Source organism: Microtus pennsylvanicus, chromosome 13 (genome assembly GCF_037038515.1).
Source record: "Microtus pennsylvanicus isolate mMicPen1 chromosome 13, mMicPen1.hap1, whole genome shotgun sequence".
Classification (NCBI taxonomy): domain Eukaryota; kingdom Metazoa; phylum Chordata; class Mammalia; order Rodentia; family Cricetidae; genus Microtus; species Microtus pennsylvanicus.
Window position 1 is genome coordinate 3,342,144 of NC_134591.1, and position 144,179 is coordinate 3,486,322.

Below are 144,179 nucleotides of genomic sequence, written 5' to 3' on the forward strand. Positions count from 1 at the left end.
GCCAGTAAGCAGCACCCTCCATGGCCTCTTCATCAGCTCCTACCTTCAGGTTCCTGTCCTGTTTGACTTCCTGTCCTGACTTCCTTTGACAATGAACAGTGAGTGACCTGTAAGTGTAAGCCAAATAAACCCTTTCCTCCCTTCATCCCCCTTCCAAAAAAAATATGCCCCAAAGCCGAAATGAGCTGCACCTGTGCAAGAACATTCTTGATCAACAGCTTGCCACTGCTGTGCCTGCTGCGTAGCATAGCAGGAAGCCATTATACCCGGATCATCATATGGCAGGGAAGTAGGTGTCTTCAAAACCACTGTTGTGTTGTGGGCTTTTCTATGAACTGGAAGGCAAGCATCAGAGGATTTGGGTCACAGAGCAGCAAAAATGACTATTTGAAGAGAACACTGTATAGTCCTTTGAGAAGGAGATTGGTTCTAGGAGACAGGTACTAAGGATGCAGGGCTCTTGACTATGAAGTCAAGATCACTGTTCATGCTACTCAAGATGATGACCAGTGCTTAAATAGGGCTTTATGGATGGAGAGAAAGCCAATAGCATCAGGCATAGCAAAAGCAATGAGGACAAGTCAGGCTCATAATTTTTCATATGTCTCATTCTGTGCCATAAAATCAAAGAGGAGGAAAAGGGCTAGGGATCTCATTGATCCCTAAGAGGTCAAAGATAGGCCAGGACAATGTCACAGGTTGTCCTTATAACCAACAAGAGGGGACTAGCAAATAAAAGGAAACCAGAAATGGGCTTTGGGCACAAAGGAATCAGTCACTCAGCAGGTTGTAGAGAATGGTAATTCTTCCTGGCGGGGTGGCGATGGTGGTGAGGTCCTTGTTGAATCAGAATGGAAACCGGTTGCTGGGCCAGAAACACCTCCTCCCAATAGATGCTCCTGTACCCCAGATACATTTGCTGATAAAAAGCAGATGGGGGAATTGGGAAAGTAGTGGTAGCCAGCCAGGTTTCTTATAAATTTCTGGGTCTTCCCTTATATATTATAAGTGTACATAAATATATTATTATTTTCTTATTGGAGATTTCTGTGGAGAAGGTTATTTGGAGGAGAAGAAATTGTTTGCCCAGAGATGTCTACAAATTGCCAGCCTAGTCCCCTTGCCTTGAGGGACACCCAGGGTCAGTGCCCTCCTAAGATGGGAGGAGGCTGCCACCTGGTGGTTGATTTACTTACTCAAGCTGCTCAGCTTGTCTTTCAAAAGCTGGGTGCGACAGAAATCTGTGTGGGCAGTTTTCTAGTTTATCATTGTTAATACTACCAATCTCATCTCAGCCACAGGCCCCCTATTTCATCAGGATACAATTCTTAATTCCCATTTTACGCATTCACAAACTCTACATTTAGGGCCTGGGTGAACTTGGGGGAAGCATTTCCCTGTCCAGAGACTTATCTCTCCAACCTATAACTGAAAATGTGGGGTGTGCATATGGAAGCTACTTAATTTGGAGTCCCCCTATTCTGTATGTGTTTACTGTAAATTATTAAGCTTTACTTTCTAGTCCTAGAGGGAATGGGTGATTCCCAAATGAACCTCACTGGGCTTCCTTTCCAGAGACTGAGTTCATCTGTGGGCTTCTTGGGGTTTCAGGAGGAGCAGAAGGGTGAAGCCCCTGCTGGACGCTGATGCAGGCACCAGCACAAACCCTGGCAGCAAGCTCACGTGGCATGTGGCATTTGCAGTGTTCCCAAGGTGGAAGGACAAGAGGGACCGGAATGCACCTTTCTAATGAAAAACTGCACTTCTTAGAGAGCAAGGCTAGCCATGGGCTAACCTGGGCTCAATAGCTTCAGTCACTCCCAGCTGCAGTCTGTAGACACTAAGTCTTAAGTCAAGGTCCTCCCAACACCTTCACCTCTGTTCCTCACCATCCAGGCCTCACCTTGACCTCACCACTAGGCCTCATGCTAAGCACAGTCACCACGAGAGAATTTCTCACCTAGCCTACTTCCAAGAAGCAAAGCCAGCACCTCAGGACCCTGCTGGCTCCCTGTTCTCAAGTGAATGAGGCCCCACTCTGCTTCCCATGCCCTTATTTGGGCTGCCCAAATAGAAACGAACACCTGAGTTCTGACAAATAAATGCCTAGCTCAGAACAGGGCAGGCATGGAGAAGCGCTTTGCAGCTAGTCCCAAACCTGTGGGTGCTGCCCTTGAATCCCATGCTCCATCTGCATAACCCGCTCGGCTGGAGTTCATCACCACACCTCCAGCCCACTTCCAAGCTGCATCATAAAACGGTTTTAGTGAAAAGGGCTTGAACGTAATACTCATCTTCCAGCAGTTTTTCATTGAATTCAGCAAAAACAGGTGATGTGGGAGTGTCACATATCAATCTGTTGATTTCATTGGTTAAGCAATAAAGAAACTGCTAGGCCCATTTGATAGGCCCACACTTAGGTGGGTGGAGTAAACAGAACAGAAGGCTGGGAGAAAGAAGCTGAGTCAGTGAGTCACCATGGTTCTCCCATTCCAGGCAGATGCAGGTTAAGATCATTCCTGGTAAGCCAGCTCATGGGCTACAGCAGATTATTAGAAATGGGCTAGTCCAGGTGCGAGAGCTAGCCTAGAAGAGGCTAGATAGAAATGGGCCAAGTGGTGTTTAAAAGAATACAGTTTCCGTGTAATTATTTCGGGTAAAGCTAGCCATGGGGGTGGCCGGGTGCTGGGGACGCAGCCCGTCGCCCTTATTACAACAAACAGGTTTTAAAAATTCTTGTTCTGTCCTAGTGAGGGTCGTGTGGTCCCTAACACTCACTGGAGGCTCTTCTGTTCGGATCTCTGGTGGCTAATTTCCATTGCTGGCTTCATTAGGTTAAGGATGTGTCTGTGAGGGTATTTCCAGAGAGGATCAACTGAAGAGTGAGAGGCATCCTGAAAGTACACAGTACTCCCCTATGGGCTGGGATCCTGGAAGGGATCAAGTAGAAACAAGGAGACAACTAGCTGAGCATCAGCATCTGTGTCTCTCTGCTCCTTGCTGGAGATGTGCTGCGATCTTCTGCTTTCTATCCGCTGTTGCTGCCATTACCACAGCCTCCCCACCCACCACGAGGACCCCAGTCCCAATCTGTGAGCCAGAATAATGCTTCCTTTCCTTAGGCTGCTTTTATTGGGTACTTTGTCGCAGCAGTGCAAAAGTAACTAATATTATTATAGCTCTTCTTGCCCTGGCAGCTCTGGCAATCTCGGCAGCAGGAAAGTGTTTGGCCTGCAGACATGCTATACTCTCCAGTTCCCCTGCTTCTTTCACTTGATGAACTCCTACAGAATTAGATCTCAGGGCCTGTGTTCCTTTCTTAGTGTCCGTATCACTGTGGCAATACCTGAAAAACGCCCCCAATGTCGGAAAGGTGCCAGGGCCCCCCTGTTTGGGAGGATTCCATTTTTTAGTGTTTTTTTGTTGTTGTTTTTTAAATTTTCTTTGCTACAGCAACATGCCGACAAGAAGCAACTTCAGAAAAGAAGGGCTTATATTCCTCCTTATGGTTTCAGGGGACACATTCCATCGTGACAGGGAAGGCATGGCAGCAAGAGAAGGCCATCCAGTCACATAACAACCGCAATCACTGACCAGAGAGCTAACAGGAAGGAATGGATGGGCTATGAAACCACAAGTTCTGCCCTCAGTGAACAGCTTCCTCCACTGGGATCTCATTTCCTAGGCTTCCCCAACCTTTGCCAACAGCGACACCAACTGGGGGCCAAGTGTCCAAATTTATGAGCCCGTGGAGAACATTGCATATTCAAGCACCATTCATGGTATGCTGGACCCATTGTTTCTGAGTCTGCGCTAAGGAAGAATGCCATAACATCCTGATGGAACTCAGAGGAAGAGTGCAATACGAAGGGGCCATGGCTGAGGTCTCTCCTTTGAATGCTAAATTTCCCCATTTGCATCTCACTTCCATTGTTGTACTTTCTCTTAATAGTCTGTTCAAAGTCTGAACCATCAATGGATTAAATTATGAGTTATAACCCTATTATCTAGTCTTCCATAAAATGCCCTCAAAGAGATACTGCCTTATGCTCTACTAATCTAGGTTTTGCCAAGCAAGTCCTATTTGTCAAGGCTGAGTATAGCATCAGGGGAGTCTTCCCATCAGGTCTTTCAAAAACACTTCTCCAGAAGGCACAGGGGGCAGTGTCTGCTTTGGATGGAGATGATGTCTACCTTCTGTATGTGAGAAAAAGGCTGTTGGGTCTCAGCTTCAACTCAGCAAACTGGACTGGGCATTTGTGGCACTTCCCGTGGAATACCCTGCTAGACACTGCTTAGGTGATCTTGTCAATAAATACTATGGGGAAGCCAATACTGGGGCCCTCTGTTTTATTAATATATTCCTTGGTCAATAATAGCAGTTCCTCTGTGAGTATTTAACTGACAATCAGGTGGGCAATGAAATGTTTTCCCCATGGCTTTCATGGTAGACTACAGTATCCTTAGCCACTGGGAAGTCTGATAGATACATACAGGAGTTTGGATGCTGAGAATTCATTAAGTGACCAATGGTTACTACAGAAAGAGAGAAGAGAGACAAATGACAGTGTATAGGAGAAGCATGGGATTATCAGTGACACCAAACATCCAGGCAGTCCCAAGAGTGAGCCACCTGTCGGGGTCCCTGAGAAATCTGAGCAAGAGACTTTATCAAAGGTGCTTGCTAGTGGAGCAGAACCAAAGGGCCAACACAGCTCCCCAAGTCTCTGTGCAGAATCAACATTCTAGTTCAGAGCAGGTAAATGGCAGGGTCAACTATCTGAACCTCAGTGGGGAAGAGAGTTGTCTAGACACTCAGTTGGCCATTGTTGAACCTTAGGAGAGACTATGTCAGCTTACAGTGTTGGCACAGAGATGGAATAGACAGATAAGTTCTCTAGCTTGCCCCACCCTCAGCCCCGCTTCAACACAATGCTGGTGCCTCCCATTTGCCACGCTCTCTAAGAAGCTGGGAGGCTTTTGTATATCTTACAGTAATAACTTTGGAGTTTTTAGTGTGGCATGAAGCAGGGAAGATGAGGAGAGTGGATGAGGCAAAGGCGTCAGGGCCAACTGAACACCCTCGATGCTAATGTCAGTGGTGATTTTGTCTGCTTCATGTCAGTGGGACATGACCTTGAGTGTGGAGTATAGTTTTAAGAGACTTCCAGATGCAGGAAGTTGCCTGAAAAAGCCACAGGATTGGAGACTGAGGACCAACAGGGTCTAGAACCCTCTGGTAGCCAGTTTTCCTTCAAGGGCATCCAAACTCTCTTTAAGTCTGTAACTAAGGGCTCTTGTCTGATGTAGCCTCTTTTCTAATAAGGACTTGAATCTTGTGTGGGTTTTAGGAGGCCTTTAACAGCTATGTCTACCAACAGTCCTGAAGAGGGGTGATGTTTGGGCTTAGACAGTGTCAGTGGTCAAAGGAGAGTTAAGCCTCCCACTTAAAGCCTGGTTGTTACGGAGATCGGTTTATTTGGGTTTGTGCAGCCAGAAGACCGTTGCTATGGCTGGGGTGCAGGTGATGGGTCTTATGATCTGGAACACGAATTGTGTATATAACAAGACAGCATTTATTAAAGCAAGATAAACTCGGCAGCAAAGGATCTGGCTGGAGCCATGAATTCCTTTCATCCTGGCTTCTGAACCACTGCATTCCATTTGAAGAAGGTCCAGCAGCCCAAACACTTCCATTAAACAAGTCAATTTGCTGAGAATCTCTAAGATGAAGGGCTAGGAATTGCCCTGTGCCTGGTTTGAAGGGAAATGTCACTGTCTGTGACCATGACTCACCGCACTACTGAGCAGGCACGGGCCTGTTGGCCTGGGTGGAGTGCTGGCCCTGGGAAGTGTCTGGGCTGAGTTTGGAGTTCTCTTCCTCTCAGGGCCTTCGGTGAAGGGGGAGAAGGAGATGGTCCAGGCATCTTTTCTAGATTTAAGAATTCAAGAGTGCCCAAAACACTGAACAGCTTAATTCCACTTACTGTTTTAATTTGCAACTAGAACTCTGTCACCATGGCACACCAAGGACCAAGAAGGAGAGATTTTCCTTAGGGGCCAGGGAGGGAGCAGCACACTGGGGCCAAAGATACAGGTCTAAACAGAGTTCCATTTTTTAATTGAGTAAGCAGCATCAGCCAAGACTATGAGCCATTTCATAGACAGTCATAGTAGAGATAACATACACTTATTGCCTTAGTATGTGTTAAGTGCCATGCATGACTGTTAAGTTTATTCTTCATGGAAATACTATGAGACAATAAGTGGGCATATCATTTATGATTATGAAGTAGAGGCTCAGAGAAGTTAGGGATCTTGGGCATGGTAGAATTTGAGAAGTATGCTTGTGTTATCATTCCCTTCGTTTCTAGACATAGGGTTTCTAGACAGCTCTAGAAAATTGACAGCATGGTGTCTTTAAAAGACAAATCATAATTTAAAAAGAAAATTACAAATCATTTAAATGCCAAGCAAGGAGCTCGATCTTAGAGTGTAAGTTCTTTCAACCTTGTGGAATTCTTGCTGACCCTCCCTCTCTGTCCCTTGTCTCCTCTCTCCTTTTCCCTGGCAGTTGAGCACTGTCCTCCCTTCCTTCTGCTTTCCAACATTCCTCCCTTTGTTCTGATACAGTGGTTTTGGGGGAATCCAGACTTGACCATGAAAATCAGCATCACAGACAAAACTCGAAAGTACTTGTGCTTTTATTAAAAAAAAATACAATCAGATACTGTCCAGATGCATTTGGGAAGGGAACATCTCTTTAAAAGTCCTCAGTTTTCATCATTACCACCACTATTATTATATTAATAATATTAATGTTCTCGAAATTTAAACAGTATCACTTTTCTGGCTTCAGTTTTATGAAATGTACAAACCAACAGGGAGGAGGGGGTAACATTCAATGACACACATTTTTATCTTTGTTACCCCAAACAATAACAATTAATTATACGGCTTTGTGCAAAAATGACTACATCCACTGTAGAGCCAGACTACCCCTCTTCCATTCCCAGAACCACCCAAGAGAAGTAAAAAACAAAACAAAACAAAACAACAACAACAAAAAAACCCCAACCCATTGTGTTGCTATCACTGGAAGGCTTTGCTCGTCAAACAAGAGAGCAGAAACTGGTTGCAGACTGCTGTCTTTGGTGCAAAGGAAGTAACTACAGGGGCCTATTCCAGGGACTCAGTGACCCATGCCCAGATCGGACACCCGGCAGATGCCCAGATCGACACCCGGCAGATGCCCAGGGAGAGCTTGACTGTTGGACCGGCTGTGTTGATGCTTTGGTAAAATTTCTTTCCTTTCTCTGGGCACCATTCTCTCACTCAGTTGTTCAGGGAGTTTATGCTCGCTTCCGCCTGCCTTCGAGATTTCGGAAGTTGCTGGGTCTCAGCTTCATCTCAGCAAACTGGATTGAGTACTCGTGGCCCTTCCAATGGAACCAGTTAACACCCTGCAAAAAAAAACCCAGAGCCCTCTGGGTTAGTTTCCAGTTGGAAACCTGTTTGTGGATCATCACCATTTAGTTATCCAAACAGAATTCATGACTACTTTGCCTTTCACAGGCAGCTGTCTCTAGGCTCTTTTTTTCTGGTCTGTGTTGTGAAAACTTTCAAAAGGGCATGCTGGATCTAAACCTACTCCATAGTTAGAGTCACACACACGAATATACACTTGTGCGACAATAATGATCAAGACTCAGCTTTATTACATGTAATTCAGCTTTCTTGACACATACCACTGTCAACCTTGGAAGATCCTTGAAGGATAAGTCAGTTTGCTGATGTGCTGGCTCAGTGCTGGGGACCCTCACTTCAAGGAAATACAAAGATTTTTCTATAAGACACCATTTGTACCCAGGCCTCTTGGTTCCCATGTGTCTCTTTCATAGGGCCTAGAGATGTTTGAGTTTGCACTCAAGAGTATGCAGGGGATGCTCAGGTTAGGCCATCAAAGTTTCAGGCTGTATTTCTGAAGGCCATCACCCCTTGCCACTGACCTTTTGCTCCGAGTAGAACTATAAGGAACGTGTCCCCAGACAAAGCAATGGTTAGTGAGATGAGAGAAATTACAAGATTCTTTTAGTTTGATTCTAGTTTTTGGCATTTGGTAGCAGGAGGCCATCCATCTCTAAGCCTGAAGCAGGGTGGGATCTGAGAGTGGCTGGTTCGTTTCACACAGTAACCACACAGTTACAGTGAGGTCCTGTATCCTGACAGGTTGTTCCACCTACTGACCTCTCTTTGCTTCAAAAGAAGTTCAAGGCTGGCTAGAAGCCAAGAAGCCTTGAAGGTGGGATCTGAAGCTGGAGAGGAAAAAAGACCTCACAGAGGCCACATGGTAGTCTGAGAAAGCCAGAGGTAGATCTGAGCTCTTGTGAGTTCTTTGTGGCCTTTGATGCCATCTTTGCTTTGAAAATTGAAGGAGAAAATTCTTTTTTGGTTTTCCAAGACAAGGTTTTTCTGTAACTCTGGAGCTCTTGTAGACCAGGCTGGACTCAAACTCACAGAGATCTGCCTGCCTCTGCTTGCTGGAATTAAACATGTTCTTTTTTGTGACTTAAAGGTTTTTATTTTGTTTATTCTGTATCACACTGGCATTAGGGACTAGGCAATGAGATGGATAGAGCCAAGAGTTGATGTAAAGAGGTAGTTTTCCATTCTTGCTTCCTCTGTAACATACATGAAAAAACACTCCCTGCTTCTCCATACAGTGAAGATTATAAGCACAGGATATATAGGTCAGAGAGCTTGAAAAGCAATATTATGTCAAGGTAAGATCTACGTTTAAGCTCATGGATGTCATTTTCTAGTATCCAATTGACTAAGTCATAAGCACATTGGCAAATTTAATAATAAAACCTAGCAGTCCCTAGTACCTGCTGCATGTCAAGAATTACCCATGGAGCATTTTTCAAAATACCCTACCCTGAAATCAAGAGCAACAAAACAACAAACACTCAGGAGGCTGCTATCCTGCACCCTACCAGACAGCTGGGGACTGTGACATATAACCTGGGCTAGTGTACTTTCTGTAAACTCACTGGGATCTTGAAGAGACCTGGTTAGGATTAAACATGATGTGACCCGGAGACCATACTTGTCCCTTCTTCCTGGGGGAGGGGATGGATGTTTCAGAAGGAGCCAGTTCTGGGGTTAGCCATGATTAAGTAGCTGGCCCCTCTTGCTGTTGTTTTTTTGGCTCCTGCTAGTGTAGACAGGGCTCAGCAGGTGAGCTTCTGAGTGTGGTTTCTTCACTTTTTTCTAAAGAGTTCAAAATTCTGTGATGGTGGGAGTTGTATGAGAGTGTATGGAGCTCAGGGAAAAATCAGGGGCTTAAGCATATGGGGGTTTAGCCATGCTTCCAAAATCAGGAGAGCCATTTGTCAAAGGATGTAGGTACCTTAATAAAACAAGGGGAATTTGAAATTCATGCTTCATTCCATGTCTTACTTGGGAGTCTGAAGACACTTGTGGGCCTGAACTCTGCCAGGGTCTACATTACCCCTGCTTCCCTGAAATAGTGTTCCCCTTCATTAGCTTTACAGAGTTTTTTATCTGAGGGAAATTCTATATTTGTGACCTATTTGGACAGTGGTTAGTTCTTCTTGAGCTCTTCAAGAGTTAATATGTGCTGTTTTTATCTTAGATGATTTGTCCCTGAGATTCCTCACTGTGTTGAAAGATAACAAATTTTCTAATGAGGTGTCCTTCCCTGACCCACATCTTGCTTCCCTAGCCTTGTCAGTTGTGGGCTGTGACAGACTACTCACCTGACTGTGGTTATTGTCCCCGTATCTGCCCATCAGGTTGACACGATGACAGTTCTTATACCAGAAAGCTCCTTTGTAGGACAGAGCACAGTTGGTGATGGCTGAGTCTGTGTCCTTGTCATAGGTGGAGAAGGATCTGCCATTGTGATAGTTCATGGAGTCACCTGATTGAGAGTAAAAGTGAGAAAGAGAAGAGAGAATAAAGACCTCCCAAAAATCACAGCTGCACTACCCCACGAGGTTTTGTAGGGCAGAACCAGAGGTAACAACTGAAAGACCCATGGGTATGCTGGCACTAAACCTCAATTCCAGAATGAGGATGGAAGCTTGGGAAATGAGTGTCACCCTCACCACTTATCTCTGAAGAAAAGCACTGTTCTATGGTAAGAAAGAATGCTGCAGGTGGCTCTGGAAGGTTCCATTCAAGTCCCATCTCTTTGGTTTTCTAACTGTGACCTGACATAAGCCAAGCGTTCTTCTAAGCCTCAGTTTTTTCATCTATAAAATGCAGTCATCCCATAAGTTCTGTCTACCTCACACTGCTGTTCTAACACTGGATGTGAATTTTTTTTCTGGACAGGGAGACCGGCATACAAGCAGCCAGGGTTGTTGTTCATGATGTGTCTACATTTTCTTTGCATAAAAGACCGATGGGGATAAGGAGAAAACTTTGCATTTCATAATGATGTTTGGGTCAGGTCTGGTGGGGAACATCTGTAATCTCAGCATAAGAGTGGGGTTGGCTAAGGTAGGAAGTCCACATCTGAGAACAGCGTGGGCTACATAGCGAGACTGTGTGCCAATAAATAAAACAGAAATAGTAATAGTGGGCTTGTCCTTCAGATACAAAGATATCTGGCTATGGTCATAAATAAAACCTTCCGTCTCTAAATATTCAGATAGCCTGGGTATCACATAATCATTTTATAAAAGTGTTTACCACCAGGCTGGTGTTACCTGATTCATATGTAAGAACCTCATTTACATATACGCTACTTGGGAATATTGTCTGGGTCCTCCTTACTCTTAAACCGTGTAATTGCATGCAGGCATTCTAAGACATCCAGGTATTTGATGCTGAGATCTTGGAGCAAGCTGTCAACGGATCTCAGGAGTCTTTTAACTAACGATGCTATCCACAACATACAGAGCACAGGCAGATCATTGATGAATATTTCTGTGAGGCACCACCACCAAAGCATGTAGGAAGCTACAGCCTGAAGATGTTACTCTGAGAGAAGGGAAAGAGTGTTCTCCTTCATCAGAGATATAAACAGTAGACACAGGCAACATCCTTCTTGGTTGGTGGGTTTTCCTGCCATGTAACAAGATTCTTCTTTCCTTAAGCGATCTCAACCCAAGAGGTATTTATTGTCAGGTGATAAAGCGTCAGATATTTTTGAGGCATGTAAGCACTAAAATAACTTCCACTCCTGACTATTTCTCTTCCTTCTTACCAAATTGCATCTCAAAAGAGCTTTGTGTCCCCTTTTCACTGGCCTTGGGACCCATTAGTGAAAGGTGAAGACTTTTCCCATTCTAGAAGGGCTCTCAGAGAGGTTGCAAATCTGTCTCCTGCTTTCATAAGCATAGAATAGGACCACCCAAAGAGCCATGGCATGCATGGTCTACATTCTTTACCTGGCCCCTCCTTGTTACCACTATTCTTCACAGGCACACACACATGCACACACACTACTTCTGTGAGCATCTTGGACAAATTCCTGAATTTTCCTAAGACATTTCCTCATCTTTATGTCATTTTACTAAAAGACATTTGGGAGGGTTCAATGGGGTTGGGGGAACAGCCCAGTTAAAAAAATGCCTGCAATGATGGGTTCTACCTCATAGCCTAGATAAGAATGGCTTCCTTACATATTGCTGCTCTAATGTAGAACCAGAAAACTATACAAAACCACTTCAAGTCAGAGACATTTTCAAAACTAGGGTTATGATCTAGGTGAAGAACAAAAGGTGTCTTGCCCGTCAGTCAAGCCATGCCAGGAATGTGGGCATCACCAGGAAACTTATAAGAAACACAGTATCTGGACTGTGTCCCTGACCCCTGGTTATGCCAAAATCTCAACATTGCACATCCTCATAGACATCACGTGCCTATCACAGCAAAGCACTGAGGAGGCTTTGGTGAAGATAGAGCCTTTGGAAGACTGTTTTCCCATCACTCTACAACTATTAGCTACAAAGGAACAAGAAACGCATTTCTTAAAAAAATGAGTCATTATAACTCAGTCATAGTTGACATGATTTCTGACCTGCTATTCATCTCAGAGATCAGATGTTGGCCAGACCCTTTTAATAATAGCTTTTCCGAATTAGCATACAGAAGACATTCAAATATCTATTGATTCAAGTAAGTGGATGGGTCATGAATGGAAGACATGAAGGAAGGGTGAATGAAGGAATCCACAGGACATCTCTTGTGACTTCAGAGCCTCACAGTGTAGCTAACCCATACCTGCCGTTCCACTGTATCCTTCGACCTTCAGCTTGTAGCGACTCTTGGCGTCTCCCACACTGAATCTGTCATACACTGCAAAGGCTGACTCGCCATGGTCTTGTAGGTCCACTCGGAGCTCGTACTGCCCTTGGGCTGTGATTTTGCTCAGGTTATCCAGTCCTGTGGATGACAGACAAGGACTGATACGAAAGCACAGGTGACCAAGGCAGCCTGGGAACACTCAGCAGTGGGGCGTATCACACAGATTTAGGCTTGAAACCTTCTCTGTGGCTGGTATGATGTCAGGCAAAAAACAAATGTCATGTTTCTGAGCCTCATAGAAAACAGTTCAACGCCTTTGCTTATCAACTTGCTATACTTCCTATCACATCATGAAGCTCAGAGGGCCATGACTTACACACTTTAAAATTCCTAAGTGCTGTGAAGCAATGGATACCACTGGGATGGAAGTCTCAGGCTCAGTCAGGCAATGGTACGGAGAATGATGCTGTGTGCAGGTAGCTTGCAGGAAAGTGTCCCTGATGGATGCTGGCACTATAATACGAACTTGGACATTTTGAATTACAGAGTATTTATGACATTTGCTAGATTCCCAGAGATAAACCATAACACCTCCTTGAGGGTCTGTTTCCTCATGAGCAAGATAGGACTTCTGCTCTTTGCTGGGACGTTCTGGGTGAGCGATTGTCACTGTGAGACATGAGACCTGTTCCGTGTCTGGAGCTCAAGAGGGAAGCAATCCATGGCAGCAGTCAGGTTGGTTTTATAAGTGGTTTAGTGTCTGACTTAATGCTAGGCTGACCCACGAGGCTTGTCTTGTTAACACTTTGGTTTTTGTGACCTGGAGCATGTAATTATCTCAACATTCTGTATCTCCCACAAAATTTTTTTTTATCTAATCCTTAACGTTCCCTGTTGCTCACTGCAGTAGGACAAGTGATGAAGACAGAAATAGGCATATCTGACTCAAGCTTTCAGGGCTGCATTACCAAGCCAGAATTCTTCTCTGCGGTCCCCAAACCCAGCAGCATAAGCCTTCCAGTTTCGATAGAAGTCCTCACGTCCATTTTTGCGTCTCAGGAAAACCTACAACAGAATGTATGAGGTACACTTAAATGATGGAAGGGAAGATGTCTTTCTGGTAGGAGGAGCGCCAGGCTGTGGAAAGAGCACCAATCTCCAGCTCTGTTCATTGCTTATTTGCCGTGTGACTTTGGATACACCATGCTTTCCCCTACCTGCCTTGAGTTTAGGTCTTCTGGAAACTAGGGACTGAAATACTACTCAGCTCTGGTGACAGTGTAGCCTCAGTGCCTCTCATCAGTCTTCATGAAACATGACCCTGATGTTGACAGTGGAGGAGAGGTTGGGGGCAATGACTTGCAAACAAGGCTTCTTAGTACAGTAATATATCCCATACAGCCAACATGGCCATGGGATCGAAATAAATTCGGAAATTCTGAACATATCCCTGGTAGAGAGTAGCTGCTCAGCAGATGCTGGTTGATATAAGCTGTAGATTTGATTGCCAGCATCGCTACTGTCAGAGTTGTTTGAGAAAGGACAGAATAGATAAATTATAAAACAATTATTTTCTATGCTACTTTCTTTAACTTACAGTTCTTTCCCCCCACTCTTCAGTGTTCCACATTTCTACCCCACTTCTCTTTTGCTTTTTTTTTCCACTCAGGGTCTCAAATAGCTCAGAATGGCTTCAAACTGATATTTTAAGATAACCTTAAACTCCTGATTCTTCTGCCTCCAACTCCTGAGTACAAGTAGACATTTATCAACTATGCTTGGTTTTATGCAGTTCTTGGATTGAACTCAGAACTTTGTACATTCCAGGCAAACACTCTACTACCTGAACTACATCTCCAGCCCTTCTTTTCTATTTAAATAGGTAATTATGAAGGGTGTCCATGTGACAAGGACTATCTTGCAATATCTTGTGCATATGTATGTTAGACATACAGTGAGGAGGATATTCTCCATTTCCCCTTGCCCTGTCTGGGACCTCTAGAATCTACTGTGGTACTTACAATCCATCCACCTCCATCTGAGGTCATATCACAGTAGACATCCAGTGCTTGAGTCTTATCACCATTTATATAGATGGTGTAGAGACCAGAGGTGGTGTCGCCATTCAACATTGCTTGAGAGCAGTCCCTGGGGAATGGGTACAGGAGTCCAACTGCAGGATAAAGAGAAAGTGTGACTCTGGGAGCAGAGGGAGGGGCGGGTACTTCCACAACAGACTGCTGGCCAGCTGGGCAGAGGCTCATTTCCTAAAGGCAAACATCTGCTTCTCTAAGTCAGTGCTCCTTCATGCTGAAGGAGAGGGAATATATATTAAACGCAACAGTGTAGAGTCACACACTGAGCTAGGAGCTCAAATATAACACCTCCTCTTCTCACATGGTACCTGTGAAGAAGGGATGGTTTTTGATCACATTGTAAAGATGAAAAAAACTAAGGCTTTTAGAAGGTAGATAACTTCTATGCTATACACAGTAAGTACATGGAGATAAGGCCTGGATCTAGATGAACTCTAAGTAGCCCTCCTTTGCCTTTTACCAGGATGTCTGGAACTATTTGCATACACCCACATTCCCCAGGCTTCCAAGCACTAGTAGGAAATTGGTACTTTTTAGATAGTTTTGCTTGAAAAGTGTAAAATAGAAGTTGAAGAGGAAGCAGAAGGTTGATTCACTGTTACAGGGTCAAACCTTAAGACCGTGTCCTCAATGAACCCCTTACTTGTGGTAAAGATGGTTTGGATCAGCTTGCTCCTTAGGGATCCACTCAATGCTTGGATCCTCACTGTGTAGTGGGTGGAGGGACTCAGGTCTGCCAGGCTGTAGGAGGTGGTATCTGGTCCTACAATGACTTCCTGTGGGCAGGAGAAAGAATCAGTTTGGTCCCAGATAGTCTCATGGTAGAGAAGCCCTCTTTTACTGATCCATACAATCATCAATACACTCAACAGAAATCTACTCAGTACCTACTGCATGCTAGATTCCATGTGCACATCTAGAATGACAGAGATACGGGTGCTTCATGAGTAAAGGTTCTGGGTGAAGAAAGGTGAAGAAAGTTAAAACTTCAACTACACTTAGTTTCAGATGGGAGGGGTAGTGGAAACTAGCAGAGAGGGATTAGGGATTACAAAATATCTTTAATGACACACTATGCAGTTCATAGTGTATCCTTAAAAGAAATGGGGATATTGGAAAGGTTTTTGAATAAGCTTAACCTGTTGAGGTTTAAGAAGCTTAAGCTGGTGCTAAGGTGAATTGCACAAGGGGTGAGAGATATTTAGAATATTTAGGTCAGCAGTCCTAAAGAGGGCTCTTTCTGTTCCAGCTTTAAAACAGCCAGATACCTGGGCCCTAGCCCACCCAGACTTACTGAATATCACAGGATGGGGAGGCAGATGTATATCTAGGAAGCTAGGAGTCATGTTTAGGATTTCTTGAGTCAGAAGATGATGGTGCTAGCCCAGTAGGTAGGCCAGGATGTAGGCTTGAGTTGACCCCCAAAGGACAGATGTGTGACTCACACTATGCTTGTGACTGGTCCCTGGGTTGCTGTCTAGATTAGTGGCTGAGCTCAGTGTGTAGAAGATCACTTTGTCTGATGCTTACTAGGTTCCAATTCTTATTAGCAGATGACCTTGTTGGCTGAGACTGAATCCAATCTCCATTCTGGCAGCCCAAACACAACCCTGCTTTCTACAACCCATCGGCATGGCTTGTTGACTGTAGTTAGTCATAGGTCAGTGTGGAGGCCCCTGGAAGGTTCTCAAACTTCCCAGGAACTGGGAATGAATGCAGGAATTGAAAATAACATAATCTGAGACATTTGCTCCCAATCCATAATTTGTTGGTGATAAAGGATGGTATCACATCCTTCTGGTCTCCCAGCACCTTATCCATGATTCATAAGTGTTCACTCAATGACAGAGACCCAGTGAACTTTGTGTGTACCTCAGATATGGTCCTTGGGGAGGGATCAACTTTCAGGTACAAAGTCAGGCTCACTCAACCGCCTGCAGATAGAGTTTCATTCTTCTTTATGCTTCTGTGTTCAGTCTTCTAAGCAACTAAGATGCCTGAAATGTGACCCATGAGCCATGGAGGCATGATCTTAGAACCCAGACCTGAAGAAGACCTTGGGTGTCTGGGAGTGCATCACACTTATCTAAAAGTATGTACAGGGATGCATGAAGATAAAGGGCCAGCTTCAGTTCATGTTGTGGAATGATCCATGGAATACCAACTCCAGAAGAGATGGGGAAACTAGAACTGTGTCTACTCTTGGTTAAACATGGCAGACTGGAAATATCAATATGCCTCTACTTACTTCTTATACCTGCCAAAAGTGAGTCAAGTATAAGGAATGAAACTATAAAAGTGAAGGGGAAGAGGAAAGAGAGAAATAGGTGGATCCTATGAACCTTGCTGGGCAGAAGGTAGCTGGTAGAGAAAACACTTCCCACAGGGCCAGAATAGAGAGAGCTAGGGACTAACTGGAGTGGGCAGAGCCACTAGAGGCTGGCTGACATACACTGAAGCATCCAGCAAGTTCCTGATGCATGTGTAGAACAGCAGAGCTGCCTTTGCAAGCAGTGTGGGATGGGAGTCAACAAAGGTTCCATAAGTTTAGAAGGTTTGTATGAGAGCTTGTTAGATTCCCCATTCTCCCTGTTCCCTTCCAGGACAGATGCAAGGATGAGGTTCACTCTCTGGAGCACCCGAGTTAGAGCGGAGGCTCTGGATTCGCATCTACCAGGATCAGTTGATGAGGAGGTCAAGATACCAACTGGAAGTGTAAGATCAAGTGAAATGTGCACAGTAAGAACTCAAGCTCTGTGGGATGACCCCACAAATTGCCAATGCACAGCTGATTTCTATGGTGAACCACAGTATCGCAAAACCCTTATGTGCAGCTCGACTTCCAATTGACTTCTTCATTCTTGGTTCAAGTATGAAAGGGTAAACCAAGACTAAGAGACACTTGGACAAAGTTTCTAGCATGAAAAAGGGAGACCAGACCAGACCACACAAGACCAAACCACACCAGGTCAAACGGCAGCATAATGAAGTTTGGAAGAAACATAATATGAACTGTAGACTACAATAGCAGTGATGTGTATTTCTCAGCTAAAGGGAAGATGTTACAGAACATACATGTGGTGGTGGAAAATGCTGAGTATGAATAGAATAAGCAAGTTAGCCTAGAAATACAGAAAAGCTCATGGGGGAGAAGACAGGGTTAAAATAGGTGTAGTTAGAGGCACATCATAGTAGGTCAGGCATGTGCCACTTTGCCTCTACATGTGGCAAAGATACAAAAGATGCTGCTGGTGTTTCCTCGATGAAACATTAAATGACTTTGAGCCCAACTCTTAAAATATCAAGTCTTATAAAATGTTGTCTGGGTAAAGGAAGAGAGGCGAGAGAGCAGACTTACAAGGTCTGGTGCCATGTCTAGTCTCTACTAGTTTTTTCTAGATTCCTAGTTGCGTTGGATTGGAGAAACAGCATCAGGCAATTCTTTCCTCCTTTGACAATTATGCAGGTGTTTATCACAGCAATGTGAGATTTACAGATACCTTGACTGTGCCGTCCAGAGATTCATAGACCAGGAGGTAACCAGTGATTGATGCCCGGGGAGGTCTCCAGGTGAGGAGGGCAGTTTCCGATTGAACCTCACTAGCAGTCAAGTCTCTTGGGGAATCGAGGTCTGGAGAAGACAGTGTGTAGCAAGGGAGTCACCAGATGTGGACCAACACGTCCCTTTCCTAACCTCCTTGATTGTGTAGATGAGGAAGTTGAACCAACAATCTCCAAGGTCAAAGTTTATATGAGTCCTGTCACCCCAAGCGTCCATAAGCCCAACCTATTCCTGGTTGGTTTTGGTTGAAGTAGAAGAGAAAGAAGAGCTGTGGAGATCATTACTCCTACTGTTTCTAACTGAGAGGACTGAGAAATACTCATAATGGACCTCATCCCAGCAGAAGAGGCAATCCTTTATTTCCTCAAATTTTATATAAAAATCTCAATATACACAAAACCCCAGTGAAAATCTAATAAAACTAGCCTTAAAAACTTCTTAAAAACTATTTCCCTGCCTGGAGCATGGGTCATTACACACCAAGTTGAGGGCCAGTAGGGAAGTTTTTCCACTTGAAAGCCTTCCTTTAAATAGCCTGTCATCATCTTGGGTCATTTCAGTTCAAGAGGAAATAGTTTGCTTCTTTGGGTCTTGACTGAGTGGGCACTGGTGAATTTAACTCATGCTGATGTAATTGCATTGCAGGGGCCTGACTTAAGGAGGAAGGGCAGGGGAGGGGATGCAGCTGAAGATGCAGACTGCAGGTGGGGGATTCAGAAAGGAAGACTTCCCCTCCAGCTGTCTTGGTACCTGTGGTGAACTTGGTCGTGACGGCAGAGCTCTTCTGGTGGCCTTTTTCTGCAAAGATCCTCAGTGTGTACTCTGTGGCAGGCTCCAGGTCCTGTAGCTCATACTCCACCGTGTTCCCAGACACTGTGCGTGTAACTTCTGGCACTAAGTGTGAAAGATACATATGTGTCAAACAGTGTGCACACCTCCTTCTGTGACCCCACAGCGAAACAGGTTTGTTTGGAGATGGCTCATATTCCTTCTCTCTCTAGAGCACTCACACGACGAAAGATGGATCATACATGTTTTCAGGCAACAGATGGAAAGACGGGGAGATGTCTGCCCACACAGCAGGGTGTACTGGCTGGAACAGTGTTGTGTTTGAGACGCGGGAATAAGCTATAGGAGAGTTGCAGGTAGCATCTCTGAGTCTTGGGCTACTTAAACTCAAATTCAGCTTGTTCCACTTCTGGATCCTCTCCTTTTTCTCTGTGTATGCTTCCTATTATAAAGTACCAAATGTTGCCAAGTCAAGGATCACTGAATCCTCAAGGCTGAGGGGTGACAATTATAGATAACAAGAGCCTGGCAGTGGCTTCAGGCCTGTTGGTTCCTTCATTCCAATGGGGAGAATTATAGTTCCTTGGCAAAACTATTAGTCTTATAATCATGGGGACTCCCACGCTGCTTTGTTCAGACCATGGCTTCCAGGCGTGGGGCTTTAAATGCTAAACCTTTGGGAGTCACTAGAAAACTGCACATCTTGGTTTCTTGGCATCATTATCAACAAGCCCCACTCTCTTTGGCTAGACTCCTGATTAGTTCTGATCTAAAATGTCACAATTCCCTCCTTAGCTGATGTTTTAGGGGAGGCAACACCACCACCCCTGTCTCAGAAGAGTTTCCATGCAGGGAATAAGAAAGAGAAAAAGAGATAAACTGAATTTTCCTTTCTGCCTCAGATTTGTTGTTCTTACAAAGAATTTTTTTTAGGGTTTTGCCAGTGCTAAATTTAGATTTTCAGAGTCCCCCATGGTGTCATGAGATAGTGTCGGTGAGAGCCAAACAATGAGGAGCCATAATATATGAAATGCGGGAAGTGAAATACCAGAACCCTTTCTAGAATAACTCATCATAAAAGTATGAATGGGTTTATTTGAAAGGGGCTCTTTTTTCTCTCTCGGAATTGCATTTGATTTCTTTCCTGATGGCTGTGTTTGGCTGATGGTCTTAGCAAAATAGTTCAACTTGCCCACTGGGTAAACTGGTAACCTGAGTGAAAGGAAGGGGAAGATCAGAGTTTTCAATCAAATTTGTTAGAGTTAGGTCCTCCAGTAGCCTCGGAGAAGACTAGGCACCCCAGGGCCTCCAATTGGAGGCAACAAAGCCTTGACAGCGACACTCAGGACTATTGGATTCTTTGTGTCCTATAGCGGAGAATTATATTTCCTTGCTTGAGAGGGTTTTGGTACCTTGAGGAGGTGGAGCCTGTGGAAGGAAGTGAGCCATTTGAGATAAGCCTTAAGGTCTTGTTGCCTGCCCCGTTTTCTGTTTACTCTGCTTCCTGCCTGTGGATACAATGTGACCAGCAGCTCTTTCTCTTCCTGCTGCCAGGACTTTCCTGCTATATGGGAATCATATTCTTGAATGATAGGCCAGAATAAACCCTTTTCCCATTCAGTTAATCAGTTATTCATTCCATCACAGCAATGAGAAGAGTAACTGAAGAGTCTCGTAGAAGAGGAGGGATGGGTCAGAAAAACACACAGAAGCTCCCGCTGCACCTACTTTTGTCCCCTGGAAAGGCTTATCTAACTCTTTTGAGGATGCAGTGGAGGATGCAAGGATATTACTGGCTTTTCCAGTACGCCACTAAGTTTTATCAACCTGGGGCATGTTGAAGGGAGAATGGGAGGAGTTTTCAGCAGACAAACCCTCCTCAGAACGTAAAGTCTATGATACAGGACTTACCTCTCTCTCCTGTGTAGGAGATGACATAACTGTCCACGGTGGCGATGGCTGGCTGCCACATGGCCAAGGCTTCTGAGTCTGTGATGTTTGCTGTCTGCAGGCCAGATGGACCATCCAGAGCTGAAAAGAAATGTGTGAGAGGGTTCGTCATGTTGGAGGATAATATCAGAGGACACTTGTTCACATGCTTCACAGAGTCAGGCATGTGGAACAGGCTAACCTAGCAGATATCATGACTCCTTCCTTTGATGGTGTATTAATTTGGAGCTTCATTTCCTCACCTGTAAAATGGGCATAGTAATACTGGCTGGCTTTTTCCTTGGTGCAATTTTGATGTATACATGATGTTATGGGTAGTCAGATCCTGAACATTGTTGAATGTGTGACAAGAGTTATCATCACGAGTCTTGCCCCTTTTCCAAGGAAGGGAAGATTTGTATGGTCAGTACTGCCTGAAACTTTTCTGAGCTTTGGGTGATATTTATAGTTAGGGAGTCTTTTATATAATAACTCGGAGGTCTCTGGGATCTAACTCTACTGTGGTTCATTTGCCTGTGTTTCTGTGTCCTTGGGAAGGCTACTTCACTGGCTTCAGTTGTCAGTGGTGGCTACTGTAAGGAATGAAAGGGGAAGGGAAATTTAGGATTTCAGTTGTTTATGATATGCTTATTAAAGTTTTTTATCCTGTAATTCCAGCACTTTGGTGGATGAGGCAGGAGGATTGTGAATTGATAGCATCCAGGGCTATATAGTAAGACTGCCTCAATAAACCAACAATAACAAAAGAAAGCTGTTTGAAAGTTAGGGGTGAGCTTTTAAAGCTTATGTTTTAACTTGTGTGTGCGTGTGAGTGTGTATATGGGGTGTGTGCATGTGAGTACGGTTTTTCAGGCTTCGGATGTGGATTATGGGAATCAACATTGAGTTCTCTGTAAGCACAATGGATGCTCTTAAAAGACAAGCAACCTCTCTGGCCCTTAGGGGTTATTGTCAAATGAGCTGTACTGACAAAGGTCTTAATCTCTGGCCTCTTTTAAATGAGCTCATTCCTTGCTCAGTGTTTCTCCCTTGAAAGTTGACCTGAATGTGTTATCTCTCTCTTTTACTTCTATCCCATCACATAATCCCTGCCTCAACAGCCTAGGAGACAAAGGCAGCGGTCATCATCAGCTCAGGTCAGAGGCTGGCATCTGAGCCCAGAGAACTGTCTTAAGTCAGGAAGTGACAAACCAACACAATCCCCTCCAAGTGTCTTCCTGCTTCATCATGTGTGTACAGACCCTTCTTTAACTGGTGGTGACAATAAGGCCTTGGGAAGAGACACACCCAGCTTTTGTGTCTGTTGCTGTGGAGAATCATGAATGCAAGATTTATTTGGGAAAACAGAAGTCTGAGTGGAAAGTAGACAGAACTTTGAGTCCAGATGGGATGTTTTAATTGTATATTTCCAACTCTTGTATGGAATTGGATATTTTTGAAACTTCCTGGGGGCCTAGTCTTCAGATCACTGAATGGACTGGGTTGGACAATTTGTTATATCTCAAAGGATAAATTGTTTAGAGACAAAGACTCCTGAAGAGAAAATTTCCACTTAATTCTCCCACAATAAAATCTATTATCCTTAAATTAGATTTTAATAGAAAAACAACCTCCATTTTAAATGGTTGATAGTGTTGGCCTGAGTGACCTATGTTTGAGTTTGACCCCACATTTCTAGTCTTGTTACTTTGCAGTCTGTGCCTCTTCTATAAGCTGGGAATGAACACAGCAGTGAGGAAGCAATGCAAGGCGTTGGTCAATAGTGTCTCCTATGCAGCAGCTGCCAAACAGAGAACAGCTGCATCACAATTCTCGCCATCCCATCTCAGGGCAAGCATGTGTTCTGGGCTGTTCACAATGCTCCCAGGCATGGGGGTGGGGGGAATGAGCTGATAGTTAAGTCGCACTTATGCTCACTGACGAGGAAGGCAAAATGGTATCCATTTTACAGAGAGCTTAATTGGACCTCAGAAATTAGTTGGAAGCTTGCTTGGCTAACACATGGAAGATTCAGGCTTTCAGCTCAGCTCAGTATGATTCTTACACTTGACCCTTTCACAGTAGTCGAATGGAGTCTCTGGGGCAGCCCAACTTATTAGAGGCTAAGGATGAGCCGGAGGGAGGTGCTGGGTGTTCTAATTCCAGCTTTTCCCACTGGAGCAAGTTTCTGCAACTCTCCGTCATGAGTCATCACACTAAGGGCAAGGATGGAACGCTGATCACTGCACACACCTGTGGTTAGTGACCCTGAGACAGGATCACTTTCTTCAAAGCCCTTTATGGCAATAATGCTGACATGGTATTCCACTCCAGGGGTGAGCTTCACCAAACGTGTCTCAGTATCAGTTCCATCCACCAACACCATGGAGGGGGCACCTGGAAACCAGCAAAGCAAGATCAGGGAGGGGAGACTACATCACACTTACTCATCATGGCCAAATCCAACTTACAGATAATATCTTTCTGCAACCTCACTTTTTTGACGTGCTCTTCTCTTCTCCCACCCTCTGGCATGAAGGAAAAGACCTTACTTTTTGTATAATGCTTTTTCCATTGCTGCAGATGCCAAAAACCCAGTCAGGAAAGGAAAAAATCATGAGGTAACAGTATACTAAAAATGGCAAGTTTCCTTTCGGGAAGGTGTTAGCATGATTTAAGTTTTATTTTCTTTATTTTTTCAGTCCATGAACTCTGTGGGAAGCTTACAATGTAGCGCATATCCATAGTAACTCACTGACTTCACTTAGGATGCTCATTTCTTCCTTGCTTTAGATTCTATTCATGATATAAAGATGGTCCCAGTTAAGTCTGTGCTCTTAAATTTATTAGGGAGTCTGGAATTGATATTTCTTAAAATTTCAGGACTGGGGAAGAATTTGCAAACCAGCTGTTCAAGCTCCCCATGGAGAGAGATATTACAGTGTTGATGTTACCAACAAGCTTGTCTTTATAAGCATGTGACAACAGGCAGCTTACTACTTACTAGGTCAGTGGCTCTCAACCTGTGTGTCTAGACCCTTTCAAAGGGGCTGCCTAAGACCATCAGAAAACACAAATATTTACATTGAAGTTCCTAAAGGTAGCAAAATTACATTATGAGGCAGTAATGAAAATAGTTATATTGTTGGGGGTCAATACAACATGAGGAACTGTATTAAAGGGTCACAGCATTAGGGATGTTAAGAGTCACTGTGTTTGAACTATACTTTCCTGAAGTCGCCATTAAAGTCTGTGTGTTCTGGGCTCTAACTTTGCTAAGTCTGTAGTGAGCCTGGCAGATGTGGCCGCCAAGGGCAAAACCTAACACATATTGTAGGCAAGTGTTCCAGATGACTGTGATCAAAGAGGAAAAAAGGATATAAATTCCTCTGTGTTCAAACAGTACTGGGTCCCATTGCCTTCGTTTTTTTGTTGTTGTTGTTGTTAATTTACAATTTGAAGACCAGAAATTTCCTAAAGACCTTTTCCTAAGGTAGTATCTTCCAAAATGTCTTACAGACCTTCCCAAAGGAAGTCTAGATGATCAGGAGAGAAGTGGTTTTCACTAGCCATGATGCTTGGGCAGGGGTGTGATAAGAACAGCCAGGATCGGATTCACTATTTAATCCTCATCTTGCATGCACTTCCCACCCTCTTTCATCTTTAGGTCCCTACCTCCTGTCATAGGCACGTAGGTAATCCGGAAGCTCTCCACTGGGGCAGTGGGTGCCTTCCAGCTGACGGTGGCTGCGTTGTCAGTGATGTCTGAGAACATGATTTCCTTCGGAGAACCCATGGCTGTCAAGGCAAAAACAAAACAGAAAGCCTGAAACATCACCTATCTTGTCCATCAGTAGTTTTTCCTGGATCTCTTACCCAGGAGCACTTAGTATCTGGAGCTGGTGTCAGAGCCAAGCCTTAGGAATAGAGAATTGTGATACATGGTCACCTTGTGACGTGAAACAAAATGTACCGCAGAGACAGCGACAGCGACTGTGTAGACCAGGAGTGACTGTGGACTTCACCAAAGATGGGTGTTAGCGTGCCTGCTGGCTTCCACAGAAGTGAGGAGAGTGCTCCTCAAATCCAAACAACTTTCTTTGATTTCATTTTTAGTATTTTTCATGCCATTGTTTTCTGTTTCTTTTTAATGCTGTCTTAAAAGCACATAGTTCTTTCCAAATTACATGGCTTACTCCTCATTTTATGACTGAGCTGAAAATGCAGTTGTAGTCATTATACAGAGGACCAAAGTAAACCTCCTTTCTCTCACCAACATTCTTCCAATGGGACATTTCTGGATCAGTGGTTGGGCAGTTGAGCCAAGAACAGCCTGGCATCCGGAAATTAAGCTGACTTGGAAACTAGTCTTGACAGCCCACTCCAGAATCTTCAAGGAGATCCAAAGCCAAGAATCAGGTCAGGTCATCACTAAAGCTCCCACCAGTAGACCTGTAGAAAGTGCATGCCCAGGGGACATGTCTGCTGTCTTACTTTGTCCTCCCCAAATTTGGTTTCCTTTGGCTTCTCTCTATTTTTTGACTTAGGATTCTGCCTGCTTCAGCTGACATGCTAACTCAGAAAACAATTTCCGGACTCTTGTCTGCCTGCTTCCTCGCCTCTTCCCTGTTTCAACCCTGTTGTTCATTAAGTTTGGAAACACATTGACATTTGGGGAGAAAACTTTTTTCTTATCCATTTCATTTTTTTCTAATCAGAAGCATCTCCTCATGTCCTCCCACAACTTTTGTCGGTGACCTGGAAACTACTCTGAGTCTCTGTGCCTGCCTGTTTTATTTTTTATTTTACCCTGTCCATGGCAAGATTTTTTCTTTTTTAGACCACAGAGTCCCGGGAACCTACAAGATCTTAATTGTTCAAATGCCACTGAAAGGCCGGGCAGCCTGGGGCAAGTCCCTTCCCCTCTACATTGGTTGCTCCATCCCTCCAATGGGGAAAGTGGTACCCACAGGAATGTTCTGAGGATTAGTGGGAATAATGGGTGTAAAACCCTTAGCACAGCCTCTGGCACACGGAGAATTCACTAGATGTAATTGTCCTTTCTCTTTTCTTCCTCCTGGTGACCTTTTCCCATGCCGACTACCCTAAACTTTCTAGATGAGTCTAGCTGAGAGCAGACCAACTGATGTACATGAACTCTGTCTTGGAGAATTTCCCTATGCCTACTCAATCCACTGACATGTCCAAACTGGAAACCTTGCTGGTTAGTGTAGGTTTTAGAAGCTGTGTCTTATAAAGAAAGCTTTCTCCTCTGGATCCCATTTTTCTCATCCAGAAAACAGAGACATTATCTACACTGTCTTAAACGCTGTAAGAATCAGTGACCTCATCCATTATGTACTCATGGGGATGTATTTGATAGTAAGAGGACAAGCAGGTATCATCTGCAACAATGCCACAGTAGGTATGGAATTGCAGGAGCAGTGGGCATGATATTTTCATACTAAAGAACTTCTTAGGTATTTGTAGGTTTAGTGTACAACTTTCTGCTATGAATAGGGTCTTCTAGTCTTGAGACCTACAACAGAAAGCTAAGCACAGAACAATGGAATCACATCTATTAAAAAGCTGGGGAGGGGCTGGGGATGTGGTTTAATAGGTAACGCAGAAATGTGAGAGTCTGAGTTTAGATGCCCAGTATCCACATACAAGCTGGGTAGACACACCTGTAACCCTGTTTCCAGGAAACAGAGGCGAGACATCCCCTTCCCTTCTATGTGATTCAGCTAGCTAGACCCACTGGATTGGCAAGCTCTGGGTTTTAATGAGAGATCTTGCCTCAGCATATAAGGTGGAGGGTGATAGAGGATGACAGCCAAATTCTGGCTCAGTAAGTGTGAGCACACACATGCACCTGTATCTCTCAGACATGTATGGTGACACATGTATGAATACACATTCATAACACACACACACACACACACACACACACACACACACACACACACACACACACACAGAGTAGTAGAGGCCTAGGCAATGCTTTCTTTACAATTAGACTCATTTAAAAACAGAACTTCCTTTAGCTAAATACATGGAATTGGTTAAAGAAATAAAAAGCTCTAAAAGGGCTTCCACTTGCTCTCCACATAAAACCTCCTTTCTCCAAATCGATAGTGAATGCCTTTCATCAGTGGCAATTGTCAACCATTTAGAATCAGTTCCCTATCTACAAATTTGTATTGGTCACTTAATATGCATTAAGTTTATGTTCAGTTAAGAGGATAGCTGGTGGGTTTATGGACAAGAACTTGGAAGTTGAAATAACCTTGGTAAGAGTTCCACCTTGACTTTACCCCTTACAAACACGTTAGCACCCTGGGGCTCAATATTTACATCTGTGAAATGGGGCTGAAGATGTTTCTGTCTTGGTTTGCCTGTGTACTGGACATTTCGTAATGTGCCTAGCTGTATGTGGCACAAAGCCTGTGCTTTTCAGTCGGTGGTTTCCATCCTTATGCTTCCTGGGAAAAGGCATGACTCTGAACCATAGGCATCAGACATGGAAAGCCTGTGTTATATCGAAGGAGATTTGCTAAGGGGCATTTCTGAAATAAGCTGATCAGGCTTCCCAAAGGATGGAAATGCAGCTCTATGGTGTGGCTTCAAGTCCATCTTGATTGACATGGGGCAGAGGAGTTCAGAGGGGGCCTGATTGGGAGATATGGGCGTGTTACAGTGGAGACTTTGTTCTGGAGGCTGAGAAGGGTGTCAATCACACTTAAGGCATTAGGACTGGAAGAGAGCTCCAGGAAGACATGTGTACTGAGAGAGACTTGGACCGACCAAGAAAACGCTTTCCGGTTCCTACTTTGAGCACCTTTGGTGGGCTGCAGGAGTTGCTATTCTCTGTTGTTGGGCTGCTTGCCTAATTTGGAAGGGACTTTCAGGATTGTGTGCAGGGTCTGGCAGCATTTCTCTTCCTAGAGGAGGAGGAAGCATCTCTCTATGGAGGTCTGAGCACAGCTGGGAAGAGAAGCCGCTGCAAGTGTAGGGACAGAGGAACAACACAAATACTAAGCTAAGTGTCCATAGGTAGGACGACTGAGTGATGACCATGGGGTCATCTCAGGACATGCGCACACAGCACAAAACAGCAAGCATGCACGATACGTTTAAACATAGTGCTCAAAGAATTTAGGGTATGTAGAATTTTGTGTATTTGTACATTTCTGGAAAGAAAAAAAAAATGATACTCTTTATTGCTGCTAGAGAGAACCACCGTGTAGCTACATAGTCTATATCTTCTCTGTTCTAGTCTTTTAACTCTTGCCTTTTGTTGTCCGTTAAAAATAAAGCTTACAACTAACCATCATGTAATAGCTAGCACGGGCAAGGAAAGAGTTAGTCACTGCTGGTGCCATGTTGAAATCTTATGCTGGCTTTTGAGTTAAGTTCTGCTTTCCAGATGAGGTGCTTGAGACTTGTCCAAGGTCCCATGGCTGCTAAGTGGGAGAAACATGACTAGGCTCTGAAAGTTTGCTCAGAGACCATTGGCTAACCACTAGGTTTTACTGCCTTCCCTGCTGCCCTAGGTACTCAAGTGTGGACAGCTGGTTTCCAGATAGATACCTACCCTGGCCTCTCCTGGTCCCAGAGCATGTGTGTGCAGGCACACACGGACACATGCATTGTTACACATGGTGTACCTATACACATGCTTGTTTCTCACTGGCTGTGAATTTATCCCACAGCGAGGACCCTAAGGTGGGGTCTTCCCAAGAGAAGCAGACTCTGCCCTTGATCTTTGTTCTTAAGAAAGCAAATCAACTCATGGTTAATCTTTTTTCTTTAGAACTATGGGGCTTTTAGAGAAAAAAAATATGCAAACCAAAACCAGTGATGAGAAGTAAACTTTGATGAGCAGTGTTTATAAACCGAGGTCAGTCTGTGCAGCCACAGGGAGAAGATCAAAGTTGGGGTGGGGTACTCTGGAAGGCAACTATGTGCAGTGTGCCAGCAGCGCATGAGGTGGGGATATTGCATGCAAGAGGAGCCGTGTTTTTCCTTCCCAAATTAACGCACAGTCACTGTGTCTGCCGGTAGTGTTAGAGTTTCTGTGGGTAGATTCTTTCGGCTTGTTCCATCCTGTCTCTTCACACAATAGCATATCTGTCTCGGTGCTGGGAAGATAGTTCAGACTGTAGTGTGCTTACTGCATAAGCATGCTGACCTGAGTTCAACCCTAGCAGCCATGTGGAGAGTTGGCATGGTGTCACACTTATAATCAAATTGGTGGGGGAGATACATAAGAAGCCAAGCCCAGCCCTGTGTGTATAACTCTAGTATTGGGTGCACACGTGTGTGTGTGGGGGGGGGAATTATCTGTAGCTTGATGGAGGAAATCCAGCTCCAGGGTCAGTGAGAGACCTTGTCTCAAGAGATCAATATAGAGAATGATAGAGCAGGACATCCCACTTCCTCTCCTGGCCTTGGTGCACACAAAGGCATTAGCACTTGCATGCTCACACTTGTGTGCATACCATATCACACATGTATAATGGGCACACAGTATATTTCTGTCTATGTTATATCTGCCTCTCCATTTCTGTCACATACACATATACACACACGAGACACACAAGAGACAAAGAGAGAGAGGGAAAGAGGGAGAGAGAGGGAGAGGGAGAGGGAGAAAGAGAGAGAGTAGATGGCTTGCGAGTATGATACCTGAAGTTGACCTCTGGCTTCCGCATATAAGTGAAAACACACATATGTGCACATATGAACACACTTGCACTCACCACAAACCCACCTCTACACTCCCATACAGCAAAACATGTCTTAATGTAGAGAATAGGGAGTTGGGACTAATAAGCTTTGTGTCTGTCAGACACAATAAGTATATATATTCATCCGTTATCAGTCACCTGGTTTGCTCATTAAAATAATTACAATAGCACTCAAATAATCTCGGTATAGCAGAATGAGCTTAGGCACAACACTTTAGCTTTCTGGGTCTCAGATTCTTGATTCTGTTCCTCCGTATGTAGCTAATCGCTTCTCGGGTTTTACCCTTTCCCTGGGGTTTTCTGACTTCTTCCTCTGGTTCCTTTGCAGTAGCTGGTCTATAGAATGCTATTTTGACTCTTACCCCAGTTTTCTAAAAATATCACCATTCTTCCAGGTCTGTCTTTCTCCCTCTAAATTGTCACATAAGTTTTATGACTATAACAGCTGTGCACCTAACCATCTTTTCCTTTATTCTTGGCATAGCTGATAGTGAAAAGGGTCTATTTCTCCTCTAGAGGGCACTGACCTTTTTTTAAAAAGTGTCCATTCAACTTTGTGAACCTCAGGAAGACCAACCTGCTAGTCTTACCAGCTCCTTCTTTCAGTTTGCTAACCGTGGTATTTATGGATTGTGTGGGACATCTTCTAAACACTAATCCTTGTGTCCATTGTCCCTCACCTAGTGCAACTGTAATATTTGACCAAACAACAGAGGATTGTGTTCTGGGTATATACTGTGAGAGAGAAGGAAGAGCTTTTGGAATTTAAAATGTCCCGTAGTTGCCAAGACGATAATATATTAGAGACACTGTGACTAGCTCTCCTTCACAGAGCCTTTGCTGTGTATCGGGTGCCATGTTATGGGTTTTACATGAATTAACTCACTGCATCCTCACCACCCTGCTTTGCCCACACAGTCTAGGAGAACAGTCTATACTTGAGGGAACTAGGATCCCAATGCCAACCTGCCTTCACCAAGAGCTCCTGTAATTGTGGAACTCTACAGGAAGAGGATTCCTGAGTTTCCTCTCTCCTTTCTTGATTATTTATAGTATCCGTTTTTACTATGGCACCTGTTTGTTTACAGTACCTGTTGTTGCTATGGTACTGACTGGCTGGGATCGCCTTCCACCGCTTATTCCATAGAGTTCAACTTCGTACTCAGTGGCCTCTCTGAGACCTGTTATGTCCCTGGTACGTTCGGGGGAAGGGAGGGTTATTTCTTGTGGTGCGGATTGCCTTTTGGTATCTCTGATCCTGAGAACAAAACTGTCGAATATCCCTTCATCAGCAGTCCAGGACAGACGGAAACCACCTGGAGTGGCATCTGAAACTAGAAGGTTGTCAACTTCCAGTTCAGCTTCTAGAGGAGAGAAGACAGCGGAAGAGGGGGGAAACAGAGCATTAATCAGCAGTCCATACAAGCTTCTTCCTGCTGGGATACAGAGTATAGTGGCACCTCGGTTTCCTGAGATACCAGGAGAGAAAAACGGTTCCATATTAATAAGTCTAGTAGGGCAAGGAGAGGAAAAACATGGAGTTGACACATTCAATACAAGCCAAGCATACTCTTGCATCTGTGAGTTTTGTCTAAAAGTAATTGCATAAATCCACATCTGGACTTAGCGCTGGCTCCTCCCATGAGTTATTAAATAAGTTCAAAGCCATGATTTGTTTACATTTGCTCTTTGTCTACCAGTGGCTGAGTGCCCATCCTCTGTGAGTGCCTTTTCCTTTCTTTTTGAAAAGACAAATAAACCAGCTTTAATGATTTGTGGAACTGTCCATAATGATTCTGATGATTATATTCTCCTCGAGCCTGAGCAAAATGACTCAAAATATTCTGGTCTTTTGGCTTTGTTCACAGGAGCTGGTCTACAGAAGAAAGCTGCTGTTCTTTACTTTTGTTTCTGTCAATTTTATTTTCCTGCTAGTTTAGCCATTAGGTAAGTGTTTAGGTGGTAGAATGAGGCTTGGAACCTCTTCAAATATATTTATATATACTTTGTACCCAGGGTTTCATTTTTGTAACTAGACAAAACTCAAGGTCAAAATAAATCTGGAGCCGAGTTTCCCAAAGAGTGTTCAAAGCAAACTATTCCTTTTCTACCCCCCTTTCTTTACAAAGCATTCCTTGTCAAACAAGAGTGGGGAATACAGCTCCCTGCAAGATCTGTAGTAAGATTTCTGAAAAGCCTACGTGGTCAAAGATCCTGTTTCCAACCTATCCAAAAATGAAATGTCATCTAATGAAATCTTTGAACACTCTCTAGAGCTTGTTTTCTCCAGAAATACTTTGGGAAACACAGATTTTTGACTGTTAAGATCGTTAATATAATATTTCTATAGAAAGTATTAGTCTTGAGAACATTATGAATTTAGTCTATGTGGAAGAACCTTTCTGATATTAGTTTTCATAAAAGATGAGTTTAATACATTTTATTTAGTTTCCAATGAGAAGACAAGTAGGCAAGTTGGCTAATGTCACAGGTTGAGACTTTGAGATAGCAAAGATTTTAAAATACTTTTTCAAAATATACACATTGGTATATTTCTTTTGAGAAGGCTGAAATGCAGCTGGGGACCAGCCAGGATGAGCATAAAGGGAGGTCAATGAAGTAAGCATGTCAGGGCTATAGGCAAGACATGGACTAGAGGACTTGAAACATTGAAGGGACACATTTCGACCTTCTCCTTTCTGGAATGGGAGGAGTGAGTACTCATTAGATATTTTGAGACAAGGGAAATCATGAAAGAGCAAGTCACATTCGTGGATTAAATGGGGAATACAGACAACATGTTAAAACCACAGTGACCCTGTAGACAGACTACACGGAACAAGAGCGTATGGCTCTCTTGAATTGAAATACCTGTAACAGCCTCAGCCCTCAAGGGCTTGGTTTGGTGCCCTTGCGTGAAGCCAGAGACCAGGACCTCATAGCCAATACCAGTTATGAGGCCTCTAAGCTCCAGCTTCCTCTGGGTTCCTGAAAGTGTGAATTCCTGGGGGTCCAGCAGCTTCCCAGAATCCACCACCGTTACTACAAAGCTGTCAAAGGCATTCTCCGATGCCGTCCAGGAAACTGTGAACCCGTAGGGATTAGTGTCGGAAATGGTTAAGTTTTCCAGAAGGGGCAAGGCCTCTGAAAGAAGGGAGGAGTGAAAACGACTCAGGTTAGCAGCACTGGTTTGGCTAGGGCAGCACATGACCCTGTGAATAGCGATAGACTGACTCCTATCAATCATCCCGTGAGCTAATGCTCATGACTCCACGAATACCGATAGACTGACTCCTATCAATCATCCCGTGAGCTAATGCTCATGACTCCACAAATACCGATAGACTGACTCCTATCAATCATCCTGTGAGCTAATGCTCATGACTCCACAAATACCGATAGACTGACTCCCAGCCAATCATCCCGTGAGCTAATGTTCATGACTTCACAAACCCTGACAGGTTCCCAGTCAGTCATCACATGAGTTAAATGCTCAGAAAGGAACATTTAGAAATTATGTCTTCGGTACCTAATTGTGTTATGTAGAGTGTTTTTCTCAATAATATTATGCAGAAAATACGATCCCCACTCATAGGTTGAAAATGTTTTTAAGTGGTTGAAAGAGTTGCCCTAATCTCCCCCTAGTATGCAATGGATGATCTTAATTCAGGCCGTGTACTTCTCACTCTAGAAACATGACACCTGTGTCAGTTTGGGACATTCATCTATCTTTTGCTGTTTCTGATGCTGAAATATTGTTGTTGCAAGCATATTTTCTTTTTGGTATGTTTTATATCTTACTCTGGTTCATATTTTAAGTCTAGTCATTTGGGTCGATTTGTGAATGGTACAGCTTCATAAGCTAAGATCAGGGGAATAACCAGTAAGATTTGTTGTCTTTTTTTTTGTCCAAATTAACAGTTTATGCTTATGGTCAAGGAAGAGAGTCTAAGGTTTGCTGCTTTTTGTGCTATTTCCTTTCCTGGGTGAAGTTAGAGAGCAAGAGCATATTTTGTTCCCCCGTTACCATGCTTTGTCCGTCCATATCACCAACATCTGTGTCCCAGGTACGCTTCTTTCCTAGTTGCCAGGGGTCTATTCACATACCATTTGGCCTTCCCAAAGAGTGACCTTACGGTAGCCAAGTTTCTGGAAATATCTCTCAGTTGAAGATCCAGTCTAACACAATGATACTGTATGGGAAATGTCGCCACCTGCCTGCTAGCCTTCATTTCACTGATGGGAAAAGACTTTTCCTGCGTCCCAGATCTAGTACATGGATGAGCTGGGATCCAACACGGGCTTCTTGCTCTGAGTTCAGTATTCTTTCCATTTGTATCCTAAGGCATAGAGAACTCTGGAGAAGCCCTAATGCATCTTCTCCAGAACAACAGCACACAGCAATGCTGAATGTATCTGCTCTGTATCTAAGGGGAGAGGGCTGGGGATTCTATGTCCAGGTCTGCTTTAGCAGCATCTAACTTAGAACTTCTTCCTTCCTTCCTTCCTTCCTTCCTTCCTTCCTTCCTTCCTTCCTTCCTTCCTTTCTTCCTTCCTTTCTTTTGTGCAGCTAATTAAGAAGTTTCAAAGTTCTGACTAACCTTGAATTAAAGCCCACAGTCAAACCCCTGGGATATAAAGAAAATGTTTAAAAAGAAGTAATTGGCATCAGAGTGAATAAGTGAATGGATTCCTTCACCTGGAAGCAGAGACTGAAGTTTTGCTTTGTCTTAGACTTCCTGTGTGGATTTGGAAGCAGTTGAAGTTTATTTTGTGGAATATTTTTTCATGAGAAGATTTCCCAAGAATTGTAGCTTTATCAAAGCAAAGATGAAATTATATTTACTGTTCAAACCATCTTGCTTTGTAAAGCAAGGGTCTCAGATGTTGCTTTTGTTTAGATAAGTGCTGACTTTCTTTTTTGCTGGCCTCTGTAACTCTGCGCCATCCAAGCAGTGAGTTCCAGTGAAAACAGGTACTTTCAGCCTAATTATTCAGACGAACGCTTGTCTCACCCACACCCCTAGTCTTTCCTATTCATTGTCTTCTTTTTTGGTATGCCTCTTTCAAAGCGTAGAGTCTATTCACATTATGGATTAGCAGAAACAACACTGTAACTGGATCTATTCTTCCTTCCTGAGCGTCCCTCTTTCAGCCTCCCTCTCTTCTCTCAAGTCTGTGGGAGGCCCAACAGAAGGTGACAAGTAAGGGCCTGATGGGATCTGTGTTCTTGGGGTACTAAGACTCTCTGCTCACACCTGTTCTTTCTATGTTACTTATGAAATGGCTTAAATTTACATTTGATGATTGAAAAAAAATAACAATTTAAAATCTTATGCCACCCACTCAATGTACTACTAAGAGGAAGTTCTTCTATTGTTTCATCTAGGCGTGTTGGTTCTTTTTGCTACTTATGTACAGGAATAATGAGAAAATCTAATACCTTACTCATGATGGGCTAGGGACTTTAACTCTGAGCTACACCCCAGCCTTGTTGTTTATTTTTAACAAGACCACTTTACTGTTGGGAGACAACAGGAGGGACATAGCACTTCTAGAATACCCAGAGAACCCATGTCTGCTAGATTCCTACATAGGAGGCCAAGAGCACCAGTGGGTACCTTCTTCCCTAACACGAGGAAATTGGGGTTCAAATAAATTTGCAACTTGCCAAGGCTATGTTGACAAGATGATGCGAGAGAGGTTAAATATCAACTAGGCTTGATCTCAGCTACCATACATATTGAGCTATACTTATTGACATATCTTCCTTATGGTGATTTAGACTCTAGGAGGGACTGGCTTAGTGAAAACAGAAGACCACATTTGTGTCTTGAGAGTTACTGTTAGAATAGAATTTCTAACCATTCTTTGAGTTTCCTTTTCTGAAACCATGGCAGCCGTTACCATTGACTTAGGTAGGACCAGGACAGAAAATAGGCATCATGTCTTTACGTGTTTCAAAGAAATGTCACAGGTCAAATTTAATAGGTGGGTAAAGTTTAGCAAATGACCAGCCTTCCTAGGTTGAACTTGTCAGTTTGTTGTGCTTGGCTGTTTTGCATAAGTTTTTTTGTTTGGCTTGGGGCAAGTTTTTTTAAATGACAAATTATAGTATTTACTGAACTTCTCAGATACTAGGATAGGCCCTTTACATCTTACCTGCCACAATTTGTGGACAAAATTCCTGCTCTAGATCGCCACTAATGTAGATTTTACTCTTTATCTAGACTCTCTACAGTGTGGATAAAAATTCTATAAAATGAGCCCAGAGATTCATGAAGCTTTAGACAAGTGTGAAGAGCTTCCACAAGGGGTTTTGATGGCCCTCTCCTTCTCAGGAGTGGCATTGTTTTTCAGGGTTAGAAATTTGCATTTAGTGTCATTGTTATTGTTATATAGCAACTCTAGTCCATTGGTGGATAAGCTGGTAAGAAAATATAGTAAATACACTGTGTGTGTGTGTGTGTGTGTGTGTGTGTATCTCCACAAATTAAAGGCTAATATCCACATGTATGTGGAATTTCTTCAAGGGCATTGGAAACTTACATGTATGCATAATGGGAAAATCCATGCCTCACTCCAAATGCTATGTAAATGAAGATGATTCCCATTAATAAACATCTGGTATATGCAAAAGCTGTAGAAAACATGAAGATAAGCACCAAATTCCTTGATTAGGGAATTTACCTAATGGAATCTTTGTAAAAAGGGAGTTGTGTTGAGGCAAAACTTCGCTTGTCCCTTAAACAGTTAGTAACAAGCAGCTCATTTAACACAATAGTTCTTCACAGCTAGTATCTCCTCAGATGTACGTGGGACCAGCCTCCTCCTCATTTATTAAGCAATAATAATGTGAAGTAAGTCGAACCAGGCTGCATTTTAAAGAGAAACAGTATTCCTAGAATACTGAGCTATTCATAGAATCTGGGGTTGAAAGAAAACCAGCCCACAAATCACAATCCCAGAGAACTTAGACAACAATGAGGACCCTAAAAGAGACTTACATAGATCTAATCTACGTGGGAAGTAGAAAAAGATTAATCTCCCGAGTAAATTGGGAGCATGGAAACTTTGGGGGGGGGGTTGAAGGGGAGGGGAGAGACAGGAAGAAGAGCAGAGAAAAATGTAGAGTTCAATAAAAAAATCAATAATAAAAAAAAGAATGGGCTTTTTTTGGGTAAATTTTAACTGCAAAGCCGCATGGCATACGTGCTCCAAGGTCTCTAAGGGTCAAACCAATCTGGCTCAGAAACAGCTTACATGGTGTGGCTTTTCTTTCCTGTCAATTTGAGGTGCTGATAATGCTGAAGTTTTCACCACCACATTGGCAAGCTTTTCCACCCACAGGGAGAATAAAGTCCTCCAGATGGAATGCAGTTCTCCACCATCTTTTGCTATAGAAGCAATCTCCTGAATTAAATATAGAGTCTATCACTCTTCTCCTGTGACTGTGAGACGACTGGCAGTACCAGCACTGTCATCATGCAGATGCGTGGTTCTCAGTTAGTGTTACCTTCATCCAATGCCCAGAGGATGCAACCGCACTGCAATGGGAGACGTCAGACACGTCCCAGGAAGAGAATGCTAGTCGGGGTGTGTTCAGCATTCCATGCAAACAAGGGACGCTTTTCTCCCACCCCTTCTAACCCTTACAAATACTTCCCTGACATGCTGTCTGCTTCAAAAAGAGACAGACACGTTTAAAGACTTAATGCTTGGAACAGGCTCTGCATGCACTGTAATTTTGACAAGCTGATGGATGGGAAGAAAGTTCTGGTGCTTTGAACAGACAACAGTGGGTGACAGCACAGGCTTGCCAGAGCAGATGTCAAAAGAGAGCAGCCTATTTGTCACGAATTCAGACAAACGAGACATCTCCAGAACAAGATGGCCAAAACTGGGTCTTCCTATGAGGTTTCAGCTGCGATTTAGAGTTTCTTTCTTAACAGTCTAAGGCCCCCGATAAATAAAATCCTGGCAGATGGAAAGCAACTATAGATCACTTTGACCCCAAACAGCATGCAGACATTCCTTTGAGTGAGACACAGGAGACTTTGATTAGAAAGGCCAGAGCCAGATTAGAATGAGCGCTATGAGGGGTAGAGGAAAAGATGGTTTAGGAACTGAAACAAAATGAGTCAAGTCAACTCAATACAAGCAGATGGCAGTGGCTATGCAGGGAAGAGCATTGAGACTCCCGAGTTTCTTATTTTAAAGCTGTAAAGCTCTGATTAGATGCTTCTATCAAATTGAGACAGATCTGTAAGTAAGAAGTAAGGGGATGATAATGGGTAGTAGCTGACTTTTAAAATGTTGCTCAGAGGGGCTCCATACAGACTGAAGAACCCCTGGTGGGAAGAACCCCTGTGCTGCATGCTGCCTGCCTCGTGGGATGCACTTGTGCTGTATGGACCACCAGGACCTGAGCATGCTGCCTGCCTCGTGGCCTGTGCAGGTAAATAGTGCAATTCGAGCAAGGCTTATTCAAGGCTAGGGATGGCAGAATTTCAGGATGACCCAGGACAGAGTATGATCAAAACAAGTAACTTCTGTAAGAAGCTAGGGCAAGCTCCTGGGATCATATTTGAGGTAGGGATGTGGATGGGAAGAAAGTTGTCTATGAAAGAAAGAAGATTATATATGAAAATCCCATTTAAGTCACCATTATAGTCAAAATTAAAATGCAGAGACTAGAGACGCGGCGGAGCGCCGGCGGCCAGACGCGGCGGAGCGCCGGCGGCCAGACGCACAGAGGCGGAGCGCCGGCGGCCAGACGCGGCGGAGCGCCGGCGGCCAGACGCGGCGGAGCGCCGGCGGCCAGACGCGGCGGAGCGCCGGCGGCCAGACGCGGCGGAGCGCCGGCGGCCAGACGCGGCGGAGCGCCGGCGGCCAGACGCACAGAGGCGGAGCGCCGGCGGCCAGACGCACAGAGGCGGAGCGCCGGCGGCCAGACGCACAGAGGCGGAGCGCCGGCGGCCAGACGCACAGAGGCGGAGCGCCGGCGGCCAGACGCACAGAGGCGGAGCGCCGGCGGCCAGACGCACAGAGGCGGAGCGCCGGCGGCCAGACGCACAGAGGCGGAGCGCCGGCGGCCAGACGCACAGAGGCGGAGCGCCGGCGGCCAGACGCACAGAGGCGGAGCGCCGGCGGCCAGACGCACAGAGGCGGAGCGCCGGCGGCCAGACGCACAGAGGCGGAGCGCCGGCGGCCAGACGCACAGAGGCGGAGCGCCGGCGGCCAGACGCACAGAGGCGGAGCGCCGGCGGCCAGACGCACAGAGGCGGAGCGCCGGCGGCCAGACGCACAGAGGCGGAGCGCCGGCGGCCAGACGCACAGAGGCGGAGCGCCGGCGGCCAGACGCACAGAGGCGGAGCGCCGGCGGCCAGACGCACAGAGGCGGAGCGCCGGCGGCCAGACGCACAGAGGCGGAGCGCCGGCGGCCAGACGCACAGAGGCGGAGCGCCGGCGGCCAGACGCACAGAGGCGGAGCGCCGGCGGCCAGACGCGGCGGAGCGACACTGCATTCAGGACGAGGCTTTGGGAGACCAGCGCGGCAGCAGACGCAAGCAGCAGAGTCAGGCGGGCAATAAGGAGAGCAGATCGCCCTACTACAATCAAATCAAAGAGGTAGGCCTTTGTTTGGCCAGGTCACTGGCAAACGGGGAGCCTGGTCCTGTCCGGAAGACCCTTCAGAGGGGTGAGAGGGTTCTTGGCCTGCGGCAGAAACCAGGAAACAGAGCGAGGGCATTTTGTAAGCGGAGCCCTGGGCCAGCAGGGAAACCTGATCCGGTTTTTAAAAGACCTATTAGATAGGATTAATAGGAGGAGATGGGCAGACGCCAAGGCAAGAACTCACCCAATAATCTGAAAAACAACATGAAAACACCAGAACCCAAGGATCTTACAACAGAGGTATTTGAACAATCTAACACAGAAGAAGTGGAAAAAATTGACTTTATGAACGCAATAGAGTCCCTTAAACAACATGTAAAAAATGCCCTTATAGAAATGGATGAGAAGTATAACAAAAAGTTTGAAGAAATGAGTAAATATGTACATGATACCCTGGGAAACCAAGATAAAACGATCAAACAGGTAATGGAAACAGTTCAAGAATTGAAAACTGAAATGAAGGCAAGGAAGAAAATACAAACTGAGGACCAGCCGGATATGGAAAATCTAGGTCAACGAGCAGAGTCTACAGAAACAAGCATAATCATTAGAATACAAGAGATAGAAGAAAGAATCTCAGATGCTGAAGACACCATAGAGAAAATAAACGAACAGATCAAAGAAAACAGCAAAACCAACAAATTCTCAACACAAAACATTCAGGAAATATGGGACACAATAAAAAAACCAAACTTAAGAATAATAGGTATAGATGAAGGAGAAGAGTCACAGCTCAAAGGCCCAGAAAATATATTCAACAAAATTATGGAAGAAAACTTTCCCAACTTAAAGAAAGATATTCACTTAAATATTCAAGAAGCATACAGAACACCAAACAGACTGGATCAAAGAAAAACATCTCCTCGCCATATAATAATCAAAACACAAAATATACAGGTTAAAGAAAGAATATTAAGAGCTGCAAAGGAAAAAGGGCAAGTAACTTATAAAGGTAAACCGATCAGACTTACACCTGACTTCTCTATGGAAACTATGAAAGCCAGAAGGTCCTGGATAGATGTTCTGCAGAAGCTAAGAGACCATGGATGCAAGCCCAGACTACTATACCCAGCCAAGCTTTCGTTCACTATAAATGGAGAAATCAAGACATTCCAGGATAAGAATAAATTTAAACAATACGTAGCCACAAATCCAGCCCTACAGAAAGTAATAGAAGGAAAATCACAACCCAAGGAATCCAACACTGCCAACACTGCCTACAATAACCCGGGCATCTAGTGACCCTTCACCAGCACATCTCAAAGAAGGGAGACACACAATCTCTACAACCAAAAGCAATAAGAATAACCGGAGTAAGCAACCACTGGTCATTAATATCACTTAATATTAATGGGCTCAATTCACCTATAAAAAGGCACAGGCTAAAAGATTGGATACGAAAACAGGATCCAACATTCTGCTGTTTGCAAGAAACACATCTCAACCACAAAGACAGGCACCTACTCAGAGTAAAGGGTTGGGAAAAGGTGTTTCAAGCAAATGGTCCTAAGAAAAAAGCAGGTGTGGCCATATTAATTTCTAACAAAACTGACTTCAAACTAAAATCAATCAGAAGAGACCGAGATGGTCACTTTATACTCATAACAGGAACAATTTGTCAGGATGAAGTCTCAATTCTGAATATCTACGCCCCCAATATAAAAGCACCCACTTATGTAAAAGAAATATTACTAGAACTCAAAGCAGACATCAAACCACACACACTAGTAGTAGGAGACTTCAACACACCTCTCTCTACAAGGGACAGATCAATCAGACAGAAACCTAATAGAGAATTAAGAGAATTATTGGAGGTAATGAAGCAAATGGACTTAACAGACATCTATAGAACATACCACCCAAATAGGAAAGAATATACCTTCTTCTCTGCAGCTCATGGAACCTTCTCAAAAATTGACCACATACTTGGAAACAAAGGAAACCTCCACAGATACAAAAAAATATCAGTGTCCACCTGTGTCCTATCTGATCACCATGGATTAAAGTTAGAAGGCAACAACAATGCTACCCACAGAAAGCCGACAAACTCATGGAAACTGAACTGTCAACTACTGAACCACACCTGGGTCAAGGAAGAAATTAAGAAAGAAATTAAAGTCTTCCTTGAATTTAATGAAAATAAAGAGACAACATACTCAAACCTATGGGACACAATGAAAGCAGTGCTAAGAGGAAAGTTCATAGCACTAAGTGCCCACTTAAAGAAAACGGAAAATGCATACATTGGGGACTTAACAACACACCTGAAAGCTCTAGAAAAAAAAGAAGCAGACGCGCCCAGGAGAAGTAGAAGATTGGAAATAATAAAACTGAGGGCCGAAATCAACAAAATAGAAACACAGAAAACAGTCCAAAGAATCAATGAAACAAAAAGCTGGTTCTTGGAGAAAGTCAACAAGATCGACAAACCCCTATCCAAACTAATTAAACGACAGAGAGAGAACACACAAATAAATAAGATCAGAAATGAAAAGGGGGACATAACCACAGACACAGAGGAAATTCAGAGAATCATTAGATCTTACTACAAAAGCCTGTATAACACAAAACTGGAAAATATAAAAGAAATGGACACTTTTTTAGATAAATACCATATACCAAAGTTAAACCAGGACCAGGTGAACAATCTAAACAGACCTGTTAGTCGCGAAGAATTAGAAGAGGTTATCAAAAACCTCCCTACCAAAAAAAGCCCAGGACCAGATGGTTTCAGGCGGAATTCTACCAGAACTTCCAAGAAGAGTTAATACCTATACTCCTTAATGTATTCCACAATATAGAAACAGAAGGGTCATTACCAAACTCCTTCTATGAAGCTACAGTTACTTTGATACCAAAACCACACAAAGACTCAACCAGGAAGGAGAATTACAGGCCAATCTCACTCATGAACATCGACGCAAAAATCCTCAACAAAATACTGGCAAACCGAATCCAAGAACACATTAGAAAAATTATCCATTATGATCAAGTAGGCTTCATCCCAGAGATGCAGGGCTGGTTCAACATACGAAAATCTATCAATGTAATCCATCATATAAATAAACTGAAAGAAAAAAATCATATGATCATTTCATTAGATGCTGAAAAAGCATTCGACAAAGTTCAACACCCCTTCATGATAAAGGTCTTGGAGAGAATAGGGATACAAGGATCCTACCTAAATATAATAAAAGCTATTTACAGCAAGCCAACAGCTAACATTAAATTGAATGGAGAAAAACTCAAAGCCATCCCACTAAAATCAGGAACACGACAAGGATGTCCACTCTCTCCATACCTCTTCAATATAGTGCTTGAAGTTCTAGCAATAGCAATAAGACAACATAAGGAGATCAAGGGGATTTGTATTGGAAAGGAAGAAGTTAAGCTTTCATTATTTGCAGATGATATGATAGTATACATAAGTGACCCCAAAAATTCTACCAAAGAACTCCTACAGCTGATAAACACCTTTAGTAATGTGTCAGGATACAAGATCAACTCCAAAAAATCAGTTGCCTTCCTTTACACTAAGGATAAGGAAACAGAGAGGGAAATCAGAGAAGCATCACCTTTCACGATAGCCACAAATAGCATAAAATATCTAGGGGTAACCCTGACCAAGGAAGTGAAAGATCTATTCGACAAGAACTATAAGTCATTGAAGAAAGAAATTGAAGAGGACACCAGAAAATGGAAGGACCTCCCTTGCTCTTGGATTGGGAGGATCAACATAGTAAAAATGGCAATTCTACCAAAAGCAATCTATAGATTCAATGCAATCCCCATCAAAATCCCATCAAAATTCTTCACAGATCTGGAGAAGACAATAATCAACTTTATATGGAGGAACAAAAAACCCAGGATAGCCAGAACAATCTTATACAATAAAGGATTGTCTGGAGGCATTACCATCCCTGACTTCAAACTCTATTATAGAGCTACAGTATTGAAAACAGCATGGTATTGGCATAAAAACAGAGAAGTCGACCAATGGAATCGAATAGAAGACCCTGACTTTAACCCACAAACCTATGAGCACCTGATTTTCGATAAAGGAGCTAAAAGTATACAATGGAAAAAAGACAGCATTTTCAACAAATTGTGCTGGCAAAACTGGATGTCAATCTGTAAAAGAATGAAAATAGATCCATATCTATCACCATGCACAAAACTCAAGTCCAAATGGATTAAAGACCTCAATATCAGTCCGAACACACTGAACCTGATAGAAGAGGAAGTGGGAAGTACTCTACAACACATGGGCACAGGAGACCACTTCCTGTGTATAACCCCAGCAGCACAGACACTAAGGGCATCATTGAATAAATGGGACCTCCTGAGGCTGAGAAGCTTCTGTAAAGCAAAGGACACTGTCACTAAGACAAAAAGGCAACCCACTTACTGGGAGAAGATTTTCACCAACCCCGCAACTGACAAAGGTCTGATCTCCAAAATATATAAAGAAATCAAGAAACTAGACCGTAAAAGGCTAATCAATCCAATTATAAAATGGGGTACTGAGTTGAACAGAGAATTCTCAACAGAAGAACTTCAAATGGCCAAAAGACACTTAAGGTCATGCTCAACTTCCCTAGCGATCAGGGAAATGCAAATCAAGACAACTTTAAGATACCATCTTACACCTGTCAGAATGGCTAAAATAAAAAACACCAATGATAGCCTTTGCTGGAGAGGTTGTGGAGAAAGGGGGACACTCACCCATTGCTGGTGGGAATGCAAACTTGTGCAACCACTCTGGAAAGCAGTGTTTCGGTTTCTCAGGAAATTCGGAATCAACCTACCCCTGGATCCAGCAATACCACTCTTGGGAATATACCCAAGAGAGGCCCTATCATACAACAAAAGTATATGCTCAACTATGTTCATGGCAGCATTGTTTGTAATAGCCAGAACCTGGAAACAACCTAGATGCCCTTCAACGGAAGAATGGATGAAGAAAGTATGGAATATATACATATTAGAGTATTACTCAGCAGTAAAAAACAAGGACTTCTTGAATTTTGCATACAAATGGATGGAAATAGAAAACACTATCCTGAGTGAGGTAAGCCAGACCCAAAAAGAGGAACATGGGATGTACTCACTCATATTTGGTTTCTAGCCATAACTAAAGGACATTGGGCTTATAATGCATGTTCCTAGAGAAGCTAAGTAAGAAGGTGAACCCAAAGACAAACACATAGGCATCCTCATAAATATTAACCTTCATCAGGCGATGAAAGGAGACAGAGACAGAGGAGCACGGGACAGAAATCTCAAGGTCCAAATCAGGAGCAGAAGGAGACGGAGCGCGAGCAAGGAACTCAGGACCGCGAGGGGTGCACCCACACACTGAGACAATGGGGATGTTCTATCGGGAACTCACCAAGGCCAGCTGGACTGGGTCTGAAAAAGCATGGGATAAATCCGGACTGGCTGAATATAGAGGACAATGAGGATTACTGAGAACTCAAGAACAATCGCAGAGGGTTTTTGATCCTACTGCACGTACTGGCTTTGGGGGAGCCTAGGCAGTTTGGATGCTCACCTTAGGAGACCTGGATAGAGGTGGGCAGTCCTTGGGATTCCCACAGGTCAGGGAACCCTGATTGCTCTTCGAGCAGATTAGGGAGGGTGACTTGATCGGGGGAGGGGGAGGGAAATGGGAGGCGGTTGCGGGGAGGAGGCAGAAATCCTTAATAAATAAATAAAAAAAAAAAAAAGAATGGGGAATTTGTTTTAAATGTAAACATTATGTTCACTCATTCCCAATGTTTCCGAAAATATATCCAAAAAAAAAAAAAAAAAAAATGCAGAGACTAATTCCATAAAGTTTTAGACTCCATCTTTCAGATAAGAATTGTTCTTTGTTGAGAACCAATTCAAAGCAAGTGTATGTAGTCAACTGATTTTTGTCCTATCTTTTTTTTTTTGTACTTAAACATGAATGGGCTGTGGCTCCCCTTTTCTAGGGATAACCCTGATAATAATTTGCAGTCTAAAATAGCATACACATGGGGTCTCTGACAATCATTGGTGACCTAAGTAGAAGGTAATTTTGATGGTTCCCCAGAATAGTTCCTCTTTTGTGAACTATAATGAAAAAGCTGTATTTTTGCACATATATGTTATATATAAATACATATATACATTATATACACACACATAAATGCATTTCTAGTGTGTGGTGCGCTAATCACTGCAAACAGAAGGTATTTCCTCAAATGTACTGAGAATACTGCTAGAGAGTACAAACCTCTCCTTCCTAATTCACAGATGATTCCCTCATCTGCACAGCAGAACTCATCTGGCCCAGAACCATGCCGTGGTTAGATATCCAGAGCCAGGGCTTCTCCTTATCTGAACATGACTATCAACTCCTTTTTGCTACACGTCTCTCAATGTTCTGGACAGGGGCATCTTTACCTCTCCAGCTGGTATTGAGGTTGAGGTGATGTGAACGGTGTGGTTACCTCCTGCTTATCTGATTAGTTAACTACCTTTATTCTTCTATTTTCATTTTTTTCAGATAGAGGAAACAAACAAGAAAATAAGCAGGATACTCTTGAAAATTTCCTGAAATCGTGAAGATAATTTGGTATGAGGTTGTTCAAGACTTTAGGACGACAAAGATGCTAGGGGAAAAAAAAAAGTAAATTTAACTGGAAGAGACATCTTTGCAAGCCCTGGAAAATCCTCATGATGACTTTGAAGTTACCAAAGGGGAGAGTTCCTTTTTTCAAATGCTTTATGGCAACTTGGATAAAGGGTCATACAGTATTTACAATGATCTGCTGCTGATAAATCAGACACATAGATTCATGAAAACGTTCCACTTGGATGGCTGTGGGAGGAGAGTTTTGTTAGGCAATGGTGTATCCCAGCGACCTAGGAAAACCAGTATTCCATGGCTTGTACCCCAGTGGCCAATGAAATGAAGAGGCTTCATCCTGCTGACAGACTGCAGAGAGAGTGTCAGAAACTAGAGAATGCTCATGTACCTGTGGTGGCTGTGGTACTGATGGTTTTGGTCCGAATGCTGGGAGCAATTCCAGAGAGGTAGACAATGAAATCAGTACTAGGGGGGAGCCCTGAGATGTGGGCAGTTCGGTCAGCACCAGATATATTACGTTCTGTCGCTTGCTGCAACCTATTGGAATCAATAATTTCAATAGCAAACATGTCGAAGATCCCGTCGGTCGCTGTCCAGGAGAGATCGAAGCTCTCATGAGTTACGCCAGAAACATTTAAGTTTCCAATTTGAGGTTCTTTGGCTGAAAAATGAGAAATTAGGAGAGAAGAAACAAATTGATTATTTCTTTGGCTGTGTTTTGAGGTGGAGGTGGTTAATAGAACGAATCATGCCTGGGGAGAAAGATCTGATGGTTCAAGGCTACAGCAAGACCAAGCGATGCTACCAGTAAAAGTCAGTGCCAATGAAAGAGAAAAGGGTTTTGTTAAGAGAAAAATGAACCAAGGAAGATAAGGTTATTAGATTTTTCTACTTTACATTTGCCATTCATGATCAGGCCTGGCAAGACACTTCAGGACAGGAGATGAGCTGGCTGGTTGTAGTGGGAATGGATATGTCTTAGCTGGACCTGCCTCCCAGAGCTCTGCCTCAGGGTCCTGAGGGTTGACAGTTGCTAGGCTCTTGAGCTGCCCTCAGGGACCAAGTGCATTTTCCCCCTTTAGCAGTTCTTTGCTTTGAGAGGGTGCCCATCTATCTAACGAGTGCTAAGTAATTCTGACACCATGGCCCTCCCTGGGTGGGACCTTGAGGCTTCAGATTTTGGCACTTGAGAGGATCCACCCACCTCTCAGCACAACTCTTGCTAATTTTTCATACTTTAGATAAGGGACAGCTAGCTGTTCTCATCGTCTGTTAAAATGGCATGTCCTCTCTTCCTTGTGTCTGTGTGGGCTAAGAAGGCTAGTCCTGCATTGCCCTCCAAGACAGCCGAGCCAAACAGTTCAGCAGGCCATTTATCCAAGAAATTACACTTTGCCTAGGAGATGTTCTGCCAGAACTCTTGCTTTTCTGAGCGGTAGCAATCTGGCTTGCAAGGGGTGCACATGAGGAGTGTTTGTGAAGCTGATACAATCTGTGCAGTAAGGAGTAAGACCCCTAATCTCAGAGACACAGAAGAGTTACAGCCCTTCTCCTCTACATGCTAAGAATGTTGGTACCATAAGACAGAATACAGGCGGCATCCAAACCACAAGATCTGCAGGAAAGATCAGAAGTGGTGGGTGATTGCTCTGCCTTCTGGGAAGGAGTCGTTTGTGGATGTTAGACAAGAACCCAGAGGAGCATTCAGGACAGCCTCAACTGCAGTGTCCGGGCATTCTGAGGTCACTGTCCACACAGCCGTTGCCGGAGTTTCGAGGACGTATCAGTGACAGTGCGCAGAATGAGCGAGGCAAAATCGCAGAGTCAACAGAGACGTAAACATTTTCTGTGAGTGTTTACTCGCGGTAATATAAAAAGGGGAGCAGTCTCTTGGAAAGCCACTCATCAGGGCACACCGTAAGATGAGCCGCAGAAAACAGGGTTAGGAAGGGCTGTTCACTTGGGCAGACTCCCAGAGGCCATTGAATGCGGAAAGCATTTGTAACTGGAAGAGGGTGATGAGTAAACCAGAATGCACCACTGGTGTGGGGGTTGGGAAGTATCCACTCCAGGACCAGTGCTTCAGGGAGCAACTCTTATACAGAGCAAAAAGGGAATTTAGCACTGCTTCATTTGTAGCCTGGGATACTCCTTGCTCCAAGGGCTACTGCTGAAAACGTTCTCTTCAGGATATTCTCAACTCCAGATTGTACGTTGCCTCTCTTTGGTCAGCTATTAAAGTCATTTGATGTTCTAACAATGACTCTGCTTCTGAGAGAATTGCCTACACGAGGGTAATTCAGTTCTCTTCTGCTCACTTAGTTTAAAAGAATCACTGGTTAAGTATAAGCCCTGTAGGACCCATCTCAAGGAGGGATTTTGAAATAGTGAAGTATCGTTTTCAGACAGCAAGTGAGTCACTAAAATAAATGATCTGTGCTCTATCAAAATTCACATGTGTGAGGATGGGCTTTCTCTTTGCCAGGCTTGGAGATAGGAGTTAAAACCTACAGGCTGGTTATCCATTGGCCTTCATTCAGAGATGTCATTGTAGGATGGGCCAGGCAAATAGGAGCCAAAGGGGCAGTATCTTACATGACTCATCATTGCTGTGGCCAAGGGATGGGATGAAGGAAGAGCTCACAGAAAGGGCTCTGAGCATGCACCATGCATGGAAAAGTCTCAGCCATAAAGAAAAGCTAATGCTCTTGGAGAGAGAGAGGGAGAGAGAGAGAGAGAGAGAGAGAGAGAGAGAGAGAGAGAGAGAGCGAGCAGGGAAGCACAAGGACTGGCATGGGCGGGGAAGATACCAGATACCTGTGGAAGTCTCAGCAGAGAGCACTGGTGTTTTATAGCTCTGGAGCACCCCATAGATGGAGACTCTATAAGGAGTGTCAGCCTTGAGGCCTGGGATTTCCACAGCCCGGAGGCTACCGGGTACTGTGAGATTCTGAGTAGCCTCCACATTGTTGGCCTCCTGCACCTGAATAACAAAGTGCTTATAGGCCAGGTCATCTGTGGTCCAGTTGAGTGTGAGGCCATCCCAGCTGACCTCGGTCACGGATAAGCCTCCCAGCTGAGGGAGCTCCTCTGAAGAAGGCAGAAAGGTTTCTGTCAGTGAGTGCTGCAAACTGAACAGGAAAGTCAAATGCCCGCAACCCAACTCCAGGAAAGCATAAGAGGAGAGAGAATGTTGTGGTTTTGGTAACGCCTGGTCTCTGGGTATTTTTGTATTCATATTTTGATACTCTGGTTATAGTTTTGTTGAAGAGTTGAAAATAGTCAGCAAAGGAAATTTTGCATCACGCCTCCTTGAGAGGCAAAACCACGGAAGTCTGCAGGGATGCACAGGCAGTGGCGAAGGGCAGCGGGGAAAACGTGGGATTGGAATGGGCTAAGGAAGTAGAGTAGTGAGAAGCACAGGTGGGGGTCCGTAGACCCGGGTTAGAGTTCTGACACTGGCAAACTGTGTCAGGTTGCAAATCTTGCTTTCTCTCTGAGCCTTCAGTTTGAAATAGAACCATCACATTAGGTTCTATGATGATGACTTAATATTTTTCAACATCTTCATATCATACATTAATCATAGCAAGTGTCTGATAAATGGCAACTTCAAAAATAGAGCCCGCTGATGTGTTCAGTCACATGGGAGAGGCTGACACCTCATTTTATTACTTGAAGCTCTAAAAGATCGTCTGTGGCTGGCTACCTGCACTGCACTCGGACTTCTGAACCAGGCACTGTCTCAAGTTCTGACAGGTGTGCTGGTTTCTCTGAGCTTTTCTCAGCTTTCAAGGACATGAGGTTACACAATAGATTCCTGGTTTGGCTCTCACTCTCCCAACCTTCTTCACTTTTGGCTTGAAGCATATGTCACAAAAGCAAGGCTGGATGAAATGAGCCTGCTTGCTTTTAATTAAAAGTGATTCTGTGCTGCTAACTGGTGCAAATGTAAATGGTACAAAGCACCATTAGTTTTGGTTTATTGTGTAAGAATGCGGTCATTATTGCCAATTAAGAAAGTATGAATTTGGGGTAAGGAAAATGTCTCTGTTTTGAACTCAATGCAGTCTCAGGCTCTCATTCTGAAACAGAGTGGGAGTAGTGTGTTTACATGTGTGTGTATGTGTGTGTGTGTGTGTGTGTACACAAATGTGCAGGGGTCACATCTTTGTACACAGCAATGGCCAACTTTACACCCACGCACACGTGTGTGTGTGTGTGTAAATGTGCAGGTGTCACATCTTTCTTATATGTTTACAGCAATGGCCAACTTTACACCCACACACGTGTGTGTGTGTGTGTGTGTGTGTGTGTGTGTGTGTGTGTGTGTGTGTGTACAAGAAAATTTTTGGTAATTTGGTGGCATTATAAAAATCCTAGGCACATGCATGACGCCAGCATCAACATTTTTTGCCACCACACATTTGATCACTCACTGCAGCCCCCTTGGGAGCTATGTCTGGACCCCTTATGAATAGACATAGCTTTCTGTGATAGATGGAACAACATATTTTCAATGGACAATTCAAGTAGAATCTTTTCCCCCCTTCATTTTAAATGAAAAACATTGAACTTAAATGTCCTGTCCTTTCCTGGAAATGTTTTTATTCCAAGTGTCTTTTATAGAGAGAGTCCTAGACACTTTTTGGTCAAGATGGCTAGATCATTTCCCAGATCTGAAGAGGTCTGGCTAGGAACTGAGTATTACTTATTGCCTCTGAGGGAGCTTGCTGCCTCTGCTATTCTGTACCAGCATTGGTTTTACAACTGTGGTGGCTATTCTGGGTTGTCAACTCAATTGCAACTGGAATTATAAAAACCTAAGCCACTGGGTACACCTGAGAGGAATTATTCTTTAAAAAATAAAATACATGAAGCTGGAGGAGCCACGTTCAAGCCTGACCATTTGAGAGGGGAGGACCCAGCTTTCATCCGGGCCACATCTGCTGGCATCCATATAGAACAGAGGGAGGAGGGAACCTCCCTCTCTGCCTGCTTGCTCTCGCTCGCACTGGCAAGTTTATTCCTTCACTGGCATTAGAGCCTCCTTCTTCAGGAGTCCAGTGTTTAATAAAGGCCAACTGAGACATCCAGCCTTGTGGAATCCATTATTAGATTCTTGGACTTTCTGTTGGTAGATGGTCACTGCTGGATTCCAGCCTGTAAGCTATTCTAATAAATCTCATATACTCGTTCTATAACTTTGGTTCCTCTAGGACCCCCTGAACAACACTACAATAAACTTAGCTGTTGACTGCAACTGGCTACATGACAGACACTTTGTCAAGTTCTTTCATTTCTTAGTTTACCTGTTTCTCACAGCAGGATTCTAAAGTAGGAATATTATTTTTAATTTGAAGATGAGAAAAGAAGGCCCAGAGATACAAAGCAAAACATCTTGAAATAAATATTCAGTTTGTAATATGGAATTCTAGCCCAGACCTGATAGTCACAGACTAATGTGCCAATCATATTCAGGTAAGACTTCCAATGCATGAGGAATTTTTCCTACTTTTTAAGGACAGGCTGACTTATATTACATCCCTGGTCCAGAAAGCGCCATGTCCCTGTGATGACCTCTACAACAAGTGGTTTAGTATGGAGGTCTATCATTACGCCAGACAGTGTTACTGTGAAGGGAATATCAGCCCTGGGGATTTCTGTAGTGTATAGGATACCAGAAATGGTGAGATGATGATCTCCTTCTGCCTGGTCAACTTCCTTGACCCAAGTGATAAACTAACTGGACATAAGTCCTGTCTAGTGTGGTCCAGTCCAGTCTGAGGACATCCCAGCTAAGCCTGTCACCGTGAGGTGGCCCAGACCAGAATCTCTTCTGTGTGAGGACACAGAGATGGAGGAGTTGAAGTGAGATGGGTTTTGGCTAAAGTAGGGATGAACTGTTCGGTTAGTGCTGACTACAGACTGATTTATTGCAGTATTGAGCACATTCCAGTTGTCGGCATTAAAACCATGTTTTTCTTTCAGCCTCTGGGAATAAAAGGCAGTTTTTAGAACTGCTCAAAACTTTCATTCTCTACACACAAATAGGGCTATGGGAAGCTCTTAAGTGTTCTTAAAATGAGCTCAGATAGATTTTGTTTTTCACTTACAAACTGTGCTTTCCAACTTTTTAGATGTTATAATTGAAACTTACTTTGCAAGGTAAGTCAGTTCTCATTTTTGAAAAAGAAAAGTAGGTGGAATTTTCATGGAAAACTACTAGGGTTAGTGTAGGACCTGGCCAAACAATAGATAAGGCACTTGAAAAAAAGCAACAGTGATCCCCTGGTACTTTCCCAAAATGGAATAGGGTAAACCCTGTTTACAGACTTGCTTCTTCTAGAGCACAGACAAGGGTTGGAGAAAAGGAGTGAATGAGTCTAGAATACCTGTCAAGACTTCAACAGAGAGAGGGTCTGTGCTGGAGTCCTGAGTGAGCCCTTGGATGCTGATCCGGTAGCGAGTGGCTGCTTTGAGCCCAGGCAGGTCCACTGACCTCAGTCCTCCAGGGACTGTAAGGTTCTGGACACTCTGGACCATGTCAGTCTCTAGCACCTGAATGAAAAAGTTCTGATAGGCCCCTTCTGGGGCTGTCCAGTTGAGCCTGAGGGCATCCCAGCCCACCTTCGAGACTGAGACCTCTCCCAGATTGGGAGTTCTCCCTAGAGAAGGACAAAGAACGAGTTTAAACTATGTTGTTAGACCCAGGGAATCCTGATCACAAGCAGGCTCTATAATCCCTTGAAAACATGACTTTCTTTAGACAAACATACACCATGCAACTCTTTAAGCTTTGGAAAGAGCAAAAGAGGGAGTATATGGACGAACAGTCCTAAATTTCAGAAAATTCAGGAATCAATTCTGGGCTAATTTTTTTTTTTTTTTGACTGAAGCACTTAATCATCATGGGCCCACATGCTTGGATTGTCCCAGATGGTGAACTCCGTACAGCAGCAATGCGTTGCCTATGGGAAATGTTAGCGTGGCCTTGGGACTGTTTTACTTGATGACATGGCTCTCCAGCATCAGACCTCATGACACTATAGCTTGAGGCTGGCAAGGCCACTCCAATGTCATGGCGTATGATTATCCTTGGTCACTTTCCTGTTGGGAAAAACAGAAGTTTTAGGGATAAAAGTAGAAAGTACCTGTGGAGGCCTCGGCAGAGAGCACTGGTGTTTTAGAGCCCCAGGCTACCCCATAGATGGAGACTCTATAAGGAGTGGCAGACTTGAGACCCGGGATGTCTGCAGCCCGGAGGTTGCCAAGCACTGTGAAGTTGTGAGTAGCCTCCACCTTGTTGGCTTCCTGCACCTGAATGACAAAGTACTCATAGGCCAGGTCATCTGTTGTCCAGTTGAGTCTGAGGGCATCCCAGCCAGTCTCAGTCACGGTGAGATTTTGCAGGGAAGGTGTTCGTTCTGAACAATGACAGAGACAAGGTCAATTATACTAGTCTTCAAAGCTTGCCTTTCCAGAACCCAAACAATGCACTGGCCAAAGCCAATAGAGTCTGTGCCAAGCTGCTGTCACCGTATGCCCAGTAGTGCTGTCTCCATCAAATGCAATAAATAGGTTAGTACAGTACTGACTTTACCTTTGTACATAGTTGAGTTTTCTTTTGGAAATACACTTTCCTATTGACAAATATCCTAGAGAAAATGCTAGACAGTTGTGTGCTGGACTCCACACCTCAGTTTTCATTTGGCAAAGTAGTTTTTATTACAATGAGTTAGCCTCAGCTGTTCTTGGGTCTTTGTCCAGCACTTTGAATTTTGTGTCTGCTTAGGTTTGCTTAGGCTTCTCCTTGTGCTGTCTTGACCTCTCCTGAGATGTCTGCTGCAGTTTAGTTTTGACTTTTTGTTTCTGGAGTTCAGATCAGTTTTTATAAACCACTCCAAAGGAGAGTAGGGATAAATTAATACTACTGCTACCGCTGAACTGAGGCAGATGACACACTTTTGGAAGGTTGCTCCTTATTGCCTTGGATCTGGGAGAAGCAATTTATCAGATTGTGTTATAATTTGATTCACCATCTTTGTCTCCAGAACACAGAAATGCGGTAGTCTGCCTTGTCCAAATCTGCCTTACAGGGGTCATTTGCTTGCACTGAGTTTGTGTGGACCCTGCATGACCTACAGAAAAAGATTTCTCTGGAAATGGATCCTGAAAATGGGAGGGTAGGAACTGCCTTGGCTCCTTTGAAAAAAACAATCCATTTTTCCTGTTTACATAGCTGCTGATTTCCAATGAGCCCTGAATGACCAGGGCCTAGAACATGGGTACATAAACTCAGACAAACTAGTGGGCCACATCTGGCCTGATGCCTGATACCAGCTTTTACATCTGGAAATCATTGGTTAAAAAAAAATCCAAAGGATGATATTCCATGATGCATAGAAGTGTGTTAGAATTTTTGTGTTAGAAATGGAGCTTTGGTAGCCACCTATTCCTCCACCTTCCACCTTCTTTTTTATAGATGTATCAAGAAAGACCTATGACTTGTTATATCTGAGTGGTGTGTGATCACATCTACAACGGATACTGTTGGTAGGCCACCCCCCTCATCTGGCCATCAAACACATGCTCAGATAAGTAAAAGCCTAAACTTCCACTAATAAACTTATGTGAATGACAGAGGAATTCCAGTGTGGGAGAAGGGTGTGTGTGTGGGTGCCTTGAATAAAGATGCAGCAGCAAGAGTTGAAGTAGGAACCCTGGAAGCTGTATGTAAGTGCTGACTCTTCATTTCCAGTGTGAATGATATACTTGTGGGCTCACTGCAGCATCAGCCAAGGGTTCCCGTTGGCTACTTGCACCCCAGCCTTCCTGGCAACTCATGATGAAAAGGCTATTGTCCTCTCACAGCTGTGCTTTGGAATCTACCCTCTGAGCAATGTCAGCGGAGCTAGAAAATCACAATTTCCAAGTCTGTGTCATCTGTGCTCAGGGTGGGCTGAGCAGCTGCAGCGAGGAATCCCTGGGCATCTCTTCATCCCTTCAGATTCCCACCATTGTATAGATGGTGACCACTGACTGGCAGCCTACTTGCTCTTTGTATGTGTGAGGGAATGATTCTCCTACAGCAAGGAGAAGGTTAAACGCAAGTCTGAAGACCACCACAAGGCTTCAAATGTTCCAAACTCATTTTCTAGAGAGAACATACTTGAAATACAAAGTATAAATATATAAATATAACTGCCTTGGGGTTTCTGGTAATTCTCAGTAACTACCAAGAATGAAGCCAGAGGCCCAGGGCATTTACATTCTACAGCTGTCACAGCTGTCACCATGTAGCCTCGAGCCTCGGGACCCATGTTTTTCCTCTTCGGCACACAGCAGGACCATGCTTGTTTCATGACTATGAAGCTTCCCATGACTCTTTGAGTTTCATAGATTTTGTTCAAAGCTTCCGGAAAAGAGACTGCCCCCTCCCCACTCTCCCCTCCTTTTGTTTGTTGAGGACTCAGCCCAAGGGCACCTCTTCTGAGATTACTGTGAACTCTTTGTCTCCTTTGGCAGGTGGGTTATGGGAACCTGATGTTTGGGTGGAAGCGTCACCCTGGCCCCTGGCATCCATATATCCAAAGAGTCTGGAATGTTTGGGTGGAAGTTCCATCCCTAGCCCCCTCCCCTGGGAGTTGCCTCAGTTCGGACTCCACCTCTGAGAAAGCCTGCCAAGTGATGACCCCTCCCCAGAGATGCTCAAGACCACTCCCACAGGTTATTTAAACTGCTCCCCCCCCAGAACAAACTCATGGTTTTCTTGTCTTCCTTCCCCAGCACCTCTCTGGGTGCTACCAGGCTACCCAGGAGCGTTGGTATCAATTAAATCTGGGCTTTTTGCAGTTTGGTTTGATTTGGTCTGATTTGAATTATATGTCAGCAGAGAGGTTTATTGGGGTGCAGAAACTTTTGCCTGCCTCTCCCCTCTTCCCTGCGTCTGCAACAGTAGAACTGCATCCTTTGAGTACGGGTTGCATCTTTCTCATCTCATGGCACTGTTTCTAGAACCTTTCTCTCCTGAATGCACCTATTCTGTTGGATTCTGCATGCATTGACAGGATAAATATTTGAATGAATTTCAGTTTGCTCCATAGACTATCAAAATGGTAAATCAGAGCAAACTGTTCTCTAATACCATGCCTGAAGCTTTGGTTCGGAACAAAACTTCATGTGAGTCACTGAGATCTGAGTGGTGAGTCGTAGATTGTTGTGGAAATATGCTTCATGGCCTTCCTCTGTGTCTCTTACTGCTCACAATAAACTCACAGCCTTGGCTTTATGCAGAGTTTAGTTAATGAGAATGTGAAAGAAGAATGAGAAGAGGAAAAACTGAGAGAAGAAATGAGAAGACGGGAGAGTTGAGAGGAGGGAGACAGACAAGAGAATATGGCTAGCCACACTAACTTTCCTCCATGCGGAAAGAGAGCATTGCCTTTCTCCTTCTTTCGCCTTCCTTTGATCTCTCTGCTTCCCTTCCTCCCTCATTTCATCCTCTCTCTTTGTAATGTCCATATTAAACAGGCTTAAAAAACGACTACCCTGCTCCTTTGTCCTGCAGTGTGTTAAACAGCTGCTAAAGCAGAGAAAGACAAAAAAGACACCAAATGTGGTGATATTGGCTCCAGGGCTGCTGGATCGCTGCAGATATTCGTGGCACTAACCCTGGCTTTGGATGTGTTCCAGTCACTGCAGGCAACAGTAGATCAAGGAGACCATCCCTACATTCTGGTCATGGGGAGGAGGAGGTCAGGGACAATGAGGTGAATACTGCCACTCTCAAGTCAGTAAGTGTCCAAGGAACCTTGGAGAGGCATCAGACATAGACCAGGGTGGGGACTTTAACAGAGGGTTCAGAGGATGCCTTTGTTTTCAATAACACTTGAAGTCAATGAGACTAGAGAGAATGCTGTGTGGAAAACTGGAGACCAGTATAACAAAAGCTTCAAAGGCTTGAAGGAGAAGGCAGGTTCGGCGAACATACAAGGTGATTGTCACATGATGGCCAAGAACATGCGTCCTGGAAGCTAGGTCTGAGAGATCAAATTTTGAAGGCCCACCCATCCCTTGGAAAAGTTCTTTGTATTTTCATTTCTTTTGGAGCAAGCTAGCCATGCAGGTGGTACTATGTGTAGAAAGATTAACTGTATTTTCAATATGATGCTACATCATGGAAGAGGCCTGCAAGAGGGCCACTGCTATGGCTGGAACATCGGGATTCCTTGGAGAAAGCACATGAGGGCCACTGATCCTCTGCTTTCTCACAGCATCCACAGATAAGAACTATTTTGCAACATCTACCTTTGACTCCAAAGTTGCAGGATTGGAGTTCCCTTCTGGGGGTTGATAATGATTCTGGGAAAGAGGAGAGAGTAGAGAAGAGGAGAAGGGAGGAAGGAGAAGAACAAAGGAGAAAGGAGAAGAACATTTTCTTCCTTCTTATATTTCTGATTCATTTTTAGGTCACCTGGAACATTATACTAAGTACATGTGAAGCGGAATTACTGAAGTTGGACTTTGAGATTAATCTGTTTTTAATTCTACTTCCCTACCTTTGATTAACTGAACTGTGGGAGGCTCATGCTGTCAGGGATGCTTGCAAGGGAGAACAAATGAAAGGTAAGGAAACAGATGACCATGTGGCACACTCTTTCTCTAACATCTAAGGGTGGACTGTGTGAAGTTATTGCTTAATATATGCTTGTTAATGAAAATGGAAGCGAAGACTACCACTTGTCAAATCTTAAAGAATCTTAAGAACTTAATGGTTCAAATTGAATGTGTCATTTTTCATATAAGAAACATTATTTTCCTGCCAGATTCTCTCTTCAGCTCAGTTCCTGAAGAAATGTGACAGGAAGGAAGATTGGTGGGGAGGCTAACACAGTTGGAAGGGACCTGGATCAGCCCCGGAGAGCCAGGAACCTCTTTGTGACTGGAAACAAAGGAAGGTGTGAAGGGTGCTGGGGCAGCCTGGGGACAAGTGTGACTCTCCTGGGCCACCTTGAGGAAAGCAAGAGACCTGTAATAAAAACACTCCAATGAGGAAGTCCAAATAACGAATCCCAACAACCCAGGCATCTTTCAGGTAATGAAAAAAAAAATAAAGTTGTTGTTAGATTAAGGAAGAGAACTAAGGGATGTAAAGAGTTCCATAGAACACACCATTCTGAAAAGAGAGAAAAAAGCACCATGAAGAAGGCAACACTGCTCTCCATGTTTCCTCGCTAGAAATACTTGACAATCAACATTTCGTGGTGAGGGAGCTTGGTTCAGCTGACTGACAGCAGGAGGAAAAGTCAAGGAAGCTGCCCTTTCAGTGTGGCAGAGAGTACTTCATGAGGGTAGAAAGAAGCATGTTTTGCCCTCGGGCATCACATTCAGACCTTCTGACAGATGCAAAGCTCTGCCACCCAAAGTCAGCAGATGACTTGGGGAAGCTCAGGGTGACCTACCCGTGGATGCCTTCACATATGCAGGCTTGCTCTTGTGTCTGCCCTTCTCGGCAGTGAGAAGGACAGAGTATTCTTTCCCTGGCTCCAGATCTCTCAGGACATGGGAGGTGGCATCCTTTGGCAATTGGACCTCTTTTGACTGGCCTGTGGGGAGGCTGTAGTTGAGGCGGTATCTGTCAAACTTAGCCAGTGGTGTCTTCCAGAATAGAGTCAGACTGTCCTGTGAGGTTTCAGACACCTGCAAGTCCTTGGGTGCATCAATTTCTGGGAGAGAGAATCAAGAGGGATCTGCTTTAGATTGCAAATCAAAAAAGGTTGTGTAGGTGCAGGACTGTCGCCTGACTGACCTTTGATAGACAGGTGCCATTCGTTGCACACTACCTTTCGGGATTTGGGGGAAAATGAAAGTGGAGTGGTTTATCTAAATTATGAAATGCTACTTAAGAAAGCACTTCCAAGAGACAAACAGTTGGTCTCAAGAATGCTAAAGGATAAAAAAAAATGACACTTAAAACCAATATATTGAAACCTAGTGCCCAAAAGAATGCTATTCAGATGTGAGGGTCATCATAAGTCACCATGGTTAGGTTCAGTGGCCTAACCACAGAGACCCAGAATGATCTCAGCCCCTTCTGTCACCTGAATAGAGAGAGAGTCAAGACAGACACCTCAATGGACAAGACAGAGAGCCCTTAATAGGAACTGATTTTCTAGCCCTTTTAACCTTACTTGTCAGCACCAAGACTGTGAGAAAGAGATCTCTCTCTTAATAAAGCTACCTGGTCTAAGGCATTTCGTTGCTGTAGCCCAGGTGGATGGATACATCCCACTCATATTTTTGGTTGTTAGCCTAGCCTTTAAAGACAGAATCATCTCTCTGGCCCCATTCCACTTACTTAATTCTGTGAAATGGTGAAATTACAGCTGTGATGGAGAGTGCTAATTGAATTCTCAGGGTTATGAAGAAAGGGCAACAGGGAAGTGGTCATTGTGAGATATTCCAACATGGGTACTCAGGATGCAGTGCAATAATTCTGAGTCTCTGTTGTCCATACCTTTGCAAACCTACATGTGATGAGATGTCCAGAACTAACACACATGTCCACATATATGCACACGCATATGCGTGCACATACACACATATATGCAGATACACAGTGTACGCAACACTACTGAAATTTAAAGCCAAGAGCTTGTATCCAGTAATAGAATTATTCTTTATGCAATCTGCTACTTTCAGGGAAACTGAGTGAAGGGTACAGACGTATCTCTGAATGATATCTCATTAACTGCATATATATCTACAATTGTCTCAAAATCACAGTGCATACATATGGATATGTTATAAGTATACATAAATAAAGATGATGTATGTATATGTACAGCTAGATTTTGTATCCCAAGGAAACGCAACCAGGTATGATCTACATCTCACATATCCCAGCCTCTCCTCTCTTCACAGTGCCAGGACAGGCCAGCTGGAAGCTGCTGGGAGGCAGAGGGGCAGTGGTTCCAAATCCTTTAGCCCTTGCTGGTCTTTATCCAGGGCTGCGCTCTAGGCTACAGTGGGATCCGGGGGCTGCACTGTCTATATGGATATTTGAATATTTGCCTGCTAGAGGTATTTTCTCAGTTGCTAAAGGTAAACTTCATATTTGTTCCAATTAAACTAGCTATTTTGAAAGGGTAGGTTGACAAAATAAAAATTTGCGCCTTTTATAAGGTCTGATTCCAATTTTTCTTTCAAATTCCTTTATTCTCTTCCCTCTCTAGAGAGTTGTGTTAGGATGTTCCCTTGGGCTCCGTGTTCCTAGAGACCCCTTTCTCCTCCGACTTCTATGTTTTATAACACACTTCTCTCAGCAGCCCTGGCTTGCCTGCTCTGTCTACCTCAGCAATGGTGGGGCTTCCATGGACCTCACCTGTGGCTGCATTGATGGTTGCTGGGTCACTCTCCTTGTCTCCCTTCACAGCAGAAACGCCAATGCCATATTCAGTTCCTGGCCTCAGACCTAAAAGAGAATGTGTAGGTAGGGATCATTCTAGAAGCGGGCAGGGTTTCAGGGAACTATAAGAGTGACCCAGGCTGGAATCTGGTCACTGTGATTTCTGTACGACCATCATCTGTTGCAAACTAATTTGGAACATTGACAGCAAGAAGAATGGATGGAAGCGGTTTTTTTTTTCTCTTTGGCAGGTTGAAAAAGAGGGACACCTGGCCGCTGGCTCCTGTTCTGTCAGAGCTCACCTGTGAGTGTGGTTTTGGTTGTGGCCTGCTGGCTCTTGGGAACATCAACCTCAGCATGGTCACCTCCTGAGATAGGTGCGTATTTAATTCTGTAACTATCGATGTCAGCTTTGACGTTCCTCCACTCCAAGGTGATGCTGTTGTCTGTCTGGGAAACACGGCGAAGGTTCTTGGGTGCATCCAGTCCTGTTTAGGAAGAGACAGGAGGCTTCGTATTACACCAGGCACCAGGATAGTAGATTTGACATTTCTATCAGAGGTTCAGAAGGCACCTGCCCATGGATGGAAACGTCAGAGTTCCCTACAGTCCCTGTCTTGGCAGCTGATACAGGAATTAAACCAAGAGCACAGGCACGGCTCCTTTCTCAATGATTTATCAGCTGCATTTGTTTTTCCATTTTTTGTGTTGGAAGAACAGAAAGCTCCCAAAATAAAACTGTGAGTGGGAAAACTGTTTAGTTGACTTAGTGGATTCTTAATAACTTAGAGATGACCTCTGGTTCTTCCTAAACTCCAGTAAGGCATGTATGGGATGCACACCTTTGAGGTAATGCCATTTGCTAAGATACCAGGCAAATGCTTTACCACCGAGCCACTACATTTTAACTAGGAATTTGTCGGGAGTATCAGACCAGCCCTCCCCCTTACTCTCCTTCTTTCTCCCCCTCATACATGTACACATGTATGTACATATGCACACATATGTGGAAGGCTATTTAAGCCCTTTTTTTTTGAAAAATCAAGTCACCAATTGCAGAGGTGGAAAGGCCATCCTGACTGTCTTCAAGGTCACATGAGCCTAAGAGGACTCACAGGTAGAATGGAGCAGGACTCTCTGTGCTGGTGTCCTGTTTTTTCTGCACCTGTCAGTGGGGCAGTTCTCACCTGTGGTGAAGGTCTCCTTGGCAGGGTTGCTTGCCATGTCCACCCTGCGGGAGACAAGGGACACCTCATACTCGGTGTCAGGCCGCAGGTTCCCAATAGAATACTGGTTTTCTTCGTGTGTGAGGTCGATGGTGGTGCGGTCTCCAGGCACGTCCTTGATGCCATAGGAGAGCTCGATGCCATCAATCTCAGCCAGAGGCTTGAACCAGGTGACCAGGGCTGTGGTGTCTGTGACGTCTCTCACCTCGATCTGACTGGGGGCATCCAGGCCTGTGAGCAACAAGGGGAAGAGTAGCTTCAGAGTGCTTTGCCACAGACCATGGAAGATATTTGGTTCATAACGAGTCCTTACTTTATTTTGCCCTTGTGAGTCTTGGTTTCTGTCTGACAAGTCACGTGGAGGGACCGTGATATCTACTTTGAGGGCTTGTGTGTTTATTTCACAAATAGGAAAAGAGACGAAGCCTGTAAAGCATCTAGAATGGAGCCTGGCACACAGCAGTTCCATGACGGAAGTCCTTCCTTTGTCTGCTGCCACCATTACCACTACTGTTAGCAGCTACTGTTCTGCTGAACTGAGGGAATGTGTGTGAATGTGTGTGAGAGTGTGTGAGTGTGTGTGAATGAGTGTGTGAATGTGAGTGTGTGTTAGTGTGTGTATGTGTGAGTGTGTATGTGTATGTATATATACAGAAGCCAGAGGACACTCTCAAGTGTCATTCCTCAGGGAAACCCACCTATTTTCTTGAGGCCTAGTCTTTCATGGGCCTGAAGCTCACCACATAAGCTAGCGAGCTCCAGGGGTCCACCTATCTCTAGGTGCTTGCACTTCTGAACTGGTATTGCAAGAGGACACCATCAAATCCAGCTCTTTAATGAGAAGCCAAGTCCTCCTGTTTGCAAGGCACAGACTTTACCAACTGAGCTCTCTCCTCAGCATGTCTGAGTTATTAGACAAGACTTTCCAAAATGACAGACAACTTTTTTGTTAGGATCATGGAGCAGAGGCATGAGACAATGGATTGTCCTGGTGGGTTTGTTGCATTGATTTCTCTCTCTCTCTCTCTCTCTCTCTCTCTCTCTCTCTCTCTCTCTATTTCTCTCTCTCTCTCTCTCTCTGGCATGTACAAGCATAGCACACTTGTAGAGTTCAGCTGCTGGGGCGTGGTTCTTTCCTTCCAACATGTGGGACATGCACGTTGAATTCAAGTTCTCAGGCCCTAATTGGGCCACTCTGCCTGCCTTAAAGTTGTTTTTGACAAAAGAACTAGGGTAAGAGTCATTGTTATTTCGAGTCTTGCCCATTTTTGTCTCCTCATCCTGGGTGTCCTGTGTGGTCCTGTTACACTCATTTCCTGCCCCGTCCACCTTGATGCCATGCTTCCTCACCTGTGTACCCCCAATGCTGGTCCTTTGCTTCATCTCCCGAGACTGCCCTCCTCCTCTAACCCCTTCCTGGCTATCCTCTCCAATGTGTCTTGTAAAGTACAGCCTAGCCAGGAGCCTCATTGTCCCTGTTGTAACCAGATGCACATGTTCTCCGTACTTGTAGCTGCTCCTTCCCTGAGAAAGCTTTGTGATGGAACACTTACATCACTAGCTCGTTACAGACGTTTTTACAGTTTGGATACATTTAGATTGGGTCATACATTCATTCAGAAAATGATGTTTGGCTTTTGTGATCCTTAGGCCATCCTGGGCATTTAATGTGGGTCTTCATTTTTTTTAAAGTAGTTTAGTCTATGTTCTCATCATCCATCTGATGAGCACTTTTAAATAGAGGCAGTTGGTACTCATGCAGAGTATGGAAAGAGTACCAGTATCATAATCTGATATGATTATGAGGATGCTTCATGGTCCAGTTTTGAAGTCTAAGTGGTTATGTATCAGCTAGTGGTTAATGAGTCCACAAATCATGAAAATGATGTTATCATGGTTGGTGACACTGCCTTGCCTTTCAGTTGTCAGTCGCAAAGCCACATAAACTGCTAAGGAGGTTAGGCTGTGGCTAAGGATACTGAAAACGAAGACTGACATCACTCTGCACATCTGACTCATGGATCTGTGCCATCAGTGCCTCATTCTTGTGACAACTTCATGAGAATGACGCTATGAACCCATTTTTCCAGATGTTGACCCAAGACTTAAAGAGCTGGGATATTTTCAAGTGATTGAGAACGGTGAGAAGGAATTTAAACTCAGGACCACCCACCCTCTCACTTTCCCAGGACAATGGATCTCATCAGCATTTACGTGTCAAGAAAGATCACAATAAGTCAGAGAGAAAGAATCAAACATGTTTTGCCACCAAGGTTAAGGTTCTTTAATTTCTGGAGAAAATCTTAGAAACTTATGCAAAAGGAACAAGAAAGTGTGTGTTCCTCAGTGTTGGTATTTCCACGTTCTAGAACTTCAAAGGCTGGCCATTTGTCCTTAATAAGCAGAATATGAGCAAGCAAGCCTCAACTTTGGATTAAAGAGCAGAAGGTAGGTAAAGGAAAAGCCGTTTGTCTCTCCAGTATGCTTTCCTAGAATGGATAAGCATTTTCTTGATCTTCCCGCTGCCTTGTTGCTGATCTGACTGTTTCCTTTCCTGTCAGTACCTGCCTTGTACCTACCACAGAGAGCTCTTGTCAGGATGATGGAAAACACTTGCTCACAAAGCACATGGTTTCCTGAATTGGCCCTGAGCTATGCAAAACGTGCAAGCACACAAGCGCAAGGTGTTCCTTCTTGCCATTAGTCAACAGACTTAACTTTCCCAGCAAGCCCCTGCCAACAAGAGTCAATTTCTCAAAGAGTTGGCACGTCTGTTCTCTTGGAGAAAATCAGACATTTTCTTACTAAACAACAATGTAGACTGTTTTCTCTATTCTTCCTTTATCTTTTATTAAAAAAATTCCTGTTAGAACAATTCCAAATTCAGTTATATCCCATAAAAGTCTCTAATTGTGTTAAATCCTATTTCACCCCAAGATTTTCTAAGGATATTAGTACCAAGTAAAAGCTGTGTATATGTGTGCATGTATGTGTATGTGTTTGAAAAATGTGTGTTTGTGAGTCTGTGTATGAGTGTATGTGGATTTGTGAAAGTATGTGTGTGTGTGTGTGTGTGTGTGTGTGTGTGTGTGAGAGAGAGAGAGAGAGAGAGAGAGAGAGAGAGAGAGAGACTTTGTGAAAGTGTGAGTATATATTATTATGTATGTTTGGATGTATGTGTATATGTGTGTGTAAGCTGTATATATGTGAATGTGTGTGTGTGTGTAGCTTTTTGAGACAGGGCTCTGGCTAGCCTTGGTCTGGCCAGCCAGTCTCAGAGTTCCTCCTTTCTCCACCCCTCAGCTCTGGATTATGTTATTTAGCTCCATGCCTGCTTCTTATGTCACTGCTGTGGGCTGAACACAGCTTATGCAGCCACTGCTTTTCTGACTGGAATATCTCTCCAGACCTTCAAGTAAAATTTTATTTAGGTTTCTACTGGGACATGAAATCAACATTCTGCAAAAGTCAGAGTATAATCAAGGCTGGTTCTAAAGGCAGCCGTGCTTGGAGGCATGACCAGGACTATCTGAACTGCATGGTGTTAAAGCGACTCACTCCTCCAAGCCTTGATCACTGCTCTTCATACATAATACAACACAGGCCTCGCTTTTGTCACAGGAGACTTGATATTAGTGTTAAATGAAATAATGTGGTAGACATCTTGTGATAATCTCAGTGAGTTCTCCTTCTGCACCTACGGTCTCTGAGAATGTGACTTTGGGGTGCTTCAGAAAGGAGATGCTTGTGTTTCTATGTGTGATAATCTCAGTGAGTTCTCCTTCTGCACCTACGGTCTCTGAGAATGTGACTTTGGGGTGCTTCAGAAAGTAGATGCTTGTATTTCTATGTCTCTCACACTCGGGCTGACCTGAGAATTTGCTCTGACAGGATTGATAGAAATGTCAGTTTGGAGTCTCTTCCACAGCCACGCCAACACGCCAACACTTCACAGAGCAGGAAATCACCATCTTGCTATGTTTTGTTTTTGTTTTTTGAGACCGTGTCTCACTCTGTAGCTTACACAATCCTGAACCTCAGCATGGAGCTCAGGGTGTCCTTGAGTACTCCTGCCTGAGCCTCCAGAGTTCTAGGATCACAGGTGGCCATCCTAAACACAGCAGTCCCAGTCCACAAAGATGCATACGTGATTCCTGTCAAGGACAAACCCTACACAGCTGAGCCCAATGCCAAATCACAAACCTGAAGAATTATCATTTGAGGCTCTCCATATGGACTTTGTAGTAGTAAGCAAATTCTCACTGATGCAGGTGCTGCATCAGATGATGTAAGCCAGAAGGCGTAATGAGACACAGCCCTATCTCAGGTCTTAGGTGATACTCACGGGTTGTGGTCACTTTCTTCAAGCCAGGGCCTCGGGTGTTGTTTTTCACAATGTGCAGAGATATTTCGTATTCTTGCCCAGGAGCAAGGCCAGTTTGTCGGTAAGAGGTCTCTGGTCGCCTCAAGCTTTTGGTAATTTCCCCCTCATCGTCTTTATTCTGTCAGAGGGAAGCACAGAGCTAACATTCAGAAGCTGTGACAACCCTTCATTCCCATGCTTTATTCAGTTCTTCTTTTTGTTTCACTCATTCACTGGGTGTCTCCTCTGCCTCCCAGCAGACTGAGAAGTTAGATGCTGAGAATACGGAATTAAGAAAGATGCTTCTTGATTTCATCCCTTCCTCACCCTGTCTAATGGCAGGAGTGGGAGTCACCACCCACCCTTCCTTGAGTCCATCCCTTCCTCCTGCACACACCTGGGCTCACCCTGTCTAATGGCACGGAGTGGGAGTCACCACCCACCCTTCCCTTGACATGTCATCGTCAGAGAAGTTAGTAGATTGTCCATGTTCTCACAGATAATTGTGAACAGGGCCCAAGTTATGACCAGCAACTTGCTTTAACTGTTCTTTGGGGTTTGGGGAGATTTTTCTCAAATTTGCAAAATGCCAGGAGATACTGTATGGGACAGGCTGTCTCTGGTTCTGTGGCTTCCAAACAGAGATTTGTAAGATGGCACCTATAAATGACTTAATTTACAATTGCTTGGATTCTCATCCCTAAGTGTTTCTTTTTTATTTATTAACAACATTGGAATCCTTTTAAGATATGTATGTGAACACACAAAATGATAGTGCCCAGCCTCCCATATGCAGCTGAGGAAGCTGCATGACATGAATGTCAGACGCTCCTCCACCATGGAGCCCCTCACCATATTCCGGAAGATGATCTCCCATGTTTCGAAAGCAATGTCTAGAGGATCCCACTCCACTTCCACAGATGTCTCCTTGATAGACTTGAATCTTAGTCCTTCGGGTGCAGGCAAGTCTGAAAGGAAGAGCACAAATAGGACTTAAGAAAGGACAACGTGCTTGGTAAGGCTCATGCAGTTAGGGATCCATTAAACCTGTGATGAACAGCTGTTACTTTGAGGTTGATAACCAGATCTGTGATCTACTTAAAGGCTCTTCTGGCCTATATACTGTAAGAAAATGTGAAAGTCCTTATTATACTAATATTGTGACTGTCTATTTGCAATGTTGTTTGGAATCAGACAGACACAGACCAGCATCTAACTTGAGAACTGATAACATCGTGGCCCAGGACAGGGTTTACACAAAGCACTGAGATAATTTCTATTCCTGAGAGAAGGTGGTAACAAACTGTGTGTGCCCTGGGGCATGCACCAAGTACTGAATGATGCGTTCTGTGAAGTCTGCTGGCCTGACTCCCGGCATGCAGTGTAATAGTCAGAAGGAGAGACCAATGTTGTCATTACTAAGCAAGTAAGGGCTGGTTTTTAGCCATAGACTGCTATTCAGGCATGGAAGTCATTACACTGATGCTAGACTCTTACAGGAGCAGCAGGAACCAGACAGTGAATTTGATAGGACAGAACTCCATACAGCTGTGGTGAGATGACTAAGATTTACGCTTTTCCAAGACTGCCCAGGTCAAAGCTCAGCTCCATCTTCATTAGCTGTGGGCCTGAGACGAGATGATAAATTACACAGCCTCAGTTTCCTCAGCATTCCTCAGGCGTTGGGTGAGATTTGTTAGCATATACTGAGCACTAAAAACAGCGTGCAAAGTGCTTCACAGCTAGGCCAAGGCCAGGTATAGAGTCCTTTGCCTACTCACAGGTGGCAACCCTGGCACTGACAGGGATGCTCCTCTTGTTCTCCAAGATGGCGAACACACGGATGAAGTATTCCACTCCTGGCTCAAGCTCCCTGATGGTGGTGGAAGTCTGGTCCCCAGGCACACGGAATTGCATCTCCAGACCATCAGCATGGGTGGGTGTATACATAATCAGGTACTCGGTGACCCGCATCTCATTGTCCCATGCCAGGTTTACAGTCTCTTCTGTTACTTCTGTCACAATGAGGTCTTTGGGAGGGGATACTGGAAGGGATAAGAAAGGACATTGGGAGTCAAGTGTACACCTATAGAGTCCTATGGGTTTAATTCCCTCAACACGTCTCTTTTACTATCTGAGATACAGACGTGAAGTTGTCTCTTCCTGGAACATGTTCTCCAGACCTTCTAGACTCAGCCAGAATTCTCCTCTGGGTTCATCTTTCTTTTTAGTGGTGTTCAAACCTAGAGTCCTGTGTATTCTAGGGTGAGAGTTCTATCAACCAATGGGATAGAGACTTTAGGTCTTCTGCTCTTGCAGAGGATCACCCAACGGTGACTCACAACAGCCCCTAACCTCCAGCTCCAGGAGATCTGCAGGATCAGGCTCACATGTGGTGCATATGCATAAATGTAAGATAAACACTAATACACCTAAAATAAAATAAATAAATTTACAATTATATTTAAAAGAGCTCTGTTGTTTTCTTTATAAGCAAATTCCCCTCCTCTCTTTCTTGAACTTGAGATCTTTTTGTCTCAGCCTCTGTAGTGGCTGGGCTTGCAGATCTGGTGGGTTTGCCATCAGAAGTAGCTTTGTAACCCATTGGTCCACTGTCTTCATGACGACCAAGAGTGTTGCTTTTAGCACGGCATGTGGTGTAGTTTCCCCCACTTCTCCACTTTCTGAGGCCACGCTCAGACTTAGACCATGGGACAGCATCTCAGCCTGCTTCCTGTGAGTAGTCTTGGAGGGCTTGTCTAACCAGACTCTTTCGTTCCTTAGATGTCAGCAGTGAGGCCCAAAGGTTTTCCTGCAGTTGCCTACATCAGATTTGGAGCTCACATCTCTTTGCTAAGTTTGCACAGTTCAGCCATACTAGACGCTGGAACTATTTATTCGTTCCTATCTACATTTGGCAGATGTTCTCTGTCATGATATGAGGATGAGAGAAATAGAGAGATTGTCATGGACCATGAGTGTTTTTGTTCTTTGCTGGGGTTTCATTTACCCCATGTTTCATCAACACACACGGTACATGTTAGCTCTCTGCTTGTGCTAATTTCTAGAAACAATCTTCTTTTGGGAGATGCTCACAGACATTGGATAAAGCTAGCAACACAAGAAAACTTAAGGGACAGATCTAGTTCCCAAGTAACCAGTAACTATTCTTTAGCAGACTGCATTAACAGGTTCCCCTTATTTAACAGCAACGTCTATTCAGTCCAGCTGATTATCACTTCCCCTCAAAGCAGTTCTAGAAGGAAAGGAAGCCAACACTTAGCAATGGGCGTTGGATGGAAGAATCAATACAGATGAGGTAGACAAGTTTAAGTACCAGCTCAGAGTCCTTTGGAGAACAATACCACTTCTCTGAGCCTTTGAGCCCAGATTTCCCTGTGCTAAGAGTTGGACCACAACCTTCTCAAAGAGTCAGAGAAAGAGTATATATTTATCAGAAATACACTAATGGGATGCATAAAAAGAATTGGTGTGCTGATAAATCCAAATATTGTCTGACAGGCATCAGGTGTATACAGAATCAGGACCACTTGATGCCAGCACGCTGATACTCACCTTCAGAGCAGTCTTCCCCTGTGTACCCTTCATTGCAGATACAGCGGCCTGAAACACATTGTCCCTGGTTGTTACAGTCACCTGGGCAGGAGCGCTGCCCACAGTCCAGTCCTGTGAAGCCTTCATGGCAGATGCACTGGCCGTCCTCACAGCGGCCTTGGCCGTGGCAGTCGCTGGGGCACCTCTGCTCTTTGCAGTCTTTGCCAGTGAAGCCCTCATGGCAGATGCACTGGCCGTTCACGCAGCGGCCATGGCCATGGCAGTCGTTGGGGCAGGAGAGCTCAGCACAGTCAGGGCCAGTGAAGCCTTCCTCACATATGCATTGTCCATCCACACAGCGGCCCCGCTGGCTGCAGTCCCGGGGACAGCGCCGGTCTCTGCAGTCTTCCCCAGTGTAGTCATCGTCACAGACGCACATGCCATTCACACAGCGGCCATGGCCATGGCAGTCATTGGGGCAGCTCATCTCACTGCAGTCAAAACCCTTGAAGCCTTGTTCACAGATGCACTTGCCCTGTACACAGCGTCCCCGGTTGTGGCAGTCATTGGGGCACCGCTGCTGGCTGCAGTCTTCGCCAGTGTATCCCTCGTCACACACACACTGCCCATTGACACAGCGGCCATGCCCACTGCAGCCATTGGGACACTGCAGATCCCCGCAGTCAGCCCCCATGAACCCATCATCACACTCGCACTGCCCATTGAAGCAGCGGCCACGGTGGTGACAATCGGCGGCACACCGCTTCTCACTGCAGTCCGCACCAGCAAAGCCCTCGTCGCAAACACACTGTCCCTCCTCGCACTGGCCACGGCCCTGGCAGTTGTTGGGGCAGGTGAGCTCACCACAGTCTTCGCCCGTGAAGCCTTCCTCACAGTAGCAGGTGCCATTGACACAGCGGCCGCGGTCGAAGCAGTCATTGGGGCAGATGAGCTCACTGCAGTCTTCACCCGTGAAGCCCTCGTCACACACGCACTCGTTCTCCACGCACCGCCCACGGTTGTAGCAGTTGTTGAGGCACAGGGGCTCGTTGCAGTCGTCACCAGCAAAGCCATCTCTGCACACACACCTACCATCCACACACATCCCGTGCTCCTCACTGCAGGGCACTGGGCAGACTTCCAGGCCACAGTCCACCCCGGCATAGCCTTCAAAGCACACACAGACTCCATTCACACACCTGCCCTGGTCATTGCAGTCATTGGGGCAGGCCAGCTGGCTGCAGTCTTCACCAGTGAAGCCCTCCTCACAGACACACTGTCCATCGAGGCACTGGCCTCGGAGGTTACAGTTTCCAGGACATTCGGGCTCAGAGCAGTTGGGGCCTTTCCAGCCTGGTTCACAAACACAGCCACATCCTTCAGCACTGAAGTTGCCTCGGCCACTGCAAAAGGGCCTGGTGTCCAGACGGCCTGCAGTGAAGATAACAGGCATTGAGCTGAGTATCATCAGAGCAGTTTCTTGTACTCACATGGAAAACCCTGACCCAAATTCACTGCAACCTTAGGCATCAACTGGCATGGAGAGAAAAATATGGAATTCACATTCGACCACACTCTCATTAAACCTACTGTATATTCTTGCTTATATTTCCCCCCAGGGGAGTTGATGGCTGGAAAATTAATTGGTTTATTATTAAAGATAAATTTTTAGAAATTGCCTTAGAAGCCTAGAGTCCCACAACACTCCTTCCTATGGTGGTCACGTCTTCTTCAAATCATTATCAAGGTCCTTTCTGATAGTATTTCTAAGTGGTAGAAACAGATGCTCATATCTAATTTGAAGTTAAAGCTTCTGTAGTTCTAAGGACCTTGAGGAATGGAGATAACATAACTTCAGAGCATCAGAATGCCTGGAATGGATGCACAATGGCCCAGGATATCCCTCAAGGGAAGTGAAGGTAACCAGGAACATCCAAAGTCTCTGTCCTTCTTTGTCATCGAGTTATCCTGTGAGAGCCGGTTAACTTTTAAAATTTCAGTTCTTTTATTTACAGAGGGATGCTAACTCTTATCTTGAAGGGTTGTTTGGAAGATCATACAAGATACTCTCCGTGTTTAGTGCTAGAGGTGGCTGCATAAACGAGCCTTGACCAAACCACCCTCACCTCGTCAGATTGTTTCCTATCACCTTCCAACACTGTCTTCTGATAAGGGCAGACTCAGTCCCACCCAGGTAGAAACGTGCATTTGTAAGAACACAGGGCGGTGGAAGATTCTTTAAGACCTAACTCAGCGGGACCCTGAGAACCTCACCCCCTTGGTATCCTTTGCTTGGCTAGGATGAACTGACAAGGCTACTGCAGTCTCCTGGAGAGAGTGCCCTTGGGAGAAGGAATGTTGTGTTTTCTCAGACTTTTAGGGTAACTAAGAATTAGATTTCAGGGTCAAACATGTTTGACTGAGATGTAATTAAACTGGGCACTGAAGAGAAAATGGCCCAACATTTAAGAGTGCTTACCGTGTAATCACAAGGAGCAGTGTTCAGATGCCAGTGCCTAAGAGCTGTGTGTCTTATATATGCCTATAATCTCATCTCTCCGTAGAGACGGGGGAGCGCTGGGGCTTGCTGGTTTGTAGCTTAGCTGAGAAAATGAGAGCCCAAGGTTCAAGGAAAGATGCTGACTCAAAGGAATAGTCAGGGAGTGATAAAAAGGGTTTCCCATGCCCTCTTCTGGCCTGAACGCACACATATGAGAGTGCATACCTGTAAATGCACACATATGTGCACACACTCACCTGGAGACATACACACAAAATAATAAAATAAATAAATATTTGAACATCTAGATTTATTTATTTTATCGTTTTGTATGTAGACAGAGCTTTTTCTGCATGCATGCGCATGTACAACGTGAGTGCCTGGTATATGCTGAGGTTGGATAAAGATGGTGATGCCCCGGGAATAGAGTTACAGATGTTGTGAGTGTCCGTGTAGGTGATAGAAATAGAACCTAGTTCCTTTGGAGAGAAAATACTCCTAACTGCTGAGCCAACTCTCCAGACCATTAAACCTAAAAGATACAATTAAAGTGAAATAGGGTTTTAAGAAGCAGATTTTTTCAAAGACTGGAAAACTGATGCAGAACTATTATTACCATGACCCTTTGAAGAGCAGAAGAGGGATGGCTGCATTCTCCACATTGACGTGACCTCTTTGTTTTTAATGAACACCTTGACTGTCTAGTTTCTCAGGAGACCAGCATTAGAAACCACTCAGATCCTTTTATGCTCATCTTCCCCCCTATTCGCACAGAAACGGGGCAATCAACCCCGGCTTTTACCTTCTGCGGGTTGGAGACAACAGCCAGTACCCATGGTGCACTGCTCCCTTAGAGACGATACCAGCATCTCTAGCTCCTCCAGCCTGCTCAGGAGTTCCTTCACATCAGGAGCTGCAGCACAGCCACAGGCCCGGCGGGGGATGTTGATGCGGTGTGTAAACACAATCTGATTTTCTCCATCCACTGTGTGTTCCTGGAAGCTTCCACTGGACTCTGGCGTGGGGGTCAGGTCTTTCTCCCCATTCGGTGACTCCAGATCCACTGAACACTGAGAGCCCACGGGCAACTTGATGTTGTAGACGTGGTTGAACACCACGGGCTGGTTCTCCTCTGGCAGGGTCATGTTCACTCCACTCTGTCGCTTGTGCCGGATGACTTTCTTGAGGACCCCACCTTCAGAAGTGAGGGCAAGTGAAGCTAGAAAGACGCCTGGCAATAGCCAGGTCATGGCCCCCATGATGGAGTTTGGATTGGCTAAGTGTCCTTAGATCTATAGGATTCTTAACTTCCAATAGATTTGATATTTAGATGTACTTAAGAGCATACAGTTGGATGCCCCCAGTCTTCTTGGAAGAACGATCTGTAAATAAAGGAAACAGTAGTTACTTGTGTCTGCCACTAATGCATGCTTAGAGTGACTGCAATTCCAGGTAAACTTTAATGTCTCGCGTGTCTGAAGCTTTTATGTCCTCTAGAAGAATCTTATAATTTTTAAGGAATGTTAGTCATTATTCAACTTTTGGAAATTTAAGGAGACAGTAGAGAATAAAAAAACAAGAGAAAATGTTAGAATAATGCGGGCATGGGTTTGTGTCTCCCCTGTAGCTCTAGGCACTTGGGTGAATTATTTAATCCCAGCCTTATTTCACTTTTACACTGAAAATCATGGCCAACGGCAGGGTTAAAAGACTGATGTAATGAGAACGTTATGTAGAAGCCATCCACTGTCTCTCAGTGTTTACCAGTCATGCCCTCTGAGAGAACTTTTATGGTGCTGTGAAGGCTTTTAGCTCCGGGAGATGTTCAGTGAAGTCTCCAAGCTGAGGTAAGCAGTGCTGTTTCTCTCTGTCACGGGAGACATAGGGTAAGGCGAAGAACTCAGAGGAAAAATGAGGTTTTAATTCTAACTGCTTCTTCCTAGTCACGTGGCTCTTCCATAGCCTGCCTTCTGTGCATCTGAGATCCCTGTCTCCTCACCCCACCGTCTTGGCTTTAGAAGAGCTTGTTGAAGTACCAAGTGTCCATGAGCATCACAGGCTTCAGACTGGCCAGTACTGATTGAATTTATACTGACTTTCTCTAGCAACCCAAGTTCTGTGGGTGGTAGAAATAAATGGAGGACCAAATGTGTACTCTTTTCAGACTTAGCAGCAGGACTAAGAAGAAAATGGAATGATTCCTTCAGTGCTTAGGAAACAATGAACAACAACGGCAATGGTTTGTTTTCTGGGTACAGGAGTAAATTGCTTATGGCTGTGAAAAACAAAGGAAGCGTCCAAGGAATGACAGAGTGTGAATTACTGGAAAGGGCGACTTAAGTAGTGAGGATTATATGAGACAAAGTGTGGAGAAAGTTATCTTCAAGCAGTTTGGCTGCTAAGTTTTCTCGTTTGCTTGTCACATGGTCATTCGTATGTACAGACAGGAGATAGGAGCAGGGAATTGTCACCTGTCACATGGCCATTCGTATGTACAGACAGGAGATAGGAGAGAGGAATTGTCACCTGTCACATGGCCATTCATATGTACAGACAGGAGATAGGAGAGGGGAATTGTCACCTGTCACATGGCCATTTGTATGTACAGACAGGAGATAGGAGCAGGGAATTGTCACCTGTCACATGGCCATTCATATGTACAGACAGGAGATAGGAGCAGGGAATTGTCACCTGTCACATGGCCATTCGTATGTACAGACAGGAGATAGGAGAGAGGAATTGTCACCTGTCACATGGCCATTCATATGTACAGAAAGGAGATAGGAGAGAGGAATTGTCACCTGTCACATGGCCATTCGTATGTACAGACAGGAGATAGGAGCAGGGAATTGTCACCTGTCACATGGCCATTCGTATGCACAGACAGGAGATAGGAACAGGGAATTGTCACCTGTCACATGGCCATTCGTATGTACAGACAGGAGATAGGAGAGAGGAATTGTCACCTGTCACATGGCCATTCATATGTACAGACAGGAGATAGGAGCAAGGAATTGTCAAAGGTAGTTGAGGAATTACTGACTGAAAATATAAGTGCCTAGCTAAACTCAGGCTGATTTTAAGACTTAAAAATAATGATTCACATACATAACTTCATATCTATGTTTGACATAAAGTTAACTGTGGTTTTCTTGCTTAAGGCATATGCCTGAGCTGTTGATTGAGGCCCCAAATTAAGACTTAAGGATAATGTGGGAAGAAAGAGGCTGTCACACTGTGTAGCAGAGGAACAATGCCTTTGAGGGGTGCCTTTCACATCAGCTCATGGTGCTCTGAGGATTCGGAGGACTGGGATGCTTCTGTGACCTGTGAAAGCTCAATCACAGCTCTAGTGTTGTAGAAAACACGTCTAAGCTCTTTCGAGCTCAGTAACTTGGGTAAGGTAGCTATCCTCTAACCCATGACCTCATTTATAAGATAGGGGTCAAAATGATTTCAAAGATGGTACAGTCAGTGAAGTACTTGCCATGAAAGAACAGGGACTTGAATTTGATCCCCAGAGCTGGGCATGGGGGCACATCTTTATAGATCCCTGAGACCCTGCCTAATCGGCAAGTTCCAGAGCTCCTGAGGAAACTGAAACTGGGGAAAGGCACTTGAGATTGACTTCTGGCTTCTTCTGCAGCAGCAGCAACAATAACAGCACCACCACCACCACCACCACCACCACCACACACACACACACACACACACACACACACACACCAGAGGGGATTAAAGATTAGAGATCTGTACTGGAGCTTGAGCATGTTGTCTGGCCCATTATAAACACTTAAGCAAGAAGACATGTCATTCTGTCATTCTATTGCACTCTTGGGATCACAACCTAGCAAGAATATATGCCAATAATTCCTTTTGCTTAAGCCAAAACTTGACCTCTCAGTGGAATCCAGTCTAAATTCAGTGGCAACTTGGACCTAGATCAGAAAAGTTGTAGAAATCACTGGTGTATGAGAAAGTAAGCCTTGTGCAGATCAATTTGTTAGAAAGTAGAAATATGTTGTCTAGGGGGTATAAATGGAGAGAAATAATGATGTTAGCAAAGCACAATGTTCTGCATACCAACAACTGGCTGGTTTATGTCTCCTGTGAAGGCTGGCTTTGGAGAAATTAGTGGAGATTGCAGTTTGAGAGATTTAGGTTAGACATGGGGGGGTCAAGTTCGGATAACTGTGCTTTCATAATTTCAGGAAGAACAATTTAACCTACAAAGACCCTAAAAGCACAGATAGATGATTATCACTGAAAAAATTTATTACATGCATGAATGTTTACCTCCAAATGCCTCAGTATACCATGTGAATGCCTGTTGACCATCAAGGCCAGAAGAGGGAGTTGTAACTCTTACAACTCAACTTGTAGATGGTTTAAGCTGCCACATGGGAGCTGGGAACCACAGCTGGGTCACCTGAAAGTGCAGCAAGTGTTCTTAATGCTGCCATCATCTCTCCAGCCACCTAGACTCTTATATTTATGGGAAGTAACTAGTAATAACGGGCCTGGATCATGTGTTGTAGGGGGCTGATGACCTGTGCTTCTTTATTCATAGCTGTGGAAGCCAACATTAAATCAAGTTCAGGGACCCAGGTGTGGGGCTGTCTTCATGTCCCTAAAGAAACAAGTGCTGTTGTACCTGATGGATGGCAGAGTTGGTGACAAGAATGCTCACATCCGAACATGGAGATTTTAAGCTTTAAGAATCAGCATGGGCTTAATTAAGGGTTATTTTTAGATATCTCTCTATAGGCCGAAGATCATTGTGAGATAAAGGAATTAATCTTTGAATATTTTCCTGGTCACAGCTAGAGAATAATCAACACAGGATTTCAGTTTTAGGCATGTATCATCTTTATCTGGATAGCCTTACATGATTGGAGACACACTTCTGAATTAGTTACTGGTGGCATCATGATTAGTAGCTCATGAAATGTGTTTTTGACTTAGGTATAAACAAGGAATATCCTTGACTTGGATAGACAATGGTGCTTCCATATTTCTTAAATGCAGATATGATTTGTTTCCACATCAGTTTGATGACTTAAGGTATTACAGGAAAATTTTCTTCTGGCTTACAGGGGAGAGAAGGTTCTTGTGTGTGACCAGTCAAGCACGGGGTTGCTAACACAGGCTTTGAAACTGGTCTACAAATTTCTCACCACTTGTCCCTCCCAACATCCATGAATTCCTTAGGAAGAACTAGGAGTCAGGAAACAACTTTTAGTTTGGATTTGTTTTCGAAGGACATCTAACCCCCTCCCTTGAGTGAGTCCAGCACACTCTGGGTGAAAAAAACCTAGAAATAAAATTTGAACTGACAAAACCCTTCTGAATGCCGAGGCTCTAAATTTCAGCACTGGCTAGTCATTATCAATTTGAGATATGGTCCAAGTGTCTTAATTGGCACCCAAGAATATGTCAGCGGAACTGCCAATTGTCCCAGAGACTTGTCACTTAATTTATTTACAAATGACTTGTTCTTTTCTTTCTTTCAATAGAGATGAGTTGAATGTGATAATAGGCCTTGGGATAGCCTAGGACTAGTAGAGTTTCAGAGACCAGTGATGGACATCTCTGTACTGCTATTAATGAAGTCCCATGTCAGGCAAGGAAACAGACATAGAAGCAGATCTCTACTGGAAGGAAATATAAATGTGAAAATGGCCAAAGGTCACAGTTCCTTTAACTTTGCTTTTCTTCCTTTATTAAAAAATTATTTACCTGTGCATCTGTGTCTATATGCATGCATGTGTGTACATGTGGTAGGCAGAGGTTGACTTCTGTGAGCCGTTTGTCAACTTCTACCTTGTTGGAGGCAAGGTTTTTCTTGTTTCTCTGCTGCACTCAGCATACTGTACTAGCTGGTCCATGAATGTCTAGGTAATTCTGCCTCTGTCTCTCATCCTGCTGAAGGAGTGTTGGAATTACATACTGTTGCCATTTCATCTGGCTATTTCCATGGTTTGTATGGAGGTGAACTCAGGTCGCCAGGCTTATTTTGTAAACCCCTTTATTTACTGAATCATCTGTCTAGCTTCCACTGGGGCTTCCTCTACTTGAGTGTACAGCCCTCGGCGTTTCAGCTAGCTTAGCATCAGGGACGATCTGAAACCTTAGAAGAATGAAAAGACTGTGGCTACAGACCCAGGATTCCCTTAGCCTTAGTCTAATTCAGTAGCAGGAACAAGGGAGTGAATGATTTGGGTGGAGCTCTTTTCTGGGAGGTCAGAACTTTGGCCAAGGCTTCTCTGAGGCAGAGAGCTGCTGCTGGGAAGTTTGTCCATGATACTGGGCCAGCAATTTCTTCAGAACACACTGTCTGTGGTTTAGTCCTTCAAAAACTGTTCTCTTAATGGAAAACACTTGGCCCAGCCTCACAGTGCTTTCCATATGCAGACAGAAATGAGGTTATAGACTCCAAATCACACTCGAGCAGAGATTACAACCACCAGTAGATGATCACTGAGTCTAGAGGTGGCAAAACAGTGGTACCCAAGTACATGGTACACATGCAGATGTTGCTGATGAATAATGACTTCCTTGTCATGCTGCATATATTACCCTAAGTGGTCACATACAGTTACCATAGCATATACTTATTTATGGGAACCATTATGGTGAAAGGGATTGGTAAGATTATATTGTATATTTGGAATTTGCTAAGATAGTAGATTTTATATAAAGAAAGCAGCTATGTGGGGTAGTGGATATGGTTATTACATTTAAACTGGTAATATTTCTATCTAACAATCACATTATACATCAATGTTTTTCAATTCTTCCTCAGTAAAAGTGGGAAAAGTAAAAAAAAAAAAAATAGAGCAAAGGAAATTTTGCTTTACAACAGATGGAGACCACAACCAATCAAGATACGCAGTTGTGGAACCCAGTCCTAATGGCTCTATCTACAAAACTCTCCAACACATAAGATTCAGGTAACATTACAGTAGAGGGGGGTAAAAAGACTGTGAGATCCAGAGGAGAGGAGTTTGCTGTGAGATTGAGTCTTCTAGTGACATCAGAAGTTAGAGCCATAAACTTTCACCAACAGGACTAACCAAATGTGAGCTGAATGAAGACGACACCAATGACCACAAAAAAGAGGACAAGGAAAGCCCAGGAGGCCTGGAACCCTACACAAAGGCTGAGGAATGCTGGGAATGAGAGAGGTTATCCTTTCCAGGGAAGAATGCACTGATTGGTTGTCCAGGGCCAAAAGGCCAGCCCTGAAAACATACACGTAAGCAATATTATATGGACTGAACAGGCTGTGTTTAGGAATGATATATATATATATATATATATATATACATATACATATATGCATGAAATTACAGCGAAAAAAGCCATGAATTTGAAGGCGAGTAGGGAGGCGTATATGGGAAGACTTGAAGGGAGAAAGGGGAGGGATAAATATTATAATTATAGTCTCAAAAACAAAATACAAATAATAAAAACAAGGAAGTACATGTAAAAAGTTCCCATTAATGCTTAGCTGAAGTCCATTTTAATGGTCTCTGGAGACAAATATCAGGGAAAGAAACTGGGAGGGCTAATATGCTAAGAACTTTCTAGAATTCTTGATTCTGTATGACTTTATCCCATCCCCCATCCATCCTTATCAAATCTCTACCATGTTCTGTGCCCCGAGTTAAGCATTAGTGATACGACTGGAGCCCACACAAATGTGCTCTCTATGATGAGAAAGTTTAAAGTCTGCTCTTGAACAGTGACAAGTGTAACTGATTTAAACTCATGCATTGCTGTTTTAAACGGTTATGATACTCTCAAGCACCTCTATAAACATGTTGCATGGGCCTGGGTCAACAGAAAGAGCAGGTATGATGAGACTCTTTCCAGCGACAATTTCTTCTTACTCGCTGTGGGCTTCACAGTGTGCAGGACACTGGGGAAGAGGGACAGAGTAAAGAGCTGTGTCCTGTTCTCAGAGCTCATTGTGGAAATTAGATTATGCATGAACACGGGTAGAGACCATACCAGTGTCAGGGAAAGAGTTAAGGAAGGAAGTGGTGCTCTTGACTAAGGAGCTTATGGAGGGCTAACTGGAGGAGGAAAAGTGTAGTGAACCAAATACTCACTGCAGAGGCTTTGGAAATCAGGAAGAAGTATACCAATGACAATACAAGTACAAAAGATTATCATGTTTTATCTATTGACTGTATTTTTCCAGAACATGAGCTAAGCCTTTTGAATACAAAATTTCAAATTCTTTCCAAATCACAAAGTAAAAATTTTATCCTCATTTTGCAGATGAAGAAATGGAGGCATTAATTTATGTCACATGCAAACTGGGATGGCGCTAAGGAGTGAAGGTATGACCCCATGCCCTTTGGAGTTCTTCATCTTTCATTCCCCTTAGCCCTGGAGACCAGAGAAGGGACTTAGTGAGTGAGAGCAGCCGCTGCTCTGCCAACCTGACTTACCAACAGCAGGCTGAAGGGGAGTATGTGAAATCCCTGTGGTCAGAGCCTGATGGTGCTGCTGCCCAGTGAAGCAAGCTGATGGGGACCCTTGAGATGCTGCTGAGTCTAACTTATTTTTGGAGAGGGTTCCTGGTGTCTCAAAGACTTCTAGAAAGCCCACTTTCCCCACTGTTGAGTGGACAGACTCAATCTGTCCTTCAAGGGAAACTAAAATAACCTCCATTACGGGAAGTTGGCTGTCTTCCGTCCTGCCGTCTGGGCTGAGTAGTACTATTTTAGAAAAGATTTTGAGAGAGTTTGATGTCTATTTTATTTTTATTTAGGCTGATATAGTTACACTTTGCCCATATAGAGTTAGACTATATAGAGACTTTGGTTCAATGAAGGCAAGGGCCGTCATATGAGAAATCTAGTTCTGTATATTCAACACCTAGAATACAGTGAACCCCAGTTTTAGAAGTCTCTAGGTTGTAATGATCTGTGAACTGCTGCTAATTTGGCAGTAGTTCTGTCTATCCAGATTTAGCTTTCTACTTTAGACTCAAGGAAAATGGCCAATATTAAATACAAAGAGACTCAAATAGTATACTGACTTTATGAAAGAAATTTCATAAAGGATTTGGATGAATCCCTGGTGGTATTTTGTGGCTCCTCCTACTCCTTGAAAAGAAGTTTCATTACTAACCAAATTAAATCCCCAAATTTTAATCCATAAAGTATTTCCATCTAGGCACAATAATGAGATTCATATTTGTGGTTTAGTATACCTACGAACAGCCCAGATGAGAAATGACTAGATCCCTTGATGCACTCAGACTACAAGCTACCTTGCTATGGTCTGGTTTCAATTTTTGAAATAAAATTTCTGCAGAGCAGTAGTTTTCTGTCTTGTGCTTCTTACCTAGACATAAAAGAAAATAAGTGGGTCTGATCAAATGGCAATACTATATAGATTCCTATAAAATTCTGGAAAAGCATTTCAAAAATAAATTTGAATTTATTTTTCCTGGAACAATAGACTCTTCTATTTTCTGTTTCCACCAGATTTTTTTTTAAAAAAAAAATGCAGTTGGCTCTTTCTCAGGTCTCAAATACTTGAGCCAGGGGCAAAAACTTAAATCTGTTTATTCAGGAGACACAGGCCATTAAGTGCAACCCAGGAACAGGGCAGTGTGGATACATGCGCTCATTATTTGGCATTTGGGAACTAGAATGTTTAGAAACATTCTCTGAAATGGTAGTCCTGGTATCTGAATGAATGGAATTCTGCTGGACTGGGGTCTGCTGTCAGATGGAGCCAGGGAGAAACACTGACAATTAGCAAACCCAGGAAGCATCAAGGTCAACCAGCCTCGACACACTTTGAGAGCAGCCGACTCTCAAAGTAAAAATAGGTCTCTAAGATTGGTAGCAAGAAACCAGACGCCATGGAAAACTAAGTCCACTCCAGTAATTAATTAGTGTGGTCCTAGAAAAGGCATGCAGACACACAGAGTCTCCTTTTCCTCTCTCAAAATGGGATCACCTAAAAGCTACAATAATAGCAGCAGCACTGATTGGAAACATCTGTGCTTCCAGTGCCCTATACGGGCTATTCCACTGGCTCCACGCTATGATCCCTGATATGGTTTCCTTTACTTTTTGCTCCTCAAGGATAAGGAAACTGAGGCCACCTAGCTAGAAAAAAAGGCAGCACAGAGTTAGATCCAGGTGAAGTGACTCACCCTCAGTTTTCTCGCAGCAATTTAGTGATGTCAAAGGATGACTAAGTTCAAAGGACTAACTTCAAAGGAATCCAGGGTTTGGCTCTCCTCAAAAATACTATTGACAGTGGAAAAAGTCTTCCTGAAGCTGCATGGGAGCCGGAAAAATAGAGATAAGTGTAAGCTAAGGCTTAGGCTTTCCAAACACAGGAGCATGTTCCCTAACATGTAATCTGTGGCATGTGAGAGGTATTACTGCTAAGCAAAAGGTATTTCCTAGTTAATCTTGTTTGGAAAAGGCTATTTTTAAAGCCAATGCTATTTTAAAGCAAACAAATTACGCATCTTTCTTTACTTCAGGATTTTCCAGAGACTTTTATGTGTTTGTGGAAACCTCCACGAAGATTCTTTATAGCGTGTTTCCCAAACATACTTGCTTCTTTTGTGTTTGACGTACGTCACAGGATTGGGGTTGATGGCACACAAGGGAGGCCAGTCCTGGGCCAGAGCAAACCTAGAGCGCCGCTCTTCAGAACCTCATATGTTAGCTAGAGATGATGCTCCACCTGGCCAGGATGAAAGATCTCAAGCAACTAAAGTGGAACAAATCAGTATTATTTATTTGGTGCTTGGTCCTTTCCAAATCCCTTTTCATCATGATCCCAGCTTAGGCAGTCTGGGAACATTGTTCATATTTTCCTGCTCTCAGAAGCTCAGGCTTGAGACTGTCCAGGAGTCATCAGGTCAGTGCCACTCGAATCAGAATCAAGGGCACCGTCTCATGATGCCAAAGTTCAGGTTCCTTTTGTTCTACTACGTTATTTTTTTGAAAGAAGATTTATTGTCTGCTCTAAGGTATTAATATTTAAGTAACATATATTGGAGGCACACTAAGTTTCATTAAGTGAATGCACTTGTTAGGGCCACAGAGAGGAAGAATGAAGTTGGGAAACTGGGGAACCCATGGTGGTTTCATTTACTGTTTATTCGAGGAGAGGGCACGAAGCCATGTGAACTAAAATGTCGAAATCTCCGGCAGATCTCTAGAGCTGCTGAGAGCAGTCTGGCCTGCTTCAGTTGGCCCAGAGAGAAGGTTAATAAATGAGAGGATGATCAAGTGAGAAGCACCAGAGACGGGAGCTTCAAAATCAGCTCCAAGCACTCGGGAGGCAGAGGCAGTATGATCTCTGAGTTTGAGGCCAGCCTAGTCTACAAAATGAGTTCCGGTACAGCCAGAGTTGTTACACAGAGAAACCCTTTCTCAAAAAACAAACAAACAAAAAACAAAAGCAAACCAAACAACCAAACTAACCAACCAAACAAGCAACAAAAACAATAGAATAGCAAGAAAGAATTTTTTTTTTTCTGAGAGTAAAAAATTTCAGATTAGGGTTGTTAACTTGACACAGTCCTGAGTCACCTAGGAAGAAAATCTCAGTGAGGGACCTTATAGATGAGGTTGTGGGTTTGTTTGTTCATTTGATTACGCTAATTGAGACAAAATATCTGCCCATCATGGGTTATGTCATTCCCTAGCTAGAGTATCCTGGATTGCAGAAGAGTGCAGAAAGTGATCAGAATACAGACGTGCAAACCTAGATCCAATTCCTTTCTTTTGACCTTGAATGTAATGTAACCAACTGCTTTGACTTTCCTAAAATGATGATTTCAGAATTGTGAACAGAATAAATCCTTTTTTTCATTATGTTGCCTGTTTAGAAGTCAAGCTAACACCTGGTGTAGTTCAAGAACTGGTTTGTGAAACAGGAGCAGTTTTTGAAGCCCTCTTTGTGGTTCTCAAATATGAAAGTTCAACTACATTGTGCCACACTGGGGTAGCTCCTCAAACACTTTTCTTTAGTTATTAAAAATGTGTAAACTTAGTTTGAGCTGCTCAGTAAGGAGAACTATGAAGAGTGAAAAAGAATTCCTTTACCTTCCACTTCCCAGACGCCTAGCAACTGTCTGGTGTTGTCCGTGTGTAAACCTAGAGCGTTTGACCTCTGCCTTTCTCTCTGAGCTCTGACTGGTGCTCCCACTTTGCATGCTTCTTCTTTGGAGGACACTGAAGCCAAGGTGCACTGTTTGCAAGTGGTTATTAGCTCCTGGGTATGTGTTGGCAAGTTCCCTTTGGCCTAGACAGGGTTCCAGAATCTTCTGAGGTCTGGCTGTGATTACTGAGTACCTTAGCCAGAAAGAGTTGCTAATTGGGATGACACTCTACATGTTTCTGCCTCTCTAGTTAGATTTCCTGACCAGGGCATGCCTGTTTTGGCTCAAGTGATTTGTTTGGCTTTTCACTGTCAATTTAGACGTACGTGTACAAATTTAACGTTCCTTTAAGAGTATGTGGAGCCTGGTACTCTGGTGTAGAGTTTTCCAGATTATGGTCCAACACATTTTAAGACATATCTCATATGGAAAAGGGTGTCAGAGCTCCCATCAGTTTAGAAATCAATGTCCTTCAAAACATTGCTCTAGGGAGCTTCCTAGTCTCTTCCATCCTGTGTAGGCTCAGCTATAAATCTTAATCTATGTACCAGGATGTGGGCATTCCCAATACACACAATCTACTGATACTTTATCCTTAAGACTTCAAAGTTTCCAGGAAAGTGGGTTTCCATTGATTCCACATTGCCTAGTACACAAAATTTTGTCATAGAGGAGCACACAGGATAAGACACCTCTATAATGAATTATAGGTTGTTGCCTTATTGTTTTTGCTACTGTGTTGTCAGCATTTAGCACTACAATGAAATGACTGCATGAGCCCTAAATTTCCAGGATGTTATCAAGTGTTTCTCAAGATCACTGGTCACAGAACACTCTTTAAGTGACTCTCATGAGAATCTGTTTCAAAGGACACAATCTGAGAACTGCTTACCCAGTGGGGTCTTAGCACCAAGAACTGCTTCAAAAACAGTGCCAACCTCCATGACCACGACCATGACCATTTATTTCACATGCCAGTTTCTTTGATAAGCAATATAAGGCACAATACATGTAATAACTGCCATGACCTTCTGAAATAGGTGTTGTTGTTGTTGTTGTGTGTGTGTTTGTGTGCAGTTTGATATATATTGGGAAAGTGAAACTTAGAGCAGTTATTTAATAAAGTTCGCACAGCAAGCACAAGTATTTTGAACTCAGAGCCTTCAGATGCCAAAGCCACACTCTTAATCATGATTCATCACTTCGCACGGGTTGTGATTTTCTCCATGTCCAAAGACAAGGAGATCTTTGTCCTTATCTTCTCCCCGAGACCATCTATTCCTCCCACTAGTTGCTGTTTGATTCATACTATTACAAAAGCCTCTCTGACTCAGTCTCAAAGCTCTGGACAGATGCCCTCTGTCCTTGGTACTGGCTTTTCCTAAACCCCAAGTGATGACAGCACTTATTTTTGGGACTAGTTTTGGAAGTAAAGACAATCCTTGAAGTCTGTGTCCTGACAAGATTTCCTGTCTCAGAACTGGCATGGCTTCTTCAAGGCATAAGGTATCTTATCACCCTGTGTAGTTGTGAGCCCAAAAAACGAACCTTGTAAATAACCTCTGACTAATTTTTCTAAATGAGCCTCATGTGAAATGGGATTTTTGAGTCTTAGGAATAAGAACTTTTGTCAGGTATTTAAGGTTAGCTTTAAGTCATGTTGAGTTGCAGGTGAACCAGGACAAAAATCTCCTCTTAAGAACTCTGTCTTGCTGGAAGAGTTGGTCTGTGGGATAGAAACAGCAGTTTGATACACGGGGTAGTGGAAAAGGTCAGATTGTGCAAAGGAGATGGGGAGGAATATCTACGTATCTGGAGCAGGTGGCATTTGAACTAACAATTGAAGAAGTTGAGTTAGGTCTTACATAAAATGCAATTCTATGTAAGAAAAAATATATATGGAGGTTGGGTGTGCAAAGTATGGTGATAGCTGAGGCACAGAGTCTGTTTGGAGGTGAATCATGGGAAACCTTGAATGTCAATTTGGGGTGTTAATTTTCTTTGTAGAAAACAATTACTTGGGAATGTTTGGGCATAGATATTCCAACCTTTATAATCCTAAATAGTGACACAAATGGAAGGGGAATGCATGTATCATGGGGCCTAGGTAGGAATTTGTTGCACTGACCCATTTATAAATGATCCATTATAAATCTTATAAGATAATGAGAATTGAGAATGGAGGTCTCTGATGGAGGGTATGGGGTGGGGCAGTGAAGTGCTTGGCTTATGCTAATTACTTTTTCATTGATTTGGTCAAAATTTCCAACAGAAACAACTTAAGGGAGGAAGAGTTCATCTTGATTCACTGTTTCAGAGAGTTTCAGGCCATCAGGACAGAGACTATCTCTCCTTAAGTTATAAGACAACAATAAAAGATCGAGCATTCCTCAAGAGACTTTTTCACCTATTCCCTGTCAATTTTACTGAATCTGGAATCAACTAAAATTCAAGCTCCTGGGTATTCCTGTGAAGAATTTTCTTAGATTATCTGAAGAAGGAAGACATACCTGCCCCTGTTATATCTGACATCAGTACCTTCTGGTGGCAGCCCACATGGAAGGTCATGGGAGAAGAAAACTGGGCTTTTTGTCTGCTTATCCTCTCTCTTTCTGGTACATACACCCATTTTGATCCGAAGCATTCCTTTACCAATAGTAGAATCAACTTCTCTGAGATTCCAGCACAGACCGAGGCCCGGCAGTTCTCCAGGAATGCTCTAGACCTTCAGTACCAGAGAGGCTGCTGAGATATCCACTCTTACAAACTCAACAGCTACTGGAGTCTCAGCCCCTCTAGTTAGACAGTCATTGCTGGACCTCTCAGACCACATCCTGTAATCCAATAGATATAACAAATCTCTTTTTGATATTTAATCAGTTCTGTTCTTTCAGAGAACTTTGACTCATAGATTTGAAATTATTGTCCTGGAAAAATCTAGTTTTTGAAGGAAATCTGGGATACTTAAATGATCTATGATAACTACCTCAAAAATGGCTGAAAAAGTTAAGACACAATTCACCTTAGTGGTTGTCACAATTACTTATTGCCCATTAATAGGAGGGAAAGTTGGATGAATAAATTTGTCATCTATAATGAGATGCAGGGGATGGTGACACTGGATAGTTAGAGGCTGCAGCAGGCTGACTCAAAACAGACTGCTCTGATCCTGCCCCCCAAAACAGACTGCACTTATCCTGCCCCCCAAAACAGACTGCGCTGTTCCTGCCCCCAAGCCTTATGTTTGTGGAACTGCCTTGCCTTGCGGTACAGCCTAACCATTTCCTTTCAGCTAAAACTAAACAGCTAAACAGTCATCTCTGTTTATAAAAGACTGTGTTCTCTCTTCTTCCTCTTCCTCCTGCTCTTCCTCCTCTAGCTGCTCCTCCTCTGCCTGTTTCTCCTCCTCCTCTTTTTTCCTCTTCTATCACTGGCTTGGGTGAGTTAGATGGCTTTGTTGAAGTATCCCATATGAGAAGAAATTAAGAGAGCATGGAACTGAAACATGTAGTCTAGAAACTATGAGGCGTAGAAGCCAGGTAATAAATGCAGTCTGGAATCTAACCATCTAGTCAAACCTTAAGATATGAAACAAACTCAGGCCAACAGCAATAACACATGAATGTGGAAAGCTCAGCTCATCTGTGTCTGATTCTAGAGCTACAAAAGTCATAAGATATTTACTTCTGTTTTTATTTTAAAAATTCTTAATTTTACACACTAATCCCACTTCCCCTCCTTCACCTTCTCCACATTCCACCTCCCTGCATTCTAACCCCTATCTACTCCTCAGAGGAGGTAAGGCCTCCCTTGGGAGTCAACAAAGTCTGGCATACCAAGTTGAGATAGGACTAAGCCCCTCCCTATTGTATCAAGGCTGAGCAAGGTATTCTACCATAGGGAATGGGGTTCCAAAAAGCCAGTTCATACACTGAAGATAAGTCCTGGTCCCACTGCCAGGGGTCCCCCAAAAAGTCACATAACTGTCACCCACATTCAGAGGGTTAAGTTTGGTTTCATGCAGTCCACAGCTCATGAGCTCCCACTAGCTCAGATCAACTCTCTTTCGTTTTCTAATCATTATTTGACCCCCTTGCTCATATGATTCTTCCTCCCTCTCTTCAACTAAGCTCCAGGACACCAAGAGCAGCAATTAATAAGTGTGGCCTCCTGAAACTGAAAAGCTTCTATAAGGCAAAGAACATGGTCAATAAGACAAAATGGTCAGCCTACAGAAAAGGAAAAGATCCTCACCAGCCCCACATTTGACAGAGGGAAGATCTTCAAAATATATAAAGAACTCAAGAAATTAGACACCAAAATACCAAATAATCCAATTAAAAATGGCATACAGATTGAAACAAAGAATTCCCAACAGATGCATCTCAAATGACCAAAAGACATTTAAGGAATTTCTGGGTTTTTTTTATGACAACTGATTTGTGGTTAGTGAATAAGTAATAGGGCCATTAGCTCACTCCACACACTGTTTGGAGAATAAAACAGCTCATCTTTTGTAAGAGAATGTGTTAACAGCAGAGTTTTATATTCTAAGAAAAAATTCAGAAGACCCAAGATTCTTCCCTGACCTAGTGCCACCTGGCATGACATCTTAGAAACAGCTCTCTCTCCTTCATATCTCAGTTTCACCATCTTTAAAATCATATGTCAAATTAGGTCAGCAATTTGTACAAACATTCTCCTTCTCCCCCTCCTCCTCTTCTTTTTGTGCTAGAGAAACCTTTCATCAAATTATGTCTTGTGGAAATTCCATGCACAAAACAGATAAAAGTACTTGAAGTAAGGTTGGATGTGGTCCTTTGCCGTCCCTCCCCACCTCTCCATGGCATTGTCTGAATCACCCAGGGTCCTAGGGGCCTGAGCTGTAAGCTCCAGCCTCTTCAGCTTGGCATTCTGTAAATTCTAGCAAAAGTAACCTATCTGCAAGAGCACTGTCCTGTGACATTTCTGCATCCCACCACTTCTGTATGATGTCAGTGGCCCCTGCCCACTGCTGGAGCTGTCCCGGCTTCATGTCCTCCACAGCCGGCAGACTCCCTCTGCTATGTCAAAGCACCTTTGTAGTTAACTTCAGACTTCTACCTCCCTGGGTAGCTTTATTATCCACTGTACAGGTTTCTATTTTTTAAATATTATCATTTCATAGACTGGTGCTTACATTTAGTGTTTGCAAGGGTCTCTGACTGGCAGATGATCCAGCAGGGCACAGAGCTGTCTCCTTCCAGTCACAGTATGTTGCTTCTGCAGGTGACATGCTCTCCTGACACCATGCTTGTGTCTGTAACCGTAAGGTTTTGAATAGAACTAATGTTTTCCCCACAGTCTATAGTTTCTTGCATTTTGTTTAATCCATCGAGTGTTATCTTAACTCTCCTACACATTTACTGGGTGATAAAATTTGACTCTTCCCCCTACACAGTATCCACATACTTGTCTAAAGTCCCTCATCCATAATTCACTCATAAATCTAAGCATTTACAGAAGTAGTTTTATCTAACTACTTCTGTAAAAATGCAAGTATAAGCTACAGAGATGAATTTGCTGCTCTTTCAGAGGAGCTGAGTTCAGTTTCCAGACTTTAAGCAGTTATGCTCACAATGCCTGTGACTCCAGTTCCAGAGATCTGACACCTTCTTCTGACCTCCAAGGGAAACTGTCCCCTTGTGCACCTACCCTGATGGATATACACACACACATATACATAATTAAAAATAAAATAAATCTTAAAAATGTAAATATTTATCTAGCAAATAGCCAGCTGTTTCTAAGCTGCTTTTGTTATCCGGAAACTTGGATTAATTCCTTAGAATCTATGGAGCACAGTGAGAGAAACACTGGGAAGGAGCTCTGAGTGCCTTTACTTTCTGCTTTATGCAACTAACAAAGACTCAGTTTACCTTCCTTCCTGCAAAGTCTTCTATATATGCTAGGAGTGCATGAGGTGATCAGTATAAAATTATTTCATCAATGTATCAATTCATGTGTATATCATGCTGTGAAGACCTGTCCTGCTCATAGGGAAACTTTGTAAATCATGAAGCAGACTTGTGAAAGAGACAAACATCACACCTTTAGAAGCCAACGCCTGTTGTATTGGGAATAGCATGGCCCTTCATAGGCATTATATTCTGAGGGTCTGATGTGCGCAGAAGGTACATAGACTCTGGAGATAGTGAACTTCCTAAGACAGGAGAAGCTGAAGCATGGGGCCTGGCGTAGCTTGCTTACCCCAATGATCATTGCCAGCTTCTAGATACATGGAAATGAGTTTGGGTTGAGGTCCTCCCCATCATCTGTCTTCATGATAGTGAGTAAGTTGCTTAAACTGATGCAGCCCAGATTCCAACCATTTGAACTGAGGAGTCCCAGTGATATTGAAAATAATAGAAAGTGGTAAAATGTCACAGTATTGGAAGACTATAGGGCAAAATTTCAAATGCTGGCTAATTTTGATCATTAACTTGATAGTACTTGAAAACTGGTCTAGAAACAAACCTCTGGCATGCCTGAGAGTCAGTTTCTAGATCAGGTTTGTTGAAATGGGAAGACCCATGCTATGTGAGCATGTCACCATCCTATTGACTGAGGTTCCTGCACTTCGTGCATAGGGAAAAGCTCAGTTGAACACCAGGTTTGCTCACTCTCTGCTTCCTGAGCATGGATGCAGTGTGACTAACCAGCTCCAGCTTCTACCACTATGCTTTCCCTACCATGATGTACTGTTTCCCTGAAAACTGTAAGCCAAAGAAACCATTCCTTGTCAACTTGCTTTCTGACAGATATTTGTTGCTGTGACAATGAACGAAGTAACTAATTTAGTTAGTTTCCCAATTATCCCTCATTCGTTTCTGTCACAGACATGTTGGAACATCTTTACAGCTGTTAGCAGAAGCCACCTTCCCTCCTTTGGGGTAGGAAGTGACCATTGACCCATTGTCTCTTGGCATTATGTTCAAGGAAGGTTAAAGGACCAGTCAAAGCTATTTGAGTTACAGTGCCCACATTTCATAACTTGAGAACGTCAGGAAATTTCAAACATCTGAGATGGCTTGGAATGAAATAATATTAAAAAAAATTCCACTCACAAACAGAGTGAAAATACAGATGGAAAGGATTTTCCATTCACAACCTACTTTCAGCGTAGGCATTCTGTTCCATAGAGGAGGATCGAAGATGGCAATGAGAGCCCTGAACTCTAGGTGGCTCCTCAGGTCTAGGAAGTATGTATAGCAGAGGGGAAGGAAACAGAACAAAGATTACTAGATTTAATGGCACAACTTAGCAAAAGTCTGGCCACCAGGGCTAGAATCAGGTTACTATGCAGTGGTCTCTCCTCCACACAAAGTCGTAGAGTGTGTGCAGATTTTATAGTAGGCAAGGCCACCAGTGTGCTTTGTGTTGGGGAGAAGTAGAGTTTGCAGGCAGCTAGGCTCACTATACTTTAAGGGGTTTTCCTTCTTGGAACGGGGATTCCATTTAATGTTTCCCACATGTTGGAGGTGTTCAGGCTGGTCTGGGATGGGATTCAAGGGGATTCCCAACTATCTTCCCACAGTGAGAGGTGCTTGAATCACAACCTCCTCTCTGAGGCTTTGGCAGAATCTGTAACTTGGAGCCTATAACTGCTCCCCCACTGTCCTGGGGTTCATCCTCAGACGCCTGGTATAGCCCTTTCCCCCTCTGCAGCAGCCTCTTTCAAGCCACACATTCAGCTCAACAAAGCCTTAGAAGATTCAGGTACGGTTCTCTTCCATTCTCCCACCCTAAAGCCCCATCTCCACAGTCTGGGAAATGTGTGCTGACTTTTCTAACAGGTACGGTTCTCTTCCATTCTCCCACCCTAAAGCCCCATCTCCACAGTCTGGGAAATGTGTGCTGACTTTTCTAACAGGTACGGTTCTCTTCCATTCTCCCACCCTAAAGCCCCATCTCCACAGTCTGGGAAATGTGTGCTGACTTTTCTAACAGGTACGGTTCTCTTCCATTCTCCCACCCTAAAGCCCCATCTCCACAGTCTGGGAAAGTGTGCTGACTTTTCTAACAGGCATGTCACTAGAAATGACATGCCCGCACCTCTCGCTCCCTCCCCTCCCCCTCTCTGTCTCTTAGCTGAAACTTGAAAGTTTCTGTTTCCAGGCAGTGAAGTGAGCTGCTCCACCACCAGCTAACCTTTCCTGTGCACATGAAAAATGATAGCTGCAGGGCTCCTCTGTGAAATCAAGAGACTCTGATGCCAGCTGGAGTCTTCTGTACTATTTTGGCCATTCCCCAAAGGACACCATGTAGGGTTCTGCACTTGGTTAGCCAAGCCTGACATCAGGAGGCAGTGTGGCACAAGAGACAAAATAGTGGGGTTTTACTTAGAAAGTTTGGGTTTGCAGCCAATTCTGACTGTTTTATGGAATGACCCGGGCTGAGCCACTCAGTTTCCTTGAGCCTTAATTTCTCCTTCCATTAAATGGAGTTTTTAATTCATAATTCATGTAGTTGAGAATTGGATGAGTCATCATACAAAGCCTTCCCATCACACATGTCTCATGTTGTTAGCCCCGACTGCAGCCAGTTTATGTCTGTGTTTGATCGTCAAAGAGGAACTGTATATTGAGAGCCAACTAAATATTTGTATCTCAAGTTCTTTTCAAACGGAAAAAGCCTCTGTATGGAGAAGCCTTTGTGTTTTGTGAAAGCTGGGGCTATTATTCCATCAAAAACTCTAGTTTGTAAGTTCATGGAATTACAGGCAAAGAGACTAAGAGGTATTTTTAGTTCATTGTGAACACTAGAAAGGGTAGGATTTGGGGGGATGTTTTTCATTCTGTCAGCTTGCGTTCCCTTTCCAATTTCTATACTTGTTATATGATCAGGCTATTGCTGTATTTATGGGTTTCCACAGTCTGCCTGCAGGAGCATACTTAGTCACAAGGGAAGTGCTTTCTTTCTGAGGGCTGTGCAAGAAGCTGACACATTGAAAAGGAACACAGCAGAGGCACAATGTGCCTCGGAGTAGAGACGTGGGCTTAGATTTTGGCCCCATCACTTGAGTTCTAAGACCCAATCTCTATGCACTCGGAGTCTCTTTGTCTCATAGGTACATCCATGCTTCAGAGACATGTTGTGGCCTTTTGGTGCCATGATGCCCAAGGAGGCATCAGGAGCCTATAGTTTACACACTGGGCTAACTGTATGCTGGCAATGTCCATCACTGAAATTGATTAACATAAGCGGCTTTCTTCTGCCTCTAAAATTCCTGTCTCCTCTTTCATTTGGGGACCTGTCCTTACTCCCGTAGCTGCTGGAGTTCAGAGCTCCAACCTGAACGAGCACTGCCTGGCTGTGAGATCCGGAGCTGTGTGCCCTGTTGTTTGCAATCTGGTGAAATGTTTCAGGGGATGGAAGCAATGCAGTAAGGTTTGGACCCTTTAACCTCACATCGGCCCAAGTGGCCTCGTGTTTACCTGTCAGAAACTTGCAATATTCTCCAAATTCTATTAGTAAATACTTCCATTGTTAAACTCGACATACGTTTGTAGAACGTTAATCTTAAAGCTGTCTGTGAACTGATAATCAGACAAACAGAAACACCTCTAAGAGCCAGCCTGTCTATACCAGGTGAGTGCCACAGAGCCTAGGAGAGGTAATTCCTCACCCACATTGTGTGATGACAAAGCTCATGGCTAGAAACTCTGTCACCTCTTGAGACAGGGTAAGGAGGGGTTGGGAGCACGAAGGTAGGCATTTGAAAGAAGCAGGGGCAACCCAGAGAATATTCCCACTCTGCACCCCTTCTTTGCCCAGATGTGGTTCCTGTTTTTTGGCATGCACAAGGCCAAGGCACGCTGCTTCCCATACTCATACAACAGGAGTGCTTCCCATCACTTTATTTAGGCTGAACAAACCTCTCCCCAGTCCCCATGTGGCCTGCTCTATCTTAGGAGAAGGGGCCAGGGTGGGGAACAGCTCTCATTTCTAAGACGCTCATGGGGAAGCTCTAAAAAGTAAGGAAAAAGAGGTCCACAAAAGCATTAAAAAGAAATGTTCAACCTTAAAGAGAGCGCCCTGTCCAGCTTGCCCTCTGACACAGAGCAGAATCTCTAGCCACACAGCACCCCATAGCTAAATACGTGAGCCTGTAATGCCCAAGGACTTTCTGGAGTCAGAACTCCACATTCACATCCAGCCCCAGTTTGCCACCTTTTCTCCTAACAGTGCCAACACAACTTCTTCCTTCTAGAATACCTGCCAGGCTAGCAGGCACTCTCAGATTTGGCAAGATAAAATGATAAAGCCTAGGGGGTGGGGATAAGCAGAAACACTCCAGAACAGGGAAGGTGGCATCTCATGTCTTGGGAAGATGTTAAGTGGGTGTTCCTGCTCTGAAGAGTGAGGAGAGAGCCTGATAGGGAGCAGCATGGGATCTGGATAGCCCTGTAGCCTCTAACCATGCCAAGACCCCACCTACCTGAGGCCGGTGAATCAGGAGCCTCCCACTGGAGATTAGCACCTTGCTCCAAGTCTATTCTTGCAGCCTGTAGGTTGTTCATCTGTGCCTAGAACTCATAGCCTCACTTTGGTATCCCAACGCTTATTTTTTTCCACAGAGTGGACATCATGAGGACCAAATTGGGGTGGATGGGGGGGGGAGTTTAGCTGAATACTGTGTAGTACTGAGATTGTTTAAATATACAATTATGTTTTCTGTCATTCAACCTCGTGGCTGTGAGTGAATGCCACTTTCAAACTCTAGTTTTCTAACACTCATCCACAGGTGAGAACCAACTAGGTAAAGGGTTAAGAGAAAAAAGTCTTACTTTGCCACCAAAAAAAGGCAGAGACAAAAACTTTACCAAAAGTTTCTCTGAGTAGTTAGTTTTGACAGATCAACACCAAATACAATAGAAGAGGAAGGCAAGCAAGAAATAACTAGGGTACATCGGATCACATGCAGAGAAACACTCCGTTACCGGGGGTGGAAACAGAACACGAGTGTTAAAGAGGTATAAACCCACACCTTACTGGGTACCAGGAATGCCAAGGGCACATCAGGAAGACCCTGAGTGATGGGGTCAACAGACTCACCTTTTCCAGGTCGGAGAAATCTAGGTCGCTGGGCTCACAGGCTCCCTGAAGAAGTACCTGGGCTGAGACCGTGGCAAGTTCCCACGGGCGCAGTCCCTAGCCTCTCCCCAGCCACTGTCTTTGTGCCCACCAGAGGCTGGGATGTGTGTCTGCACGGGAGAGGTGTGCGACAGTAGGCAGGCTGTGGCCAGAGCGGCCAGCTTTGCCTGGTTTTTATAGGGAGCTCCTTCCTCTGTAATGGGACGCCTCGCCTCCAGACATCCTTTCCCACTTTTTTTTTTTCTTTTCAGTTTGCAAGTTAAAGGAACAGCCCTCCCAGCGGAACAGAGTTAGCTCATGAGAGACGCTCTCACTCTAGGCAGCCAGCCAGCTAACAGATCATTTGCATACAATTTATAGTGAAAAAAAAAAAAAGAGTAGGAATTCCAGCTCCCTCCGCCTCCGCAGAATAGCTGTTAGAGAAGTGTGATTTTTGCCTTGCTCCACAAACAAGTATTCTAATTGTGAAACAGAAGCCTCTGGAGCTGAGCAAGAGGGAACGGGATCCTGGCTCTGATCCTGGACTCCAGCAAGCTGGAAACCCGACCTGGGTTCCCTTAGGCTCCGGGCAGCAGCTGCGGGGTGACACCTCAGAGAAAGCCCGACGGTTGAGTCCAGTTCCTGGAAAGAGGAGGTAGAGGGCTGCGCAAGCCCAAGGCAGTTCAGGTTTCTCTTGGCCCCAGGAGATAACTCAAGATCAGTTCTCAGCAGCTGGGGACCATGTTAGAAGCTTGGAGGAGTGGGAGCCAGCCATGCCCAGCTGCCTAGAGGAATCATTATGCGGATCCCAGTGTCCTGTCCTGCAGGAGCCACTTTTTGCTTATCCAAGTGCTAAGTGCCTTCTACTTAGCAGGGTCTCTTGAGTGTGGCTTCTGAGCTCTCAGTGCCCCTAGATGCTCAATCCAGACTTTTTTCTTTTAAAAAAAGTCACTAATACTTTTCAAACGGTAACAACTTTATCTTTAAGGTCGAAGATTGCTTCTAAGCCGTTCCTGGGCTCGCTGTTCAGCAAGTTAGAGTATCCACAGGACACATGGAGGCATTCGAGGGAGAGAGAAGCTGCCCTCACGGGTTTATTTATGGCAGTAGTTTAATGTCATTGATGGTCTCTGCCTAAGACAGATTGTCAACTCGTGGCTCTATGACCCACTACTGACCAGAAATAGTGAGTGATGATACTTAAATAGGAGATTGTCACACATTAGCACAGACACCACTGCCATGTTGAACTTTGAAAATGCATTTCTTTGTTCTGTAATTTCGAAGAGACTTCTTATATTTTAATTAAGAATTAGTAATGGAGGTTTCAAGAATCCACTTACCTGTAATATTGTTTGATAGCACCTTTCAGCCTTCATCATAGCAGTTGGTCTCAATTTCTCCAGTGGAAAAAAAGGCAAATCAAGATTAGGCTCTCCCTGTGTTAGCATTGACTCCAGGATTCTAGAACTTTTTGAAAAAGCGACCCACTCACCCTCCACCCGCAGACAGCAAGAAAGCACATAAATCATTATGTCATAAATCACGTGAACTTTTGAACTCATTTGAACTTTCGAACCATTTTGTCTGATTCAAATGTTGGTTGTTTAGGGAGTTTTTTCATTCTGTATTTCAGCCAAAACATATTTCAGTAGCATGTGCCTGTCTTTTCACCAGCAGTGAATGCTTCTGGGTGATTAATAGGGCTTCTTCTCAGAATGTTTCAGTCCCCAGGTCCCTAGCTCCCAATAATTCTTACTGTTCTATAATCAATCATTGATTCAGAGCAATTACAAACTGTTTAACCAATCACAGGAAAGCAAAATGAAATGTGACCAGACTCATTCTGAGGAAGGAAACAGCCAGTAACCCTGACACATAAGAATACAACCATCAGCTGCCACAGAGTTGTATCACGATACCATAGACACATCGTTAGTGCGGTCTACTTGCAAAATGTGTTTTCAGCTGGATGTGGGGGCTCACTCTTTAGTAAATCTGGCATTTGAGAGGTCTAAGCAAGAGAATTACCATGAGTCTGAGGTCAGCCTGGGTAATAGAGTGAAACCTTTTCTTAAAGACAAACAAACAGAACAAACCCAACAAAAAAACTACTAACAACAAACTAAAACAAGAAACCCTTTCCCCACCAACGAAAAGAATTTTCTTCCAAAAAGCTATGAAAAAAGCTATATCTTAGCCTTGAAGTGAGGAAGACACAGACTAGGCTTCATTCTGTCCCCTTGGGCCATTTTTAATTCTGCATATGGTAATTTTACCAAGTAATGTTTGTACTTTGATATTTAGCCCTCTAATGCCTTTCCTATCCTTGTCCTCAAATATCCCTGATATTTCTCCTTTTACTTGGTTTTTTTTCTCTCTCGATTTACATATTTCACTTAACATGGTGGCCTCCAGTTCCATCCACTTTCCTGCAAATGTCACAGTTTTATTCTGCTTTTTGGCTAAATAAAAGTCCACTGGGCCTTTTCTTTATTCTCTCATCTGTTGATGCCACTTAGATGGATGTTGACTGCGGCTATTCCAGTATTTCAGTATCTCCACAGTAAGCTGACTCTGATGTGTGCTAACTGCCATGTGGTCACATGGTACTCCTAGTTTCAGTTCACTGGTGACCCTCCCAAACACACACTTGCTGTGGGACAATGGTCTTGCACCCTGTAAAGATTTATCAGTTGTATTGGCTTTATAAAGCACTGATTGACCAGTAGCCAGGCAGGAAGTATAGGCAGGATGACAAGAACAGGAGAATTCTGGGAAGAGGAAAGGGTCAGTCTGCAGTTGTCATCCAGACATAGAAGAAGCAAGTTGAGAATGCCTCGCTGATAAAATGTACCAAGCCACATGGCTAACACAGACAAGAATTATAGGCCACCATAAGAGCTAATAAGAAGCCTGAGCTAATAGGCCAACCAGTTTATAATTAATGTAGACCTCTGTGGGTTTTTTTCTTTGTGTGTGTGTGTGACCGAATGGCTGCAGAAATCTCTGTCAACACATATTGATTTTCATAGATATTGGACAATTGAATTTACATTTCCACTAGGTATATGATACTCTTATCAGTATTTGTTGGGTTTTGTTTTCTCGAGATAACCATTCTAACTGGGTTCAGATGAATTCTCAGAGCAGTGTGGATGTTTGTTTTCCTGATAGTGAAGGAGGCTAAACAGTTCCAATATATTAATTGCTACTTCTTTTGGGAACTATGTGTTTAACTCCTTTGCTCATTTCTGGTATGAAAAGTTCTTCTGTATGTGTTGCTTTTATTGGATAATGAATAAAGAAATTACTTGTACCTATGACAGGGCAAAACAGAGCTAGGTGGGAGAAACTAAACTGAATGCTGGGAGAAAGAAGTCAGAGTCAGGGGATGCCATGAAGCTGCCACCAAAGACAGAGGTGCAAAAACCTTGCTAGTAAGCCACAGCCATGTGGTGATACACAGATGAATAGAAATGGGTTAATTCAAGATGTAAAAGTTATCTAGAAATATGCATAAGCTAATAGGCCAAGCGGTGATTTAATTAATACATTTTCTATGTGATTATTTCAGGTCTGAGAAACTGAAAATGTACAGGTAGTCTCTGGCTACAGATTGGTGTGCCAACATGGGACTGAATAAATCTATGTAAAACCTGAGAAAACTTGAAAGGTAATCCTACACACAAAGGAACAGAGTTAATCATGGCTTTTTTTTGGTAGCAGCATTTTCTTGGGTGGGCTTTGTTTGCTAGAAGCAAGCAGGGGCATGATTCCTTAAAGAGAGGTCTTCCTGATTTAGTGGTTAAAAAAAAAAACAAGCAAAAAACCTGTGAGGTATCAAATCAGCTGAAACAGCGACTTTCTGGTCCATGCTGCCAGCACAAACTCTACCTCTTTCAGGAGGCGGAGCACTTGAATAGGATTTGTGAGCAGTGTGATGCAAGTTACTTGGTGGCAGCATGGGTCAACTGGTTGCCAGCATGAGCATGGCTCCTACCTGGAAGTCTCAGAGGCAGTGAGCATATCTCTGCTATGTTGGACTGGCCAGAGCCAAAAGACAAAGCAATCTTAGATCTAGTAATGTGGCTTAGAATTTTAAAAAGCATCCTGAACAAAAAGGATTTCAGATATACAATAGGACAGATTCAGGCATAAAAGACCTCTAAATGAGACATAGTATGTTGAAAAAGTATATGTAGGTTTGGGAGAGAGAAGAAAAAGAGTAAAGAGACAGTAAATGTAATATAAAAGTGTACAGTCATAAATTAAAGGATTAAAGAAAATAAAATAAATAATAAACTTGTAGAAAAAGTAATAGCTAGAGTAAGAAAAATAGGCCACATAAAGATGGAATATTCACAGAGAGTCTGGATTATACATATTATTGTGTTTTCTTTAAATTATTTGACTGTCAAGGAGCTAAGTACAGAGAGAAATTTCATTGTATGGGCTACTAAGCTAAACCAACCTATATATTTTAAAGGTATCATAACTTCAGAATTTGAGTCCAGACTAATGTGGTTTGATTGACAGGACCCCCCCAAAAGATCACCATGAACACCCCAAAAATTACTTCACCCACCAGAAAGCAGGAGGCAATTTGGAGAGAACTATGCCCACATTCCCAAATATTGTTTATTAATGTTAGTTTACATTTAAAGGGGGATATGCTATAGAGATGGATACTTTGCATTGGTATGGATCTTGGTTTATTGATACAAATTTAAGGTCTATCTCTCTCTCTCTCTCTCTCTCTCTCTCTCTCTCTATATATATATATATATATATATATATATATATGTATATATATATTTGCTCTTGATTAAGGTGTTGCATTTGTGTAGCTCATTTAGAAAAGTAATGTATAATTAAGAAATATAGATTAATAGAGGGTCATCTATAATAGTCAAGCTTATAGTCATGTTAGTTAGGTTTTCTAGATGTATAGAGTTATATTTTAGTTAGACTACAGAATATGACATTTAAAATGTTTTAAGAACTTGGGACTTCTCATAATATTGAGACACATCTGTTCCTAGCAGCACCAATCTACTTTAAGAAGAAGACAAGCATCAAAGAGGTTCCTTGTGGAGTTTGTTAGCCATTTGGGCAAGAAACTGCTCTTTTCTGAACTGCTTGACTAGACATGCAGGACCCACAGAAAAACCACTGCTCAACTTGCCTAAAGGTGAGATGGTTCTTCGGGGTTTTTGCTTCATGAAAGAATCTGCTAGACATTCTGCAGGACACAGAAGAAAGTGACTGACAAACTGCCAATACAGGAGAAACTTCCTGTATTGAAATTTCCTGCTTCATGGGAAAGTCTGCTGGATACTATGGGCCAGTAGACTAAAGATGTGTGCCCCGATGTTAAAGAACAACTTTGGGTGACTGTTCAGGCAGTGAGATGTCTCTGTCAGTTCTAGAGCTATGGAAGTTGCTTACAATGCTCTTCCTGTTAACTTAGGTAATATTATATCCTTCTGGAGTCTTTGATGGTGTTAAATAATAGGTAGTTATAATTATAGTTTTCCTTCATTATGATAAAAGGTAAAGTAGATATAAATGTTGTAACTGTAATTCTTTCTTGATACCTGTTTTGTTATATGCAATTTTTCTGTGTTAAAGTTAAAATCTTCCTTTTTATTTAAACAGAAAAAGGAAAATGGTGTGGAAAGTCCTTCTATATATGTGTTATTTTATTGGTTAATGAATAGAGAAACTGCTTTGGCCTGTGATAGGGCAGAACAGAGATAGGTGGAGAAAACTAAACTGAATGCTAGGAGAAAAAGGCAGAGTCAGGAGAAGCCATGTAGCTGCCACCAGAAACAGACATGCTGGAACCTTGCTGGCAAGCCACAGTCATGTGGTGATACACAGACAAATAGAAATGGGTCAATTCAAGACATAAATGTAATCTAGAAATATGCATAAGCTAATAGGCCAAGCAGTGGTTTAATTAATACAGGTTTTGAGTGATTATTTTGGATCTGGGAAGCTGAAAATGAACAAGTGCCCTCTGCAAACACATTTCCTTAATGCATTTGCTTTTGTTTGTGTTTAAGCTTTTCATAGACTGTGGATATTTATTTCCTGTAAGATGAATAGCTGGTGAGGATTTTCTCATGCACCATATGCTGTTGACTCCCTGGGGTAACTAACTGTTCCATTTGATATGCAGGAATTCATCATAGCCATCTAATGCCATCAGCTTCCTTTTCCAGCCTTTGTTCTGGGAATATAGGTCTGTGTGGGTCATGTGCTCTCCAAGACATGAGCCCTTTTTTGTGCTGAACTTTACTTAATCTGCTCATGTCTGTCTCTTACAACCATTTGTCATGTGCTTCTGAGCCTATTTTACTTTGAAGTTTTCTGTATAGATTTATTTATTAAAAATGTTTCCAAAACAGGTATGTTGTCTCATCCCTTTGATCCCAGCACTCAGGAGGCAGAAGCATGCAAACCTCCGAGTTAAAGACCATCCTCTTTATATAGTAAGTCCCAGGGCAGTTTGGGTGATGTGGTGAGATTCTGCCTGTCTTGGTTACTATGATAAAACACCATGGCTAACAGGAAGAAAGGATTAGTTTTCCTTACCATTCTCAGGTCACACTCAGATCTTTGAGGAAAGCCAAGGCAGGAATTCAAGGTAGGAACCTGGAGGTAGAAATGGAGACTCCATGAAGGAATGCTGCTAACTGGCTTGCTTTCTTCCACTGCTCACTCAGCCTTCTGTCCTATAGTGCAGAGTACCACCAGCTGAGGCATGGTGCTGCATTCAGTGAGATGGGCCCTCCCACATCAGTCATTAGGAGAATATCCTAAATATTTGCCTATATGCCAATCTCATAGAGGTATTTTCTCAATTAAGATTTTCAGATATGTCTAGGTTTATGTCAAGTTGACAAAATCACCTAGTAAACTCTGCAAAAGCAAACAGACAAAAATAAACAACAACAAAAATGCTTCCATCACATAGCTCAGCTCTATCAGTAGATTCGTCAGTTCCACATGATGCAGTCTTACACATGGATGTCTAATTTTCCCTCCCCGACCCCAGGCTTCCCGTGGGTCTGTGATCAGGGCTGTTGTCTCTGTGCTTATAAAGACTTGTGGACATTGCAGAATCTCAGGAAATAGTTCTTGAATATATGATGAAATGGACATGACTATTTGAAATACTATGTTTTATAATTAGGCCTTACCTATAAAGAAGCATTGTATTATAATGTCCATCACATTCATTGCACTGATGAGGAAACGGGCCTCAGCAAGGAGAAATGATGAGCCATATGCCAGCATGGCTGCTGCACATGCAGATAGCCATTGCAGTCTGAACTGACCCTCCAAAATCTATCAAGCATTAAGGCAGAGGATGCTCATATAAATTAATAGCAATTTATCTTCCTATTTGGCAAGGACACCATGATTTTTGCCATCTGATCTTGCATTGTTATATCCTTCTCCATACTGTGAGCATTTTTTTCCCATGTGAGAGGGCAAGATGAAGGCTTATAAACACCCCCTCTGCACAACAATTCCTGCCAAGGACTGACTTTGTTATTGCTTGTTTGTGCTTCTCATTCATGAGTTGCTGGTGGAGGTTGTGGTTGGAGACCAGAGTATGGAGGATTGCCCCAGGTGAGGTCATTCTTATTTTTTAATGGTCTATTATGCACAGTACATTTTTCCCAGATGGACCAGACAGTGAGTAGAATGTCGGCCAGGACTAGCTTTCTTGAGGAACTCAAATGATCACTTTTTGTCAGCATCTCTGGCTCCCGACTGTGATGATATTCCCCTCTGCTGTCCCTAGCCTCGTCCTCTTTATCTTGGGATTCATTCAGCATGCCAGAACTCTTCTCAAAGCCCCATGTGAGTCTACAGTGGCCAGAAGTCTTCTCAAATAATTTGAAATAGCTCAGATCCAATGCAGAGGGTCATTCAATTAAAGTCATCACTTAGAGTGAACTTTCCCCTCCTTGCTTGACTATTTTTATTGATGGTCACCTCTTCTCACTTTCCCACACAACAAGAAAACCACCAACAAATCAATAAAAAAGCAAAACCTAAACCCTCAAAGATGTTACCGAATGAGAAAGAAGACATACGGGAGCTTGCCTCGCACAATAGAATAAGTCAGGTTCACAACTAACCAAGTCAGGTGTATGGTTGAAGCTGCCTAAAACAAACTTTGATACTGAGTTCAAGCTCCAGGGTGGTTTATTGACTGTGTGACTTTGAGAATATTTATTCCACCCACTAGCTCGCTGTCTTGATATCAAATGGGCACTTGTTAAAGATATTAGAAGCTCAAATCAAAGTTGAAATTTAAAGAGATAATTTAGAAGCCTGAGTTCTTTTTGTCTATACAATTTGCTAAGAGGAGACGTGTTTTACTGTCATGATAAATAACATTTTTAAGTTTTATTCTGTGGTGTTTTTCTGAGAATGTCTCCAGAGTGCTCGCATCCAGGCAGAAGGACTGATGCTCTGTGCTCACTCACACAGTCGTTTTTCATTTTGATCACATTGCACGCCATGTTTCCCTCACCTCCTTACTCTACAAGGCCATGATCTTGATGGCTGGCATTGAGACTTGACACATATTTACTGGAGAGCTATTAATAGCAGGCATCTGTTATGGCCAATGCCTATACCCTGACATTTCTTAATAATTTCTACAGTTTTAATTCACTAAATGTGGGGATAATTTGATAGGGCACCAATAGAGATGAATCTAAGCACAGTATCGCTGAGGTGTTATTTCTGTCTTCTGCACAGAAGGGCTATGGCCATTTCTTGGATTGTCTGAGATTCTCAGTGAGAGATAGTGTTAATCTCCTTTGAAATTTGTGATGTCATTTTTCTACATGCATGCAGTTTCATGATACAAATCTGTATTTTCCTAAATACCCTTTTATTTCAGCTCCTTTAAGCTAGTTGAATGGGGTGGTCTAGAGGACAGAGAACAGAAAAATTCCCTGGGAGTTTCAACCTTCATCCTCAGACAGTTTTTGTAGTGGTCTGATGATGAAGGAGCTTTGCAGTATTGAGTGAATTGGGTTAGGCCAGAAAAGAAGGTGAAATCTGGACCAACAGATTTCATCCTTATCATCTTAGGGGCAGTCTGATTCCAAGAGGTGTAGGCTTTATCAGAATGGACACTCATCAATAGCTGTAAGGGTTCTTCCACATTTTTGTCAAACTGAAGAGCTAGGAGATGATTATGCTCAAGCCAGAGATAGGAAAGTGAGGCATAAAGCTTTGCCTACCTATCACACACACTGTGGGACAGCTGAGGCCTGCATATGGAGACCATTCATTTGTTTCCTGGCTGCCCAGACCCAAAATAATCACACAGAAACTAAACTATATTGATTACAACACTGCTTGGACTGTTAGCTTAGGCTTCTTATTAACTAACTCTTACATCTTAAATTAACCCATTTCTATTATTTTGTATTTTACCATGAGGCTCATGGTTTATGGGTAAGGTTCCAGTGCATCTCTCTTCTTTGGCAGCTACGTGGTATCTCTCAGACTCTGACTTCTTTTCTGCTCTATCTCTGATTGGAATTCCACTTACTCTATTCTGCATTGCCATAGGCCCAAAGCAAAATTTTTATTAACCACATATTCACAGCATACAGAGTACAATCCCACATCACCTCCTCTTCTCTTTCTAAATAAAAAGGAAGGTTTTAACTTTAACATAGCAAGATTGCATACAACCAAACAGTTATCAAGCAAGAATTATAGTTACAATATTTAGTCCATTTACATTTGACAAATTAAGGAAAATACTCTTTATTTTTCCTATCTTTGTGAGTCTAAAGTTTTATAGCTAATCTATCTTTTATAATTATATTTATCTTTCTTCAACTCCATCAAAGACTCTAGAAGGATATAACATTACCTAAGTAAACAGAAAGTGCATTGTGAGCAGATTCCAAAACTCTAGAATTAACAGAGACAACTTGCTGCCTGGATAGTCACTCTAAGTTCTTCTGTAACATTGGGGTATCCATTTTCAGCCTCTAGGGCCATAGTATCTTTTCCATGAAGCAGGATTTGAAAGATAGCTCCACTTATATTCACAGTTTGTCAGTAACTTTCTTCTGTATCCTGTAGAATGTCTGGCAGATTCTTTCATGAAGCAGGATCTCTGAAGGACTGTCTCACCTTCTTTATGCAAGTTGAGCAGTCCTTTTTTTGTGGGTCCTGCATGTCCAGTTTATATAGCATACCATCAAGCATTCCAAACAAGGGAATTTTCTTACCCAAATGGCTAGCCTTATCACACTGAAGGCAAATTTCATAACAAGTTTCTTCAATGTCCATCAACCTCTTTGAAGTAATTGGTACTGCCAGAAACAGATATGTATCACTGTCATGAAAAGTCTTAAGTTCTTAAAACTTTTTAAATGCCATATTCTGTAAGTCTTTGAAAAGTTTGAATATCTATTCATCTGAAATAAATCTCTGTATATCTAGAAAACCTAGATAACATGACTACAATATTGACTATTATAGATAAATATCTATTGTCTTGTATTTATTAATTTTACAGTATATTTTTAAATGAACTTCACAAACACAATACCTTAATCAAGAGCAGAAATATACATATAACAGAATTGACCTTAAATTTGTATCAATAAACCAAGATCGATACCAATGCAAAGTGTTTATTTCTATAGCATATCCCTTCTTAAATATAAACAAACATTTGTAAACAATCATTTAGAAAATTTGAGTGTTGTTCTGTAGACTACTTCCTGCTGATTGGAGGCACTGTTAATCAGGTCTATCATGGGGTATCCTGTGTGGTAGGTCTATCTCAGTCAGCAGTCATGAAAATGTCATGGATGTTAGACCATCTGGGCCATTGCTCAAATCATGATCAAATTATGTTAGCTGGTAAGGAATACAAAGCTTTCTATCTTCTGTGGAAACAAAAGTAGAACCTCTTTTTCAAAGCAACATAACTTTAGACTGAAATTTTAAAGTCAAGATATCTTCAAAATGTATATGTTGGTTTAGCGTAGCAGTTCATACAGTATAATGTCTCTCTGTGATTAGATAATTCACAGTCAAAAAATTTAAAGAAAACACAATAATATGCACAATCCAGACTCTCTGTGTATTTTCCATCTTTACATGGCTTATTTTTCTTTATCCCTTTCATCATTGACTGTTTGTCTCTTTAAAGACATTGCTTTATCTTTTTAAAACTACTTCTTTTTACAACTATCTGTACTCTTTTTATTCTCTCCCCCAAGACTATGTACATTTATCCAACACTGTGACCCATTCACAGGTCTTTTTTTAAAAGTCTGAATCTGTCTTTGCTGTGTATCTGTAACCATTTTCTGACCAGGAGTGATCTAAAATGATAAGCAGCCTGGTTGTAGTGGCCTTGGATGGTGTCTCTGCCTCTCTTAGCCATTCAGAATGGCAGAGGTACTTTTACTGCCAACACTGGGACCACTGGGTAGAGGTCATCCTTACCACTTCAACTCTGGTAAGCAGTTGGCCCATGATGTCACCAGGTAACTTGCAGCACACTGCCCACAGTCAAGTGCTTGGCCTCCTGAAAGATCCAAAGCTATTCATGCAACTAGCACAAACCAGGAAGCATTCTTAAAGGAACCACACAGTTTTTTGCCACTACCGCTGAGACAGGAAGCCTTCTCTTAAAGGAATTGTGGTTCTGCTTGCTTCTAGCAAACAGAGTCCACTTGATAAAATGTTACTAACAATAAGCCATGGTTAACTCAGCTCTGTTTTGTGTCTAGCTTTTCAAGCTCTCTCCGGTTTTATGTAAATGTAGCTGGCCCATGTTGGCACACCATTTGTATGTGGAGTGTGCTTGTTCTTTTCCCAGCCACCCAGACCCAAAATAATCACACAGAAACTATATTAATTACAATACTGCTTGACCTATTATCTCAGACTTCTTATTAACTAACTCTTATATCTTAAATTAACCCATCCCTATTATTTTGTAATTTACCACAGGCTTGTGGTTTACTGATAAGGTTCTGGGGTGTCTATCTCTTTCAGCAGGTACAGGGTCTCTCTCTGACTTTGCTTTCTTTTCTTCTCGATCTCTGCTTGGAATTCCTACCATGCTCTATTCTGCACTTCCATAGGCCCAAAGCAGATTCTTTATTAACCAATGGTAATACAACATATTCATAGTATACAGAGGGCAATTTCCACATCAGAGGTTTGCATCCATGTCTGCTTAGCCTGACTCAGTACCCATGTGGAGAAAGGCCCTGGTCTAGCGCTTCATATAACCATACAAACTGTCCTAACATATTGCGTCAGAACTTTTCACACATCTGTCTGCCCCTTCATAGCCAGGGAAAACATCAAAAGGGATTTGGGAGGAACAAGTGGTACCATGATGGCTTCTTGGTCCCTTAGTACTTCTGAAAACAGCCAACAGGTCTGATCTTTTTATACAGTTTCTCTCTGGTTTTCCACTAAGATCAACAACCTTGGCAGATGTGGCTGTGGTATCTGGGGATCTGCTCACTGGGCACTTAGTAAGCTTTATGGAAACCATCTTGCAGAGTTCCCTCCATACAGGGAGTTGAAGACCTTCTGTCTAGGTCAGGGTTGGACTTGGCTTATGGATGAATGGTACATTGGAGCTCTCTGAAGTGGGTATAGAAAGATGACTCACTGAGACAGATGATAGAAGCTTCCCTTCATGGAATACTTTATAAGGAAACGACAGCAAAGCCTTGATAATCCCTGTGGACAGGCAGGGATGGGGGCCAGGATGAATCAGTCAGACAGCTGCATGGTAAGAATAACTGAAGGGGGTTTTCTTTGAAGTGGATTCCATCAGAATCTCAGTTATGTGGAAAAGTATTGCCAGGCAAGACCTTCTGAGAGCCTGGTATAGAGTCCTGGAATCAGTAGTAAATGATTGCATTGAAAGCAATTGGAGGTACTTTTGTTTTTTGCAAACTATGATTTTATTGACAATCAATCTAATAACTAACTCATATGATATTGCCCTGAACCATAAGAACGTAGTTACACATAATACATTCTAAGCTGTAACAACAAATCTATGACAAAGATAAATTTCACACTTGGGTTTTGACTAAATTTTAAGACTTTGCCCATTGTCATGGTTGTCATGGTGATCTCAAAAGGCAGTGAGTTGCCTCAGTTCACACTGTTCTGGTAGCCATGGATATGGATCCTTTTCTTGCAATTTTTCTTCCATCTCATCCACTTTGGAAATATGTCCAAAACAAAGAAATTGTCTAGTCTTAGACATGAACCCCTGGAAGTGTAAAAAAAGATAAATCTCTTTTTACTTAATTAATGGCTTGTGTCAGCCATTTCTTTTCATAATATTGCAAAGATGCTAATACCACACGGATCAAAGAGATTCTATAAAGTGATATTGAGTATTATAAGACAAGGACAGGTTCCGGTAAGCCAGAGAGATGAACATGGAGCAAGGGGGAAAGGTGTGGTGTCCTGTGACCCACATCCAGGAAGTATGTGAAGACAGCATCTTTAGAAAGGGACTCTCAAAGGAGAAAGTAGCTTTTCTTTATTACCTCTCATACTGAGTTTTTAGTTATTTATTTTGTGCTGGTTTTATCGTTAGAACTCTACTTGTACTAAACTTATTTAAACTTATAGCAAATGTGTGGATAAATATCTTTATTATTTTAAATGGAGACCTGAGGAAGAGAAGTTACTTGACCCAACAGAATAACCTGGTGTCAGGTGTGTGACGAGGACAGGCAGGACAGACACAATCTCTTTCCTTGCAAATCTTATCTTTAAGGACATTTCTCAGCAAAGGGTGCCTTTGCTCTCCAGTGATGCTTAGTAATGCCTAAGGATATTTTGGTTGCCACAGTTTTGAGTTGCTATTAACATGAAGTGGACAGAAGCCAGGGACTCTGTTAAAACTTTGTAATAAACAGGATGATATCCCATGAAAAGAACAAAATATCTCTAGTTTCAAATTTGAATAATGCTAATCTAGAAAATAAGTAGAAAGATGAAAATTGTGACAAACATCAGATAGCTCATATTAGAAAGACCTGAAGTTAATATCATAGTGTAACATAACTTAGCATAGGCAAGGTTTAGACAAGAGACTTTCCATGGGACAGTGCATATGAGGAATTGCAGTGTTTGTGAAGTATAGGACTGGTACCTTCTTGCAATATAGTGTTCATATAGGTGAGGAGATTTTTTTTGAAAATTGTGGAACTCATTCTGAGATTGTGTTATAAGGGGAGTTCCCAGGCCTTGACAAAATCCTAGCATCATAGCTGGGTATGGAGGGAACACAGTTGCTTGATTCTAGACTTACAGCCCAGGCAACAAGGATGCTTGACATGGCAAGGACTGGAGAAGGCAGAAAATGGTCCCTAAAAGTCCAGGACCATCAGACTATTGGATACCTGTGGGCAAATGGGACAACTCACAACACAGGTGAAAGTGAATTTGCTATGTATCACTTAGGAGAAAACTTAGAAGAAAATGGCATGATGGAGAGAAGCCAACAGGATCCACCTTGCCCTTAGTGTTGACATTAACCAACGGCAGGGCTACATATAGAACAATCCTAACTAAAGCTTGACTAGGTGTAGCAATGGCTAGTTTCCTTCTTTCCGCCTGTGAAGAGCAATGACAGATGAAGTAGTAACTTTTCCTGTTTTCAGAGTTGTTCTCATTGGGGACAATTCCCACAGGTGAACTAAACTTTATTTTTAATAGTTTCCTTTGTGCATCAGAGTTTGCCTCCACCAACAGTGCCGAGACCAGACGAAGAGGAACTGACCACCCAGGCTCTTAAGGATTTTATTACTATCTGCCCCAAGCAACCCAATATGAACAGCTGGGATTTAATTTTGGTCAATAAGAACACCGCTCTAATAAACCCCTTTTAATTCCTTTTAGAATTTATTTAATGTGTATGGATGCTTTGTCTGAATGTATGTATGTGCACCACATGCATGTCTCATGCTCTTGGAGGCTAGAAGAGGACATCAGCCTGAAAAGGGCATTGGATATCATGGAGATAAAATTACAAATGGTCGTGAGCCATGGTATGGGTGTTGAGAATTGAACCTGGGTCTTCTGGAAGAGCAGTCACTTATCTTAACAACTGAACCATTTTTACAGCCTCATTCTTTAAATCTTCAAAGACCCAGAAAGCGTTATCTAGAATCCAAGCATTTCATGACTCTTAACAACAATCCTATAGATATCTGTTAAATGTATGACAACTCTTGAGATGCTAGATTGATATTAAAATTTGGTTCACAGCTCTTTTTAAAAACATCCAATTGTGTTTAATACGAATTTTTGATTAGTTGTTTTTAAAGGTACAGCAACAATAATTCCACTTCCCCCTGATTGGTCCTTGCTTGTTAGATGTTGTACAGGTAGAAATGGCAGAGGTTAGGTTTCTGAGCTGTGAGATATAAGAAGGGTAATTTTGTTGGAGTTTAGTAGACAGATGCCCCCTGAAGCATCACTGTTTTTTATTCTGCAAATTTATTGGACTTAACATGTATCACACCCTGAGGACAGGTAATGGAATAAAATCATAGGAACTGGAAAGTGAGCCATTTATCTCTGAAGGATTTGATTGCCAGAGAAACAGTAATTACAAGCCAAGTGATAGGTGCATGAGCTAAACTGATCATAAGAGGCTATAAGAGGAGTATAGAGGAAGAGAGAGTTGGATTTTTCCACTGTTTAAATGGTGTACTACCTGGAAACTCACTGTATTAGGTGGGAATACAGGAAGAGAGTATATATAAACTCTTTCTGTTCACTGAATCTACTATAGCTGAGCTAGGACCAATAAGAGAGATAACATCTCTTGTTCACAGAACTTTCAGACTCACAAGTGAAAGAACTATGAAACACATATTGCATAAATATACTTGTAACCACAGAATGATGATTGCAATTGAAAGAGTGTTATTCTTCGAGTATAGACTATCTTACAGAGGTTCATGTGTTTGAACTCTCACTTGGTCCCAGTTGTTGGTGGGGCTTGAGGTAGAGTCTGTTGGAGGAGGTGGTCACTGAAGATGGATCTTGACGTTTTAATCTTGACTCCACTTTGCTTGCGCTCTGCCTTCTGACTGCAGATACTGTGTGAATGGCCGCATCTTCCTGGTAACATGCTTTCCCAGCCTTACACAAAGTTGTGAACCACAGTAAACCCCTTATTCAGTTGATTCTTGTCAGGCTTTTGTTGTCTAAGAGAAAAAAAAAACTAAGATATCATGGAACAGTCTATATTCATTCGCAGGGTCTAGCTATTCCTGTCCATCCTAAGAAGTGGGTATTGTAATCTATGATTTGCTGAGGAGGTAACTGAGGCCCTCAGCTATAAATTGTCTTTCCAGATTTATACAACAGGTAAAACAGCAGATTATACAACAGGTAGACTGGGGATTAGAACCCAGGGCTGCCAAAAGTCAAGTGCATACTGTCAAATGCAAGTCTTTGGGGCTGAATGCCGTGGTTCACAGCTTCCCCAACTGCCATGCAGGGGAAGCTGAACTCAAGAGAAACACATTTATTAAAACATATTCTTTCTATCCAGCAAGTACTTTTCACTCACTTAGGGACTGATTTGTGCTATCTCATGTTAATTCATAAGAGTGGGTTAATTTTGTCTAGACAAGTGCTTAGAAAGTATGATTTGTATACTCAAAATCTCCCACTTCAGTTGAGGATGATGTTAGAGGAGAACGTTCTTGACAAATACTTGTTAGTATTCAGGCATTTCCACTGGCCAGCTCCCAGGGTCCTGACAGAATACATCATCAGCTTCAGCCACTGCTGTGTATATGCTCTACACTCCCTTACAAAAGGCAAGCCCTTCCTGCCCCTCCCTCTTGCTTTTCTGCTCTCCCCCCAGGACCAGCTCTACATTCCGCCATCTCTCCCCCTGCAAAGGCCTCCCACTTTAGTTCTGTTGTCTGCTGTAAGTTCCCTTCCTACCACCTTTAAACTACAACATAGGCTTTGACATTTTTATAGTATTGGTTTTTAGGCACCAAAGTAATAGACTAGGAAAATCCAGTGGTTCAGAGCTCTGCCATTTAAATTATGAAGATCAGGATTTATATGTATCTGTATTTTATTGTGTTTTACTTATGGTGTGTGTGCATATGTGTACACACACGTAGAGAGGCTATAGGAGGATATTGGATGGCCTCCTCTATCAACTCTCTGCCTTATTCTCTTGAGTCAGGTTCTGCCATTGAACCTGGAGCTAGGCTGATGGCCAGCAAGACCATTTCTGTCCCTTACTACATTGGGGTTACAAGTGACTCTAGCCATGCCCACTTCTTCATGTGGGCACCTGGGTTTGAATTCAGGCCCTTTTCCTTGCACAGCAAAACCTCTTACTTGAGAAGTCCTCTCCCCGTGTCCAAAATCTGGTTCCAAGTTAAAGTTCAGGGACTTATCAGTTTATCAAATTATCAATCCTAGACAAAAATGTCCTTTCTGAGCCTCGGTCTCCATGCATGAAATGGAGATCAGTCCCTCTGCTGTGGGCTTAGGGTACGATGTGCTAGAGTTCGGCCATAATTCCTTTTGGATTTTATTTTCTTAAACAACTGAGATGCGACTCACAAAGCCATTCACACACACACACACACACACACACACACACACACACACACACACACACCAGATTAGCCTGGAACTGTCTAGGTAAAGCAGCCTGACCTCAACCATGTGCAAACTTCTTGCCTCTGTTTCCCAGTTTCCCCTGTGCTGAGATTCTGGGAACTACCTTGTCTGCTCCCTGATCAGTTTTTAATTCATGTCTGAAACATTATAAGGAGTTGGAGACTCACTATATTCTACCATGTCCTGAATTTTCCCCTTATCTTCGATAGGAAGGTACTCTGACTTGTTCTATTTTGGAAATTCTTAACTGGCTACAGTTTTATCTTTCTCAAAAGGAGAATTCAGAAATGACTGAAAATGTTTTGGTCTGTATTAAGTAGGACTGGATGGAGGTGCTGCTATCAGCCAGAAAATAGATTTCAGGATTGCCATTGTTCATCTTCAGTGGACAGGACAGCCACCTTTTCCCAGCTGAAAAAACTGTCCACATAGTGCCAAGATCGCACAACCCTGGCTTATATCTGCTGCCACCACATCCATGCGCACTTGCATGTTCAACACGCATGTATGGATGCACAGCCCCACACATGACCCATTTATCCACGTTGACACAGACAGAGGTTTAGTTCTCCACTTCCATGAAAGGAACAGCATACAGAGATTAGACTACGAGTGCGTGCCAGGATGATGTCATGCTGGGGAGACCCACGGCTGCTGTGGCGAGACATTCTCTCTGTCCAAGGATCTCGCCATTTCCGTGCAGGCAGACCCCTCACCACCGCCGCCTCCTCATATCCTGCTCAGGTTCCCCCTGGGAGTCCAGGGAAACCTCACAGCAGATGGGGTTTCACTTAGTCACACTCCCTACAGCCAGATCGTGTTACATGGCCAACAGCTCCAGTGCCTTGAGACCAAAGTTGCCTGGTGTGGTCTCTGTTGGCTCTTTATCTTCCAAAGCCTGGACTCATGCAAAGACTGGCAACTGGGCAAGGGTTGTTTGTAGTTTCTGTTCTAAGGAAGGAGGTTGAGAAATACACAGAGCCAAATGACTGCCATATCCTGTGTTGAGAGCAAAGCCTGGATTTTCTGTTCATGTTTCACTGTGCTTATCACAAGAGGTGATAAGTGTTCAGCACGTTTTAAAATAAATGCTCAAATGATAGAAATCTTCATGGAGTTATATGGCATGTGTCTTAGTCAATGCTATTTGCTACAAGAGAATCCAGGGACTTTTGGAGAAGAGAGATTTAGTTTTTATGCTTTTGGAGGCTGTAGAGCTCAAGATCAATGCACTGGCAGATGCTGTGTTTGGTGAGGACCTCCTTCCTGGCTCACACAGTCCTTACTTGCTTTCACAGTGACTGAAGGAGTCAACACATTTTTTGAGGCTTCAAGTACAAGGATCCTAATCCAATTCTCAAGGAACCTATCCTCATGACCTAATCACCTTTTGCTTGCTTCACATTCTGAGATCACACTGGAGACTAGGCTTTCAGATATAAATTTTGGGAGGAGACAACAAAATTCATTTTACTGTGGTTTTTACAAACTAATACTGGATCTTAAAAAAATTGGGCAACTCAAATAGGTCCGCTGTTGTCTTAAGTGTGTAGCTCACTGTCTCTTGTAATCCATGAGCAGCAGCTGTAGATTGCTGTTTTGTCAGAGTTGATATTGTGAAGGTCCAGTGAAGCAGGCTCAATCAAGAGGGAGCAAGCATCTTTCAGTGAAAAAGCTAGGATTCCAGCCTGGGTCTCACGCATTCCAGAACTAGATCCTATTACTACACAAAACGCCTCTTACAGGGCCCTCCTGTTCTCATGAGGAGAGAACGAATCTGTAGAAAGTATGGGAAACCTAAGAACTGTCAGCTACTGAACGATGCCACGATCCTTGAGTGAGTCCTCTTGGCACCAAACTTTAGCAGTACAATTTAGTTTCGAAGGCCTCCCATGGCACCTAAACATCTGTCCATGCCTGCCCCAATAAGTACCTGGGGCTTTACCGTCCTGTTTCTATGTGTTTCCTGCATGCTTATCATAAAGTTAGACACCAGAGACCTTCACTTGTAGTATCTACTACTCTTCAGAATCTTAGTTAAGTATGAAAAACAGAAAGGTTCTCTAATAGTAAAGGAGAAGTCTTAGAGCAGAGGGAGAGAGGAGGCAAAAGACATCCAGTTTGATGCTCAACTGTGGCAAAGATTAGCTGATTTACGTCTAAGTAAGTTGCAAAATTACTAAAAGCAAAGAAGTTTGGGAAGTGCTCTGGTGGGCATTCTGAGTGTGTGAAGTCAGGCCGGCATAGGAGAGAATCCAGGAGCAGTGTTCAGGGCACAAGGGAGAAGGGAGCTTATGAGCAGAGAGCAGACAGTAGCTCGAATTCAGTGGCTTTTCTAACCTTCCCCGAATGCCACCAGATAACATTTGTTTACATGACTGTCCATAGTTGGCCTTGACAAGAATTTGTTGTTCTTCTGTGGTGATTTTGGGATCATCAATAACCTGTGTGTTGTCGGTATGTGAGGGGATTCTACTACTCATTCGTCTCTCAAAGCTTTACTCCCCACAGAAACTCTGCTGCTCATTCAAATCCTCCACAAACCCTGTGGTAAATGCCAAATGAGCACTGAAAACCTTGCCTATCTGCTCTATTGTTTGCCAAGGTCTCTAATAAACTTAGGTCTTTTCTCCTTTAATCCCCAAGGAGACGGATAGCTGGTTCGAATATTCAGAGAAGTTTGGATTGTGGCATTGCCATTATTTGAAGGCTTGGTCCCTTCTGCCCATCCGTTTTTGTGGAAGAGACCCATGATGGGGATGGGAAAAGAATTTCAGTGGTCACTTGACACGCAGTCGCCCCTATAGTCTATTTTTGGATATGAAGCAGAGCCACATGGAAGAGATTTAATAATGTTAACAAATGACACAGTAACAACTACCAGAGCCAGGAAGTGCTTCTTTCCACACTCCAGTGATGCACTTTCAGTAGCTCTCAATTCTGGGAAGAACGCCTTCTCATGCTCTCTAAAATGCAACTTCACTTTCCGGTGCTCAACCCAAGCGTCACCTGCTCTTTAACCCATGCCTCAATATTCAACTCCAAATGCTTTATCTGTACTTCTATGCCTTAACTACCTCACTTTGCCTGGATTATATATAATTGTTTCCATATGCGTGCTCCCATGTGATTATAAAAATGAGGAGAGAAACATTTATTACAAGCTTTTATGTGTCAGGTACTGAGATAATTGTTTTATATGTTGAATTTCATGGAATCTTCTTAAATAGACTATGAACAGATGTTAATGCCCCCATATTAAAAATGAGTCAATAGCAAATCCTGGATTTTAAGTATTTGGAGAACTGAATTTTTTTTTATCATGTCTCATGTTCTAGAAGCTTCCCAGTTACAATAGGAATAGGGTAACTTTCATTGAAACCTTCCACTTCCTCCTTTTTCTGGCTCAAGGGCTATAATATCTATTCAAATTTTATTTTATATTAGAAAAACATACTATAATAATTTAGCAGTCATTTTAGGAACAAAACCATTGACTATCTTAGGTTCTTGTTTTGGCTCTTACCACAGGATAAAAACTGTGCATTGTTCTTGGTTTCACTATGATAGAATCCTTGATGATGTCATAGATTATTCCAGGATTAGATTTGTAAATCTGTTTCCAAGCAGCTGTGTGTCACAGTGTGGGCACATTTTGGACCTCTGGGCTACTCTGTTTTCTGCCTTCAGTCTTTTTTTCCTCTTGACCTTTAATGAACAAAATGAATGAATCTTGATGACACAGCTTATGAAACACAGACCTTCCAAATGTCAATTCCACTCTTCAAACCCTCTTTCTTTCTTTCTGAGTGTAAATGTGTGTACATACACATGCATGCTTTGTGGGATGGAGGGAAAAGGGAGAATGGTTTCCATTCTGTGGTCTGGTGTCCACTCTATTGGAAGAATTCCCCTCAAAGGAAATACTATCAAGATCTTTGTTTGCACAGTTTAGAATGGAGCCTTTTATTTTGGAAAGGTGGGTATGGAAAATTCATCTTTCTCATTATGGTCAAGATGTCTATGTAGACCTTTAAAATTGCCAAGGGAATGAGTATTTGTTAGCTGTTATGAGTTAGAGGCATTGATTTTTCTACTGAAAAGAATGTGATTCCATGGATATATGATGAAACCATATTTATTGTTCCCAGGAGAGGGACCCTGTGTGACCCTAGTGAGTTAAGAACAATGTTAAAGTTAATTGAAATATAGTTTTTATCATTCTGCAAAGAAATTTTATATCTTTTAGGAGAGGATATAACAGTCATTGGTCTTTTGGGAGAGGATAATACAGTTAATGAGGTCTATCTCTATCTATCTATCTATCTATCTATCTATCTATCTATCTATCTATCATCTATCTATCTATCTATCTATCTATCTATCTATCTATCATCATCATCATCATCATCATCATCTATCTCTATCTATCTATCTATCTATCTATCTATCTATCTATCTATCTATCTATCTATCTATCTATCTAATACATAGCCTCCTATTATTTTCTATGTGTTGAACATTGTGCTCAGAAGTGATAGATTTAGATTAACCATGGTTCCAAAAGCTAAAAGAAGCTAGGCAAGCAAACATGACAATTGCAAACCAAATGCTATGACAATGTAAAAAGAGCATGTAGAAACCAGTGTGGCTGAAATGTAGAAAAATCTTGCTAGAGAAACATAAATTTGAACATAATTTTCAGTTGAGAAGAAACAATGGAGTGTGAGAGGCCAAAGGCTCTGCCCTTCCCAAGCTTGGAGCTGAGAACATACTGCATTAGAGGCGTGGTCTTGGATTACAGAGGAGTGTTGGAACTCTCACTGGTGATACACACTACCCTGAAAGATTCTCCTGATGGAGGCATGGGAAGGATCCTGAACTCTTTTCTAAGAATATGATAAGAAACCATTCCAAGGTGTCAACAAGGAAGAAGGGTAAGTTCGTCCTTTAGAAACACCAATCTGCCTGCAATGAATGCTGTGGAGCAGAGTCAAAAGCAAGGGGTAACTTAGGTTCAGAGCCACTGATGAGGACCACTCTAGTCACTCAAGTGAATAGGGACTTGTTGCACAGTGGGCATTTTGAGAATGTTCTTGGTTAGGTTCATAATGGTGATGCCATTCACTAAGATAGGGGGAGGATAGGAAGGAAGAGTGAAGGGTGATCCAGTAGTGTTAGGTCAGGAATAAGGATTGCAGTGGCTCAAGGGCTCCTATTGGGTTGACTACAGAGAAAGTCTCTACACTTTGTGGGATCCCATACATGGTCCACCATTATTTGAGATTAAGACAAATGTAGCCAAGGTTCATGCCTAAAAGCTGTATACTCATTGTTTTTATTTGATTTGATTCTTGAAGTCCATAGCAGGAAGTAACCATGGTACTTACACAGAGATAGTACTGTATCTATATACATGCAGTTTGGATGGCTTGCATTCATCTATCACTGAATTTTCTTTAGCTGTTTTGTGAACTTAGATGAGAAATTCAAGCCATCTATGATTCAATATCCACATTTAAAAATAGGAATTGTAATTGTTACTTGACAGATTTCTTGTAAAAAATAATTTTTTTGCAGTTCTTAATATTCTTCCTTTATTCTTTATGTTTTGATTATTATATGGAGAGGAGATTTTTTTTTTTTTGATTCAGCCTATTTGGTCTTCTGTAAACTTCTTGTACCTTCATAGAGATAGTCTTCTTTAGGTTGGGAAAGTTTTCTTCTACAATTTTGCTAAATATATTTTCTGTGCCTTTGAGCCAAGTTCTTCTTCATCTTCTACCCCTATTATTCTTAGGTTTGGTCATTTCATGGTGTCCCAGATTTCCTGAATGTTTTATGTTAAGAATTTGTTGGATTTAATGTTTTCTTTGACTACTGAGTCTATTTCCTCTATAGTATCTTCAGCACCTGAGATTTGTTCTTCTATCTCTTGTATTCTGTTGGTTATACTTGTCTTTGTAGTTCCTGTTCATTTACCCAGATTTTCCATTTCCAGCTTTCCCTCAGTTTGTGTTTTCTTTATTACCTCCATTTTGGTCTTCAAGTCTTGAACTGTTTCCTTCACCTGTTTGATTGCCTTTTCTTGGTTTTCTTGAGTATCTTTGAGGGATTTATTAATTTCTTTAAACTTTTTGTTTGTCTTCTCTTCCATTTCTTTTTTATATACTATCTTTCAGACTTTATTAACCTTCTGAAACATAATGTATGGTATATATTGGCTATTTAATAAACAGTGACAGAATAAACATTTAAGACAGTAAAATCAAAACAGTGAAAATAGGTTAGGGATAGGGTTAGAACAGAAGCTGTAGTGTAGATAATCAAAATAAATATTTTCATCTTCCTCCCTGTCTCCTGTACTGTCATCTCTGTACACCAACTTCACTGAGACCTTGACCCATTTAAGCGGCATACATTCTTAAGCTTCCAGACAATGGCCTCTGTGCTGTGTTTAGTAAACTCAATGTCTCATCCTTTTTTTCTTTATTTTTTTGTTTATTTTTTTTAGTTGTTGAAAAAAAATTGCCGCCTCCTCCCCATTTCCCATTTCCCTCCCCCTCCTTTCACAGATTGCTCCCTCTCCCCACTTCCCTTCCCCTCTCCCCCTCCCCCTACTCTATTCCCCCTCCCTCTCGAGACTGAAGAGCAGTCCAGATTCCCTGCCCTGTGGGAAGTCCAAGGTCCTCCCACTTCTATCCAGGTCCAGGAGGGTGAGCATCCAAAGAGGCTAGGCTCCCACAAAGCCAGTTCATGTATTAGGAGTGAATCCTAGTGCCATTGTCCTTGGCTTCTCATCAGCCTTCATTGTCTGCCATGTTCAGAAAGTTCATTTCATCCCATGCTTATTCAGTCCCAGTCCTGCTGGCCTTGGTGAGCTCCCAATAGATCAGTTCCACTGTCACAGTGGGTGGGTGCACCCCTCATGGTCCTGACTTCCTTGCTCATGTTCTCCCTCCTTCTGCTCCTCATTTGGATCTTAAGAGCTCAGTCCATTGCTCCAATTTGGGTCTCTGTCTCTATCTCGATCCATCGCCAGATGAAGGTTCTAAGGTGATATGCAAGATATTCATCAGTATGGCTGCAGGATAGGGTCATTTCAGGTTCCCTCTCCTCAGTTGCCCAAGGTACTATCTGGTGACATCTCCCTGGACACCTGAGAGCCCCTCTAGAGTCAAGTCTCTTGCCAACCCTAAGGTGGCTCCCTTAATTAGGATATATATATTTCTCTGCTCCCGTGTCCACCTTCCTTTATCCCAACCATCCCATTCCCCGAAGCTTCCCCAATCCTCCCCTTCTCACGTTTCTCATCCCAATTCCCATTAGCCCCATGCCTCCTCACCCCCAAGTTCCCAGTTTTTGCCTGGCAATCTTGTCTACTTTCCATATCCAGGCAGATGACTATATGTTTTTCTTTGGGTTCACCTTCTTATTTAGCTTCTCTAGGATCACAAATTATATGCTCAATGCCCTTTATTTATGGCTAGAAACCAAATGTACTCACTCTTAATTGGTTTCTTCCATTTCTTTAAGTGAGTTTTTCACTTCCTCTTTTAAGGTTTCCATCATTTTCATAAAGTTACATTTAAAGTCATTTTCTTCTACTTCTTCTGGGTTCAGATGATCAAGTCTTCCTGTTGTGTGTCCGTTGGATTCTAGCATTACCATGTTGCTTTTTGGGATGTTGGAGGTATTCTTGTATTGGCCCCTACCCATTTCTTCCTTCAAATGAGGCCAGCAGAGTCTTGGCATCTTTGTCCAAACTTTTGCTGTGGCTGTCTGAGTACTTTGGAGTTTTTCTTGGTCTGCCTTCTCTTAGTTCCCCTCAGTATTGGAGCAAGCTCTGTTGCAGGGTTCTCCCTGGTCTCCTTAGCACTGGAGCAGGCTGTGTTGCAGAGTTCCATGGACCTCACAGACAAAAGGGCAGGCTTGGGGGCAGAGTGGTGCTTCCAGCCCTGACTAATCTCTCCAGTCCCCTCAGCACTGGAGCAGGCTGTATTGCAGAGTTCCCAGGACCTCACAGGTGAAAGGGCAAGCTTGAGGGCCTGCTTGTGGGAAAGAAAGTACAGCCCAGGAACACTCCCCAATGGCTCTCTGGCTCTCTGGTCCCCTTAGCACTGGAGCAGGCTGTGTTACAGGGTTCCAAGGACCTCACAGGCAAAAGGGCGGGCTTGGGGGCAGAATGGCGCTTCTGCTGCTGTGACTAATCTCTCCAGTCCCCTCAACACTCCAGAATTACTTCTTAAGTACACCAGCGACCATGTTGTAGTTTCCCAGCTCGCCAACGTTCTCAATTCATCATCTCTCAGCAGCAGAAACTTTACTGTAGCACAGGAAACCACTGACCCCAAGTCCTCAGCAAAGCCGAGTCTGAATGCCAAGCTATATGCTTTTAATCACGACTTCTGTTTCAATGTATAATTGTCACTTTAATGTTCTTATTTGGTTTAACTTATTCATTGATCTCAAAGATCAAATTTAAATGCCTAGAAAAAGGTTTCAGTATAGTCCAAATATCTCTGATCCAGACTCTGAGAACTAACCGCCGGTATGATGATATTGGGATTTTGGCCTTTAGGAGTTGATTAGGACATGAGCGGAGAGGCTTCTTAGACAGATTTGGTGCCCTTAGAAAAGAGGTTCAAGGGAGCTTCCTCTGCCCTTCTACCATGTGCAGACAAACTTAAGAGATACAATCAAAGAACAAGGAAACTGACCTTCCCTAGACTCTGGTTCAACTCATGCTCTGATCATTGACTTCTAAATTTCCACAACCCTGAAACATCAATTTATGCTGCTCAAGCCACCCAGTCTCTTGTGTTTATTTAAAGCTTTAACAGGCTAAGATGGCTTTTAAGATCCTTTGCCATCTATGGTTACCTTAGTTCCTTACCTGTAACTCCTGCCTCTGCTTACTTACTGGTGACTTTATTGTCTTTTTTATCCATGCTGTACCCCTTTATAAAAGTTTCAAATTCCATCAGTCTCTGTGCTAGAATGTGCTCCTGGCTTTCTTATTTCCTAACACAGACCTTGCTTAAATGAAGCGATCTCCATCCTCTCTTATCTCTAGCACAGTGATGGGCTCTCTAATGAAACATGTCGGGATATTGTAATCACTTGCCTGTGAGTTTGTTTTTTAGTTTTAATAATCTGTGAGGAGAACTCTAAGGTAGAGCCTATTTTTCTCAGTTTTGGTGGCTTCCAGTCCTTAATCTACAAATTGACATGGGGCCAGTGGTCAGAAAAGGGTTGCTGAATGAATAAGCACATAAGCAAATCCCACTTCAAACTGGAGAGATAGTAGATATATGACATGTTTTGTTTTCTTTTTCTTTTTGTCATCCACCACCATTGTCTTCATTGCTACTCAGCAATCTATTTTGAATGTATAGAGAAAAGATCACAGAACAAAAGAATCTCTAAAGAAACTGCAATTCTCTGTTGTATTGCTCAGAAAAACATTGGCATAGATACCGACATGGAATATTGTAATTGGAGACATTGTTTCTTGTGTGCGTGTGTGTGTGTGTGTGTTTGTGTTGGTGTCTGGCTGGGTGTCTTAGTGTGTTTATGTGCACAAGCAGGCACATATGTGTCGTTGAGGCCAGAGGACAGTCTCAGCTACCAATCTTTCACCTTTTCAAAACTTTTCTAAAGATTGTGTCTCTCACTGGGTTTTAACTCACCAACATGGTTAAGTTGACTTCAGGGATCCCCATGACCACCTGTTCCACCTCTCCTGCAATGGGACTCTAAGCACATGCCACCACCTCTCATCATTTTTTCATGAGGATTCTGGAGATTAGTCTGAAGCCTTCTTGCTTGCATGATTTTCTTGGAAAAAAAAATATATGGAAATATCCCTCTTAACATTCAACTTATTTTTCCCCCTTAAATATGTTTCCATCCCATAAAGGCTTGTGGTAACAAGGTACATTTCCATCTTTGATGCTCTTTCACTAACTGCTTTATTGTATTCTTCTGAAAGAAAATGTTCACATGTCAAAATCAACACATTGGTAGTAGTTTGTATCTATTCAGATATTCTAGACTGAATCCTCATATGAATTTCTAGTTGTACCCAATCTGGCTATTATACTACCTATTTATTAAAATTTTGGTTAGTATAGCATGAACATAAATTTTTATTGGTAATGCTTCTCTGAATGAAATATTTTTAAGTGCATATAATAAATTAGTATTGGAATATAATGACTGTTCTTATATTGGTATTTAAATTCTATTTCCACTTTTCAGTTTTTATTTAGAAACAATGAAAAAAATCTGCCCACAAATATAAGACAGTGGCAAAAGAAGAGATTTTGTTATAATAAGGTTATAATTTGCTTGTCATGTGCTGAAAGTCAGAAGGGATAGATTATTATAAAAAGTACTTTCTGATTATTTAAAAGTTAAGTGGAATGCTATATTTTATTAATTGACTTCTAAGATTTCCATTTTAAAATATTTTTAATTGGCACATATTTAAAGAAAAGAATTTGGTACGTGTAAATTTGTAGTAATTAAATTCTGGCAATGGCTATTTCCATATCAAATATTTATGATTTCCATGTGTTGAGAACCTTCCGATACTTAATGACTATCCAAATATGGTTAGATAGGAGGTCTCTAGATCATAGCATGCTAGGTATACTCTACGACAAATGTTACTATTTCACAAGGCATTTTAATGAATACTTCACCAATATTTTAATTAGTTTTCAGCTCAATTTTGTTGTAACTGGCAATCATCTGACTTGCAAAATAATGTTATCAGGTCATACTTCACATATTCCTTTTCTTACAGTTTCAATAGAAGTTCAAATTCTGGGCCACACCAATCTGTATGGCCTGCATTGTCACCTGGGGCCATGGTGTTGTCCAGGCCAGGGTTGCTGCACAGGACATATCTGGGTCTGTATTCCTTCTGTAGCTGGGGTCTGTGATGATGTCCTTGGCCTGTGTTGCCGCGGGAGGTCATGGGAACTAGACCTGTTGAAATCTGAGGTCCATGCTGAGCCAGCCAGACTCTCCCTGGTTATGGGATGGCTGGCCCTGTCTTTCCCTGGATGCTCTGGGAGGACAGCAGGTTTCCACACACTCCCTGAGAGCTTGTCATGGCATCACCCCTCACCACAGACATGGGAAAACTGACTGGCATGGGCCTAGGAGAGCTGGCCCTGCCCCTGGCCTGAGTTAGCACCCCAGTGGCCCAGACCGAGGAAATCAGCCACCATCCAGACCCAAATTCTGGGCCTTGGGTTGGCCTACCCTAACATTTACCCCATCTTATGACCTGCAAGATTGCTTGAAGGGACTGGTTCTGAGGAAGGACCTCAGGGTCTCCATGACTGGGGCAACAGCAGGATACCCGAGAGAAATATCAGTGCGGGTCCAGTGAGGATGTTGTGCCAGAAGTCTTGAATCAGACCAATGACTCACTGCAATGATTATTCTGTAGCTGAGGCTGATGGGACAACAGGGTATACTGTAGTAATATGGAGCGGCGGCGGGGCTGCGTCCCCAACCCCAGCCGCCTGCCCGGCTAGCTTTTGCCCCGAAATAATTACACGGACACTGTATTCATTTAAACACCGCTTGGCCCTCTAGCTCTAGCCCTTACTGGCTAATTCTGATATACCGATCAACCCATCTCTAATAATCTGTGAGCACCGGTCTTACCGGGAAGATTCTAGCCTAAGTCCATCCTGGGTCGGAGCTTCATCACGTGTGTCTGCCTGGGAGCAGGTCATGGCGTCTCTCTGAGGTGTCTGCTCCGGAGAGCAGAGCTGTCGAGTCTGCCCTCACTTCCTCTTCCTCCCAGCGTTCTGTGCTGTCTACTCCTCCCACCTATCTCCTAACCAATGAGAGCCAAGCAGCTTCTTTTTATTTAACCAATGACCTTCCTCCATCATTTCCCCTTTTTCGGTTTAAACAAAAAAAGGCTTTAACTTTAACATAGCAAAATTACATATAACAAAACAGTTATCAAGTAAAAGTTACATCAGAAACATTTATACATATAACAAAATTGACCGTAAATCTCTATCAATAAAGCAAAATCTATACTAATGCAAATTATTCATGTCTATATCATATCCCCCTTTAAATGTAAAAGAACATTTATAAACTATATTTGGGAACATGGGCGCAGTTTTTTCTCTCCAAACTGCTTCCTGCTGAATGGGGGCGTCATTAATTAGGTCTTTCATGTTATAACCTGTGTGCTAGTTTCATCTCAGTTGGCAGTTGAGCGAAGCAATTTTCTGAAGATGTTCACAGCAACCCTTCAGGAGGACGTGGTCCATCATACCAAATCGGAATTGAAGAAATCCATAGAGTCTCATCCTCTGTGAAAACAAAAGAAGACTCTCTCCAAAGCATCATATCCTTAGATCCAAATTCTGAAATCGTAATACCCTTATATCCATTCTGGTTTAGCTTGGCAGCTCATGTAATGAAATGTCTCTCTGTACTTAGCTCCTTCACAGTCAAAAATTTTAAAGAAAACACAATGTACATAATCCAGACTCTCTGTGAATTTTCCATTTTTACGTGGCTTATATTTCTTTATTTCTTTTAATCTCTTAACTATCTGTACTCTAAAGACTTTACCTTTTTTTTAACCATTAACTTTATTCTCTATATTCCTTTTCTTCTCTCTCCCAAGCCTACGTACATTCAACCAACAGTGTGACTCATTTAGTGGTCTGAATCTGTCCTATTGTGCATCTGCAATTTTTTACTATCCAGGAGCACTTTTGATTTGAACCTTTAAATCACTAGGCGCTTAAGAGTCTAAGCTGTGACATTCCTAGGTTAACTTTTTGCTTTTTGAGCGTATATCTGTAGACCAGGCTGTCTTTGAAATCTCGGAGATCTGCCTGTCTCTGCCTCCCAGGCATTGGGATTAAAGGCGTACACTACTACACCTTGAACTCACAGAGATCTGTTTGTCTCTGCCTTCTAGGCACTGGGATTAAAGGCGTGTGCTACCACACCTTGAAGTCACAGAGGTTTACTTTAAGAATTTTAACTTTTAGTCTGCATATATTTTAACACTATAAATCATTTAAAATTTTTCTTTGTCTTTGACGTTCTCTTTACTGTATCTCTGTTTTTCTGACCACATGAGTCTTTAATGTACCAAGCAATATCAGTAGGACTAAAGCCGTGGCTTTGACGGCTGGATCCAGCCCATTCCTTAGCTTTCCAGCCTCATGGCGGGTATACAGGCTGCAGCCATGTTTATAGCCACACCTCTATGGTGTTTCATGGTCCCTGCCAGCCAGCAAGCTACAACAGACAACACTCAAGTCCTCTCTCAGTAGCCGGCCCTCCTGCCTCAAACAGTCAGAATTTTCCCTGGCAGGATGGCCCAGAAAGCCGGCATTTTTAAACAGCGCAGCTTTTTTCCTGCTACGGCTGAAAACCGAAAAGCATGTGTTCAGCTTTTCGTCACACCGTTTAAGTGTTTCGTGGCAGGACCTCTTAATGAGCTGCAGGCTTTGCAGCTAAAGCTGAGTCAGGAAGCCTCTCTTAGATGAGGCGCTTGCTTGCCTCTAGCAAGCAGAGTAGACCAGAGAAATTGTCACAATCAAGAAAACATGCTTTACTCTTTCCCAAGCTTTCTCAGGCTTTCTGTGGACTCAGTTAGCCCCACGTTGGGCGCCATTTGTAGTAATATGGAGCGGCAGCGGGGCTGCGTCCCCAACCCCAGCCGCCTGCCCGGCTAGCTTTTGCCCCGAAATAATTACACGGACACTGTATTCATTTAAACACCGCTTGGCCCTCTAGCTCTAGCCCTTACTGGCTAATTCTGATATACCGATCAACCCATCTCTAATAATCTGTGAGCACCGGTCTTACCGGGAAGATTCTAGCCTAAGTCCATCCTGGGTCGGAGCTTCATCACGTGTGTCTGCCTGGGAGCAGGTCATGGCGTCTCTCTGAGGTGTCTGCTCCGGAGAGCAGAGCTGTCGAGTCTGCCCTCACTTCCTCTTCCTCCCAGCGTTCTGTGCTGTCTACTCCTCCCACCTATCTCCTAACCAATGAGAGCCAAGCAGCTTCTTTTTATTTAACCAATGACCTTCCTCCATCAGCATACTGCATGGCACACCGTAGCTCCAGACTCCACTAAGATAAATGAAGAAGAGGTGTTGGAAAGAGCGAGGATTGAGGTGGGTTTTTTTGTTTGTATTATTAATTACTTTTAGAGGGACTTTTTGGGGGACATGCTGCAGGGTGAAGGGTGGACATGGAAGGACTGGAAGGTGAGCATGATTGGGGTGCATGATGTGAAATTCTCTAAAAATTAATAAAATAATTTTTGGAAATAAAATAAAAGTTTAAATTCTATCTTTGATTTTTTTTCACCCCAAAATTAACTGAAGATAAATGAAGGATGAGGGATATGTCTTTCTTTTGTCAGTGGAGAAAAGTATTTATGAGAAGAAGTTCTAGCCTTCGAGAGTGTAAAGGAAACATGAGGAAACATCCCTGTCGCTTAGGGTGCAGACAGTACAAAATCATACCTTCAAAATTGCTATGATTAAATTACTTCTCCCAGATAAAATGATGTACAGATATGAGTGACGATGGAGTAGCGAGAAGCCAAGTTCAAGTGGATTTCTGTATACCAGTCTTTAAAACTCAGAAGCAGGATGACGTACTTCAAAGTTTAATGATCTAGATGGTCTTTATAAATCAGCTACAGTTCAACTGAATTCTTCTGTAACGGAAACTGAATTCCAACTCAGAAATGAGCTTCAGATCTTATCTCATCTGGAGAATGACAAGAAGGGCCAATTTTTATGTCAATTTGAATGGGTAGAGACTGCTTAGAGTTCTATTCAAGAAGGATTAGGAGGACTCATTTGAGATCTGTAGGAAATGCTGTGATCAATTAGTTAAGCCTATATGGGAGCTGGAAGAAATAGGTCTCGGCGTTCTGTATTTGTTATCCCTAAGCTGTCTGAAGAACACATAGTCCTTATCATCTGTACTGCAGGGGAAGCATTCCCAGTGTGAGCAGGAAGTATGACCACAATTCTACAGTTAACTAGTGGCAGAATGGGTAGAATTACTTTTTTTCTTCAACATTTGGTATTCATTGCGAACTTGCTGGTAGCATTTGCAAATGGAAAATTTGGGGGATGTTTTAGAGTTAGAAAGAAGCAAATGTTTTTTATGAAGATATGAGCTTTCTTTCTTTTGGAGTCTCAGCTTCTTTTGTGATTGTTCTCTGTGCTATTTGATGGAAGGAGGGACAGGGCCATCCATTCTGAAAAGAATGATAAGTGAATAACCCTGAACATGGTCTTAGCTGCTCATCAATGGAAATCAGGAAAAAAATCATAAGACGTACAAGCAACTTTGTACATAGCTGACTATTGCTTCTGCTTTATCTTAGTCCAGGAACACAGATCTATAGGGAAAAGCAGACGAGGGATTGTGGGTTTCATCCCTTCATACTAATCTTTGGTAACCATTTGGTTCTAACATCTTGCACATCCATGGGGACTTATGTCATTGACTCTTGTCATTTTGGTATCACCAAATGTTGGAATTAGCAAGGAAACAGCAGACATATTGAAGCAGAGAGCATACATATTAAGAGGAGGAACACACTTTTTCTGCGTAAGTGGGTCTTCCCATGCACAGGAATTAATATTGTTCTCCTTTTTCTTTCTGTCTTTTTAACATACCTCTCCACGCACTTCAACCTTCAATCTACAACATATAAGGCTCAGCCCTCTAGACTTCTGCTATCTTAAACAACATTGCACTGAATATCTTCCAGACACTTTCATATTTGTGCATTTCTGAGAATTTATCTGAAGTATAAATTCCTAGAAGTGAGATGATTACAATAAAAGAACTATGTGCTTCTAATTTCCATAAATTTTGCCAAGTGGGTCTCTGAAGAGGTCATACTAATTTACACTCCCAACTGTGCTATATGGGAATTCCTGCTTTCCCACATCTAGCCAACACTGGGTATTTTCAGATATGAATGAATGAAGAGTATGAATAGTTATAACTTTGAATTAGACTTGAACTTACAGCCCCCTTCTCGGGCATTTCAATATGGGTCCCTCCGAGCATTATAGCTGAGGAATAGCTAGCATTAGTGACTCCACTCAAGACTGAATGTGCCTACTACAGTGGGAACAGGGATGTTTCTTCATTCTGTGCCCTACTTGGCATCTGTCCATGAGAGACACTGCAACAGAAGGGAGCTGGTTTTCTGTCTGACCACAAGAAAAGTAGATTGGAAGCAAATTGGTCTTTTCACAGCTGGCCATTCCCCTCTCTTCCTCAGCTTGGACCAAGTTCAGAACAAGGTCACTGATGTCCTTCTGCAACAAAGATTGCATTGTTGAGGACTGCCTTCTTTGGGGGAGAAATCTTATTTCCCAAGAATTGCCTCTATAGTTTCAACAGAGACAGCGTAGCTATGCTTTTCCAAGGGTCTCCAAAGTGATACCCAGTTCTGTCCATCCTGTTCAATAAACATGTATTGTCGAATCCTATCTACAACTTTATTTAAAGTTTGTTAGATGATTCAATTCAACAGAATATAACTACTTATTCATTTTTACTGGAGGCCCATGCTCAGGGGGTGGGAGAGTTAGAACTCCAAAGAGGAAAAGCTGTGCAAACCCAGGGAGAAAGAATCATGTGCACTTGTTTGACATCACCATGCTTAATCACTGTATAATCCATCGCTCAGTTGATCTGTTAACAACACTTATTGCACCTGAAAGAGGTCTGTTTGTTTATCCATTCGTTGCCTGCCTTCTCTAGTAGACAAGGCTCCACAGTGGAATGTAGTGATATTATTTACTTCATGATGTATCACTGGATTTTAGAACACCCTCTGATACCTTGGATATGCTTCGTAGGATGAATGAAATCAATGAGCACTTCCTGTGTTGGGCAATTTCAAGCCTGTGGTGTAATTTGATGCATAATTTGCAGCATAGAAACAATATACTCTTTTATGGCTAAGGACGTTGAGTGTCACTGAGTAAGCAGTGCTTCCGGAATCATTTAACCAGTATTGGGCTGATCTGAGATCTTGATTTTGGCTTGGTAGATACAAAATCTATCTCCTGCATGACCGGAATTCTGGATTTTTCAAAGTATAAGATATTAGAGGTTTTTGAAAGCATAAGGAATGATCATTAACTGTAGTAGGAAGCTGCTTATTCATTTCCCGACAGCCCTGACTCGAAATAATCACTTAAACTATATTATTTGCAATACTGTTTGGCTAATAGCTTAAGCATATTTCTGACTACCTCTTATATCCTAAACTAACCCATCTCCATTAATCTGTGTGTCACAACGTGGCTGTGGCTTACTGGGTAAAGTTCCATCCCTGGCATCTGTCTGTGGTTGGGCTACATGGCTTCTCCTTGACTCCACCTTCTTTCTCCAAGCATTCAGTTTAGTTTTTCCACCTAGCTCTATTCTGCTAAGCCACTGGCTGAAACAGCTTTATTCGTTAGCCAATAAAAGCAAAATATAGACAGAAGGACTTCCCTCACCAATTAACATGTCTAGATGAGCATGGTGCAACCAACAGACACATACATTCTTCCTGTCCCCAGTTCTAACAAAAAAGCCTCTAAGTGATTAGCATGTATAACTTTTTATTCATTTGGTTATATAAATTTGTGTTTTTAAACAGTAATAAAGAAAATCTAAAAAAATTAATTTGATATCATGGGGAAGTATTTCACAAGGCTATATTGTACTTACGGATTATTTTACATGTATGATTTCACTTAGTCCTTTTAACAGCAGTTGTTCTTTTCTTCTCTTTTTTGTATTTAAAGTGAGAATTTTGAAGCTCACCTTGTCTAATTCATACATGGTGATTGCACTGGAGTTTGAATCTATGTCAGTATTATTGAAGAACTTTTTTTCTACTTTCTAGCCCAATATGTATGTTGGTTAGTACTGTGGTCTCAGTGGGCCTCATGTCGGTCATGACACCGGGTGTGCTGCACCATGGCTGAGTGACAGTCCCGTGACAGTCTAGACCTTTGGCAGTCATCTCAAGAACTGCTTGGTGTTTGGCATCATGCCTGGTATGAATCTATCCCTTTTCTGCTTCTCTGTTTCTTACTATTGTTAGCCAACCACCCACCCCACGGGAAGGCTTGTTTCTTCTTTGCAACTCAACTGGAATGAGAAGTTACCACAAGGATTCTGAAAGCCCACACTCCGTGCTGAAGTTTTGCCTGAGCACTGGCTGCATGGAATGTCGTGAGTCAGTCCTTCCAGTCACAACTCTGGGATCCTCAAACACTGGTTCCCCTGGGCATTGAGTTGCTGGTTCTGACGAAATGCTAACACAGAAGAGCTTTCTTTTTCTATTTTGGATTTCTAATCAGGACAGTGTGGCTACAGAATGATTTATGTACTTTGAGAACTTTAAAAATATTTTATTGTTCTGCCTTCCCTGGCATTTCTCTTATCACTTGGGCTCTGTTTGATGCTTCTCTGGAATCTGCCCTTTCCCCTCTCATCTATGGAACACCAAACACATATCGTGAGTGTGAAGTCATAATACAGAAAACCTTGGGGCAATTGATATACGATCCCAGCAGACATTTTTGCACAGTAAGCCCATAGAGGTGACACTCGCAGTATCTGGGAATGAAAATATCTTTCTGTAATTGCAATCACGCCCTCCAGCCTATCCTGCAAAAAAAAAGATAAAATAAGGAAAACAAGGGGAGGGAATTTCTTCCAAAGGTTTTGCTATTTATTGGCTGAATGTATTTCATGTCCTCAGTTGACAGATACTGGCTAAGTATTTTCTCTGTGGTAACATGGTACTGGATATGAAGACGGTACTGGAAGGCCATATAAAATCCCACCCTCAAAGAGCTCATGATTCATTTTACTGGCTGCCTGAGACACACGTCTTGCAGAGTTCTCTGTCTGATGATTGAGTCTTCCTTTGTTGTGCCATCATTGGCAGTCTTTTCTGTTACCATTGTTCACCTTATCCCATGATTCCATCTACTCCTACCTTTATTCCCCTGTGTTTACCTATGCTCTTCTTACACTTCCATCCCACACAATCGTCCATTCTTTCTCTATACAGTTTCCTCATTCTTCCAGTCCAAACAGGACATCAAATCCCCAGGAAACCTGTTCTGACATCTCCCTCCCACCTAAGGCTTGTACATTTCCATGGACGTGGACTGCTTCTTCTTTCATGACATTTGTCAAGCAGTACTGTAATCAGTTATACTTTTATCCACTTTTTCCTCAGACTGTCAGCTTTTGAGGGAAAGAGGTGAAATAATCCTGTTAGATATGTGGCGATTGCGTAGGTAATAGTGGCTGTTTCACAACTATTCCCTGCACATAAAAATGGTCTTCCAAACAGAAGAGTAAAACAAAATTTAAGAACATTGATGGGGGAGTGTCATATATCAATCTGTTGATTTCATTGGTTAAGCAATAAAGAAACTGCTAGGCCCATTTGATAGGCCCACCCTTAGGTGGGAGGAGTAAACAGAACAGAATGCTGGGAGGAAGAGGAAGTGAGGTCAGACTCGACAGCTCTCCTCTCCGGAGCAGACACCTCAGAGAGAGACGCCATGCTACCTGTTCCAGGGAAGACGCACGCTATGAAGCTCCGACCCAGGATGGACTTAGGCTAGAATCTTCTCGGTAAGACCGGTGCTATACAGATGATAAGAAATGGGCTAGTCCAGGTGGGAGAGTTAGCCTAGAAGATACTAGGTAGAAATGAGCCAAGCAGTGTTTAAATGAATACAGTGTCCGTGTAATTATTTCGGGGCATAAGCTAGCGGGGCAGGCAGCTGGAGTGTTGGGGACGCAGCCCCGCCACCACACCCATATTACTACAAATGGCGCCTATCATGCCTTTCAGTGAATATGTATATATATATGTCTATATGATTAATGTTTAAGTTTTTCACAATGAACAATGAGTTTTTCCTGAAGTGACATTTGAAGTTTCCAGGAAGAAGATGGGGCCCCATAACAACAACTCCACCTGGTTGTGTGACTTCAAGGTGTGGCAGCACACGCCTTTAATCCCAGTGCCTAGAAGGCAGAGACGAACAGATCTCTGTGAGTTCAAGGTGTAGTAGCAAACACCTTTAATCCCAATGCCTGGGAGGCAGAGACAGGCGGATCTCTGAGAGTTCAAAGACAGCCTGGTCTACAGGGTTATTCCAGGTCAAGGGTATGCGCTCAAAAAGCAAAAAGTTAACCTAGGAATGTCACAGCTTAGACTCTTAAGCGCCTAGTGATTTAAAGGTTCAAATCAAAAGTGCTCCTGGATAGTAAAAAATTGCAGATGCACAATAGGACAGATTCAGACCACTAAATGAGTCACACTGTTGGATGAATGTACGTAGGCTTGAGAGAGAGAGAAGAAAAGGAATATAGAGAATAAAGTTAATGGTTAAAAAAAAAGGTAAAGTCTTTAAAGAGACAGAGTACAGATAGTTAAGAGATTAAAAGAAATAAAGAAAAATAAGCTACGTAAAAAATGGAAAATTCACAGAGAGTCTGGATTATGTACATTGTGTTTTCTTTAAAATTTTTGACTGTAAAGGAGCTAAGTACAGACAGACATTTCATTATATGGGCTGCCAAGTGGAACAAGAACGGATATCATGAGGGTATGATTTCAGAATTTGGATCTAAGGATATGATACTTTGGAAAAGAGATTCTTCTTTTGTTTTCACAGAGGATCAGACCTTGTGGATTGCATTTATCCCAATTTGGTATGATGGACCACGTCCTCCTGAAGGGTTGCTGTAAACATCTTCAGAAAATTGCTTTGCACAACTGCCAACTGAAATGAAACTAGCACACAGGTTATACCATGAAAGACCTAATTAACGACGCCCCCATTCAGCAGGAAGCAGTTTGGAGAGAAAAAACTGCGCCCATGTTCCCAAATATGGTTTATAAACATCTTTTTACATTTAAAGGGGGATATAATATAGGTATGAATAATTTGCATTGGTATGATTTTAAGGTCAATTTTGTTATATGTATAAATGTTTCTGATTTTGATTAAGGTATTGTGATTGTGTAGTTCATTTAAAAATGTAATGTATATAGGTAGTTAATAGATAATTATAATAGTCAAGTTTGTAGTCGTTAGTTAAGATTTTCTAGATGTGCATAGATATATTTTAGGTAGGCATTTTTCATATTTTCAAAGGTTATAGAATATGGCATTTTAAACGTTTTAATAACTTAGGGTTTTTCATGACAATGAGACACTCTGCTCCTGGCAGCACCAATCTACTTCAGGAAGAAGACGGGCATCGAAGAGGATCTTTATGGAGTTTGATAGCCATTTGGGCAAGAAACTGTTCTTGCCTGGACTATTGCATAAACTGGACACAGAGAACCCGCAGAGAGAGGACTACTGAACTTGCCAAAGGTGAGATGATCTTTCGGGGTTCCTGATTCATGAAAGAGTCTGCGAGACATTCTGCAGGACACAACAGATAGTGACTGAACTGACTTTGAATTTTCCTGCTTTTTGGAAATGTCTGCTGGATACCATGGGCCTGAAGGCTGAAGATGGATGCCCCAACGGTACAGAGGAACTTTGGGTGACTGTCCAGGCAGCGAGATGTCTCTGTCATTCTAGAGTTTTGAAAGTTGCTTTTTTCTTGTTTGCTTAGGTAGTATTGTATCTTTCTGGAGTCTTTGATGGAGTTAAGAATAGTTAGTTATAGTTATAGTTTTCCTTAGTTATGATAAAGATTCTTGTAACTTTTACTTGATAACTGTTTCGTTATATGTAATTTTGCTATGTTAAAGTTAAAGCCTTTTTTTTTTTTGTTTAAATAGAAAAAGGGGAAGTGATGGGGGAGTGTCATATATCAATCTGTTGATTTCATTGGTTAAGCAATAAAGAAACTGCTAGGCCCATTTGATAGGCCCACCCTTAGGTGGGAGGAGTAAACAGAACAGAATGCTAGGAGGAAGAGGAAGTGAGGTCAGACTCGACAGCTCTCCTCTCCGGAGCAGACACCTCAGAGAGAGACGCCATGCTACCTGCTCCAGGGAAGACGCACGCTATGAAGCTCCGACCCAGGATGGACTTAGGCTAGAATCTTCCCGGTAAGACCGGTGCTATACAGATGATAAGAAATGGGCTAGTCCAGGTGGGAGAGTTAGCCTAGAAGATGCTAGGTAGAAATGAGCCAAGCAGTGTTTAAATGAATACAGTGTCCGTGTAATTATTTCGGGGCATAAGCTAGCCGGGCAGGCGGCTGGAGTGTTGGGGACACAGCCCCGCCACCGCACCCATATTACTACAGAACATCAGGGGCCTCTTCGTGTTTTGTATTCTTGGGGCATTATCTCACACAGTCTAGGCTGACCTTGAACTTGCTATGGAAATGAAGATGACATTAAACTACAATCCATTTGCTTCTACTTCCCCAGTGCTGCTCTGTTTATAAGCCCATGCTATTATATTCAGCTCAGAGTTTTATGTGAATTAATATTTGTAAAGTATTTAGAACAATTCCTATATCTTTAAATGCAAGGTATTGTATAAATAATCTCAGGTTAACCCTTATTGCAAAGAACTAAGGGTGAAGAAGAGAGAGAGGCTGTAATTCAGCTTGAGAGGTAAGATAGAGATTGTACATAAAAGAGACTGTTATTTATCATTTACATTTATTTGTCCGTCCATCCATCTATCCATCCATCCATCCATCAATCCATCTCTGTGGGTGGAGGGGGTATGTGAATTCAGGTGCCTTTCGATGACAGTGGTTATGAGTGCTTGTGAACCATCTGACATGGGTGCTGAGAATCCAACTTGGGTCCTCTGCAAAAATACTGTCACATTATTAGCCACTGTGACATCTCCTCAACCACTCAAAAGACATTTAAAAAGGATAAATAAGGTCTCAAGATAAGGATAGAGAGAAGTCCCAGGTGGAGAGGGCATAGCAAGTTTAGGGGCTTTTCCTTTCTTATGTGATGGAAGGAGAGCATATCTGGGCAGGTCTACGGGTAATGTCAGCCATTTCACTTAGCATAGTTTCCTTACTTGTATAACAGGTATCATATATTCTCTGAGCTCTACTTTGGAAGGTCAGGAAATCTGGAGAGTGGGTCGAGGAATGTCATGAATTCAAAGAATGGCTTGTGCCTAGTGTTTGGCAGACATTACTGTTAAACTACAATATTATTGCATCTGTTCCTATTTCTGTAGCTCTATTTGTATACTACACTGTTTGTACCTATACAAGCATGATACTGGTACAACCACAGCTCTTCCCACCATCAGCCCTGAAGGGCTGTGATGTTAGTGCTGCTGTACCACTATCACTGCTACAGTACTAGTAGTATACTATATCTCTACTAGTACACCATTAGCTCTGTTATTACTACCACATGTTTCTTTTATGCTACTGCTACCAGAGATAATGACTAACAGCTACTGAGTTTTAATTCCAGATACTACTTTAGGTATATAGACTCTTAATCTCTTCCAGGATATACATTCTCTTATAGTTGTCATTTTATGTTTTAAGTTGAGCATTAGAGAATTTATACGACCTGCTTAAAAGACTAAGACTTATTGGAGCCCATTCCCTATGGAGGGATGCTGTGCTCAGCCTTAATGCAGCCAGGAGGGGCTTGGTGTGCCAGACTTAGTTGACTTCCCAACAAAGACCTTACCCACTGGGAGGAGTGGATAGGGTTCTGACTGGGGGAGGTGCGGGAGAGGAGGAGACATGGGGGAGAACTGTGGGTGGATTATAAAACAAAATTTAAAAAATAAGTAAAAAAAGACTAAAGCTGAAATTCTGATGCTGTAACTGCAGAGCCTATATTTCTCTTAGGTCCCCATAGAGACCTATAAAATAACTGAGTAGAAGATTGGTTGATTGAATAAAATGTGGCTGTTTTTGAAATGTTATTTTGGTAAGAAATCAAAGGGAGATGAATACAGAAGATGGGAATAGGGGCTGTAATATCCAAGGGGTTACCCAAAGAGTCTGGTTCTGTCTATCTAGAAACCCTTATTGTTTTAACCATTGTGCACATAACAGTTTTAGTTATGACAGCAGAAAGCTAAAGTGGCTTAGCAAGTTCACTTACAGTTCAGCAATTTGAGAATAACATGAAAGCGAGTCCATGCCTGAGTGCTCAGTGCAGAGTCCTTTGAGGCCTGCCATGTTCCTGAGAAGTGACATTATTTACATGAAGCATCTGCTTATGCTCCATCATGGACAGGGAAAGAATTTGCAGCATTCTATTAGGAGTTCGTGTACTCTACAGTATCTTTATCTCAGTTATCTTAAAGGTCTCCAGCATTTTGGATTCATAGTGGTGTAATAGCATTTCAATTGTATTTTAATAAATAAAGACTGCCTGAAGATCTGAGAGTAAAACAGCCCCACTGGTCAGTCTTACAGATCAGATTATGGTAACACACATTTAATCCCAGTAGCCACCATGACACACACCTTTAATCCCAGTAGCCACTCCAGTTGCCATAAAAATGAGATAGTGCATGCCATTAATGACGGTGGTGTGCGCCTTCAATCCCAGCCCTAGAGAGGAATATAAGATGGGGGAAACAGCTCTCAGATACAGTCTCCTTCAGAGATTCAGGAGGCAGGATTGCCATTTCAGACTGAGGTCGAGGTAGGAACCAATGGCTGGTTGTTTTGCTTTTCAGATCATCAGGGTGAATCCCAATTTCTGACCCTGAGTTTTTATTAATTGTGCCTCATAGCGGGAAGCAGCAGCATCCTGGCATTGTCAGATCATAGATAAATGGAGGTTGGGGGAAGCGCAGGGACCTTTACACATCATCTGCTTGTAAACACTTTAGAATTGTGTCTAACTTTTCAGTTTTTCCACCCCCTGGTTCCTGGATCAACTAGGTTCAAATTTCCCCATTGGCCCTCTGACTAGATTTGGAGTCTGTGCTTCATCCTGTGATCTGGGCTCTCTCTTGGACTGCTGAAAGATTTTGCTCTCACAGCTGTTGGAAGCGACCCATTGATGGAATTGGCAACAGTTGCTCAGCATCTGATCAGGACGACCAAATGGGGTGAAAAAATGGAATTCATGGTTAGTAAGTGACTGACCTCATTCTGTAGGAACTCTTTCTGGAAAGGCAGCAACAGCATGTTGTGACAGGCAGTAAGTCATCTTTCAGAATGTTTATTGTGGAATTCTAGCAAAAGGAATGGCCTGAGAAACTTCCTGGATGGCATGAATACAGGCTGCTCAGAGGCACCATAGCAGAGAACTGGAAATTTCGGCCTCAGAAGATAGAATGTCCACTGCTATGCACAGAGCAGCTGAAGAAGCAGCAGCATTTGGGATACCCAACTGCCAGGATGGTGCTTGTAAGACAGTTTTATGGATCTTGAATTGTCTTGGCTGTTTTGTGTGGCTGGTGTTTTAACACCAGCTGAGAGACACTTAACAGTAAAGTTCTTTGCAATCACATGGCTAGGAATTACTACTATCATTTTATGGAGTCTTACATAGATGGTGGGATTTATCCCTAATTCCTCAGGTTGAAGTGCATTGACTGGGTGGACACCCAACTCTATGTGACTCCAACTTGTACAGTTGCCTCTTTGGAGAAGAGGCCTATCCTGCATCCAACTTTCTTCCTTCATTGCAATATCTGCATCTATGTATATAGAATCTTGGTACATAAAGCCTTGAAGAAACTTAAGTGTGGTCAGGATTCTGGCACCTGTAGTACATACACAGGGTGCACAGATATACACAGAGGCAAACACCTACACAGAAAAATTAATTAATTAAAAAATATTAAAGTAATACTAATTCCAGAAAGCCAACAAACACATGGAAATTAAACAATGCTTGCCTGAATTATCAATGGGTCAATGAAGCAATATAGGGAGAAATTAAAGACTTCCTAAAATTCAATGAAAATGACTGCACTACATATATGGGACACAATGAAAGCAGTGTTAAGAGAAAAGTTCATAGCACTAAATACCTATATAAAGAACCTGGAAAAAATCCCACACTAGTGAATTAACAGAACATTTGAAAACTTTAGAATAAAAAGAAGCAAACTCATTCAAGAAAACTAGGTGGCAGGAAATAATCAAATTGAGAGCTGAAATCAAAAAAATAGAAACAAAGAAAACAATACAAATAATCAATGAGACAAAGAGTTGGTTCTTTGAGAAAATCAACAAAATAGACAAACCTTTATTCAAACTAACCAAAAGGCAGAAAGAGAATATTCAAATTAACAAAATCAGAAATTAAAAGGGGGACAAGACAACAGAGTAAATACAAAGAATCATCAGGTCACGTTTTGAAGACCTGTACTCCACAAAATTGGAAAACTTAAAGGAAATGGACAACTGTCTGGATAAATATCACGTAATGAAACTAAATCATGACCAGATAAGCAAATTAAAAAGACCTATAATTACTGAAGAAATAGAAACAGTCATCAAAAGTCTCCCAACCAAAAAAAGTCAAGGACCAGATGGTTTCAGCTCAGAATGCTACAAGATTTTCAAAGAAGAACTAATACTAATACTCCTCAAATTGTTTCACACAATAGAAACAGAAGGAACATTGGCAAACTCTTTTTATAAGGCTACAATTATCCTGATAGCCAAACCACAGAAAGAAATTAATAACAAAGAGAATTACAGACCAATTTCACTCATTGAAATTGAACATTGATGCAAAAATATTTAATAAAATACTGACAAATCGAATCCAAGAACACATCAGAACCAACATCCACCATGATCAAATTGTCTTCATCCCAGAGATGCAGGGATGGTTCAACATAAAAAAATCTGTCGACGTAATCCACCTTATAAACAAACTGAAAAATAAAAACCATATAATCATCTCATTAGATGCTGAAAAATTTTTCAACAAAATACATCCATTCATGATAAAGGTCTTGGAGAGAGCTGGATACAAGAAACATACCTAAACATAATAAAGGTAATATGCAGCAAGCTAACAACCAACATCAAACTAAATGGACTGAAACTACCAGAGATCCCACTGAAATCAGGAACAAGACAAGGTTGTCCACTCTCTCCATATCTATTCAATATAGTTCTTGAGGTCCTAGCTAGAGCAATAAGACACCAAAAGGAGATCAAGGGGATACAAATCAGAAAAGAAGAAGTCAAACTCTCACTATTTGCTAATGATATGATAGTTTACATAAGCGCTTCAAAAATTGTACCAAAGAACTTCTACAACTTATAAACACTTTCATTAATGTAGCAGGATAAAAAATTAACTCAAAAAAATCATTAGCCCTCCTTTATACAGATGATAAAGGGGCAGAGAAAGAAATCAGAGAAACATCACCCTTCACAATAGCCACAAATAGCATAAAATATCTCAGAGTAATTTTAACAAAACAATTGGAAGAATTGTATGACAAGCGCTTTAAATATTTGAATAAAGAAATTGAAGAAAACACCAGGAAGTGGAAAGATCTCCCATGCTCTTGGGGAAGTATAATTAACATAGTAAAAATGGCATCTTACCAAAAGCAATCTACAGATTCAATGCAATGCCTATCAAAATCCCAGCAAAAATTCTTCACAGACCTTGAAAGAATGGTACTCAACTTCATATGAAAAAGCAAAAAAAAAAAAAACCCGGATATCCAAAACAATCCTGTACAATAAAAAACTTCTCGAGGCATCACAGTCTCTGACTTTAAACTCTACTACAGAGCTACAGTACTGAAAACAGCCTGGTATTGGCATAAAAACAGACAGGAGAACCAATGGAACCAATGGAGACAAAAGACCCAGATATTAGTCCACACACCTTTGAAAACCTGACTTTTGACAAAGAAGCAAAAGATATCAAATGGAAAAAAGAAAGCATATTTAACAAATGGTGCTGGCATAACTGGATATCAACATGTAGAAGAATGAAAATAGATTCATATCTATGAACATGCACAAAATCCAAGTCCAATTGGATCAAAGACCTCAAGATAAAGCCATCCACACTGAGCCTTATAGAAGAGGAAGTGGAAAGCACACTTGAACGCATTGGCACAAGAGACCACTTCCTAAATATAACCCCAGTAGCACAGACACTGAGAATAACAATTAATAAATGGGATTTCCTGAAACTGAAAAGCTTCTGTAGAGCAAAGGACACAGTCAACAAGACAAAATGGCAGCCTAAAGAACAGAAAAAGATCTTCACCAACCCCACATTGAACAAAGAGTTAATTTCCAAAATATACAAAGAAATCAAGAAATTGGTCATCTAAAAAAGCAAATAATCTAATAAAAAATGAGTACAGACCTAAACAGAGAACTCTCAATAGAAGAATCTATAATGGATGAAAGACACTTAAAGAAATGTTCAACATCCTTAGTCATCAGAGAAATGCAAATTAAAACAACTCTGAGATTCCATCTTACACACGTAAGAATAGCCAAGATCAAAAACACTTATGACAACTTATGCTGAAGAGGTTGTGGGGTAAAGGGAACACTCTTGCATTGCTGGTGGGAATGCAAGCAGGTACAGCCGCTTTGGATGTCAGTGTGGCAATTTCTCAGAAAATTAACAAACAACCTTCCTCAAGACCCAGTAATACCACTTTTGGGTATATATCCAAAGGATGCTTAATCGTGCCACAAGGACATGTGTTCAACTATGTTCATAGCAGCACTGTTTGTCATAACCAACCTAAATGCCCTTTGACTGAAAAATGGATAAAAAAGTGGTACATTTACACAATGGAGTACTGTGTAAAAATAACGTCTTGAATTTTGCAGGCCAATGGATGGAGCTAGAAAACATCATTTTGAGTGGGGTAACCCAGACCCAGAAAGACAATTATCACATATAATCACTTATAAGTGCTTTTTAAACACAAAGCAAAGAAAACCACCCCACACATCACAATTCCAGAGAACCTAGACAACAATGAGTACTAAGAGAGACTTACATAGATGTAATCTACATTAGAAGTAGAAAAAGACAAAATATACTGAGTAAATTTGGAACATAGGGACCTTGTGAGAGGGTTGAAGGGAAGAGGAGAGCCAGGGAGGGGAGCAGAGAAAAATGTAGAGCTCAATAGAAATCAATAAAAAAAAAAAAAAGAAGTATGTCTACATAGAGCAGAGGGAAAAGAGACCTTTGTGTGTGCTGGTCCTTCAGGCTTGTGACCAAATACATGGATATGCATCCTGCGATAAGACAATTAGTTCACCTAAGAGACCCACAGAAGCCTGAACCTTTCCGTCTTCTGCTGCGCCCTGTGGCATTTTCTTTTCACCCTCGTATGTATGTTTCTTCATTTTCCCTTACCATTTCTTTCTTTTTAATCTCCATGTTTTTGGTCACGTATCCACCTTCAGGCTCTGTTAAATTTACCCCCACAGTCTATTTTATCACCTACCTCTTCTCATTTCCTTCACACGCCGTTTCATTTTAATGAGATTTCTTCCCACCCTCGTCCATTTCCTATGCATGTTCTCACTGAGGTCAAGCCAGTGACCGTGTTCTGGTTCTACTTTACCATTATCTTCATTGAAATAGGTTGTGTTCATTGGTCCTGTCTGAAACTATGTCTGAACCATTCTTCTGCTTGGATCACTTGATTCTCCCTTCCCTGCCCCTCACATTTGTAGTGGTTTGATTTTTGGGCTTGACTTTTCATAGCTGCTGACGTTTGATGCTTTGCCTTGATTTAATATCTGGCTCCCGCCTTTGGGTGTCATTCGACTCCCACTCCTGTCTGATGAATGGATTTTAAAGTGTTCCGTGACACACCTTATTTCTATTCCAGTTATGTCTGCTGTTTCCTCCTGACCTGATTTCTCCTCCTAGATTCCTCTTAAGAAGGCCGAGAAGCACCGCTCTCATACTGGTTGCATGGCGGGAATTATTTCTCTTAAATGTTTGATGGGGACACAGTTTGACTTGATTTAGCTTTTTCAACCTGGAGAGAAATTCTAAGCTGGATGAAAGGTTAAATTCCTTCCAGCTGTCTGCATAGTAGAACGATCTTGTCTCCAGCCCTGGGGGTGAGAGGGACTCTCAACTTCTCCGTTAATCAAATCAGCTGAAGCTGAAGCTGAAAAAAGGCAGAGATGACATTCAGCACTTCACTAGCTTTCCACCTCCAATCATCCACGAATTTCCTTCCTTCTTTAACCCAATAAGTCAGACAAATTAAATCGCTTGATTCAAATGGCTTTCTTTTCTCTTTTTAGCCAGTATCTTTTTGTTAAATTTATTTCTATTTATTTGATGTGCATTTGTATGAAGGTGACAGATGCCCTGGAACTGAAGTTACAGATTGTGAGCTGCAGTCTGGGGGCTGGGAACTGAACCTGGGTCCTCTGGAGAATACCCAGTGCACTAAACTGCAGAGCCATTTTTGTATCCCTGCTTCTAAGGACTCTTAATCAGAACCCAGCATGAGAGCTGCAAAAATAGAAAGTGCTGAAGGGTATCCAGAGAGAGGTAATGCGGCACAGACCCTTTAGCTGTGTACAGATGTTAACATTTGTGAGTTTGAAAACTGAAGAAAAGAGGATCAGAGAGACAATGTGGCAGGCCTAAAGCTACTTTAAAAAACAAACAGAACAAAACCAAACCAAAGTGGGCTACAGTCTTGATATGTATCACCTACTGTACTCATTTTCATGAAGTAACAGTATGCTGGGAGGTAAGACTGTTTTCCTTCCTTCCTTCCTTCCTTCCTTCCTTCCTTCCTTCCTTCCTTCCTTCCTTCCTTCCTCCCTCCCTCCCTCCCTCCCTCCCTCCCTCCTTTCCTCTCTTCCTCCCTTCCTTTCTTCCTTCTTCCCCTCTCCTCCTCCCTCCTTTTCACCATCCTTCCCTCCCTTCTCCCCTCTCTCCCATTCTTCTTTCCTTTACTTATTTCCTTATTTCTTTGAGACAAGATTTCATGTAGCCCAGGCTATTCTCATTACTTTACTATACAGCCAAAATAAAACTGAACTTTTGCTTTTCTTGCCTCTACCTCCTGAGAGCTAGCGTTAAAGGCCTGGATAACCACACTGGTATGGTTTGGTTTATGAAAAACTGAGGAGTAAGCCCAGAGTTTAGGAAAACACTCTACTAATGATCTACATCCTTAATTCCAACTGACATTCTTTTAAAAATGTCGAGAATTACTTCAAACAAAAGGATCCCATGTGAGTCCTCTGGGCAGATCTAACTCAGCATTGCCAGTGTTTTAAAGGTTAAACTGATTCCCATGGTTCACTATTCATTTCATTACAGGCAGAAATTTTGAAAATCAGCAAGCTTAATTTTTAATGGGAAGGATTGAATGTCTAATTTTGGTAATTACTACTTTTATTACAGTTAA

The 144,179-nt window shown here is 42.7% G+C and overlaps 1 protein-coding gene across 4 annotated transcripts; it reads right to left on the reverse strand.

The window, feature by feature from the left end:
* Positions 1 to 6,686: 6,686 nt before the first annotated feature.
* Positions 6,687 to 95,252, reverse strand: Tnc (tenascin C). Of its 4 annotated transcripts, XM_075945378.1 has the most exons (27): positions 95,014 to 95,252; positions 72,562 to 73,141; positions 69,281 to 70,690; positions 67,486 to 67,749; positions 66,557 to 66,672; positions 65,687 to 65,843; positions 61,303 to 61,572; positions 60,418 to 60,603; positions 60,092 to 60,181; positions 58,170 to 58,433; positions 52,860 to 53,132; positions 52,101 to 52,373; positions 48,523 to 48,795; positions 46,094 to 46,366; positions 32,283 to 32,555; positions 30,503 to 30,775; positions 24,334 to 24,456; positions 22,912 to 23,055; positions 20,641 to 20,760; positions 18,691 to 18,834; positions 17,879 to 18,009; positions 15,022 to 15,154; positions 14,304 to 14,455; positions 13,251 to 13,347; positions 12,259 to 12,420; positions 9,783 to 9,946; positions 6,687 to 7,463 (listed from the first exon to the last, which is right to left on the reverse strand). In XM_075945378.1, exons 2-27 carry the CDS (start codon positions 73,016 to 73,018, stop codon positions 7,353 to 7,355), a joined length of 6,333 nt encoding a protein of 2,110 aa, XP_075801493.1. In that variant the 5' UTR covers positions 73,019 to 73,141; positions 95,014 to 95,252; the 3' UTR covers positions 6,687 to 7,352. The 4 variants fall into 4 exon arrangements, with proteins under 4 accessions (XP_075801493.1, XP_075801494.1, XP_075801495.1 ...); XM_075945379.1 differs by lacking the exons at positions 32,283 to 32,555; positions 46,094 to 46,366; positions 48,523 to 48,795 and having other exon boundaries at positions 7,241 to 7,463; positions 95,014 to 95,118; XM_075945380.1 differs by lacking the exons at positions 32,283 to 32,555; positions 46,094 to 46,366; positions 48,523 to 48,795; positions 52,101 to 52,373; positions 52,860 to 53,132 and having other exon boundaries at positions 7,241 to 7,463; positions 95,014 to 95,118.
* Positions 95,253 to 144,179: the final 48,927 nt, after the last annotated feature.

Bases quoted from the DNA above. Each gene is read 5' to 3' on its own strand.
- Tnc (XM_075945378.1), bottom strand. From the start codon at position 73,018: ATGGGGGCCATGACCTGGCTATTGCCAGGCGTCTTTCTAGCTTCACTT. The intron at 20,761-22,911 runs GTGTGTGCAGTG...ATTTCTTTTCAG, and splicing joins CTCAGGGTCACTAACCACAG to CTCTGGATGGTCCATCTGGC. The intron at 18,835-20,640 runs GTAAGTCCTGTA...TTTCACACTTAG, and splicing joins CTCCTACACAGGAGAGAGAG to TGCCAGAAGTTACACGCACA.